Below are 144179 nucleotides of genomic sequence, written 5' to 3' on the forward strand. Positions count from 1 at the left end.
GGATCCGTTCACAAATTTACCAAAAGTGCATTCATGGGATATAATGAATTTGAGATACATGAGAGACAGCTAGAGATGTGAGATTAAAAGTCAGCAGAGAGGTTAAAACCAGATAGAAAAATCTGAGAATCATCAATATAAAAATTAATCCATGGGAACTGAAATAGGATAGAGGAAGAAGAGATGGGGACTCAAGGTAGAACTCTGAGTGACATTTACAGTTAAAGAGTATGACGGATCCAACAAAGAAGAAAAGAGTTGTCAGGTAGGAGGAGAACTAGGAGAGATTGATATCCAAAAAGACTACGAAGACAGTTTTCAGGAGGAAAGAGTGACTAACAGCGTGAAAGGCTATAGAGAGGTTGAGAAGAATGAAGATTTGGTCTCCGGTAACTTTGGAGAGATCAGTTTCACTGGAATGATGAGGCTGGAAGTCCAATTGCTGGAGGTTAAAAAGAGTGGGGAGAAAGTAGAGGCACCTTATAGGAGATGGCCCTTTTCCAAGAATCTAGCCACAAAGGGCAGCAGAGATAGAGGGTGATAATTAGTGGAGATGGAAGGAGCAAGTGAGAATTTTTTGAAGCTGGAAGAGGCAGTGGGGAGAGATTGAAGGTGAGAGAGTGACAGAGGTGACAGAGGGAGCAATCAGTGAGAGGAAGTGAGATCACTGAAGTTGGTAGTGGGGTTACTAGCCTTGGTAAGCAATAAGGCCGATTCAGAGGCAAGGAAGGAGATGGTGGCATAAGGAGATGAGGGAGAAAAAAAAGAGTCACCCTGAACGCCCTCTTTTTTTGTTTATTTTTAGTAAGATATAAGACAAGAATGTCAGCTGAGCCAAGGGAGATATGAAGAGAAATGAGAAGTGGGTGGAATACCATTGGGGTGATGACTCAGGGGCTAAAATGGCAGGTTGGGAATCAAGATCTGAGTTCAAATGTGACCATAAATATTTCTTAGCTATGTGTTTCTTGGGCAGGTTACTTTACTCTTTGCCTTAGTTTCCTCCTCTCTAGATTGGAAGTAACCTCATGGTTGTTGCAAAGCTCCAATGGGGAATTTGTAAGTAAATATTACAATAAATTGTACCTTAATTACAATAAAAAAAAAGTACCTTAAGAATTATCTGCTAAGTGAAATGAGCAGAACCAGGAGATCATTATATACCTCAACAACGATACTGTATGGGGATGTATTCTGATGGAAGTGGATCTCTTTGATAAAGAGAGCTTATTCAGTTTCAATTGATCAAGGATGGACAAAAGCAGCTACACCCAAAGAAAGGACACTGGGAAATGAATATAAACCGCTTGCATTTTTGTTTTTCTTCCCGGGTTATTTCTACCTTCTGAATCCAATTCTCCCTGGGCAACAAGAAAACTGTTCGGTTCTGCACATGTATATTGTATCTAGGATATACTGTAATCTGTCCAACATGTAAAGGACTGCTTGCCAGCTGGGGGAGGGGGTGGAGGGAGGGAGGGGAAAAATCGGAACAGAAGTGAATGCAAAGGATAATGTAAAAAATTACCCTGGCATGAGTTCTGTCAATAAAAAGTTATTTAAGAAAAAAAAAAACCTAAAAAAAAAAAAAAGAATTATCTATCTGTCCATCTGTCTATTCACATTTATATATAACACTCCTTTTTTTAAATTTTATTTTTGGGGAGTGGACAGTGGTAGCTGAGCGGATTTTCCCCCCCCCTCTTTATTGTTTCTGAAAATGGATGGCTGCCATGGGTCATTAAAGCCTCCACATCACTGTATCTGTCTTTACCCATAGAACAAGCGGTCCTCTTTCTGGTGGTGGTGGGGAAAATGTATGGACTACAAATCCCGGCATGCAACGGGCCCCGTCGCCTTCCAGCCTCCGCGCAGCCCCAAGCCTTGTTTCTAAGGGATCAGGCTAGGGTCTGGGACCTTCAGACCCGGAAAGGAGCCGCGTGCCCTGGAGCAAGAGCGGCCGAATTAGGTCCTGGGACTGTCAGGGAACGGTCTACAATTCCCCAAAAGCAGAGAGGCTACGGGAACGAAGGGCCGCTGGACACAAGGCATGCTGGGACCCGTAGTCTCGAGAGCAGGGAGCGGGATCGGCCTCCTCCACGGTCACGCGGCCTGGGTCTGACAGGGACCGGACCGCTGGGTGCCCCAGGCGTTGCTAGGGAACGGTCGCAGACCGGAAGTGAGCGCGAGGAGCGCGGAAGCCGGGGGCCGGGGCGCCAGAGCGCGGCGGGCGCGGTGACGTCCCCCCGACATGGCGTCGAGCGAGTGAAGAAAGTGCCTCCCGGGTGGGTGCCGCCAGGTGAGCGAGAGCCCGCGCGACCCGCACCCGGCTGGCCAGCGGGGAAGAGCAGGGCGGGGCCGGCCTCAGTTTCTCACTCCGCTCGAGCCCCTCCGCGGGCCGACCCTTTAAAGTGGGCCCCAAGGCGGGTATAGACGCGCTCTTCGGCCTGCTGGGGCCCAGAGACTTTCGCCCCGGGGCTCTCCTGCTGTTGGCGGCCGCGGCTGCCCCTCAGTATCCGGAGGGGTGGATCGGCCCCGCCTGCTTCGGCCTGTCCCGGGTCGCGACCCTGGGGTCTGACCAATGTGTTCTGTTCTCCCGCCCCACCCCACCCCCTGGCGGCTCGGCTCGCAGTCCCCTCCCCTTCCCGGGCCGCGTTCCATGGGTCTGACTACCCTCTCTCGAATCTCGTGAGTCTGACCCCTTCTCTCCCAGACTTCGCTGCCTTCTCCCTGTCCGGGCCCCCAAAGTCCGACCCCCTCCCTCCTCCTCCGCTCCTCCAAGTCTGAGCTTTCTCCCTTTTCTCCGCCTTCCCTCCCCTCCCCTTCCCCCAGTCTGACCTTCCTCTCCCCACAGGTCTCCCTCTCTCCCCCAACTCCTGTCTGACACTTGTCCCCTCCTCCAGAACGGATCCCTTCTCTTCCCTTTGCCCTCCACATCTGACCCCCCTTCCCAGGTCTGATTCTCGTCTGACACCCCTTCCCCTCCTCCCCCCCCCGGGCCCCCTAGGTTTTATCCCCCGTCCCATCCCCCAGGTTTGACACCCCTTCCCCCCTCCCTCCGCACTCCTAGGTCCTACTCCCCTGTTTGTCTGGTCTTCTGTCTCCTCCCCAGGTCTGATCCCCGCGTGCTCCCTACGTCCGAGCCCCTGTCCCCTTCCCAAGTCTGATCCCCCTGTGCTCCCTAGGTCTGATTCTCCATCCCCTCCCCTAAGTCTGATCCCCCTGTGCCCTCTAGTCCGACTCTCCGACCTCTCCCCGAGGCCTGACCTCCCCCCTGTGCCTCCCCGCAGGCGGCCCCCTCGCAGCCCCGGCGCCCATGATGCGGCCGTCCCACCACTGCGGGCACCTGCTGGAGCGGCTGAACGCGCAGCGGGAGGCCGGCTTCCTGTGCGACTGCACGGTGGTGATCGGGGAGCAGCAGTTCCGCGCGCACCGCAATGTGCTGGCCTCGTTCAGCGAGTACTTCGGGGCCGTGTACCGGGACTCCCCGAACAGCGACGTCTTCCTGGACCAGACCCAGGTGAAGGCCGATGGCTTCCAAAAGCTGCTCGAGTTTATCTACACGGGCACGCTGCACCTGGACAGGTGAGGGGAGGGGAGGGGGGCTCGGCCCCGGGCGCTGCTTCTCTGTGCCTTCGCGTCCCCCTTTTCCAAATCCTCTTTTGTCCCAGTCCGCACATCCAGCTTCTTGTGGTCCGAGAGTCTGGTGGGCGGGAGGCAGAGCCCGCAGCTTGGGCAGCGGGGTTGCGGGGGTTCGGGACCGGTCCGCACAGCTGCATTAGCGGGGTTGCAAGTTTGTTTCTGATGCTGGGACCTGGGGAGCCGCAGGCCCCTCCGCTCCCTCCCCTGGCACTTCTGTGTGCCCCCGGACTGCCTTTCTGCCATCTATTGGAAACTAGACCGTCTCTGGCCAAAAGAACGACCTCCTGTCGGGACAGAGAAGTCCACACAGAAATTTATGCCCCACCCGGCCCCCTGACTTGGTGGGGTAGAACCCTGGGTCCTCTGAGGCAGCCTCAGGAGGTCCTGCCTTCTGCCAGGAGTGAAATAAGGGGGCATCCTGGGAAGTGGGAAGGGAGGGTGAGGCCGGATCTTGTAGGGCTTGAAGAGCCAAATAGAGAAGTTGGCATTCTGATCTTGGGGTACTGGGGAACCCCTGGAACTGATGTGCAGGATGGACTGGAGAGGAGGCTGCTGCAGGGAGCTGGGCAGGAGTCCCTATGGAAGGCCTGCCCCGGTGAGAAGGGAGAAGGCTGTGGGGGTGGGATTGGCCAGCCCCGGTGAGGGAGGAAGGAGAGAGGGGAGTCGAGGATAAGGGCCCCATTCCAGGGAGGCAACTTTGACAGAAATAGGAAAAAGAAGAGTTCCGATTTAGCAAGGGAAGAAGCATTTTGGGGGCCTCCTGCATCCTGGGCCCCCTGCTGAGCTCCTTGGATGGCGTCTCCGGTGACTGTAGAGAGATTGGGTTTGGGAGCTCTCTGACAAGGCCTGGCATAGAAAGGACCATCTGGCTCATGGATTCCTGAGGTTCAGAAGGGGAGAGAGAGTTGGGGGTGGAAGAGGGCCCAGGACAGCCTAGAGTGCCCCTGCATGGTGGGGGGGATGCTCTGTGGAGGCCAGGTCAGTGAAGGAGAGCTGTCGGGCCCAGGTCTCACTGTTTCAGAAGGCTCCTGCCTGAGGAGTATTCAGAGGTCATGGGTGACCTCCAGCCATGAGGCAGAGAGGAGGGATCTGGTGTGCCTGGTGGCTTCTGGGGTGGGGAGACAGCCATATAGGGGACGGTCTCTGCTGGAAGACAGGAGCTGGGCTGGAGCTGCAGAGAAGGGGGGCTGGCCTAGAGGTCAGAAGAGTGGCCTTTGGGGAGGGGGAGTTCAGCTCTCTCCCAGCGCCTCCCTCCCGAATGGGAGGCCTTCTTGAGCCCTGAGGGAGGGCCTCTGTCTAAGCCTGGGGGGAACCTGGCCCAGAAGGGGAGAAAAGGTGCTCCTGGAGAACAACCAGGTCAGGATGGGAGGTGATAGGAAGGAGAGGTTGGGATAGACTGCAGAGGAACCCCCCAGTTATTCAAGCCCACCTGGGGCTTCCCTGGGTGGGACCTTCGTTGTGTTCTCCCCAGGGTGCTCCCAGTCCCACTCCCTTCAGAAGCCACTCTTTGGGGGGCAGATGGGGACAGGACTGTTGGGCTCAGGGATTGAGGAAGTGGAGAGTTGGGCCATCTGATTGTCTGATGGGAGCAGAACTGAGGGTAGAAGGTGGGAGAAGGGAGAAGCCTGGGGAGAGGAGTTAGGGTCCAAGTTAGCTCAGTGGGGAGGGTAGGACCCAGGAGGGGGATGCTGGCTGGGGAAGGGGAGGGGTGGGGGGAGAGAAGAGGAAAGAGGGAAGGTGCGGGGAATGTCCAGCTGGGCTGGAGCTGCAGAGAAGGGGGGCTGGCCTAGAGGTCAGAAGAGTGGCCTTTGGGGAGGGGGAGTTCAGCTCTCTCCCAGCGCCTCCCTCCCAAATGGGAGGCCTTCTTGAGAGGAAAGGCTTATGAGTAGGGGCAGCCTTGGGCCCAAAGGGATGGAGTGTCCCAAGATCCCTGGGGCAAGCCAGGGTGCGGTAGGGTGGTCTCAGTTTGTCTGTTTGTAAGGCTCTAATGCTCCAGGTGCTCTTTTACAAGCAGGGATAGGGTTAGGTCAGAGAGTCTACATTTCTCAACTCTTGCCACTCTTGATTCCGAAAGGGTTTCTCTCTCTGCAGAATTTATTGAAGGAGAGGATGTAATTTCAGGGTTTTTTCCCCTTCTTTACCTTACCTGAAACAAATTTTTGGAAAATTTCTAAAGTTTTTGTTGTTATTGTTATGTTAAAAAAGTTTCCCTACTAACTCCCTCATTTCTTAAACTTTGTAGGGAAAATTGTACTTGTATGCTCATATATAGTCTTGGCTAGAGAAAGAATCCAATGTATAGCTAAATAGCTTTTAATTTCTTGTGAAAAGCAGGTCTGTGCTGGTGTAGGAATTTCATCCTTAGAGGACTGAGCTGTGTTTAAAGGGAAATTTTTTGTAAAATAAATCTTCATTCTTATAGATACATTTTATGATATTTTTTAAAGTTAAATTTTTATATATCTCAATTCCTTATCATCTTCAGCTTTAGATAGGAGAGATGGCAAGGATAATAACCAGTTGATAGGAAATAAAAAGTAATTTACCCTTGGACTCAGAAAATATATTGAATTTTTCATTTTAAATGTGATATAGAAATTGATAATGCTTCAAAAATACAATTCTTAGCTAACCTTTGTATAAAACTTAGAGGTTTACAACTTTACACTAAATATGATTCCACAACAACACTGTGTGGTATTATAAGTATAATTGAGGAAAGGTCCATCTAATTGGGAAAGACTGTGATCCACTGAAGAGACAGCTAACTTCTGAGTTAGGACAATCTAGGTTCAAATTCTGCCTCAAACACATACTGCCTGTGTGACTTTGGCTGGCTAAGCTCCCTTAGTAGCTTCTTAGTACCCCAAGTCAGCTCTCTAGGATACCAGGTTGCAAAACAGGCACAGATCTGTTTTGGTGTAGGAATTTTTCTCATTTGGAGTCCTTATATGAATGAATCATAATCAGGTATGATCTAAAAAAGCCCAAACTGGCAGTTTTTATCTCTCTCCCCTCCCCTTCCTTTTTTTCCTCTCCCCCTTGCACCATCCATTCACACACACACACACACACACACACACACGTATGGAATCTGAACTCAAAGTTTTTGTGCAATGACTGTCAAGCTTATGCTTTTTCTGCTAAATCATGATGCTCGGTAATAAGGAGCATTGAAGACTTAACTGTTCTTCACCCACCTGCTCCCAGGTTCCCTTTCTAGTCATGTAATAGAATATTAATATTGTAATTTGTTAAAAAACAAAACAAAACCCCAAAATCCAAAAAAAACCCAACACCCAAATAAGCAAACAAACAAAACCAGCCCTCAAAAACTAAAACATGAATGCTAACTTATACTTCTAATTTAGTGTTTTGTGCTTTTCCAGGACCACAGAGTAGTTGTTTATTTTGGTTCAACAAGAGCTGTGAGAAAGATTTTTTTTCCCCAATATTTAATATTTTATTTTCTCCAGTTACATGTAGAACAGTTTTTACATTTTGTTTTTAAAAATCTGAGTTCCAAATTCTTTCCCTTTCTCCTCACCCCTATTCCCGATTAAGAAGGCACATGTGAAGTTTTGCAAAACATTTCTGTATAAGTCATGTTGTAAAAGAAAATACACATACCCAAACCTTCAAGAAAAATAAAATTCTTAAAAAGTATGCTTCAATCTGTATTCAGACACTAACAGTTCATTCTGTGAATATAGATAGCATTTTTCATCATACGTCCTTTAGAATAGTCATGGATCATTGTATTGCTGAGAATAGCAAAGTCATTCCATTGATCATCCCACAACATTGTCGTTTCTTTGTACACAGTACATTTCACTTTGCTTGAATTCATGGAGGACTTTCCACGTTTTTCCGACAGCATCCTGGTTCATCACTTTTCATAGAATAATAATATTCCATCATAATCACATACCACAATTTGTTAAGCCATTCCACAATTGATGGGCATTCCCTCAATTTCCAGTTCTTTGTCCTGAGAAGAGAGCAGGTATAATTTTTTTTTGTACATTCCTTTTTTTTTTTTTTTTTTTAATCTCTTTTGGGATTCATGTTTAATAGTGATATTATTAAATCAGAGCATATGTATGATTTGATTGCCTTTTGGACATAGTTCATAACTTTTGATCATTTATTAATTGGGGAATGGCTTTTTTTTTTTTTTTTAATAAATTTGACTCAGTTTCCTATACATTTGAGAAATGAGGCCTTTATCACAAAACTTGCTTCAAAATTCTTTTCCCAATTAATGTTGCTAACTGTATTTCCTCCGTCTATTCCATTCGCTAAGAAAAAAATTTTTTTTAATCACAACAGTCCTTTCTATATAGTTAGACATTGAGTGACCATTCCAAAATGGAAACGAGATTCTTCAGCAAAGAAATTAATTATATCATCTATCAAAGTAAAGAATACATAATAATAGTATGAATAAATTATGTGAGATTTTATTTTTGACTGTTAAAAAGTTTAGGTGGCAGCCTTTGAAATGGATTTCAGCAGCCGCAATGTGGATTTCTGATTGAATTCTTAACTTGAAAAGGATGATGGCATTTCATATAGATCATCAAGGCTAACTGGATCAAATTAGTCATCCTGTGGTTCATTTTGTAGAACATGAAGAGTTATAATTTGGGGCTTTAAGGCCAGGTTTTATTTAGTCTTACAAGTAAGTCATATTATAGTTCAGCCCTGTCCCTCACTTAATGTGCTGTTGTTATAAGAGGGATCCTTTATTTTCTCATTGGTGAAATGTAATTGAAAATGATGATTCTTTGAATCTAAGTGTTATTTAACAAAGGGCTGCATGAGTTAAGAAATTTTATAAGTGCACAATTTTAAAAATTTCACTGGTATTGTTTTAAAGTTTAGAATTAAACTTTACATACAATGATTATTCCTTTTTAAGTTCCAGAGACCTTACCATAGTCCAGAAGGGAAAATGAGTTTTTATATCTTTCTACTTATACAGAACATTTCCAACTTACCAAAAATATATCTGAAAGTGATAGCAACCTCACCTTAGAGCTAGAGGGATTTTTTAGGCCATTGAACTCAACCCCTTCATTTTACAGATGGAGAAAATGAGGCAGAGAGTCCTATCGAAACTTGCCCAGTATTCACAGCTACTAAGTGCCTGAGGCATACAGTAGCCCTATGTTTGATTCCAGAGGAAATGCTCTCTTGACCTTAATTTGGAAGTTAGCTTACATTCAGGTTTTCAGTCTAGTTTACAAAAAGTTAAATCTGTGTTGGGGTGGAAATGTAATACATTTATAATGAAAAATCTTAGAAAGCAGTAATTAAACAAAGGAGAACACATTTAATGAATTTAATTACTGATACTTAAAGTCAGCTCACTTAGAGGAAGGCAGTAATTTCAAGTACTTTAGTATTTGGCACTATATAAGAACTTAAGAATTTATTTTTCTTGAATGCAGTTATATCACTGGTATAGTTTTAACTTAGCCAGAATTAAGATTTTTTTTTCCTGCTTAGAAATAAACAAAGAGGAAGAGATTTTTCTGTGAGTGAGGAAAAAGAGATTAGAAAATGTTTGTGTGGAAATGATTGTTTAATATGTTGGAGTCTTGGAGCTTACTTAGTTCACCCCATTTATTTTACACTTAAGGAAATCAAGACTCTGGAAAGTTAAATGATTGACCCAACCAAGGTCACAGAACTAGTGAATTAAAAACAGGGTCTACAAGGTTCTCAGCTTATGGTGAACTTGTCTAGGACCTCCTGGAAATGCTTTATATACAGTGCCATTCAGTAAATTGGTGACCCCAGTTACCAGACCTCTAGTATATTGTTCATTCACCTATATTGTTTCTGACCACCTTGCAAGCAGAGGAAAAAAGGGAGGTTTGTTTTCTACCCTGTTCCCCTCCCCTTCTTGTAAATGTTGGGAAGACTCATAAGACCAGATCCTTTTTGGCGCTGGCAGCCAGTAACTGACTCCAGTGAGTGGGCCATGGTGTAAGCTTTGGTAGGAGGTGTGGATGGGGGAGGGGTTCCCTCTGCTTGGCTCCAGAGAGTAGAATCCTACGCTATGAATGGAGTTTGCAAAAATAGCAGATTTAGATTCATAGAGCTGGCCTCTCACAGCATCAGCATGGGATAGGAAATGGTGTGTTTCCTCTTAGCAGAGGTCTTCAAGCAAAAAAAGCTGGCTGATCACCTGTCAGGTATGTTATACCAGGTTTTTTTGTCAGTTTTGGGATTTGCTCTAACTTTTGTTCCCCCCCCCCCCCCCAAAAAAAAAAATGGGGCAGTACTCTTTTCTGTATGAATAGGATACTGGGAGGTCAAGTGTTTATAACCTTAGTTATGTCCCTTACCTGTTTTATGAAAGGGTATATTTATTGTATTGTGTTGTGGATAGTACCTAACTTTGGCTATTTTTAGGTTTATGTTTTCAATCCCTATAAGATAGAGGTTATAATTTTGTATTTGTGCTTTGCTGTAAATTAATTCACTGATTTATTTATTGATCTATTTGTTCTTCTGTGTCACTATAAATTACCTGGCCTGATATCAGAAATAAAAGGGTTTTTTCTTTTTTGACCAGAATATTGTCATTTAACTTTGTTTCCTTGCAGTTGGAATGTTAAAGAAATTCACCAGGCTGCAGACTTTCTCAAAGTGGAAGAGGTGGTCACTAAATGTAAAATAAAGATGGAAGATTTTGCTTTTATTGCTAATCCCTCTTCTTCAGAAATATCTAGTATTACGGGCAATATTGAGTTGAACCAACAGACTTGCCTCCTTACTCTTCGAGATTTTAACCGGGAGAAATCAGAAACTTCTATTGATTTGATTCAGGCACATACAAAGAAAGTGACTTTAGAAAAGAAGTCTCCTCCAACCAAAAAGAAGAAGAAGACTTTCAGTTCTCAGAAAACTGTGCAGAATAAACCAGTGCAATATTCCAGTGACATTTTAGAGAATTCATCTGTTGACATGTTCCTAGATATAAATAAATTGCCTTCACCAGTAACAGAACAAGTTGCACAAGGAAATGAGATCCCAGAACTCCAGCTGACTTCAGTTGTGGGCAACGATAATTTTACAACACAAGATATCATTTTACAAACAGTAGCAGTGAAACAGAAACGGGGAAAATCACAGCCAAACTGTGCTTTGAAAGAGCACTGTATATCTAATTTAGCCAGCATCCCAAACTCTTATCCGCTGGAACCTTCTGGAGAAGACCTAGATCAGAGGTACTCGAAGGCCAAGCCAATGTGTAACACTTGTGGGAAAGTGTTTTCAGAAGCCAGCAGCCTAAGACGACATATGAGAATACACAAGGGAGTAAAACCCTACGTCTGCCAGTTGTGTGGAAAAGCATTCACCCAGTGTAACCAGCTGAAAACACATGTCAGGACTCACACAGGTGAGTGGTTTTTAAGTTAACATTTTCTTGGGTGATTGTCTGCTGCTTGAAATCTGTGTATGAGATATACAGGAAAGAATTGAAAGGATAAATTTGTTGAAATATTATGTCTCATGACATTCATGGCTTATTACTGATGGCCAGAATATACACATAATTTCCTTTTTAAATCTGAATGCTTTCCTTTGGGATTTTTTTTTTTTTTTTAGGGGAGAAGCCATATAGATGTGAGCTCTGTGACAAAGGTTTTGCTCAGAAGTGCCAGCTAGTTTTTCATAGTCGAATGCATCATGGTGAAGAGAAGCCCTATAAGTGTGATGTATGCAATTTACAATTTGCAACTTCTAGCAATCTCAAGATTCATGCTAGGTAAGAAAAATTGATATGGGTTGTTTATCCATCCGTGGATTTTAGTCTGTTATTGGACATAGTATCGTATGGGGGCATATTAGGGAGTTCTGGATTCAGGTCTGGATTTCATTGTACACTTTGACTTCATAATGATTTCTCCGGTGTCTCCATCAACAAAAATGAGCAAATGTCTGATTGCTCTCCAATGAGGCATTGTGAAGACACATGAGAATATTTTAAGAACAGGTAAATTCAGGGTGTTCTTGTCATTACAGGGATTTGGGGTAGCGCTTTCAGACAAATCATTACATTTCTTATGGACCATTCAAACTGAATCTTTTATTCAATCTGTTTTTCCTTCCTTCCTCCACTCTAGTACATAGCACAATGCCTGGAACACAGGAGTTGCTTAATAAATGCCTGTTGACTGATAGTGAGAGAGGAAGATTTCTGAGTAAGAGGACGTAGTATGAAAATTTCCTAGCCATTGTTATAGAGGAACTTCCACAAAAGTAGATATTTTTGGAAAGGGGAATGATGGTCACCATTTTCTGTTGCTATTAGTTATTAAGCTAATCAGCTCAGAGGCCATGAAGAGTAAAGTGGTACATGAGCTGAATTGTCCTCAGGCCTGAGTTGGTCACTAGGCAGCACTCCAGGGCTTATTAGGTGAGATAATCAGACATAATTGATCAGAAGATTAAATTAAAATATTGAGGATTGCCAGTTTGGGATGGGGGGGAAGGGAGCATAAATTGTATATATTTTAAATTTACACACATACACAGACACACACACACACACACACACACACACTCCATCACATGATTGTTTAGAGCCAGTTTTGGAGCCTGGAAGCCCCAAACTCAAATCCTGTCTTTTACTCCTTCATGGATGATAAGAGACCCTGGGAAATCTCTTCATGACCCAGTGTTCTAGACTGCTCTGGGAATCTGCAAGTAGGGAAGGTGCTGAGCTTCACTGATAAAGTTATTTTCTTTACCTGGGAGTTCTGTACTATAATGGAACTTCTGGTCCAGACCTTCTCCCTGTATATCCACATATATATAGGGATGTCATACATATATACATAAAGATAGAAAGCAATGAAAAATTTTGGTTTCTTTATCAAGTATATAACAAAATCTTTGAGCGGAGCTCTGCTAGCCAACCCTCATGTGTGGACTTTTGGACTTTTTTTTTACATTAGGGAGCTACTTGAGGAGTGTGATTTTAATTTCATCTGTCTTGAAAATGGACAGAATTTTTATCTCTTCTCCCAACCATTACCGAAACAACTGAAACACTGATATCTATTTAGAAATGTTCATCAGTCAAATGAAGGCCAGTTTTGGAAAACTACCTTTGACCTTTGAAGCTGCTCAGAAAGCTTTACCAGGCTGTATGGCACACTGTCTACAGGGTGGGCCCAGACCCTGTACTGGTGTCTAATTGTACACTTCTCTGTTACCAGGAAGCATAGTGGAGAAAAGCCATATGTGTGTGACAGGTGTGGACAGAGATTTGCTCAGGCCAGCACGCTGACTTACCACGTTCGCCGGCACACCGGAGAAAAGCCTTATGTGTGTGATACATGTGGGAAAGCGTTTGCAGTATCTAGTTCCCTCATAACTCACTCTCGAAAACATACTGGTAAGAATTAGACGAGAAAAGGTGATGCTTGAAGGAGAGGGAGCCATGAGTCAGAGGAGGGGGGCAGGGAGATGGCAGAAGAGAGATCCAAGGAGTGGCTCTGGACAGTGGCAGAGGCCAATTCTGTACAAAGGGTGGAGCATAGAGTTCCGGAAGAGTATTCATTCAGGTGTAGTTACATACAAAAGCTAAAGTCTTCTTTAGGTCCATTATTTCAATAATAGGTACATGGCATTAGCTTGCCATACAGCTTATAAATTTAAAAAATATATATTACTTGATTTTTTTTTTAAACTCAGTTTAGATTTTCAATTCTTATTTTGAATCTTGCAAAGAATGTATTTCATTTTCATAGTATTGGCTTTGAAACATGTTTTTTAGGTTTGCTTTCTGAAGGATTGCTGGTAATAGAGTCTTAATTATTCTCTTCTATTGATATACTAGTTACCTTATTTCCAGGGCTGCTGCTTTTAATGGTTGATAAATGTAAATGAACTTTGAAAATTACATATGTCAAATATAGAGCAAACTTAGGAAAAACTTGTTTCTACCCAAGAGATATTTATAGAAATGAGACCTTATATGAAAATAATCAGTTTACGTGGACAGTACAAAATACTAGTTACTAACATTCATGAAGTTGGATCACTAAAAATAAATACTAGCATACCTCTGAAATCTTTTATGAGATTAGAGGTATTCATTGAAATGTTATTTTAGAATAGTTTATTTGAGGTAATCTGTAATTGATAAAATATTTTACTGGTATAGTACACCACCTCGCTATCTTTTATTTTTCATCTAGGTGAAAAACCATACATATGTGGTATTTGTGGGAAAAGTTTTATTTCCTCAGGAGAGCTCAACAAACACTTTCGATCCCATACAGGTCTGTGTTTAGGGAGAATATATTATTCTTTGTTCTCTCTTTCTATAATTTCTTTTGATATAAACCTTAGCCCAACTTTTGATACAAAAGGTTGTAAAAATAAGATTCTTAAACAGACATATTCTTTTCATAAACAGTTAAAATTAAGATATTTACTCTGTATAGAATAAAATTGTAAATCAAAGAAAACATGGCTCCTTCCTTAGGACTAAGTCTAGGAAGTGTCTAATAACATTCTCTATTTGCTCATTTGTTTGATTTTTAACATTGTCTACCCCCAATGCCCTTCCTTAATTTAAATAGCAATGGCAAATAAAGAACATTTCTAACTTGTAAAAAAAATGATCACTTTTTGTAGTACCATTACTTTGCTGAATCAAAATTTGTGGAAGGAAAACAAGGAGAAGTTTTATGGTTTCTTTTAAAGATGAATTAAGTCATCTTCCTGTTAGATGAAGTTCCTATATGCTTTAAAATCAGACTTTGTGGAACTTTTTTGTTTTAGATTTGAACATGATTTATAATTATATTTAAGAACAACATAATATTTAATTATATTAGGTTCAAATACATGTTGAGATATATATTTATTTGCTTCAGCTACCAAGCTAAAGAAAAATTGAGATTTTTAAACTAAATTTTTTTTTCTCCAGGGGAAAGACCATTTATCTGTGAATTATGTGGAAATTCCTATACGGATATAAAAAACTTAAAGAAGCACAAAACAAAAGTCCATTCAGGTAAGTGTTGAATGCCATATTGACAGGTTTGTGTCTAAAGGAAACAGATTGTATTATTCTATAGGTTTGCTCCTCCCTTGAAGACTTGAAATTTGTGAAATGAATAAGTAAAGGAGTTGGAATTTAATGTAAAGTCATTTCACCTTACCGGGGAATTGAGTTGGCACATATCTTCGAGGAGTGAGACTGATCTAGGGCACATTAGGCTGTAGATCCCATCCCAGCCTCAGGCTCCTTACCCCACTACTAAGGCTTATTCAACTTTTTCTCTGACTATGTGCCTCAATGGTAGAGAGTGGATCCAGATATAGATTTCAGAATTAAAACTAAAGAGGCCAGCTAGTACCTCTCTCAGAATTCCTGAAACTACCCAGCACTAGATTAGAGACATCTAATAAACACTTGTATCTCCCGAAAACTTGTTCCACTATTTGCCTCTTATTGTTTAAAATGTTCTGTATTTTCGTTTAACAAGAATCTTTTCTCTCCTTTATCATGTCCTTGTAACAAGTATGCATAATAAAATTCCCGTATTGGCCATGTCCAAATATGTATGTCTCATTCTTGAATGCCTTTAGCTTTTAAGTCAAGCCTAAATTAGAATAAAGAATAAACATGAGAGGATATGGGACCCAAGTGAGACAACACTTAACATTACCTAATTTTTAAAAAAATTTTGATCTGTTTGTATATCTCTTAGTTTCCACTGTATCTCTTTTTAATTCCTCTAAAAGAGCCAGAGAAAGAAAAAAATTCTATAAAACTAAGCTTTTTTCTTCATCTGAGATTATATGTAGCAATCTGTGCCTATCTCTCTTCAAACTCTGCAAAGAAAGTAGGGAAGAGTTGTCTTTTCATATACATTCTTTGGGGCCAAGCTTCATGTACCACACTTTGTTTAGCTCTCCCTCATTTAATACACAACTACTGTTTGTTTGTTTTTTCTCTTTCTTTGCTACATGAAAATATTGCCACAGAAATATTTTGGTGTATTTGGGACTGATCTCCATGAAGTTATATGCTTAGCAGTGCAGTCTCTCGTTCAAAAAGTATGGACATTTTAGTTAAAATATGTTTATGTATGTGTGTGTGGAATGACAGAGAAAGGAAGAAAGGAGAGATGCTTCCCCTATGGAATGTTTTTTTGTATCTGGAGGGCTTATCGTGGTGTATGGTGTACACTACTTCATAAATGTTTACTGACTCACCATTTTCCATTTTTCAGAATTCAAGTTTAGTTTGTTTAAATAGGTCGGTTTAATTTGGAAATTGAAATCTGAAATTATGCAAATAAACCTAAGTCCTGATTAGTGTGCAAACAGTGAATCCCCATGTATGATTCAGATAATTAATCTTTACCTATCTGTAATCAAATGCCCTTATCTTTTGAATAAGGGATTCTATTGCTAGATCTATAATCTCAAGGACGTAAAAAGGTCCTTAATACACCAAAATATTTATGGCTATACTTTTGGGTACAAAGAACAGAGTAGTTGCTCAGTAGTTAAGAAACAGACTGGGGTAGGGAGGGGAAGAGAAAGAGTTAAAGTTTGTTAAAAAGGCCGGAGGGGAACAGGGACAGGTCTCTTTTGGAAGATGGGGTTTAAGCTAAATCTTGATGGTATTAAAAAGGACTGTAGGAGATGGAGATAAGGAGCATGGGGTTGCGGAACAAATTGACAGAGAGATAGGCGACGAGTTTGCATTTCCCAGGAAACAAACCAGCCTTCTAAGGGAGCCGTGACACAGCCTTAGACAATACTCAGTGTCCTGACCCAACAGAGAAATCAATTACTGCTGTTGTGGGAAACAGTGACCAGTAGGACTACTGGTGAGGTAGCTTGGAGAAGGAAATGGGAAGATTTCCCTCAGCCAGGAAGCAGAGACTGCAGGAGCAGCTGCATTAAACCCAAGAGGGACATAATAGAGGGGAGACAGTTTGGGGGATCTATTCTGGGGCAGCTAAAAGAGGGCAAGATATCAAAGTCTTGGAAAGGGAGCATTTATCAAGTAACTACTCCATGTTCACCTCTGAGCTGCCTGCCTCCTTGACTCTCCCAACCACCCTGGGAAGCTGGTGCTATTATGACTTCCATTTTACTGACATTATGACCTCCATTTACTGAGGAAGCTCAACTAAAAGCAAGTAAAATGACTTGCCCAGAGTCACATGGCTAGGAAGGATCTGCAGCTGAATTAGACTTTTCTGATTCCCAAGTCCAGCTTACTCTTTCCACCTTGTATTTCTAGAACACGAGTTGGAAGGCTGGCTGTGCCAATTGTGGGTCTTCCGCATAGGGGATAATTGAGTCCTCTGGAGTTGATGAGATTTATAAAGAGAATGAAGAGAGGGCTTAGCATTGAACCCTGGGGATACACATGGTAAAACATGGGGGACAATCCAGGAAAAGCTTGTGTAGGAAATGGAAGTGAGGGAAGGTAATAGGATGAATATGAGAGTCTGACATGGTCCTCTAATAATATCTGAAATCCTAAAGCTCAGAATAGCCACACACACAAAAAAGAAAAATGGGTACAAGAGGTAAGAGAAGCAGCAAAGTTGTTTTTTTTTTTTTAATAGCCATAATTTTGTTTTTGTTTTTTTTAATAGCCATAATTGGGTAGAGGAATATCAAATAAAACCTAGGGCTGGCTCTGGGGCAAATATGACATTTACTGACTAGAGACACAAAGCAAAGCTCTCCAGTTTTAGATTGGGTTCTGTTCTACCAAGGAGAATGATTTTTGAAATGGAAAGGACAACAAAATTAGCTAATAAGAATGATTTTTTGTTTGTTTTTTGAGGCAGAGGAGAGGTTTAGATTTCCAGTGTCATGGGTATAGGAAAATTTTTTTCTGGCCCACTTAATATTTTTTTTTTCCTGAATTACACCTGAAGATAGTTATCAGCATTTACATTTATAAGATTTTGAGTTACAGATTTTTTTTCCTCCCCCTTCTTATCCCCCTTCCCCAAGATGGCAAGCATTCTGATATAGTTATTCACATGCAATCATGTAAACATATTTCCACATTAGTCCTGTTATAAAAGAAATAGAACCCTTCCCCTTCCCTCCACAAAAAAAGTAAAGATAGTTTGCTTTCAGCCTCAATAGGATGGAATTTTCCATCGTGAATCTTTTAGAATCGTCTCAGATAATTGTTTTGCTGAGAAGTCAAGTCCATTGCAGTTGATCATCATATTATAATCTTGTTACTGTGCACAATGTTCTCTTGGTTCTGTTCACCATATTCTGCGTCATTTCATGGAAGTCTTTTTAGGTTTTTCTGAAATCTGCCAAGTTATTTCTTTTAATACAAGAGTATTGATGTAGGAAATTAAGAAATTCCCTCCATCAATGAGTAGCAATAACTACCCTGCAACTTGGCGTATTAAAGAGTTAGGAGCACTGATTTGCCTAGGGTTACACAGCTGGTGTGTAGTAATAGCAGGACTTAAACTCAGGTTCTCCTTATTTTAAATCTGTTCTGTATTCATTATTGTACCAACATTGTTTCCCAGAGGGAATTGATACCTAAAGTAGAGGGAAGCTGAGAGCTTTGTTTTTAACATCACTTCCATTTAAATATTACATTTCACATTTTGTCATCATACCCATCTTTTTTCTCCACTCCTTAAAACATTATTTGATAGAATTTTATTTTTTAAGAAGAGAGGGAAAAAAGTTCAAAATCAAAGAACATATCAACCAAGTCTTTTAAATATATGCAGTTTTCCATACCCATAGTCTCCTATTTCTGTAACAACAAAAAACCAAGAAGCTGATTTTTCTCTACTCTTCTCCAAGGCCAAGTATGATCATTATTATCATATTATATTTAATAATTAAAGAAGTTGAACTTTCCAAATTTTTTTGAAATCTGCTTGCTTAACATTTTTATAGCACAAACAGTATTCCGTTACATTCGTATATGACCACTTGTTCAGTCGTTCCCCCAGTTGATGGGCTTCCCCTCGTTTTCCAATTCTTTGCCATCACAAAAAGAGCCACTTTAAGTATTTCTGTACATGGGGAGTCTTTTCCCTTTTTTATATTCTCTTTGGCATATGGACCCAACAGTGGTATTGCTGGATCAAAGAGTACACAGTTTTATTGCCCTTTGGGCATACTTTGAAATTGCTCTCTAGAATGGTTGGATCCATTTATAATTCTACCAGTAGTGCATTAATGTCCCTTTTGTATCACATTCCCTCCAACATTGATCATTTTTCCTAATCACCAAATAATATCACAAATTATGAAATTGATTCTATTTTAACTGACAGGAAATATCATGATACTGAATGAGTCATTACTCATTTATCTTTTTGTTTAGTCATATAACTGACAGCAAAGATAAAAATATAAAGCTAGAAGAAATAAGTAGAAATGAGAAAATGATACGGCACGTAATTAAAATGAGTTGTTGGTGCCAAGATGAGGAAAATTTAAAGAATGTCTATGCCAGTTATGATTTTTTTTTTATTATTTTATACACACACACACACACACACACACACACACACATATATATATGTATGTATTTTGGGGGGGGGGAGCAAGGCAATTGGCGTTAAATGACTTGTCTAGGGTCACACAGCTAGGAAGTGTTAAATGTCTGAGCCAGATTTGAATTCAAATCCTTCTGACATTAAGGCTGGTGTTCTATTCATTGAGTCATCTAGCTGTCCCTATAATTTCTTATAGAAAGCTAAGTGATATGAAACAGTTATCATAAAAAGATACCAAAAGAACCTAAAAACACCGTAGCAAAAACTTGATTTGCCAAATAGAAATGGAGATGATGGCCAAGGACACCACGAATTTAGCAGGTAAACTTGTTTGTAATTCTTACAAATAAGTGGTGGATTATGATCATCAATTTTTCATAAAACATTGAGAAGCAGATGAAGGAAAAACCAATTTAAAACTAGATGAGAACCCCACATTAATAAAAGCCATCAGGGGCAGCTAGTTGGTGCATTGGATAGAGCACCATCAGAGCACCATCCTTGAAGTCAAGAGGACCTGAGTTCAAATCTAGCCTCAGACAATTAACATGTCCTAGCTGTGTGATCCTGGGGAAATCACTTAACCCTGATTGCCTCAGCAAAAAAAAAAAAAAAAAAACACCCTAAGGACATTTGAGGATGCAATAAAACAACAAAGATAAAAGATGGAAAAAATCTGCAGTGATTTATATATTTTAATCAAGGAATAATGTTAGAAGCTGGATGAAGGATGCCATCTAAGTAATATGTGATCATCTGGCAAAAACTAGAACTAATTTTGCCTTCTCTTTCTCCAGTGGTACCCTCAAGACACCAGGGTCAAGACTTTTCCTGTTGTGTCCTTGGAATTATGCAACTAATAAAGGTTGCATAAATTGTTAGGAATAGATGTGCTGTGATCTGAGTGCCGGCTTATCAGGTTAATACAGGTAGTGAAAAATGCGAGCGGGTTATGGAAGGGCATGGAGCTTACGCCGCTTGAGAATAAGATGAAGCAGAGGGGCGTTTAGCCCAAAGACCTGGTGATGCTCTTAAGGCACTTGAAGGAATTGCACAGCAAAGAGGCGTCCTCATAGCCACCAAGGAGTAGAAGTTTCAGTGAGGCAGCATGGGCTGGACATACTGACAGCTACAGGGAATTAGTCTTCATGTGTTGTTCCGAAAACCTTTATCACCTGTTGCCAAGTTTGGTCCATGAGTATAATTTTTTTCTTTTCAAATACATTTGCATTTGCATGATCTCATGAATGAATGCTCTCTTTGATACAAATAACCCAACATCCATCTTCCGCCTTTCCAAGTTCTCCAGAGAAGGGTACAAGGTACTTTGTCATCTCTATTCTTGGGGACCAAAAGTGCTCATTAGGATTTAACAGCATTAAATTTGAATTACTTAAGTTGTTCTTTCCATTTTATACTCTTGTCATTTTGAAGAGTTTTCCTGGTTTGGCCTCACTTTTTCTTTTCGTGTTTCTCATCATATTCATAATTTATAGAATTATAATATTCCATGCCATTGATATTACCATTACTTGTTTAGCTGTACCCTAGTGATTTGTTTCCAGATCCTTTCTACTACAAAGAGTGCTATTACAAATATTTTGGAGTACAAGAAGTCTTTTTGTCACTTTTTTGGGACCACGTGCTTCAGAGTGGAATCTCTGGGTCAGACGATATGGATAGTTGAATCACTTTTGCATACTTTTTAAATGTTAGAGCAACTCTAGGGAACACCAACGATATGCCAATGGATCTGTCCTTCATAACACCCCCAGTATTGGGGTGTTTTTCATAATTTATTCTCTTTGCCAGTCAGCTTCATGTGGTAATTAAATCCCAGAGTTGTTCTAATTTTCCTATTTTTTATTATTAATGACTTCTGGGATTCTTTCACAGAGTTGCTAATAGTGTGCACTTTTCCCAAGTGTTTATACGTATCTTTTGACCATTTATGTATTGACATGGCTTTTGGTCCTATACATGTCTGTACGAATAACTATCAGAGAAACTTGAAAACAAAGATTTTTCTCTCCAGGGATCTGTATCTGCTTCCTCTGCTATCCTACATGCATTTGGCTCAAGCAGAAGCTTTTTTGGTTTCCTTTACTTGAAATTCCATAATTGCCATCTGATTCTTTTCTCATTTTTTTATGGTATGACATTTAATATGCGGTATTATGTCTGAGCTTAAAGAGGAAATAGACTTATATAACAATTTGCAAGCATCTGGGAACATGTTATTATTCACATGCATATAAGTTTGTAAGATACTTTCCTAACAATAATATGGAGAAATGGGTTTAGGTAAGAAAACCGAGACTCAAAGAAATTACTCTTCTGTGACCACATGTCAGTAAATGGTCAGAGCAGTAGGAATGCCAGTTGAGGGAACTTAGTTGGGAAGAGAGAGAGAGATTCTTTGCTTGGTTTTAGACCGATTGCATATATCCTCCTGTAATGTCTGGGCTAGCTTTTTGGAGGTCCTCTGGACGGGCCTTGGTTAAGCAGGATAGTCACCACGAGGATAGTCAGGAGTAGTCTAGAGTCTTTATTGTTTCCTTCACATTCTGTTCACTCTGACCGCTTCACAGTCTGTCCCAGTCTGCCAAAATGTAATGTTTGGGCTAGCTTTCTGGAGGACCTCCTCAGGATCAGCCCGACTAAGTCCTTGGTCTTAGTCGAGCAGTGATGAAGGCAGGACAGCTACCATGAGGCTGGTCAAAGATGGAATGAATCATTTACAGTCCTTCTCAGCCCTTATATACCTTAGTACAATTACATCATCACAGTCTACTGAATATGTGTGAACTAAAGAACCATTATATCACCATACTAAGAACTAAGTATATATGTGAACTAGAGAACCATCTCATCAATTCCACTGAGTCAACACCTTGTTTCAAGTACACTTCTTCAGAGTTCTGGCCCTCTGTACCCTCCTGTTAGAGTATCTGACTGGAAGTAAATGTCAGGTATTAAAATTACACAGGCAAAGTTTGATTGAGAACTTAGCCCTTGAGTCATTGGCACAGAGTTTGATGGCTAGGAGAGGAACCCCAGACTGTTAATGATTAGGATTTAAAGAAAAAGTAATAGGATTTCATGTGTCTATTCACTCGTTCAGAGCATTGTATTATAAGATACTTTCTATCCACCAGCCTAGGACTCTTGTACATAAAAATCACTTTGTAGTCAAGTAAGAGCCTCATAAAGAAACTAATAGAAATAACAAAAACGAGTACTTTACATTTATTATTTCATTTGAGTCTGACAACCACCTGTGAGGTTCAAGGCTATTATTGTCCCCCTTTTATAAGATTAGGAGAGATTGTGATTGTTCACCATAGTCACACAATACGAGTATTAAACAGAATTTTAACTCTTCCCAAGATCAGTACTCTTTTTGTTGTCCCATACTGCCTGGGGAAATAAAAATAAATTCTCTCAGCAAGCTTACAATGAGTTTAGTTAGTTACGAAGTACCATGAAATTAAATTGCTACCACTGAAAATTGCCAAGAAGAGGGTACCTTGGAAAATACTTTGTTTTGTTGTTTTTGGTTATGTCCAACTCTTTGTAATCTCATTTGGGGTTTGCTTAGCAGAAATATTGGGAGTGGTTTGCCGTTTCCTTTTCCAGCTCATTTTGTAGATGAGGAAACGAGGCAAACAAACTTAGGTGACTTGCCCAGATTATGCAGCTAATAAGTATCTGAAGTGAGGTTTGAACTCAGCAGTATGAGACTTTTTGGTTCCAGGCCAGGCTTAATGTGAGGAGTTTACCTCCATAGGCTCTGAACTTACAGGCTGTTGTAGAAGCTGTGCCAAGAAAGAAAGAACACAGTCCCTGCCCTTAATATTTTTACAGTTTAGTAAAACACATAGGTAAGTGCTAAATAAATATTGATACACCTGCTAGATATTACAGAAAGAGATACCACAATGTTATGGTATAAGAACAACACTAATAACAAGATAACATTTACATTGCTTTAAGTTTGCTAAGAGCTTTACACATGTTACCTTATTTGATTCTTAAAACAGCTTTGGGAAATAGGTACTATGATTATTATTTTATGGATAAGGAAACTGATGATATTAAGTATCTTGGGTTAGAGTTAGCTCTTCCTGACTCCAAGAATGGGGAGTCCTCAAATGAAAAGACCACTTGGGAAGAAAGAAAGAACAGAAGCAGAAACATAGTAGAAAAGAGATATTTTAGCTTCTGGAAGCAGTGAGTATAATAGTTTGTTCTCTTTGAGAAATTGAGATTTATTTTGTATTTTTCCTTTCAGGATCTGAAAAAACTCTAGATTCTACCTTGGGGGATAATAACACTTTCAATGAACAAGATCCCATGCAGAAAAGTCCTTTGTCAGAACCTTTAGATGTGAAACCTTCTGATATGACTTTACCATTAACTCTTCCCCTTGGAACGGAGGACCACCAGATGCTGTTGCCTGTAACAGATAATCAGTCTCCATCCTCGGACACATTGTTGAGATCGACTGTAAATGGGTATTCAGAACCACAGTTTATTTTTCTGCAGCAATTGTATTGACTTTATGAGCAATATGGAATTTACTAAATAAATAGCTCTGGTAGTGAACATAAACCTCTCTGGCAAGGTGAACATCCTCATTCACTATCATCTGGCTTGTGATCATTATTTTTCATTCAGCTAAGTAAAGGCAACTGATCCTGCATCTTCACTGTGCAATGCTTGTTTTTTTGTTTTGTTTTGTTTATTTTTGTTTTTATTTTGCTTCAAAAATCAGGAGTATATGCACACCATTTTTGGAGAATGAGTTACATAGCAAAATGGTATTTAAAAGAAGGGGGAAAACATTTTCATCGGTAGTCTTGAAGACTACACTATTGTTTTTTAGAACTACCCTTTATAATTATTCTGATAGCACATATCACTTCACTAAATAAAATGTCTTCCAGATTTTTTCCTTTTTTTCTATTATTTAAAAGAAAATGATCAGCTCTGGATTTCATTTGGAATTAAGAATTCATAATTTCTGGCCAGAAAAAATCTAGGGACCAAATTATAATTTATTTTTCTTCTCTACTGTTATTCATGCCAGCAATCTTTTAATAAACAGAAGACAACATCTGTCATTAAGTACTGTAAAATTCTTATTTTTTTCCCTCTATCAGAACATGGTTTTTTTTCAATATTCCATTTAAAAGTAACCTATCAATAGGTGTTTAATATTGTTATTGTTTTATCAAAAAGCAGTTTTGCAATTTGACCACTTTGACATAAGCTAAGGAAAAATGATTAAGTATGTTTTTGGAAGTATGCTGGCTGAAACATAGATATGCTAGTTTTGTCTATTTTCATCCTATTGCATGCACACCTTTAAAAATTGAAATTAAATCCTAACAGTAAAATAGTGGGAAAAAACCTCAAAAAGCTGTAAGATTAAAGCAAAATACAAATAACTGTTGACAACCAAATATTACAGATATAGTTATGAGATGTCAGATTTCCATATTCAGAGGAAAAATACTTTTAAAAGCTCAGTTTTTTAGAACTACAAGAGAATATAAAATTTTGCTAATAAGGCAGATTTATTTTTCAGACATCTCTCAGTCCTCCAAACTGTGGCAATAGGTTGCCTTGGTAGTTTTTTAAAAGTCCTTGTCAACCTGAATAGGCAAAAGCATATTGTTTTCATAGATATTTTCCACGAAATCACTTATATCCTGATTCTTTGTCAACAAAATGGGTTTTTTCATGGTTGTTGGTTTTTAATTGTTCTCTGTTACAATATGGTTAACAGAATTCCCAGCTCCACAAAGGCTGCTGATTAAAACACTCTTGACTCCTCATTTCTTCCAAGCAAGCCCCAGCCACAGATTTTTATTGTTAAACTCTTCTGTAGTAAATTTAATGAATTTTCTGCTTATCGTTTTTTTCTAATTATATCCTCTACTTGATGCTCAAAGTCACAATAAATAAAGCCTTGTAATTACAAAAAGTATGGTATAGTATAGCATAATATAGTATAGGATAGTAAATCTTGGCAACTGATGCAAGAACACTGAACTGAGTTCAATGACCTGATATACTAAATATTGAGATTCAGTTATTATCCTGGTTAATTTTTTTTTTTTTTTTGCACAAGTACCTTTGTGAAACAACATTTGAGTACAAAAGAAATTTGTAAACCTGAAACATACATTTTCCGTGATCAGATGAATTGATTGCTTTACATTCAGAAACTGAACAAAAAGTAAAATGACTAGCTCATTCAGAAAATTCATCAGGATTTTGATACAATATAAAGAAAATATGATAATCTGATCCTATTATAAAACAACACCAAAGAGAGCCTGGGATTTCTAGTGCATCATCATTAAAATCATACATCACATTCTAGGCTATCTTTTTAAGAGTAACAATTATTCTTCAACAAAGGTTATAGGATGAAGTGGCAGATAGTTTTGTTCTGTGCTTTTTTTTCCCCTGTGATTATTGGTTCGTTTCTCACTTCAGTTATATTTTTGATCACATGTCATTTGCTTCATCATTTAATAATTTATTTTTGTTGGTGTACATTTTTAAATTACTACCTAATCCTGTTATTACCTGTTTTTCCAAAATAGCAATATAAAGAGAACATAAAATCCTTTGCCTTCCTGGGAATGTTTCTTAAAATAATTGGATTCTGTTGTGATGTGCCCGTGTTTTTTTGGTAGCTGATGTTGTTTAGTGCTCATATAAGAGCCCCACACTGAAATTATTTTAAATTTCTTTTATATTATTTTGTAATTTCTTTTTGCAATTAGCAATTGAAAAGTCCATTATATAAGACATGGCTCTGAATATGACATAAGTCTTACTTTTTTTATATCGTGACCTATTTAGGTCATTTATTGTTTTTTTCTAAGGAAATCTACATTATTGTTTTCAGTCTGTGTACTTAATTTAGTATGTTGTTTTATGGTAGACCTTGCCTGTCTAAAAAGAAAACAATACTTTAATCTATGTGTCAGATCATATAATTAAAGGGTATGGTAAGTTCATCTTTAACTGTTAAACTAAATACATCTATGATGTGCTATTGTGGGAAGAGATTACTTGTTATTTTTAAGTGAATTGATTATTTACAACGAATTACTGGACAAGTTAATTCTGAAGAGCACACTGAGAGATGGAATGTACTTTCTATGTGAATTTGTTTTGTACTTGTAATATTAGATTATTTCTACTGTATTCTTAGATTTCCAACTAAAAATGCTTAGATTTATATATCAGTCATTTTAGATGTTTGTAAATAGCATTTGTTTAGTGTTCTTTATTTACAGATTATTTTTAATACTATTTTACAAAATTATTTTAACCTTTTCAAAGTCTGATATAGTTCTATTGCAGCAATAATTAAATAGTATACCCTACAAAATTCTTTCTATATGCTGTTTACAGAATTCATGGAAATGACTACACTTGATTTAACTATATTACATTAAATTAATGTCATGTGTACTAATTTTTTAATTATGTTCTAAACATTTCTTGGCTTTTAAGCCAACTAAGAGATGTTTTCATGTAAACTTTTCACCTACTTCTATGAGGTTGTTTTTTTTTTTTTTTTACAAGTGTCTGAATACTGGTTAAAAATACCTTGCAGCAGAAAAATATGTTTTTACCATGATTTAAGTTAATGTCTTTTAAAAGTAATTTTCAAATGTTACTTACAGTCAGTATAAGAGATTTTTTTTCACTTGAGTAATTCTTTATACCTTCCTTTTTATTTTAGGAGAGTTGTTAATTGAAGGAATTTAGAACATAGCAGAAAAATTATGGTATAGACAAAGTACTCTTCTAAAAATATGGCGATAGTGAAAATTTTTATTAACTTCAAGAACAAAGTTGCTAAAATGGATACTGTGTGTCCTAATAATTATCCACTTTTGAATATAGGATAAATGTGAAATTCAAATAGCATTGTTTATAGTTATTCCTTTAAATATGATACCTGGTGAAATTTCAGAGAGAGCTATTTGTTAATTCTTATTTGACACCATTTGAACCCAAGGTAGGAGGCAACCTTTGGTTTCCAGTGGATTGTCAGCTTTGGAACACAAGAAAGGCATGAGTGATTTTATATGGTCTGCCATACAGTGATGGCTGTTTTCTATTTATCCATATAGCTCAAAATGAAGGGGTCAGCTCAAGGAAAGAAGTGGACAGATGAACACCTTTCTCTATATGAACCAATCAAACCACTGAGGGAGAGCAAGTAGTCCTTCCTATCTTTAAAACTTCAACTTCAAATATAGATCAACAGCTTTGCTTTGAAAATAAAACAAAGCCTGAAAGATGAATGTTCTCTAAGTTTCAAAGGAAACTGGCAGTTAGACTGGGCCGGTGAGCAGTGGCATCAGGGCTTTGAGAAAGGACCAAATTGGCTGAGCCCACCTCATCTTAAGAGCAAGGAGTACATGGAAAGAATGAGGGGAAGACTTACCTCAGAGAGAGAAGCTGAGAGAATTGATGTGGTTCATTCGTCCTGTGGGGAATGGAGTCTCCTTCCTTCCTTCCCTCCTATCTAGTAGATACAGTTTTGGATTTTCATTGTGCTAAAACAAAAACTTCCTAGGGTTGAAAAATTGAAACTCAAGCCATAATCAGTTTTCTTGGTAAGTGCTATTTAGAAACAAAACTCAGCATGAAAAATGTTGGGTAGACCCAATCTAGTGTTTAATTCTTTGAGATAACCATGCTTTGTTGTGTAAGTTAATGTAAATTGATCCTAAATTGAAGGGAAGCCTATTGTAGAATTGGAGTGGTAAGAAGTCAGGGGATTGATATATATTATAACTATTTCAGAAACACCAACAAAAATATTACCTAATTTACATACATTGTGGGCCTCACCTCAGATACTTTTAATAGCTCTGGTACTAAGAACAAATCACTTAATTTCTGTGAGTTCAGTTTCCTCATCTGTGGGCAGAGATGGTACAAAGACACACTGCAGGGCTAGTATGAGTGAGAAAAGTTAGGTCATATAATGCAATAGAAAGAGTTCTGGGTGGGGAGCCACTTATTATCTGGGTGATCTTAAAAAATTCACTTAACTGCTGTAGACCTCAGTTTCCTTGTCTGTAAAATCAAGGGGTTGGACTAGACCTTGAAGTTCCCTTCCAGCACAAAATTTATGATTCTTTGTGTGTCAACATATTTATACTTGGCAAGCCTTAAGAGCTTGATAAGATACTCTACCTACAATAATAGGGATTCTTGTTATTATATTTGCATGTATTATAATAATTGACATTTGTGTCAAATTTTAAAGTTTATAAAGCAGCTTGTATATATTATCTTGTTTGTTTCACTATAGTTATTATTCCCATGTTGTATTTGAGGAAACTGAAGCTAAATGATTAAATGATTTGCCCATGGTGAGTGTTAAAGGTGGGATTTCAACTTTTAATTCAGTTCTATAAATCATGCCATAAATAGGTAATAACATTTATGAAAAGTGACAACTGACTTTTTCTGCAAAGGAATATTATATAGTTTATGTTACTAATGTTTATTGATTAATTCTTGTTGGTAAGTAAGTGTACCTATGTGTTTAACGTCATACTGAAATTCATTTTAGTGTTGACACACATTTTGGCACATGAAAATTTCTTAGTGTTTTATATGTAATTTTTGTATATTGAATTCACTAATGCAAATGAATTTGTTTTCATCCACCATTATTACATGATGTGATTTTTGAAAAAACCAAATTATGTAATATGAGATGGTGATAATGTTTTTGAATGGGGAGACAGTTGTGAGAAGTCAGCAGTTGGCTTGTTCTTAGAGCATGCTCTTTGAAGTCCCATCCTGTGTGCTGTTTAGCAAAGCAGGCTCTCCTGTGTTACCTTTCCCTATTAGATGTAAGCTTCTTGGGGACAGGGAGAAAATCTATATCCTCAACAATTGGTATGGTGCCTGACATATAGTAAGTGCTTAATTATTAAAGGAGTTTTTACTCATTTGTATATTTTCAGTAAAACACAGAACCTTTTAGCAAATTGTTTTATTCAGTGGTATGCCAGATGTTATTTGGTAAATATTTTTAGTCTGTGTATTAGTCATCTGAATAACTTTTGTTAGTGTATCAATCGTTGAATAGTTTTTCCTATTTATGTGGTGAGCTAAGTTGTCAATCTTAAGAGACGAAACTATACTTGTCTAATTAAGAAAGCACAAGACCTTGATTTTGGTTATTAAATAGGTGCTCCACATAACGGTTAAGTCTTGGGCTTCTCACTTGTGTCACTAATAGGATATTAACTGATTTGATGCCAGTATCTTGTTTTTATGCTGCAACAACAAAAATACATTCAACCAGTTGCAATTTTTACTTAACAAGTAAATTTTCTCCCGAATTAAAATACGTTGCACTTTATCTAAATCTACTAGCTTTAAGAACCTGTTTTATACAGTGAAAGTCTATATTGAATCACAAGGAACTTGGAAGTTAGATGCAGAAGATAAATCTATTGACTGATTATAATCTTGATTGGTTTCAAAATAGGAAACCAGCAAGGTTGGGGTGATTCCTCCATGTAAACTTTCTGTTCTCCTTGTTCTTTCAAGCAAGCAGATCAAAATATCATCCATGATCCAGGAGTCAAACTGAACTTTTGGCTTCTAGACTAAGGATGAAATCTCTTGCAAGAGAGCACCAAAACATGTGTAACTTTTTATTGAGAAGCATTTAAGATGAAAAGTTTCTTTGAAGATCCTGTGGAGATCGAAAATGATTTCTATTTCTTATGAATGCAAATGAGTATATTGTTGCTTTCTGAATCAGACAGCAGGGAGGAAAAAAAAAACATTAAAAAGCATTTTGGCCTTGAAGAAAAGAATTGATTATAAAAAGAAAAATTAAGTTTTTCTTTTCATCAATGAGCATTAAATTTAGCTGAATGAAAAAAATTTGTCAAGCAGTGGATTAGTAAACTGCAGGACAAAAATTTACCAAGAAATTGTCTAAGCTTATAAAAGCCTCCAAAAGTTATAGGATATAACAGATATTCCAGATTCATTTCTTTTCATCACTTAGACTTCTTCCTGGAAAACCCAGGCCTAGGGAACACTTCTATTAAGATGCTGCCAGTATGGAAAAGGGATGATGCCAGGGCAAGAGAAGTCCAAACATGCAGGCCAACCATTGCAGGATGCAAGGAAGAATGGTCCTTCGGCAAGTACAACAGAAAACATTAATAGCCAAATTTCAGGTAATTTAAACAAGCACAATTTTAGTTAGCAACCATTTTTGAAAATATAATACTGATTCCTGGGAAAATGATAAACAAAATTCCAAATCATATTGGAGATCAACACCAAAAAAGCTTCATTTTTATGAATGTGACCAAAAATATTTTTGTTAGGATTGTTTTTAACCTGCACTTAAAAAAAAAAAAAGTATTTCTTCATAGCTTTTATTTTAATAGGAATTATCATGTATTACCTATAATCATAGTATCTATGACTTCATTGATATAGGATCCATACCTTCTTCATAATTTAGGAAAATGCTCAGGGCACTGAGAAGTTTGAGTGATTTGGCCCCAGGTCACCCCAGAAAGCTATCCCCTGTGCAAGGTCAGTTTTCTGTCTATTACACACAGTTGCCTCTCAGTTGCCTTTTTCAGTAGTACGTACATTTCCCACTATATTTCCAGGAAGCAGAGGAATAAAAGCAAAATCAACACATTGGCCAGTTTCCTAAGTCATTTAGGATGTTCCATATTTATGGGAGTTCTCTCCTTCCCCACCTCTGCAGAGAAAGTGGGAGAGATGTTCTGTTTATGCACCTCTTTGGAGTATCTCTGACTCTTACATACCCATAGCTGTACTATACCCCTGAAGTTGAAACTTTGGCATTAATCTTTAGATACTATACTTGATGGAGTCAATACATGAGACCCAACAGAGAGATCACAGCCATAAAAAGAAAAGTCAAACTTTGCAGCCATGATGTCTTTTTTCATTGCCTGTAAAAAGTGGAGAAGCCAACTAAGTTTTTAATGTTGATTACTTTTGCAAAAAGGGAGGTGTTGAGAATATAAGAGATTTCCATGAAGAAAGGATCCACACTTTGACAAATTCTGGTCTTCTAAGGAAAAGAGAAGTTTCATTGAGGCTGACGACCAAAGTGATAAAGAAGTTTTGAAGTTTGGTCATTTTTAAATGAAGTCATATGTCTCATGGAGAGAAAATGAAGGGTGGAAATAGTTAGCTGAAGAGGCGATTGTAAGATGCCCTGAAATGAAAATGGGAATGCTGTGACCTTGGAGGCCCTGCAGGGCTGAGAGAGGAGTTAGATCTGGAGTCATAAGAGGCCATGTCACATCCGGAAAATCCTTTCCCTAGGCTGAGTGAAGAGCCTTCTGTGTGTTCAGTGTCTTAGCTCACAAGGTTAGGATCAAATGGGATAATTGTGTAGTGTTTTTGACATCCCTAAAGGCTTTGTGAATGTCTATTACAATGCTTTCTAGGAGAACTGAGAAATTAGGGGTTTTGGTAAATACCAAAAAAGACCTGAGGACCATCTCCAGTCATCTTGGTCTGTATCTGGTCACTGGACCCAGATGACTCCAGAAAAGAAGTTGACCTTGCATAGCCCTCCCTCACTTCAATCAAATTCACTTACATATCATAGCATCCGTTCCACCCACTTCAGCCATCTCTTGGCAGGATGAAAATATATTGATTCTTTACCAACAAAAGGCTCTAGTAAGTACAAGAACACCCAATGAAAAGAGGCAGATGTTATTTCTGCCCAAATACAGGAATGATACAGAAAAAAAATCCCAACTATATGGTACCAATATGGGATGTCATGGTTCTGAAGGGCACTGAAACCTAACTGGAGCAGAGTTTTGGGCAGGAATCCAGATCATTGAACTTTACATTTCCCAATATGAAGAAGCTGAGTCTGTCTTTCAGTCTAGCCTTTCAGCAGTAAAGGGAGGTCATGAAAGTGATGGAACAAAACTTCCTTCTCCTCAACCCCCCTTCTCCCCCCCAAAAAAGATTGGCATATCAAAAACATCAAGAGAAAAGATCCATCTGCCATTTGTTTTTCCATTGTTTTGAGTCACTGGAACTTTGATTGAAGATGGTGATAATCTATGAATCCACTGTTGTATAATATCACTAGGGAAAGACTATTGGTGTGGAAAAGATGAGTTTTTACAGACAGGATGAGACTTGAGATCATTGTAGGCATTGTATATTTTGTCTATTTTAGATTCATTCTGTTCAATTCAGAACTCGGCTCAGTCTGTCAGTAATTGCCCAGCATGTGTACTTTGGACACATGCAAAAACATTGTTTATCTGAGGCATGTTTCACAGTAAGCATTTTTCATCAACTTATTTTCTCTATGTGCTGAGAGATTTTTTCTCTGGCCATGGAGCTGAAGTGTTAACGGCCTTGGAGCAGGCAGTATAATGCTTAGAAGATTGTAAGGATAAAAGAAGTCAATTATGTAAGGGCCTTATAAACATTAAAGGTGTCGTATCAGTGTCTGTGATTATTATCCTGACCTTGGAGAATATCTTCAGCAAATAAGTCTTCCTATTTTATGCCCCTCTTGATAGTGATACTCAAGGATTGAGTCAGGAACAGTTTTATCTCTGATTGCAAAAATAATTGAAATGATTCTTGTTGCACAAGCTGCAATTGTTTTTCTGGGGATCTTACTACTTGTGCTTATCATGATCCTTGCAAATAAAGATATCCAAGTGTCCCATGAAACACTGGCCCTTGTCGTCTTTGGCATACAAGGAAACCAGCTCTATACACTACTGTAATTCTTCTCTGAGCCTCCCTTCCATTTTGACTTCATTTTTTTCATTTCTTCCTTTGAATTAAAGCATGAATATCAATAGGAATATTGTTCAGTTACTCTTGTATAGAGTTCATCAATGTGTTGGTAACTATAAATTCAACCCCTTCTATGGTGCAGTGGTAAATTTGCTCTTGGAATCTTACATATTTTGTACCAACAGGTTGATGTTTGTAAGCATAAGCACCTTTTGCCCTTTCCACCCTCTCAATTGTAATCTCAAGAAATAAGAGAAGCTCACACAGGCATTCTGTTTCTCATAGTTAGCTGGTGGGGTGAATCCTCCAAATCCTTTCTAATTTGCAAGGGAACTTACATCCATTGGCATTACTTTTGAAAAGTGGTATCATCTTGATCTCCAAGAAGGGAAGCATCAAAGGACTTCTTTAGTAGAAAATAACATGAAATTAAAATTATGCTCCAAATCATTTATCTGGATTTGATTTTAGAGTTTATGTGCCTCTGTTCTGGGCAAGGATTAAGTTTAGAAACAAAAGGTATGGAAATTCAAAGTGGAAATCATTATGATTTCCTAAGGGAGGAGTTACAAACCACAGGGGAGTCTACGTTTCATCTGCAGAATTCCTCAGTAAATTCATAGTATCTGCAGCTAGCAGCAGTCTACTGAAATGCCCAAGCAGGGACAAATCAATAGATCTAAAGCCGAGTCAAAACTTGGAGAGTGGGGCAGTGAACACTCTTCACTCCAGATCACATCACTTTGGGAGCACTGACAGTAGACCCCCATCCTGCACTGTGGAAAAAAGCAAAAGAGCTTAAAAAGAAAAAAATTCAGGCTAGATGGACATGCCCCATCTGGGCATAGTGTGCATATCCCAACACTAACATAACATCTAAGGTCAAGAAGCAGGATGGAGAAATAAAACAAAATAATCCTTCCAAAAAGAGCTATTATGGTGACAAGGGAGCTCAAAAAGCAAATGAGAATGGCTCAAAAATATCTACAAACAAAGCTTCAAAGAAAAACAAACTAGAAACATGTCCAAGAATTAAAGGAAGAATTTTAAGAAGAGCTAAAAATCTTAAGTCATATGAAAACAGTAGAAGGAAAAAAAAGCTATGGAGGAAACACATTTAAAGAACTTGGAGTAAGAGATACAAAAATCTTATTCAAGAAAATAATTCTAAAAAGTTAGAATGGATTATAAAGAGAAGTTATTGACAACAAGAGATAGCAAAAAATATTAAAAATAAAGTCAAAAGACTGACTAAATAGAAGAAAATACAAAGTATTTCAAAACAAAACAAACAAAAACTGACAGACTGAAAAGAGAGGATTTGAGAATCATAGGACTACCTCAAAACCATGACCTAGACATAATATTTTAAGAAGTCATGAAAGAGAACTACCTACATTTCTTAGAACCAGAGAACAAAGAATAAACTGAAAGAATCCAGTAGTCACCTCCTGGAAGAAACTACCAAAATAGAACCACCTGAAATATTAGAGTCAAAATCCAAGATTCCCAGGTCAAAAAAAAGTTTTTTTTTAATGCTGCAAGGAGCTAGAAATAAGGAATTTAAGTTCTATTGAAACCATCATAAAGACACATAGATTTAGTAGCTATCATCATTAAAGAAGTGGGAAGCCTGAAATATTATATTCCAGAAAGAAAATTATCTCATATCACAACCAAGAATAACTTAGCCATAAAAATTTAATATAAGATTATATTCAATCTTACAGGAGGAAAATGGATTTTTAATAAAATATGGGACTTCCAAACATTCCTGATGAAAATATTAGAGCTTCATAAAAACTTTACATACAAACACAGGAATTAAGAATCATCAAAAGTTAAAATATGAATGAGCATCATAAGGGACTAAGTAGTGTTTACATTGTTTATGTAATCATGATAAACTATACATTTTTAAATGGAGAAATAACAAATACCTGGAGAATACTATCATTAGCAGGGCCCAGAGAAGGAGTCTACTTGGATAAAGGTCTTCTGTTTTGATAATATTAAAAAGAATGGAAAGGGTAAGGAAGAGGAGTATTGGAAAAAGAGTGAAAGAAGAGGAAAAATGGGGAAATGTTTCATAAATGAGGTATAAAGGAAATCTATGTATTAAGAAAGAAGAGGAGAAGTAAGAAACATTCAGGCTTCATTTCTCATAGAAGAGAATACACACATGCAGAGTTGGATACTGAAATATACTTCACCCATTGGGAAAAGGAAAAAGGTTTAAGGGAAGGGGAAAAAGAATAAAATGGGGGTTAAATTGAGGAAAGGATTAGTCAGAAGCAAAATAAACTCTTAAACAGAGGATAGAAAAAAGAGAGGGGAAAGAAAGGAGGAAAATAAACAGCAATCATTCCTGAGTGAATGAGATGAATTCACCCATGAAACATTAGAATCCAACATGTTATTCACAAGAAAACGACTTGAAACAAAACATACACAGTAAAGAGCAGAATCTATTATACTTCACCTGAAATAAAAATAGCAACAACAAAAGTAGACTTGATTAAAAGAGATAAATAGTACATTTTGATTAAATGCGTCAATGATTTAATGTCATATATATGAAATATGTATATTAATGTATATGTGATATAGGTATATTAATGTCAATATGTACTTAATGGCATAGCATGTGAATTTTTAAAGGAAAAAATTAATTATAGGGAGAAATACAGTAAAAATATAATGGGGGAAGGTAATTTCAGTTTATTCTCTCCAAGACCTTGATAAAACTAACAAAAAAAGAAACAAAAACAAGGAACAAGAAAGAAGTTAAGGACCTAACCTAAATGGAACTTTAGAAAAGTTAAGACATGCTATTCCACTGAAGTATAGTGAATGAAAAAAGAAAGGACCATAACTAATTTTTTAGCTATTCATGGTATCGTCACAAAAATTAATCATATTGTAGGGTTTAAAAGCCTCACAAGCAAAGGCAGTAAATCAGGAATATTAAATGCATAATTTTCTAGTCATTATTCAATAAAAGTTACATTCAGCAAAGGGTCATTAGAGGAAAGATCAAAAATTGGAAACTAAATAATTTAAATCCAATGAATGGAAGAGTCAAAGATAAATCAGATTGAACAGTAATTTCATTAAATTACATTAAACAATGAGAAAACACCAATAAGTGAAATTCAGTAAAGCCTGATCAGGAAAATTTTTATGTCTAAATACTTTTTTCAGGATAAGAAAAAGTACAGATCAATTAATTGGGCAAGCAACTAAAAAAGCTAGAAAACCAACAAATTAAAACTTTCAATTAAACAACAAACTAGAAATCCTGAAAATCAAAGCAAGTTTAATAAAATTAAAAACAATTATTAATTTTTATTAATAAAAAAAATAAAATAAAATAAATAAAAAATTAAAAAAAATAAAAAGGATGTGATAGAAAACCATGAATTTCCTCTTCACACTATTTGCTTTTTTCCCCCTGAAAACTATGTAATTAACACTACACATTGTTTTCAAAGCTACACTGCTTTTCTGTGCTTCCAAGTTTTGTTTTCTGCTGTGCACTTATTTTTTCTTCCTCTTTCCCCATCCCACCCTAGAAAAGACTATCATTTGACACAATATATGTGTATCTATATACATATGTATGTATGTGTATACACACACATGCTTCTATTGAGCAGTTCTTTCTCTGGGTAAGGATAGCATCTTCATAGGTCCTTTGTATATTCGTAATGACTTAGCTGTTCAAAGGTGTTCTTAGAACAATATTGCTGTTATTGTGTACAATGTTCTCTTGACTCTGTTCATTTCATTCTTTACCTCATGCAAGTCTGTCCATGTTTTTTCTAAAATCAACCAGATCACTATTTTTTATAGCACAGTAGAATTTCATCACAATCATAAACCACAAGTTGTCTAGCTATTCCCCAATTGATGGGCATTCCCTCAAATTTCCAGTTATTTGCCACCACAAGGAAAGCAGCTATAAATATTTTAGAACACATGGGTTCTTCTTTTTTTCCCTAATAACCTTGGGAAACGGACCTAATAGTGGTATTGCTGGGACAAAGAATATATTCAGTTTTATAACTCTTTGGGTATAATTCTAGATTGCATGCCAAAATGGTTGGATCAGTTCACAGTTCCCCCAACAATGAATGTGTCCCAATTTTTCTGCATCTTCTCCAGTATTTGTCACTTTTCCTTTCTATCACTTTAGTCAATCTGATAAGTTTATGGTGATATCTCAAAGTTGTTTTAATTTGCATTTCTCTAATCAACATGATTTAGAGAATTTTTTCATATGATAATATATAGTTTGTATTTTTCTCTTGGAAAACTACTTGTTGATATCATATCATCTGCCCATTTATTGATTGGGGAATGATTTGTATTCTTACAAATTTGACAGAGTTTTTTATATATTTGAGAAATTATCAATTTTTTCTCCCAGTTTTCTATTTTTCTTCTAATCTTGATTATGTTAGATTCATTTGCACAAAACCTTTTTAATTTAATATAGTAGAAATTATCCATTTTATATCTCACAATCCTATGTCTTCTTTATTCATACATTGTTTTCCTATCCGTAAATGTGATAGGTAATATGTTCCATGTTCCATTTTGACCTTATATTAGTAAATGGTATACCCAATTTCTGCCATACCATTTTCCAGCTTTCCTAATTTTTTTAACCAAATAATAAATTCTTATCCCCAAAACGTCAAATCTTTACATTTGTCAAACATGAGGTTACTATAATATTGCTACTATGTATTCTATATCTACTCTGTTCCACTGATTTACCTTTTTATTTCTTAACCAGCATCAGCCAGTTTGATAATTCCTGTTTTAGCGTAATTTAAGATCTGGTGGTTCTCCTTCCTTTAAGTTTTGTTTTGTTATGTTTTTTCATTAATCTCTTTGGTATTCTTTACCTTTTACTCTTCCAAATGAAATTTTTTTTCTAGCTCAGTAAAATAGTTTTTACCACATCCAAGGTGTGGTATATGATTGTGATGTTATAGGATATAAAAAATGATAAGGTAATTGATTTTAGAAAAACATGAACTTGCATGAGATAATGAAGAGTGAAATGAACAGAACCAAGAGAAAATTATACACAGTAACAGCAATATTGTTCTAAGAACAACTTTGAACTACAAGTCATTTTGAGTATTAAAAATATTCAAATCAATTGCATTAGATAGAATAATTAAGATACAATTTTCATTTTTATTATATTGGCTCTGACTATCCATGCATAATTAATATTTCTCCAATTATTTAAACTTGACTTTATTTTTATAAAAAGTGTTTTATAATTATGTCCATGTAGTTCCTAGGTTTGTTTTGGTATACTGTCTATCATTATTTTAAATGGAATATCTCATATTTTCTCTTCTTTCAAGATTTTGTTGGAGGTATAAAACTGCTGATAATTTAAATGTGGGCTTATTTTATATCTTGCTCCTTTATTAAAATTATTGTTTTAACTAACTTTTTAGTTGAATCTTCAGGATTTCCCAAATATATTCTTATATTTTCTGCAAAAAGAGATAGTTCTATTACTTCATTGCCTATTGTGATTCCTTCTATTTCTTTTTCTTCTCTTATTACTATTGATAGCATTTCTAATACTATATTGAATAATTCTGCTGACAATGAACATACTTGTTTCACTCCTGATCTCTAGCTTATCTCTATTGCAAATAATGCTTGTTGATGTGGTTTTAGGTAGATACTTCAAATCATTTTAAGGAAAAATCCCTTTGTACTTATGCTTTCAAAATTTTTTAATAGGAAAAAGTGTTGTATTTTATATCAAAAGTTTTTTCTGCATCTGTTGATATAATCGTGATTGTTATTTTTTGTTATTGATATAATCAATTATGTTAATAAATTTTCTCATTTGAAACCATTCTTGAATTCCTGTTATAAACCCCACTGGGTCACAATGTATAATAGTCACAGTGTATAATGTTGTAGTCTTCTAATAGTATTTCATTGAGGAGTTTTGTTTCCATATTCATTAATGAAATTGTTCTATAATTTTCTTTTTCAGTTTTTGTTCATTCTGGTTTGGGTCACAAGTGTCATTTTTTCTTTCATAAGAATAGCTTGGTAAAACTCTTTCTTTGCCTTTTATTCCAAATAATTTAATATTGAAATTGATCTTTTTAAATGGTTGTTAGAATTCGCCTGCAAATCCATTTGTTCCTTTTTTCTTTTCTTAGGATGCTTTTTCTTAGGAAGCTCATTTATGGCCTATTCAGTTTCTTTTTCTAAAACAGATTTATGTAGACATTCTATTTCCTTTTCTGTTCATCTAGACATTTGTATTTTTTTATAAGAATTCTTCATTTCATTTAAATTTTAAAATTGTAGGCATATAATAGGACAAAATAACTCCTTATTATAATTTCTTTCTTTGCTTTTCATCTTCATTAGTGAGATGGTCACTTTTTTCATTTTTAATATTAGTGATCTGGTTTTCTTTCCTTTTTTCATAAAACCAGTTTCTAGTTTTATTAATAGGTTTTCTCACATTCAGTTGTATTAATCTTGCTTTTAATTTTCAGAATTTCCAACTGAGTGCATAATTTGGGGATTTTAAATTTGTTAGTTTTTTTAAAACTGCGTATCTAATTCATTGGTCTACTCTTTCACTATTTTATTCATGTAAGCATTTGGATTTTCCATTATTTACTGATTTTGCTGCATAAGTTTTGATATTTTGTCTCACTATTGTCATTCTCTTGAATGAAATTATTGTTTCTATAATTTGTTCTTTAACCCAAATATTCTTTAAGATTAGGTTGTCTAGTTCCTGGTTAGTTTTTTTCCAATAGTATTTTATTCTTCCAAATACATGTAAAGATAAGTTTTCAACATTCATATTTCTAAGACTGTGTTCCAAATTTTTCTTGCTCTCTTATTTCCCTCCTCCATGAGACAACAAGCAATCTGATATAGGTTAAATATATGCAATTCTTTTAAACATATTTACATATTTGTCATGATGTGCCAGAAAAAGCAGACCAAAAAAAGAGATAGTCATAGGAAAGAAAAAGCAAACAAACAAAAAGATGAAAAAAAAATACTATGCTTCAATCCTCATTCAGTCTCCCTTGTTCTCTCTCTGAATGCAGAGGACATTTAATCTGCTTTCATGCTCCCTTATTATAAATATAATTTTTATTGACTGTGATTTGAAAATAATGCATTTAACATTTCTCTTTTCTTCACTTAACCATAAAGTTTTTATGCCTTAACATATGGTCAATTTTTTAAAGGTACCATGTACTGCTAAGAAAAAGGTGTATTCCTATCTATTCCCAGTTCTCTCCAGATATCTATTGTATCTAATTTATCTAAGATTCTATTCACCTCATTTATTTTTGTTAGATTTATCTTTTCTGAGAGGAGAAGGTTTTTTTAAAGTCCCTCACTATTATAGTATTATTATATATTCCACCTATAATTCACCCAACTTTTCCTTGAAAAATTTAGCTACATATAGATTTAGTGTTGTTATTGCTTCATTTTCTTTGGTACCTTTTTATCATAATGTAGTTTACCTATTTTATCTTTTTATTTAAAAATATTTTAGCTTTAATTTTGAGATCATGATTGCTTTAATTTTGTACTAATTTCTCATTTTTAAATGTGTTTCTTCAAAACAACATAATCAGATCCTGATTTTTAATGTATTCTGCAATCTATTTCTGTTTTATGGATGTGTTTCATCCCATTTCCATTCAAATTTATAATTACTACTTGGGTAAAATTAACTTCCATCTATTTTTCTTTTCTATTATCCTTACCCCCCCCTTTTTTTTTTTAACTATCCACTTCACTCCCACAGGTCTGATTTACTTCTATCACCTCTAATTCACATGCTTTTAAAGAATCTCTCCCTTAGGCTTTTACCTTACCTTCCAATTCCTTAAACTATGGACTCTTATAAGAATTCCTCCTTTATCCTCTTCCTCACTCTCCTACTTGATGTATACACCCCTTTAAAAGTCCCTTCCTTATACTGTCCCCTCTCCCTCCTATTATATATTTAGAAGACTTTTATATCCTTCTAGATGTATACGTTATTCTCTCAGTACTGATAAGAATAAGGTCTCAACTATTTCCTCTCCACCCAACCTGCTTCCACATAACAGTTCTTCCATTCACACCTTGTTTGTATGAGATGATTGCTCAATTTTACCTCTCCCCATGCAATTTTATTTGTTAGAATCATCCTATGATATTCAACTTAACCCTACGCTACAAACTACCCAAGTAATAACATTCTTAAGAGTACAGATAATATTTTCCCATATAAGAAGTAAATAGTTTGACTTGAGTTCCTTATAATTAGTCTTTAATGTTTACCTTACATTTCTCTTGGATCTTATATGTCATATTTTCCATTGAGTTCTGGTATTTTTGTTACAAATACCAGAAAGTCTTTCAATATATCAAATATCCTTTTTTTTTTAATCATGATTTTACTCAGCTTTGCTTGTATATTTTTCTTGGTTGCAAACCCAGATCGTTTGTTCCTCAACATATAATGTTTCAAAAGCCCTTTCTGTTTGTCTTTTAATGTAGAAGCTTCTAGATGTTGCATTACTCTGACTGTAGCTCTACAGTATTTAAATTATTTTTTCTTGTTGCTTGTAGATTTTTTTCCTTAACCTGGAAGCTTTGAAACTTGGCTATGATGTTCCTGTGAGTTTTCATCTTGGGATAGTGATGGATTTTTTTTCCTACTTTTTATTTTATTCTTTCATTTTAGAACTTCAGGAAGTCTTCCTTAATGATTTCTTGAAGTAGACTAGACTCTTTTTAAAGAATCATAACTTTTAAGTAGAACAATTCTTATATTGTCTCTCCTCGATCTATTTAGATCAGTTGTTTTTCTAATAAGATTGTTTAATATTTTCTTCCATTTTTTCATTCTTTTGATTTTGTTTTATTATTTCTTATTATCTTATAAAATCATTAGCTTCTCCTTGCCCAGTCCTAGTTTTTAAGAAGTTATTTTCTTCCTTAAATTTTTGGATTGCATTTTCCAATTTGTTGACTTTTCATAATTTTCTTGGAATGCTTTTATTTTTCTCTTAAATTAAATCAAATCTCTCTTATTTGATTTTTAAAGTCCTTTTATAGCTCTTCTAAAAACTCTTTTTGGACTTGTGATGATTTGACATTTTTCCTTGAAGTAATAGCTTTTAAAATTTCATTATCTTTATCCTTATAGCAGCTATGGTTGGATTCTTTCTCCTTTGCTTACACATTATTATTTTTTAGTGGCTTATTATTATGATCAGGTTCTAGCCCCTACTTGTGGGGGATGATGCCTCAGACTTTAAATTTTTCATACTGTTATTTTCTGAGCTCTGTTTGGGATCCTGACCTTGATCATCCTTTTCACCCAGAGCCATGACTAGGGCCTCCAGCCACACTGTCCCACAAAGCTTTGCTCCCTAGTTGTTTCTGGTGGCTGCAAACTGAAGCTGTCCTTTCTGCCTTGGAACTGAAACCAGGCACACTCTCTTCTGAGTGCCCATGGCCAACAGGGTCCACACTCTCCAGGCATGTTCTTCCTCCTCACCCACAGCTGCTGCTTGGAACCATATGTCTGATTAGCATAACTGTACCTGACATCCCACAGCAGCATAGGGTCTATTAGTTCCTGAAGCTGAGACTGCAGCCAGACCCAGTTGTCCCCACAGCTACTTGTTTGTTAATTCAGGGGAGTCTGCCTAGAGGTATTTGTACTTCAATTGGGCCAAACATCTTTCTCAGGAGGTCTGGTCCTTCTTGAGGTCTTCTCAAGTTGTCTTAGGAAGACAACGATTTATCCAGACTTTTTAACTATTTCTGTCACTCAAAGTTCTTTTTGAGGTGATATTTTATTTTGTTTGTGGGAGAAGTTTGGACACTCTGGTATTTTCTATCTTATTCTGCTATCTTCTCAGAATCATCTGTATACCAATATCTTTAATAAGTATTGGTGCAAAATTTTAAATACAATATTGGCAAGGAGACTACAGCAAGATATCACAAAGATTATATACTATGAGCAGGCTAGATTTATTCCAGAAATGAAGAATTAATTGAATCTAAGGAAAACAATATAATTGCCCACATTAAAAATAAAAACAAAATATTGATAGAGTAAAAAAAATCTTTTGACAAGATACAAACCCTATTCCTGTTAAAAACATGAGAAAGCACAGGAACAAACAGAACTTTCCTTAAAATGATTAGTGTTAATTTAAAACCAAGAGTCAGCATTCAATCTTTTTTTCAGTTTCAAATTCCCTCCCTTACCCAGCAAGAAAGCAAGAAAAACTAAATTCATTAATGTAATGGAGGTAATCTAGTCTTTCCAAAGAGATTGAAGATAAAGCAAGGATGCTCATGATTACTATTACTATTTAATGTAGTGCTAAAAATACTAGCTATAGCAACATAAGAAGATAAAACAAAGATCACTTTTTTTGCTGATGATATATTGATTTACTTATGAGAATCATAGAGAATCAATCAACTAGAAAACTAATAGAAATAATTTCAGCAAAATTCTGAAATAAAAAACAAACATAAATCATCACCATTTCTGTACAGCACTCACAAAATTCAGTAGGAAGCAAAAAAAAAAAAAAAAGAAAAGAAAAGAAATTCCAATAGGAATATTATAGATTGTATACAATCCTTGTCATCTACCTGTCAAGACACACAGGAATTATATGAATACCCAGTTATACAAATAAAGACATTTAAATAATTGGATAAACATTATGAGTAGGCTGAGCCAATATAATGAAAATATTACATGAATTAATTTGCTTATTTAGTTCCACATATATTAAAACCACTGAAGGATTACTTTTTAGGAAAACAAATAATAAAATTCTTCTAGTAGAAGAAAGAATCAAGAATTTCAAATAAACTACTGAAAAAAGTGGAAAAGAAAGAGTTAGGGGTTGGGGAACAGGGTGGCACCTAGCAGTACTAGATACCAAACTATCCCACAAAGTCATAATAATTAAAACAACTTGGGACTGGTTTAAAAATAAAGATTAGTGGTATAGATTAGGTATATAATATATAGACAAACAGAATAGCTTAATGTTTTATAAACATAAAGAACCCAGCAATTGGAGCAAACGATTATTCAACAAAAACTAGAGGAATTGGTATAGATCATCTCACACTGTAAGACATTTACCAAATGGGTACATGATTCAGATGTGACTTTACAAACAAATTAGAGAAGCTGCAGAAAATTACCTGCCAGATTCATGGATAAGTGAAGAGTTCATGACTGGATGAGATACAGTTTATAGGCAATAAAATGGACAGTGTTGATTACATAAAATTAAAAAGTTTTCACACAAAATTAATGCAGCTAAAATTTGAAGCAGGAAATGGGGGGTGGGAGTGGTGGAAATCTTTGTAACAAGTTTCTCTTATCCAGGTCTCATTTTTAAGATATTTTTAAAATATAGGGAACTAAATCAAATTTATATGTGTCATTCCTTAGTTGATAAAGTAAAAGGCTATGAATAGGAGTTTTTATAGAAAGTTATCCATAGTCACTGAAAAAATGTCCTAATAATTAGAGATAGAATTTAAAAGAAAAAAATTCCTGTTAGGCTGCAAACTAAATATATCTAGTATAATAAGACCAAGCAAAATGTCTGTCGAATTTAATTGCTGGTTTTAGATAGATGATCAGAAATTAAAAACAAGATTTTGTCAAATCATAGGTACTGTTGCTAATTCATTTAAATCTTCCTGACAAATTCCAATAAGAAGCTTGATACTTTATCAACTCAATGGCTCACTGAAAACATTATTTGTAAAGTTTGTGTGGACGTATGTGTTATGTGTCAACATAATCATATGAGTATCAGTGCCTTTCCTTGGCTTACTGATAACATGATCCCAAGTGAGACAGTGCTGTAGGGAGTTACAAGTTACACAGCTGACCATTCAGTGTCTACTTTGAGTAATCAACCAGGGAAAACCTAGCTAGGCATCACCACATTGAAATGTATTTTTGGCTATAATCACTTAATAATGGCATACAACCCTGTTGGCCAGGTAGTATTAGGAGGGCACATTGCCTGTCCATGAACTTGTTTTCCCTACAGGTGGCCAGTCACATTGTGAAGGGGTACACGTCTCTAGGATTTCAAACTCTGACCTTAATCAGTGATTTCTGTGATTTCTCTCCTGCTTCTTTGCCTCTTGATTATAATGTAAACAAATATATTAGATATATTTGTACTTTCTTTGTCTCTTACTTTGAGATCAGCATATAGTCTTTCTGTGTTTGCAGTATTTGTATGTGTGTGTGTGTTTACAAAGGGAAGAGGTCAAGATTTCGTGGTGTGCACACAGGTATACAAATATACATACATGTACCCATGTAGCAAGGGAGGAGGGAGCTTAAATCTGTTATTTCATCACTGTAAGCATATTCCCAGGGTGTTCTTTGGACACTAACAGTTTAGGGGATTTATCTACAGTCTTCAGCTAGTGTAAAAAAAGCAATATGAATCCATGTCTTTCTGATTTTAAGACTAATATGTATGTTCTTACACTTATACTCTTTTTTTTTTTGTAACTTCAGCCATGTTTTCTTTAATATTTGTGGAAAGCTATACAGCATTCATTAAATTCATAGCCTTTTAAAGCGTGGCATATATTATTTTAATCAAGGGAAATAAAATAACTACCCTAAGTTATATATCAAATCTATGACAGTAATGTAATAAAAACATAAAAATGACTTACTCAGAAACTTGTTTTCACAGATGCGGGGTTGTTGTTACAATAGCAAAGCCTGCATTAGTTGAAGCACCTTCAATTTCTCCATAACTGGGTGTCCAATAATAATGTTTTTTAATGCCATGAGAGAGCTCAGCAAAATATATAAGGTTATCAACTATGTATGGCTCCACATCTATATTTTCCAGCTTTAGACGACCCGACTTTATTAAATTTGAAAATGCCTATGATTTAAAAAAAATAGTATTTGCAGGTTAACAGCGTGATTCAAGTTTAAATATTTTAATTTCTACATTTTATAGCAAAACTTAAAAATTAAGATGAAGTTTTTGGGGGTGGGAGACTGTATAGGTATAATTCCTTTAATTGTTTAGTTTCATACAATTAAAGAGTTCTAAATCACCATAATTCATGCTCTTAAAATACACATATTTCTCAATGTCTTACACATTATTTTTCCTTTATCTTTGAAACCTCTTCACTTTCATGATGAGAAACATTTTTTTTTGCATTGTTCATTCTGATGGATGGGCAAGTATCCTGTCATTCAACAGCTCTAGCATTTAGGGTTCCATCATTTGATTTCCATATTTATTTTAAAAATCCTATTAATCACCAGATGGAATCACCTAATTCCAATCTTTGCCATTTACCACTTGTGTGATCTTAAGCCATTGACTTCTTTGACCTCCGTGTCTTTTTTAATAAAAGTTGAAAAACTTTTTCAAAAAGTTTCTAAGACCCCATCCCCAAAGGTTTTGGCCATTTGGCAGTTTCCTACTTAAAATTGTTCTTATTAATTATTTGAAACTGAAGAACTGATTAGATAGATGCTCTAGAGGAGAGGGCTTGAAGCTAATCTCCATTTCCCATCTCTTCTCACAGTGTCCCATTAGAGCTAAGAGGGTCATTAAAGAAGAGTATTGAGAGTCCATTGAAAAGAAGTTACCTGTTCAACTTAATGATGGAATTCACTCACCTCATCTTGCTTCTGAGGTGGAGTCCAAGGGAGCCCAAATTTCATAGCCTGTTATCTTATAGGGACAGTACCAGAAACCCAAGAGTTAGTGTTCTCTTGCTCCCTTTTATTGAATCACAAAGCACTGGTTATAGATTTGGAACTGGAAAGGATCCTCAGGTAGCAGCTAGTGTAACAACTTCATTTTACAGATGAGGCCCACAAAGACTAAATGATTTGTCCAGCCACAGAGGTTGCATTTGAACCAGATTCCCGAATCTGGGTTCTTTACACTGTACCAAGTGACCTCTCTGGGCTAAGAATGTATGGGGAGTGTGGGTGTATGTGAGTGTGGGAGGGTGTTCCTATTCCTTCCAGATTCACATCCATCCCATTCCTATTCTGAGGAAGGTCAAGCAGTTTGGGAAACACAAGTTTCACAGGAAAGCAAGAACATTTCCAGGAATAACATTTCCAGGTCCTACAGCAGGGGCTTAGGGACCAGTTCTGGTTTTTCCCTTATTATCTGCTAAAAGTGCCCTTACTCAGATCCCCACTGGTTGCTTCAGATTTTCCCTCTCTCCTGAAACCAGGCTCTGCGTAGTTCCATAGCTTGATTCCCTTCTCTCCCTCCTTTCCCTTCCTCTCCAACCAGTGTGAGAAGCCTTTATAGCAACTGTCAGTCAATGTTTGCTGGGCCAGAAACAAAGTTTTGGTTGCCTTCTTTTGGTCCTTCTTATTCCAATCTAAACAAATTGGGTTCGAGTTAAAGGAAATACAAAGGCCAAGACTGTGAGATATAAAATTATATAGTTTAGATATGGTTTTTAAGAGAATACATGGCTACCATTAGAAATAAGGGCCAATCAAATTTATCTGAGATGGGGGCAGAGGGAAGAAGCAGAAAGAACCACTAGCTTTTATGTCTACTTCAGAACTCCAGTCACTCGAGAGAGCTCCCTCAATAGAAAACAAAATGTCCTATCCCTCACCAATGCTCCCTTTGGCTTTCTCCTCTTAGAAGATACCTTGGGGCCTGGGATTTGGGGAAAGACTACAGGTACTATTGGTACTTAATTTGCATTGTTCTTCCAGGGTTAGAGCAAAGTTTTCTCTCTCTTCCCTCTTGAAATGTGCTCAAGACTTCTGTTATAGGATGACCTCTTTCTCCCAAACCTGGTCACACACTGGATACCTTTCTTCTCATACTTGAAAGAAATATAGTACCCAGGATCTGCAGCTTAAAGTCCCTTAGCAAGATAGTTTAAACCTTAACAAAAGAACAATAGTTTTGAACTATTTTGATGAGTACCCTATAACTTGGAAATCAGATCTTTATTGAAGAATCTTGAGGCAAAGTTTTTTCCTAGGCTATTTTGAGCTTCATTTTTGTTTTGTGCAAAAACTTTTCAGTTTTATATAATCAAAATTATACATTTTTATCTGCTATGGTCATACTAATCTCTTTGGTCAAATACTCTTCTGTTTATAAATTCAAAAAGTAGTTCCTTCCCTGCTTCTCTAGTTATGATATGAATTTATATCTAAGTCACGAATCCACTTTGAACTAATCCTAAATTATAGAATATGGGGCAAGATGCTGGTTTAAGCTTAAATTCTGCCAGATGACTTTCTAGTTTTCCTAGCAGTTTTTGCAAAATAGTGAGTCTTTCTTGTGATAGTTGGGAATCTTTGGGTTTATCAAATAGTATGACATTACTATTATCATTTAAATTTTGGTCTTATGTTCCTTATCAGATCTAATAAACTTATTTTTACAACAAATAGTTCTAATAATTGATAAGTACTATATGAAGTCTGATATTGCTAAGTATCTTTTTCCTCCTTTTTTTAAAACCTCTGATATTCTTAACCTTTTGTTCTTCCACATGATTTTGTTATTTTCTTAATTCTATAAAGTAATCCTTTAGTTCATGATGAAAAATGCTACCCACTTTCAGAGAAAGAGAACTGATGACTTTTGAGTGCAAATTGAAGCATGATTTCATTTTATTTTACTTGCTTTTTTTTTCAACATGACTAAAATGTAAATGTTTTATGTGACTCCCCATGTATGATAAGGATCATATTGCTTGGCTTTTCAATGGGTGGCGGAGGTGGATGATGGAATAAATGAAAGAATTTGGAACTCAAAGTAAAACAAATGTTCAATCGTAAAAATGAAAAAAGTAAAATGGGTTGGTAGTGCTATAGATGTAGGATTTTACATGCATTTGCAGGTAAAGATACTGTAGTATTAGTTTTGCTTAACTGTTTTACTGAATTACATTCTATAAATGTTAGTAATATAAAAAAATAAAACTTTGATAAATGAAATAATGTAATCCTCTGGTAGTTTAATTAGCATGACAATGAATAAACAGAAATATTACTGTTTTTATTATAATGGCATGCCCAAAGCATGCATGGGTAATTAAATACATTTCCAGTTATTTAGGTCTGATTCTTTCTGAAAAGAGCCTTTTGTAGTCATTTTCGTATAATTTCTATGTCTATCTTGATGATTGGATTCCCAAATATTTTCTTTGATTTGTAGATATTTTGAAAGAAATTACTTTTTGTCTTTTCTTGATAACTTTATTGGTAATATAAAGAAAGGTTGATGATTTTATCTTACAAACTGCTAGTCTGCAAAAGTTACTGCTTCAGCTAATTTTTAGTTCAATTAAGTGGCCCCTATTTCTATTTGGACTTGACACTACTGTTGTAATATTATTTCTTCCTTTGGGGTTTGTCTCGTAGGTGTATCTGAACCATAATATTTCTTGATAATGTTTGATAACTTCTTCTGTTTACTAATGTTTTATCTGCAATTCTTTTTTTTCTTTTTTGTTGTTGAGGCAGTTGGGCCTAAGTGACTTGCCCAGGATCACACAAGTAGGAAGTGTTAAGTGTCTGAGACTAGATTTGAACTCAGATTCTCCTGACTTCAGGGCTGGTGTTCTATCTGCAATTCTTGACCTAGAAGGGGACTTCATCCCCTCTTAAATGGTGAAATGGAGGTGGTTAGTCCCTATTTTATTCTGCCTTTCTTTTTCTCTCGTATGTTTTGCACAGAGTAAATGATAGACCTCAAGTCTTTATCAGGATTTTCTATCCTTTAGGGGTTTCCTAGTTCTAGGAGGTTCTCCCAGTTAGGGCACACTGCGTGCTCCTTGCTTAATGGTTTTCCTTAGTCAGGGTGCTGTCCCTGGCTTCTGGCTTCTTCATCAGCACCTAGGCTACATTCTCTGCAAAGATGGTTTGTGTGGTTTCCACAGCTTCTATTTGTCTTGTTACACAATCCTAGGCTAAAGAAAGGTGCTTACTCTTGCTTTGGATTTCTTGGTCATTGTTCAAATTGATTCTCTTTCCAGATCATTTATGGAGCACAAGTGGAAAGAACTTTCATATAACTAACTTAAACAGAAATCTGAGATTTCTAATCTCTGTTTTTTTTTTTTCAGTTCTTTATAAGCTTGAAGATCATAAGATTTGTTACGCATTAACCCTATGTGAGGAAGGTATTGTCCCATATGCTGGGGATAATACCTGCCCTTAAGGAAAGAGAACATGTAAACAACAAAGTATGTAACAAGAAGTATGGATCAAAGAAGTATTATCTAATGAAATTTCCATCACAGAAGTCACCAATATAAAATGGGTTTTGGAATTTCAGAGTTTTTATCAAAATTTTAAAATCTTACAAGAATCAGAATCAGCTCTGACAAGATATAGGAAACCCACATGCTCTTAATAGGAGTTATCTTCTAATAAAAAAAGAGAGAGAGAGAGAAACCTAAAATGCAAATAGTGAAAAAAAACTTACCTCACATGTTTGGCTATCAAATTTATTTCCCCAGATATAAAGATTAGAAAGTGTAGTGTTTGTTTTCAGTGCATCTGAAAAAGCTATAAGTCCTTCTCCACTTATGTTATTGCTCACTATAGATAACCTAAAGAGAAAATGATTTTGTATTAGATGTACAGAAATCTAAAGATCCATGAAGAATTACAGTTTCAGATCTACTAAAATCTTAACATTAGTCTTTTAAAGCATTTCATAATTTGTGGCTTATAATTATCCATCTTTACTTCTAAAAAGGTAAGAACTTAAAATTGTCCACAATTGGATGATTCAAAATATGATGCCTTTATATACTTTGAGTCTAGCCTACTCTTTTAATAAACAATGAATAAGGGTTTTTTTTTAACACTTGATCTTTTTATTTGAGGGTTATAAATGAAGAATTATATATAGTACAATCTATTTAAAATCCCTCAGTCAAAATGTAGCCAGCACATATGGAAGGAAGGAGTATTGTTAAATGGATGAGGCAATGCAAGACAAGAATCTGATTAGATGAATTGACAACAAACTTCCTGACTTCAAAAAAGATCAGGTGTCCCTAAGTCCAAGGGATTTGAGAGCTGAAGAGTGAGCCTTGGGAGTTATTCAAAGTCTCTTTTGACATAGCAAATATATTTTCCTTCAATTTAACTATGCTCCTATATAATGCTAAAGATATTCCTGAGAAGAAAGTATCCTTAAGGACAAGAATTTTCTGGTTTAATTCTTGAGAAGAATTTATAATTTGAATCAAATAAAGGCTAACTTCTAAAATAATTTTTAAAGCCAAGCACAACAGGAATATAATATATTTTCATAATTTATGAGGAGCAGGGTAGGTATTTGGGTCTAAGTCTAGGTCTGTTAGGTCTAGGTATCTGAATTCATATGATATATTTTAGAACAAAGAGGAAAGCCTAAAATCATCATTATAATGATAATTTTTAAAAGTACTACCCAAAAAATTCAAATTCAAATCTAAAATGGACACCAACCTTAGGATCCTGTTATATTCCATAAGTAACAAATTAAATAAATCTTAACAATGTAAAAATCCATACTAACGCTTTCAGACTTGTGTTATAAAAAGCCAGAGCTTCAGTCAGATACAGGGAGCCTTCATCTTCAATTCTGTTTGAAGAAAGATCTATTACTTCCAACACATTATTTCTTTTTAATAGCTCTCCCAAATATTTCATTGCATCACGTGTTATTCTGTTGCTAAGAAAGAAAACATGAATTTTTTTGAAACTGTATGATCACAATGCTTCTTATTAAATAGGCAGAAAATGCAGTTTAAAAAGTCATTTACTTAATAAATAGCGGTGGACATTATTAGATGAATGAATCCCTTTAATCCACCAGTTTTTGAAAAAGCTATTAAAAACTAAACTTCAAAAATTGCTTCTGTCCCAATTTATGGAGCTTGTAAGAAGCTATTACAGATTCTTATTTAACAGTAAAAAATTACCCTTGTAATATCATTAGCATATGCTTTATATGTTAAAATTATATCTCTTGATACCTCACCAAAATTAAGAAATGTTAAAACTGTGTAAAATATCCAAAAGACTATTGATCTTTCTAACTATTTAAAAAAAACTGCCAAAATTCTTCAGGTATTGTATTTAACATTACATTCTGGACAGGTTTTCCCAGTAAGAATATATTTGAGTCAATTGTTTCAGATTAAATGGCTAAATCTATTCTTACCAGCTGACATCTAGGTAACGTAGAGTAGTGTTTAGAAGGAGGGCTTTACACAACTGCTCCATACCAAAATTTTTCATATCATGCTTACACAAGTGTATTTCAATAAGAGATGAGTTAATTCGCAACATGTTGCTTATATGGACCGTGGACTCTTCCTAAAAAGAGGTTTAGTTTTATTTATGTTATTCATTTAACACAAAAGCCACCAATGGCTTAATATTAATCTGTCCCATTCTAGACAATCTCCTAAATAAAGACTACGTCATCTTGATTCAACCAACATGGATTAAACATCTTTTATGTACTTCCAAATATACACTGAACAGTTGTTTACACGTTTTCTTCCCCATCAGGCTCTAAGCTTATTGAGGATAAGGATCACTAGCATTCAGTCCAATGCTTATGGACTGGCTGGTTGGCCATTCCTTACTGAAGCAGTCAAGTCCACCACCTGTGCCTCCCATTCTAAAAGGATTGGAAAGGATCAGCAGAAATCTTGGAATAAAACAGATGACCTGTTTCCAGCTCCTCTTTGACATGGGTGTGAGGAAATAAAGAATACACAGCAGAGCAGGAGAAACATGGGCTGGGCTCTCAGCTGAATTGGCAATGTTATAAGCAAGTTATTGAACCTGGTTCCTCATCGGAACAATAAAGGTAAATGTTTCTATTACTCAGAAGGTAAGAGAAGGTCCTTGGGTAGAAAGTACTTTATACTCTTTACAGCAAAATCAGGTCAACTAGCATGTATTAAGCTCTTCCTTGTGCTAAGCAAAATGTATGTGTTGTTTTTACTGTTGGTGTAAAAATCATCAAGGATGATAGCCAGAGTTGTGAAGGCCTCAGGAAGAACAAAAAAAGTCCTGGTGACCTTCCAACGGTTTTAATGGGAGTTAATGGTGGTAGGTCCTAGATTACAGGGGTCCTTAAACTACGGCCCTCGGGCCAGATGCAGCAGCTGAGGATGTTTCTCCCCCTCACCCAGAGCTATGAAGTTTCTTTATCTAAAGGCCCACAAAACAAGTTTTTGTTTTTACTATAGTCTGGCCCTCCAACAGTTTGAGGGACAGTGAACTGGCCCCCTATTTAAAAAGTTTGAGGACCCTTTTCCTAGAATCTAGGGAGATAAGGACATGAAGGCCAGTGAGGAAGCTGAGTGGGCAGGTAACCTCTAAGAGAAGTTCCAGAAGTGTCTAGCAGGTGGTAATTCAGGAAGATGGCTTGGCTGTCCATGGTCTGAAGTCACCAAGATTCCATGGCTTGTACCTCTAATGGGCAAGGGGACTCTTTTTTTGATCTGTAACAGGGAGGAAGGATAAATATACAGAGAAAGTAACCTATGAGAAATGGGGAAGGAGTGGTCCTTTCCTAATCCTGCCTCCATGTCAGAGAGCTAGGACTCTAGGAGCAATGCATCCTTCTTGGCAAGCTCGTGTTTTCTGTGTTCATCATCTATCACAATTCTATCAGTCAGCTGAAATGTCTGAGAAATAGTGATAGCTCTTAAATACGCCATGCACTCTGTTTTCTGAAGTCCCAGCTCCTCTCCGAGGAGAGGAGTCTGCACCAGATGTGGGGCCTCTGCTCAGACACCACTTAGCTCTATAAGACTTGGAGCAAACTCCTGAAGCCCTCTGAGCCCCAGTTTCTCCTCTAGAAAACGGAGCTATGCATCTCATGGCCGTGTTTGAGGGAAACACTTTGGTAACTTTAAATGCAATGTAAGTATGAGATTGAAAAAAAAATTATAGTCAGGATTGTTGTAGAATATTTATTTTAAAGAAAACTTTACCTGCCATCTAAGGGAGGGGATGGGGGGAAGGAGGGGATAATTTGGAACAGAAGACTTTTCAATGTTGAAAAATTACCCATGCATATGTTCTGTCAATAAAAAGCTTTAATCAAAATAAGAAAACTGTTTTTCATTGTAGCCTGAAGTTCACAGAAGATAGTTTGTACCTAGCCCGAAAGCTTTTCAAGCCATTTATGAAATTTTTAAGTCTAGCTTTTCAATACTTAATTCATACCACATTACTTTGACAATTATTTGACAAGGACATACCCCTTCAGTCTTCAGTAGAGGACGGTTTAGGTTGATCCCTTTCATTGACTTGTTTTTAGTTAATACAGTTGCTAATGCTATCAAACTCTGTATCTCCTGAAAATAAGTGAATTCTTAGTGAGTTACAAAGAGCAAAGACATAAATAAAAAAACCGATGCTTAAAAAAAGGATTGTATATGATAATTGTAGAAATATGTATAGAAGAACTGCACATGTTTAACATATATTGGATTACTTGCCATCTAGGGGAGGGGGAGGGGAAGGAGAGGAAAAATTTGGAATACAAGGTTTTTGTAAGGAGCAATGTTGAAAAAGTATTCATGCATGTGTTTTGAAAATAAAAAGCTTTTGTAAAAAAATAAAAAAGAAAATGAAAAAAAAGAAAAGAACTGTATATCCAAGGACAAGGTGCCAACCCAGCTGGGTCAGCTAATAACCCCCTTGTATAAAGCTCAGTTAGCTCTCTACAAACAGGGCTTTTAGGGGGCTGGCAGGGCTGACTCTTCTGCATCCTCCCAGGTGGTTTTCTTTGTTTGTTTTTGCTGAGGCAGTTGGGGTTAAGTTTCTTGCCCAGGATCGCACAGCTAGGAAGTGTTAAGTGACTGAGGCCATATTTGAACTCAGGTCCTCCTGACTTCAGGGCTGGTGCTCTATCCACCGCACCACCTGGCTGCTTCTTAGATTCAGATGTGTTAAGCTACAAAGATGTAGGTAGAGTAGGATAAAGGTTCTGGTTCAAACTGGAGCCTCTACTCAGACACCAAAAGCTCTATAAGACTTGGAGCAAACTCCTGAAGCCCTCTGAGCCCCAGTTTCTCCTCTAGAAAATGGAGCTATGCATCTCATGGCCGTGTTTGAGGGAAACACTTTGGTAACTTTAAATGCAATGTAAGTATGAGATTGAAAAAAAAAATTATAGTCAGGATTGTTGTAGAATATTTATTTTAAAGAAAACTTTACCTGCCATCTAAGGGAGGGGATGGGGGGAAGGAGGGGATAATTTGGAACAGAAGACTTTTCAATGTTGAAAAATTACCCATGCATATGTTCTGTCAATAAAAAGCTTTAATCAAAAAAAGAAAACTGTTTTTCATTGTAGCCTGAAGTTCACAGAAGATAGTTTGTACCTAGCCCCGAAAGCTTTTCAAGCCATTTATGAAATTTTTAAGTCTAGCTTTTCAATACTTAATTCATACCACATTACTTTGACAATTATTTGACAAGGACATACCCCTTCAGTCTTCAGTAGAGGACGGTTTAGGTTGATCCCTTTCATTGACTTGTTTTTAGTTAATACAGTTGCTAATGCTATCAAACTCTGTATCTCCTGAAAATAAGTGAATTCTTAGTGAGTTACAAAGAGCAAAGACATAAATAAAAAAACCGATGCTTAAAAAAAGGATTGTATATGATAATTGTAGAAATATGTATAGAAGAACTGCACATGTTTAACATATATTGGATTACTTGCCATCTAGGGGAGGGGGAGGGGAAGGAGAGGAAAAATTTGGAATACAAGGTTTTTGTAAGGAGCAATGTTGAAAAAGTATTCATGCATGTGTTTTGAAAATAAAAAGCTTTTGTAAAAAAATAAAAAAGAAAATGAAAAAAAAGAAAAGAACTGTATATCCAAGGACAAGGTGCCAACCCAGCTGGGTCAGCTAATAACCCCCTTGTATAAAGCTTAGTTAGCTTTCTACAAACAGGGCTTTTAGGGGGCTGGCAGGGCTGACTCTTCTGCATCCTCCCAGGTGGTTTTCTTTGTTTGTTTTTGCTGAGGCAGTTGGGGTTAAGTTTCTTGCCCAGGATCACACAGCTAGGAAGTGTTAAGTGACTGAGGCCAAATTTGAACTCAGGTCCTCCTGACTTCAGGGCTGGTGCTCTATCCACCGCACCACCTGGCTGCTTCTTAGATTCAGATGTGTTAAGCTACAAAGATGTAGGTAGAGTAGGATAAAGGTTCTGGTTCAAACTGGAGGTCCCTGGAGACTTGCTCTAATGATTATTATTGAATGAATCCTACTTTAGGGAGTGTTCCCACAACTCCCAGCATACTTTTGAATGGCCAGGTCCAATCTCCTAGAACCTCTCCGACTGAGGAGAATTTCCCAGGTTCACACTGATCGCTGATGGGGAGCCAGACAACTGAGATGCCTCCAGGAGAACCCTCTTAGGGAGGGGAGAAGGAGCAAGTAAAGGGCTCCCACAGAGCGGGGCTGTGGGTGGGGGGGGAAGGTGCAATTTCTCTGAACTTATTCCTTTCTATAGGAGCTGTCTGGGAAGTTGATACGTTTACAACTGTGGAGTCAGACCTCCCCTGAATCATCTGGAGTTGGCAAATTTAATTCTAACTTATTCATTCTTTGGGATATCCTCTAATTCATGTGTTAATTCTCCTACTGATAGAATGTGATTGCAATTTATTCTTAATAAATTAGTGTTATTTTACTCACCAGATCACAGTCTCCCAAATCTAACTTCTCTAATGATGAATTAATTTGAAGCATTGTAGCAAAAAACATTCCACCTTTATTTCCAATCTTGTTCCCAGTCATTCTTAGGTATTTGAGAGTTGTATTTCTCTATGCAGGAAAAATGTCAAAAGTTGAATACATTTTTTTAAGTTATAGAATTTCCCCTTAAAGGGTTTGGCTTGGGATTAATTATTTGAAAAACAGCAATTTTTAGTATAAAAATATGCAAATTCATCTAAATGGTAGATGCTTATTTAGCTAGTGATTTTTACTCATCAGAGTGTGGTGTTGTATCTGTCACTTAAGCCTTTCTCGGCCTTGGGTTTATGGGAAAATAGATTTAGAATTGGAAGATCCTTGGAGGTCACTGAGTGCAACTCTTACAGATGACCAAACTGAGGCCAAAAGATGGGCAGGAATTGCTCAGGATCACTTGGTTAAGATGTGAATCCAGGTTTTCCTGATCCTTACAAAGGAGCCCTGGCCTTCAGGGTCCACTGTGAGATGAAGGCTTGGACTCTTCTCCCTCCCTCCCTCACCCCTCCAAGGCCCACCATGGTTCTAAGTCATCACTCCCAAACCCAGAAACAGATTGCAAAACCTGAAGGCCATCACTGTCATTTCTGTGGTCAGACATTATGAAAGCTACATCACTTTTGCATTTTATTTCCTGACTTTGAGGAATTCTATCTAACTTGTGTTTTATTATTTCTGTGGATATTGTGCAAGGTTATGTCCAGATGTTTTATAGTTTTAGCAGGTATATTACTAAGAATGGCATGCTGTCCTGGACAGAGAGCTGGCCTTGAAGATGCTGACACAGACTGATTTTGAGACCGTGGGCCAGTTACTGAATCTCTGTGTTCAAGGCCACAAATTGCAGAGAAGATGCTACTTCTATCTGTGAAATTAAGAGTTGTCTTAGCCATCTCCTTACTTTGCATCCTCACTTCCCCATACACTGTGGTGCTAAGTAAATGATTTACTGCAAAGAAAATTCAAGGTCCTTGAAGGAATCTGCAAGGCCTGAAGAACTAGAGCTCTCTCTGATTCCCTGAAATACTTGTATAAAATAGGAATCTATACTTCCCGCTCAAAAGAGACCATGGTTCTTTGCACATTGCTCAGGGGCAAAGAGCACCAACAGACAGATACTTACGTGGAGTGCTTTTGCTATCATTTCTCCCCCCTTAGTCTCAATGTCATTAAACATAAGATTTAGATAAGTGATATTTTGGATTTCCTGTAATGAAGAGAGAAAAGGAGATGTCACTGTCAAGTATCTTTTAAAAGAGAGGTTCATTCATTTTGTTTTTTAAAGAATTTTTGTCAAGAAAGTCTTGACAATTAAAACTCAGTTGAATTCTGTGAAAAACACCAATGATGTAAGGACATTGATTTAAACCTAATCACAGCTACTATTTGAAAGAGGAAGACTGCTGTTGTAGTTTGGATGATGTGTTTTGTTGTTATTGTTGCTGCCATGAGATATAAGAAGCTTGCAATAGGTGATTCTGATATTCTCATTGCAAGCAATGCTCTCTGAGAAAGTTTCAAAATGTAATCTGAGATTGCAGATCTGGCCACAAAGGACAAGATGATTCCTGCAGTTCTGGAAAGATAGAATTTGATAAGTCTAAGTGGTATCACTGTAAGCAAAACAAACATTTTAAAAGTAAAGATAATACAATACCTCAAGGAGTTTTACGACATGAATCACTCCATAATCAGTTATGAGGTTATATCTAACATCCAAACCTAAGGGAAACAAATTAATACATAACTGACCATCTTGATAATACTTAAATTCTAGAGACATAAGACATGATCAAGTTAAAACCAATACCTGTAATATTTGTATATGGTTTTATGGTATAGAGAAGTACTTCAAAATCTTCATCTTTAAGTCTCTGCACTGGCGTTATTAAGTGGTCATTGCCAGCCACTTTAATTGTGATTTCATCCCTTAATCTGAGTAATAAAAAATATATTTTATCCACGAGCAAAGGTGAGTATAAATAGTCTTAGTAAGGGCAACATTTGAAGGCAAGTGTGTAGAACAAGATGCAAACGCTTGCAGAGAAGCAGCGATCCCTAACATCTCTCTGAGCTCTGAGCTCTGCAGTTTCTAGAATCCCATCCCATGTATTTTCCTACTCCGAGGCTGTCAGCAGGCATTCTTTAGGCTACAGGTGGAGAAACTGAGTCTCAGGATATTTGAGTGACAGGCTGAGGAGGGGGAGCCAGAAGCCCAGGGCTGTGATTTCTAAGCCAATGCCCAATGCCTCAGTGCCTCCGCAGGTACCCAAAAAGTATCCAATTTCCAATGTTTGGCTTTGATTTGGTTTGTTTTTTTTGGCAAGGCAATCAGGATTAAGTGACTTGCCCAGAGTCACACTGCTAATAAGTATCAGGGGTCAGAAGGTAGATTTGAATTCCATCCTCCCAGGGTCAGCACTTCATCCACCCCTCACTCCCCACCTGCCTTTCTAATGAATTTTTAAACAGCTAAAGAATCTCTTCATAATTCTTAGTTTCTATAGGGATGATTTTCAGTATTATTTTCTTACCCTTTATCATTTTTAACATAATATGCTTCTTGGAGTTGGAGTGTTTTTAGTAGAAAAGGATTTTCTTCCCTCTGGAAAAGTTGACACATAGTCTGATAATTTTGTGGGAGATCGATAAATGTTGATGTAACTATAAAGAAATAAATTCAATGCATAGGACCATTCAGAAGCACATTACATGAGCAACTGTGACTCCTCAATCAGATATACAGGAAGGGTTAGACTTTGGGGAGATATCCAATTTATTAGATGTATGTATGACATAATGACAGGTATATCTACATATCAATACATTACTATTTTAGGGAACTGGGAATCAAGTATAGGCATAATTCCATTAATTTGCAAGCTAAAATAATTAAAATGTGAGATGAGTTTAGGCCAGGGAATTTTAACCTAGGACCTATACACTACTAGATTTCAGGAGTTACATGCACTTGAATGGGAAAAACAATGACAATTTCACTATGATACATTTTCTTTGTAATTTCATGCATTTTATATATGTGAGCAGCCAGAGGGGTCCAGGTCCTAAAAAGGTACAAGTAATGGTCAGAAATCAGTATTGACATCTTAGCCAAAGGAAGTTCTGTAATGGGCCAGACCCCTGTACTTGATTCTTCCAAGATATTAATTCAGTGGAATTGATAAGACAATGGTTATCTAGTTTAGCATGATGATTAATAGTTCTTGAGTTCAGTATGATTGATTTAATCTTACCATAAATAATGGTTCCCTAGTGATATGATTGGTTTATATTCAGTATACTGTAAATGTTATAATTATAATAGCACATATAAGCTGGGACAAATTCAGCCAGGGTCAGACTTGGAAAAGACAGAGGACTGGAGACGGGAGCTCAAGCTCTTGGAGCCAAGGAGAGACATTCATTGCATCTCCCACCTTTGTGGGAAGACTGGAGACTGGAACACAAGTTCTCAGATTGAGATAGACTTCAAGACAGAGACTGTCTTGGTGGTCCTCCTGCTTCCTCCACAGAAACCAAGACACAATGCGGAGGACCTCCAGAAAGCTAGCCAAACCCCAGGCAAGGTACTTTGAAGGAGATAGTAAACAATTTTTGGACTTTATCTCTGGCTATTCTCATGGTGACTACTCTGCTGAAACAAAGGCTGGTCCAAAGACCTTCAGAAAATCAACCAGAACACTACAAAGTTCGACAGAGATATCGTAAGGGAGTCCAAGGCTATATGTCTTTTGTAATCTTGAGATAAATTTTAATGAGCACATTTATCATAAGATGAATTAGATTTTATCCCCATGATCAATAACCAAAAGCTTCTTAGCACTTTGATAGTAACATGACTTAAGATGGATCGTGTTAAATGTAGAATGCAGGCAAACTGTTTTTATGCTATTCTTGTAAAGAGCTGGCTGAGTCCTAAGAGACTAAAAGTCTCCTGAGAGCTGTTACCAAGCAGTCTGGATGCCGCTGCTGTTGCTGCTTTGGAGTCCTTCTGCCCTATCACTCAAGAGTGTATGTGTGTACATGTGTATGTGTGTGAGTATGTAGAGATGTGTGTGTGTGTGTGTGTGTGTGTGTGTGTGTGTGTGTGTGTGTGTAAGACCAAAGAGGAGTTTCTTCAGCAAAGACTGGGCTTCTTTTTCTCTGACAACCATCACAATCTCTGGCTCCCTAGGGTGGGCATGAGTACACATATTGTTTACCCTGTTGAAATATAAACAAGGGATAGGGATTTTTTTTTAATAGTCCCAGTGCCTAGGACAAAGTAAATGCTAAAAAAGATTCTGATTTCTCAGTATGGAGTGGTACACGGAGGAGAGGGACCTTAACATTTGAGGTCTCAGCAGACCAGGGTTTTTTTCTTAACCTTCTTTGTGCCATAGACTCCTTGGGTGGTTAGTTGAAGCCCATGGACTCTTTTTCAGACCAATTTTGGAGAAGGAAGATGTGGGAGAAGCGGTTATGCCCCAGACCTGGAGGAAGGTAACAATGGAGGCTCCCCTTCTCCCCATATGCCTAAAAGACAGTCAAGAATTGAGAGCAATCATAGCTCAAAGCAAGTTATAAACATGAAGGGGGAAGCCACAGGAATACATCAGAATAAAGGAGACTCTGTCCTTAGTGTGAGAGATGGATTCTTACAGTTTCTATTTTACCCTCTGGTTCTAGAATATGAGGATAGTTTTCCTGATAATTTCTTGAAAAATGATATCCAGGCTCTTTTTTTTTTTTTTTTGCTCATGGCTGTCAGATATATCAATAATTTTTTACTTATTTCTCCTGGATCTATTTTCCAGGTCAATTTTTCCAATGAGATATCTCACATTGTTTTCTATGTTTTATTTTTTTTTTGTTTTGCTTAATTATATCTTGATTTCTCATATTCCAGATCAATTTTTCCAATGAGGTATTTCACATTGTTTTCTATGTTTTCTTTTTTTATTGTTTTGCTTAATTATATCTCAATTTCTCATAAAGTCATTAGCTTTCATTTGCTCAATTCTAATTTTTAAAGAATTATTTTCCTCAATGAGCTTGTGTATCTCCTTTCCCATTTGACCAATTTTAAGGCATTCTTCTCATTAGCTTTTTGTATTTCATACCACTCTCAATTCTTTCCCTAATTTTTTCCTTTATCTCTTATTTGATTTTCATAATCCCTTTTGAGTTCTCCCACAGCCTGAAATCGATTCTTATTTTTCTTGGAGGCTTTGGATGTAAAAGTTTTGATTTCTTCTGGGTGTGTGTTTTGATCTTTCTTGTCGCCATAGTAACTTTCAAAGATCAGAATTCTTTTCTGTTGTCTGATCATTTTTCTAGGCTATTTTTCAGCTTTTAACTTTGTAAAAAGTAGGGTTCTGTTTCTAGGATGGAGGGTACACTATCCCAAGCTTCAGGGCTTTTGTGAGGCTATTTTCAGAAATCCTTCTAGGAACCTGACCACAAGCTTTCTTTTCTGCCTTTGAACCACTGGGAAGAATGTCCCTGTCCCACTAGTGTGCTAAAGTCACAGCTTCGCAGATGCTGAAGCTAGTGCCACGGCTGCACTGTGCACAGCCGTCCTGCAATGACACTGTACATCTGACTCCTACTCTGTTGCCACAGACCTTTTCTACTGACCACCTAAGTTGTCTTCAGCTGGAAAATGTTCTGCTGTCTTTTTTGATTGATCTGATGTTCTTAAATTTGTGTTGTCATTATTTAAAGCCACTTGGAGCAGTTTGGGGGAGAGATTGGGCCAGTTCCTGCCTTTACTCCCCATCTTGGCTCTGCTTTGGGAGATGGAACCTTAGCTCAGCCAAAGACTGGCTTTACTCTACATAAACTCTGGGGGGTGCAGGTGCTGGAAATCAAGATACCTGCCCCATTCCAAAGACTCTGAGGGTTCCCCTTAGTCATTCACTGTTTTCACCTTCACCTTCTGCTGTGGCCTCTCCTCTCCAGCCAATCAGGAGTCTCGTCACCCTCAGAGTGTGAGGATGCCCACAGATACATATAGTTCTGCCATAGCACCTAAGATCCTACAGAGGAGGGAGTTTTAATTCTTTACATTCGGTTGGGAGCCAGGCACAGAGACCGGCTATGTGTGCTGGGTGTTTAATAAATGCCGGTTGGTTGATTTATTGATTTCCTATCAACTTGCAGTGAAAGGAGTTTTCATCTTATGTGCTAATTATGCATGATTATCCATCAAATAACAATTTTGAACGATCCCGACTATCACTCTCGAGATATAAAACAAAACCCCTCATTCCCGTTCCCATCCCCGTCAAAGGGGCTGCCACCGGGAGGGTGCATGGCCCCCACTGAAGCCACCAGACTGAGTCCCCCAGAGGATAACCGGGTGCTGAGTCCTCAGTGGGCACCTCAGTCCCTCCAGGGTTTGCACAGATCGGATTCACAGCAATAGCCAAATGGATGAAGAGGACCTTTTGGGTGGCTAGGTGGCCAGAGGGTTAGCGAGAACTCTCTGGTGGGCCGTGGTCAGTGCTGATGGCCAGAAAGGAAGCAGAGAAGCTCAGCTCGCCATTCAACCACCGGGCCCCAAACCCACGGTTTAAGAAAAACAATGGATGAGTCCATGGCAGAGACTAGGAAGCAGAGGCTGAGGCCCCCTGGGGCCAGAGGGGTGATTTCATAGGAACGGGAACTTGCAGGGAAGGACCCCCGAGAGCTGTGGAGCAGTGATGGTGGGAGCAAGCCACAGAGTAACACTGTCACCTAATCTGTGGTATATTGTATTTTAATTCACTGGGTTCAAGATTTCTCTAGGAGGGCTGCTGCAGCGGACTTTGGCTCCCAGATCCAGGCAGAACGTGGGCCCGGGCCTTTTGGACAGCCAAGGGCAGCAGTTTCATCCCAGGACCTCACTATAGGCAGATCCTCAATGCTCGCTGATTAATAAGGAGCGTCAGGAAGGCCCATTTCAGCTTTCGCCTGTAGTCTAAGCCGTCCCTCCAGAATTTTCTCCCCTGGTTAAAAGCTTTACCTTCTTTTCAGTAACACGACATTTAATTAAATGATTTTAATAAACATTTATGAAGCACTTGCTGTGTGCAAGGCACGGCCGGTGCTGCAGGGGAAGGGCAGCAGCTGGCTAAGGACGAACCGCGGGGAAGGGGACGCCTCCGCTTGCAGGGGGCTGGCCGGGGGCGCTGGGGCTGATCTTGCTGCTCACAGTGAGATCACAGAGGACCAAACGCCCTTTTCCACGCGGGCTCCTTCTTGGAGCCGGGGCATAAGGGCGGGCTCAGAAGATGTAAGGAACCCCGCGGTGCTGCACCTGCTTGGAGACGCGGTGGGCTGGCGCCGACCACGGAGGTCCGAGGCTGAGCCGCGACTCTGTCCTAGAGCTAGATGGGAAAGGGGCCCCAGGCTCCTCCGGGGCAGCCCGATTCGGGAACCCGCGGGGAGGGGGGTCGCTCCACTTACACCTGCATGGATTAGGCACCTAGTAGGTGCTCGGCCGAGAGGAGGGTGGGGAGACGCCACGGCTCCGCCCAGCGTTTCATGCTAGAACTAGGAGGAAGGGGCAAGGTCAAGGTCAAGGTCCCCGGCTGTCCTCTCTCCCCTCCCCTCAGGTGTGCGAGGAAGGAGGACTGGCTTGGCACTCGACCTACCTTCCATCGGCAATGGGGTGAAGTAGAAGCCCTCCATTTTTCCCGATCTGCCAGGTCCTGGTGCTCATCGCTGGGCACCATAGCAACCTCCAAGCAATAACTCGGCCCCGCCCCCAGGGGAGGGAGAGCTCTCTAACATCCAATCCTACCCTCGGGGGTTATGTGGGCGTGGCTGCGCAGGTTCGGGGATGGCTGGAGAAAACGGGCGGTTGTTACGACAACCTAGCGGCTTCGCGCACGCGCTCTCATCCCTTTCCATCTTTCCACCTCTCCCCACCCCCTCTGTAAAGAGGGACGGAGCCACGTGCGCCTCTAAACATGGCCTGGACGGAAGCGGGAGTTACCAAGGCCCCAAGAGCGAATCTTTCCGCGAGCCCGCGGAAGTCTTGCCAAAGGCCGCAGGGAGCGTCCTCACGTCCCGCCCCACCGCCGGCGGCTTCTCCCTGCGGAGGCTTCTCCCGCGAGACACCCCCACTCCGCTCTCCCCCTTCCTCCCTGCCCCTCAGTTTTCCTCCTGAGCACTGGGCCTGCGCAGCAGCCTGAGCGAGAAGGGTAAAAGAGGCGCGCGCCCCGCCTCATCCCCACCCTATCCCACCCGGTCCCAGCCTGAGTCCCGGAGGCCCCGGGGGGAAAGTGCGTGGTGCGCGGCGCCTTGCCACCAGCAGGGGGTGGGGCAGGCCCGGAGTCGCGGGGGCTCGCGCCCTTCAGGGGGCCGCGTGGTGCCCGGCGCAGAGCTCCGCAGTGAGGCCACGAGTTCTAATTTCCCCCCTGGGGGCATGGTCGCCGAGGCTTGGAGGACCAGTGTCTCACTCCTTTGGGAAGGGGAAAGGCGGCCGAGATAGCTGTAGTCAGTGGTTAAGTCTTGGAGACCGAAGTACACGGTGTGATGGTGATGGATAGCACTCTCCATAAAGCACCTACTGTGTGCCAGGCACACTCCCCCCCTCACAATCCTCACTGCGATACTGGCCCCACTTTACAGAGGAGGAAACGGAAACAGAAGTGATTTTTCAAAGTTATACCATTAATAAAAACTAATATTTATATAGTACCTACTATGTGCCAGGTGCTATGCTAAGCGTTTTACAAAGATTTTCTCCTTTGAACGCCCACGATATTATCTCCATTTTACAGATGAGGAAACTGAGGCAAACGGGTTAAGTGATTTGCTCAAGATCACATGGCTGACAATAACGCTCACAACAATAGCAATAGATTAATATTTATACAAGCACCTACTATACCAGGCACTTTGCTAAACTTTTTTAGCCATCCTTATCTCATTTAATCCTTAAAACAACATTGGGAGAAAGGTTGTTATTCCCATTTTACAAATGAGGAAACTGAGGCAAACTGAAATGAAGGATCACTTAGAGCTACTTAAAGATCTAAGGTCACATTTGAACTCAGATCTTCCAGATTCCAGACCCTCACTTTAGCTACTGTACCCTCTGGCTGCAACCCCATGAATGGGTCAATGATTTTCCTATCCTCTCCCAACTTCACAATTGCTTTGTATTCATTTTGTATATATTTTGTATCTAATCTATCTCTGTTCCCATTTTGTCTCCTTCCCGAGAATGTAAAGTCCTTGAGCCAAAGGGATTGATTTATTGTTGGTATGATTCATAGACATGGGCAGATAATAGAAGATATAGACAGATGATTATAGAGATAGATAGATAATTGATTAGTAGACATGGATGGATAAATATAGACTAGGATAAATAAATGAGGTGGATGGGTAGATGTAGACATGCAAAGGATTCATAGAAGATTAATAAATAGGAAGGGTAAGAAAATAGATATGGATATGCAAATGATTGATGGAAGATTGATAGATATGGGGGATAAATAAAAAGATACGGATGGATAGATAGGGATATGCAAATGATTGATAAATATAGATAATAGATGAAACAAATGATTATAGCTACAGATATGGATGGATAGATATAGACATGCAGATGATTGCTAGATATAGATGAAAATAAATGAGGTAGGTGGGTAGATGTAGATATGCAGATAGATAATTGATAGAGAGGATAAGTAGGTGTCAGTGAATAGATATAGGCATGAAGATGATTGATGACTAGATATAATAAAAGATAGACAGGAAGCTGATAATAGATACACATGGGTGATCAATAGATATGGATGAATATAGAAGATATTCATAGATACAGATCAATGATGGATTAGTAGATATGGATGGATAGAGATAAAGACATTTGAACTCAGAAAAAAGACATAGAAGATTGATCTTCTATGCATATGGGTAGATATGGAGGATAAATAAATACATATGGGTGGATATAGATATGCAGATGATTGATCGATATAGATAAAAGAAAATACAGACACATGATTATAGAAACATGATAGATTAGTAGATATGGATGGATAGATATAGTTAATGGTAGGTAAAGACTAGATGGATGAAAAATATAGATACATGCTCTGTGATAGACACAGATACTCAGATGGCTATATAAATGGCTGAGTAGCTGGACAGATACAGATAGATGGCTATTCAGAGCCAACTAGTTAGATCAATACTCAGGTAGATAACTATTCAGATAAATGACAGGTGATTGAGATAAATAGTTAGAGGGATGATAGGTCTATGGCTGGAGCAATTATTAGCACTTACTACTTGCCAAGGATAGTACTAAGCACCTGTGATACCAAAACAAGAAAGTAAGCTAGTTTCAAGGAGTTTCCATTCTAATTCGGAAAGACTACACACAAAGGGAGTTTGGAAAGGATAGCGCATGGGAGGATACCTGCTCGAGCACCGAGGCCAGGAAAGAGTATTGTGGCTGTGGAAAATTAAGGGGACTCAGGGGCAAAGTCCTAGATTCTGGGAGAAGGAAAGGGGTAGAGGAGTAGAAAGAGTATCTGCTTCCTGTATGCATAAATGAGATCAAGGTGAGAAGGCAATTTCTCCATTGATTCTAGAAGACAGCCAACCTTTGTGTCCCTCTTGTCCTGGGGAGACCCCCAGATATGGCCCCTGACTGCAAGAATTTGAAGTGCTGTCAGAGGGAAGGGAATGGCTTCTGGCACCCCAAACGATCCCATCAGGATCCTATGTGGTTCACTCTTGCCTGCATCTTGTCTCAGGTTTTGAGAGCCAGCCACAGTCTCATTGGTTTGCTGTGGCAGGGTGATCTCCTTCCACACTTCTGACCTTCATATTCTGCTCTTCAGCCTGACCAGGAGGCTCCTCTCCCAGGCGGCTGTGTGTGCACAGAAGTGCTCTTTCCAAACATGAGTTTCCCTCATACTTCTGCCAGCTGAAATCCTCGTCTTACCAGGCAACTAGTGACCAAGTCCTATAGTCTGGAAGACCAGAGTTCAAACAGAGCCTCAGATGTTTGCTAGCTGTGTGATTGTGGGCAGGTCCCTGGGTTTGCCTCTGTTTTCTCACCTGCAGAATGGGGATAATAACTATTTTCCTCCCACGGTTGTTGGGAGAATAAAATGAAATAACATATAGCATACAGTAGGTGCTATAGAAATGCTTATTTTGTTCTCTTTAAGGCCTCACTGGGGGATTACCAAAACTGTGTGATGAGCCTTTTTTTTTGGTGGCTTAGCTGAAAGGATTTTAGTTCATTTTGGCTAGGGGAGCTGAAAGGATTTTAGCTCATTTTGGCCAGATGTCCCCTTTGTCTACTCTGCTCCCTTCCTTGTGTTACACTGGCATTCAGACTATCTCTCCTTACTCACTCCCAGTAAATTATCTCTGGGGCCAGGTTGGGTTCCTTGTTATCCCTGCATCCCCAGAATCCCAACATCCTTTGCATATTACTGTTGTTCAATCATTCTGTCATGTCTGACTTTTTGTGACCATATTTGGGATTTTTTTGACAGACTTACTGGAGTGGTTGGCCATTTCCTTCTTCATCTCATTTGACAGAGAAGAAAACTGAGGCAAACAGGATGACCAGAGTCATATAGCTAGAGAGTGTCTGTAGCCACATTTGAACTCAGGAAAATGAGCCTTCCTGACTCTAGACCCAGCACTCTATACTAGCTGCCCTTGTATGTAATTAGGCTTTAATTACATTTGAATTTGTTTCAAAATTAAATTCTGTGATTTAACTATGATTTTAATGACCCTGCCAGTGGGCTGAATTGTAATTTTACTTTGTCTAACACTTAAGTCAGTGCAATTCACGGAACATTTATTAAGTACCTACTGTATGCAGGCAGTGTGCTAAATTCTGGGAAAAGACAAGGAGCTTACATTGACTGGTTGGATCAGTAAATACAAATGAAGCAAAAAATGAGTACAACAGAATTTTTTTTTTTGGAGGGGGTTGTTGAGTTTGAGGTGGTGCTAAGCAAAACCTTGAAGGAGTAGAAAATCCAAGAAGTTGAGATGAGAGTTTTTCAGGTTATGTGGGGAGTGGCAAGAACGAAGCTGGCCAAAACATGAAATTACAAGTCCTGTTTCATATTTCTACAGAATAGATAGAGGGAGTCTTGTGAAAGCTGTATTTTTATGTTTGGATATGGAGAAAGATTCTGTAGCTCCAGACATCAGTGATGGGACAGATGGGTTCAAGTGATGGGGAGGCAGATTTTGACCAGACAGACCGTGCAAAAAGGATAAATATAAAATAGAAGTGCTTAATAATTAGAGTTGTTCCCCAAAATGGAATGAGTTGTTTTCTAAAGTTAATAATAATAATTTATTTAGTGCTTTAAGGTAGGCAAAGCACTTCACATTCTATCCCACTTGGTCCTGAGAGAGTGAGGTGCTATTACCATCCTGATTTTATAGCTAAAGAAATCGAGAGAAGGATAACTAACACGCAGTCACAATTTGTGAATATCTGAGGTCAAATTCAAAATTAGGTTTTCCTTATTCCCGGCCAATGGTCTATTCCACGCACAATAAATGTTTTGTCTCTGGAAGGATGAAGTGAGTTCAGAAAGCCACATTTGGGGAATGTGGTAGAAGGGCAATTTTCTACAGTGGAAGTTTACTGAAAGTTCAATTCTGGTTTGTTTATTTTTTCTTCATCTTGCATTGCTTTAGATTCTGAATATTTGGGCTTCATAACTCTGCTACCAAGATGTTTGCAGACCATGTCTTGAAACTTATGTCCCAAAAACAAAAAGCTTCCACACTAAAGGTTCCAGAGCCCCCACCAGAACGAGTAGGTGACAAAAAATATTTCATGGATGCTTCGAATAAAAACCTCACCTTTATCCCATCTTCTGTTCTGGAACTTTGGGAGCTGGAAGAAGTGCACTTGGAAAATAACGTGATTGAAGGAATTGCTAAAGAAATCCGTGGTCTCACCAATCTAAAGATTCTCTATTTAAACAACAATGAAATAAGACTCATTTGCAAGGACCTTGGAGAACTGACTCATCTTCAAAGTCTGGATCTTAGCAGCAATCCTCTGGTTCCCAGCTCTTTGCTTGTCCTTTCCCACCTGCGGGCTCTTCGACAGCTTCGGCTTTATAAAGTCCAAATGGAGAATTTCCCCATCCAGCTCTGTAAGTGTCTACACCACCTGGAGTTGCTGGGACTGTCTCACAATAAGCTGAAGTCTCTACCCAAAGAGATTGTCAACCAGACCAAACTCAAAGAGCTCTACCTACAGAACAATAAATTTGAAGAATTTCCTCAAGAGCTCTGTGTTCTTTACAACCTGGAGATCCTAGACCTGGAGCAAAACCAGATCCCTTTCATCCCCGACGAGATCAGCGAGCTCGTAAATCTGGAGAAATTCTTCATCGCTTCCAACTGTGTATCATTCCTCCCTGACACTTTGGGAAGCTGTAACAAATTAATAGTCTTGGATGTCTCCAATAACTTCCTGCACAACCTCCCTTCGACCCTCAAAGAACTGACCGAAATAACGGAACTGGGTCTTTCGGGAAACTGCCTGGAGAAAGTGCCCAAGCTGATCTGCAAGTGGACGCTGCTCCATCTCCTGTACATGAAGAACACCTGCCTGAAATCTCTGCGTCGCTCCTTTAAACGCCTACTCAATGTCACTCTTTTGGATCTGAGTCAGAATTACTTGGAACGTTTCCCTCTAGAGGTCTGCGCTTTGAAGAACCTGGAGATGCTGTCTCTGGATGACAATAACATACGTCAGGTACAGATTTCTCACTTTGCTAAGACTTTTAAAGGGCTGAGCCCATAACATCATGGCCAGATCTATTGGATCTGGAAAAGGCTGCCCCTATTTTATAGAGAGGAAGCTGAGATCTCGTGACAGAGTTCAGATTCAGACCTGAGCTCTGTGATTTTCGATTTCTCCCACTCTGCTTTATCTCCCTGACCTTTGTGACCAAGATGATTATGGGCCATCACTAGCATAGACTTTTCTAGGTTATTTTCTTACACCGCCATAAATAAGCTTCCAGGACACAAAAATAAACTTTGTGTTCCCACCTGTAGCTGACTCATCATCCCATGGGGTGTGCAAATATATTTGATCCAGGAAGATATTGATTTGTCTCTGAATTCTATTGATTAGTAATAGTTTGTTTCAAAAGCAAAGTCCTTTTGATTTTCTAGTGTGTTCAATTTTGACAACTTTACTTTTTAAAAAAATCCCTCTAGATGCCTCAAGAAGTATTCAATCTTGTCAAACTGAAGGCTCTTAGTCTAACTGGAAATAATTTCAGTGCGTTTCCAGAGGAAATCTTGCTAATTGAATCTTTAGAAGAACTATATCTGGGACAAGACCAAGGAGCCAAAATGACTTATCTCCCAGAAAACATCCTGAAGCTAACGGTATGAATTCAATCTTTATATAATGAAATATTCATCAAAAATACTCGTTAGGACAACTAGCTTATACAGTGGATAGAATACTGGCCCTGGATTCAGAGAAACCTCAGGCACTTACTAGCTGTGTGATCCTGGACCCTTCTAAATAGTAACTTAAGGAGAAATCAGAAACTTTAAGCTTTGGGGATTTGCCTGGCATAAGAGGAACTTGGGGAGTTAGCTTGTGATGCCCCTTCATATATAGGCCCCCAGAAAGTTACTCCAAGTGTGATACTATAGGTGAACATTCACTCATGAACCCCGCTAGCTCTGTGACACTGGGCCCTTGTAAATAGTAACTTAAGTGACAAAGCAGAAACTTAAAGCTTTGGGGATTTGCCTGGCATAAGGGGAGCTTGGGAAGCCAGCAAAGTGGTACCCCTTCATACACAGGCCCCCAGAAAGCTATTCTAGGTATGAGCCTATAGGTGAATACTCACTCACAAACCCTACTATTGAGTTTCTTCTTACCTGACTAAAGAAAATATTAATTTAAAGCAAAAAAAAAAATTAAGTCACTACAATAAAAAATGCTTTTATCTCATTTTTCAATTAAAAAGCATTTATTTTTTCTTCTTCTTATCCCCTCAGTTGATTAAAAAAAAAAAGACAAAAATCCTTGTAATTACATAATCAGGGCAATTAAGGGATGTATTAGATAGAGATTGAACCTGGAGTTAAGAGGATCTGAGTTCAAGTTCAGCCTCAGACATTTACTAGCTGTGTGACCTGGGCAAATCACTTAACCCTTATTGTCTTAAAAAAGAAAAGAAAAGAAAGAAAAGAAAAAAGAATATACATAACTAAGCAAAATAGATCCCTATATTGTCAATGACCTGAAAAGTATTTTCTCATTCTGCTTCTGGAATCCATCACCTTTTTGGCAGGAGTGGGCAGCATACTTCACCATTGGCACTCTGGAATGCTGGTTGGACATTATGTTGATCAAGCTGTTTATTTTTATGATTTTATTGTAGCATAGTAAGTTAGGGGACAACAGAAGACTCTCCCATGTCTTTTTTTTGGTAGACTCTCCCATGTCTTTTTTTGATAGATTTTCCCATCAGTGACGCATCACACACCACAGAACACGTATGACTAGGGGACATAAATGGGAGTACTTACATCATAGGTACCTGTGGACCAGGGCTCATGAGCAGAGGGCGCACATTGTATTGGAGCAGCTGATGCTCTCCTCACTGCAGAAAGACTTGTGTCTGCAGTGTCGTTATGTCACTGCTCTCTGCCAGTCATCTCATCAGGTGCCACGGCTGCCTTTTCCACTGGGCAGCAAGTTCAGAATCGGCCACTGCATCTTTCTGCTTCATCTTGTCATCTCTGTTAGGCATTTCGGAGAACTAGGCCATTCTCTGCTACCATCTGCTGGGCTTTCGCTCCTTGGTCTTTCAGGACCACCTCCTCAGGGACTGGTAAGGGAGAGAGAAAAGTTCTTTAAAGTATAACCTTGGGTTATAAGCTGCCACACTCAGATGGCAAGCTAAATTATAAAGAAGAAGTCTTCTAGTATCAGATTAAGTTTTTTCTATTGATTATTTGGTACCAGTTCTATATCCCTGGTCCAAACCAACCACTTGACTTCAGGGCAAGAAAATCCTTGTCAAGGCTTATTAAATCCCTGATGGTCAGTCAGTATCCCTAAAACTCCTTCAGTTGCACCCAACCAAACACAATAAGACCCTATGTGAGAACTAAGGAAATGAGGACATATTCAGTTTCTATAATAGTCCCTGGTTGAAATGCAAATAAGTTTAGGAGCAAGAACATACTGGACTAATTGCTTTTTGAAATAAAGAATATTTATTATATGTCTAACATATATTAAATAAACCACTAATCCTTAGTTCTCAAAGAAGAAAAAAATGATATCCCTATGTCAAAGACAAGATACGGTGTGATTGAACCAGCTGTGGTTGATTAGACCAGTGCAAACTTGGAAGACTCTGCCACAGTTTGGGTACAAATAGTATATATGAGCATTTGGAGTGGAGATGGCTCTAAATTTGTGCATCTCATGTTTCTTTTGAGTTATTGAAATTCTGATCAAGTAGAGTGATATCTTTACTCCTAAAGTTAAGAGAGTATGGATCCATCTTTTTAGTATCATCTTTTAAAATTTATTCTTTCATTTGTTTATTTGCTGTGTCACTTAGACTTCTCTGCTCCTCTTCTGCCTTATTTACCCCAAAATGAAAGAGATGGGCCATAATAATAATAATAATAATATCTATCTCTGGGTAGAGAAGGAATTAATTCAGCCTACCAAATGAGACATACACATTTGGACATAGTACATATGGAAAATTGTTTTGATTAGTTATGTATGTGTGTTCCTTGCCAAATGGAGAGATATGTCAACCAAGGGCAATACTCAATTTAGAATTCGTAGCATCCTTTCTCTGCTAATCCCACAATTTGCATTTGAACATACAGATTGAGTCTCCAAAAACATGAGTAATCTCAGGGTTCAGATATGCATCCTGTGCCTCCATCATTTCAAAACTATGGCTCACGAGCCCCCACTGATATTTTTGCAACAAATAATTAGCCAGTTGTCTCTTTTAGCTCTTAGCAAAGGCATTTTACTCAAATGGCACAACAAGAGCAGAGTTAGAAAACGTTCCCCCTCCAAACCCGAAACCCACACTCTCACAATACATACCATGTGTGGGAAAAGAGTGATCACAACCTTCAAATACAGTGGGAGTTGAGGCGTATGTGTGAGGAACACATGCCCCAAAGACAGCTCACAGTCTGCAAATGCAGAGCCTCAATATACCTTCTTCATCAAAGTCCTATAGTATTTACTCCTGGAAATGGGACCTGCTTTAGGCGGGTCACTGGGCTGAACTTGCTCCTCACAAAGAAAAGTGTCTTTCGGGTGGGCTGCTCTACTCCCAGACTGGTTTGCTCCTTACAGAACATGGCATCTCTGTTGGACAGGCTACTCAGTTGGACTTTCTCTTCTAGGTAACGATGTCTCTGCTGGATAGGTTAATCTGCCAGATGCCTTGAGCTTGCTCCCTGAGGGTCAGCTGAAGACTCCATCGCCTGTAGCTTCAGGCTCAGCAGCAGGCCTTGGTTGTGATACTGCTGTGTTTTTCCAGAAAGAACAGAGACTCTAATTCTGCTCCCTCAAGACCTACGGTCTGAGGCTTGTCACTTCCAAGAGAGGAGGCAGGAAATCAGAGGGTTTGGGTGTTTTTTTTTTTTTTTTTTTTTTCCCCCTTTTGGCCCTTTTTCCTGTCTGGGATTGAATCCTCTCCATGTGAGGCTTCAGCTTTACTAATGGTGACTGTAAATGGGCCCATTCAAAACCGGATGTCTTTTACACGGTGTAAAATGATCCACTCCACATTTGAAAGAGGATGACTCTGTACAAGGTAAAAATATGACCAAAGATGACTTGGTTCTCCATCTTATTTTCTGTCTTACCTCTTATGACCTGCAAATTTGCTGAAGTCTGAACAATATCAAGGAAGGGAATAAACATTTACCAGGCTCTGTGCTAAGTGTTTTACAAATTCTGTCTCATTTGATCTTAACAACAGCCTTGCTTTGTATATGATGTTATTTTCCCCATTTTACAGTTCAGGCAGCCAAGGCAAACAGAGGTAAAGTGAGGGTCACATAACTGCTAAGGGTCTGAGAGCACAATGAAATCAGATCTTCCTGGTTCCAGTCTCAAGGTTCTATTCAAGGTGCCACGTAGCTGACTCTAACATAGCATAATGATTAAAATTTTACAGGTACTGTGCTTATCAGTTATGAAAGTGAGAAGCAGTACAAGGCAGGAATTAATGAAAAAACAAGTATAAAGATAGGCTGGTAAAAGATCCAACTTTGTAAAGTCATCCCAAGGGCATTTAAAGACAAAAAAATAGGAGGTCAAGAGAGACCAGAAAAAGGAAAATATCTGCAAATATTTTTTATGATAATTCTTCCTGCCTTTGAGGAGCAATTAGCCACCACCTGCATTTATATTCTGAGATATGCTCCTAGAGGAAATGCAAATAGTACTGAAGAAAACAAAGATGTGAGAACAGGTGACTCTTAGACCAAGCCCATTTTGAGGAAATTCATGCTAGAGAAGATCCAATCTTGAGGGAATTTAGGGAAGATATTAAAACTATACAAAAATATCTTAGAACTTATTGTTACCTTTTTTGAGGATGAGATTTTGCTGTTTGCATCGAACCCTGAAACGTCTCAGAGCCCACTGAATGACATCTGTAATCACTCAAAAGATTTTTACCTAACCATCCAGGAAAAACCAAATGGATGAAGAATGTCTAGACATTATTGTTTGCAGTTGGACAATCTATATAATTAATCCATGCATATGTATATGTGAATATAAGGATATATACCTGTATTTAGTCATATCCATCCATCTATCTATCTATGACAAATAGTACAAATGAACAATGATCTGCACCCAGAAATGAGCCAAAAACAGAGGGGACTAGATAGTCTTTGAAAGATTGCAACTTTTTTTTTTTTTTTTTAATGAACCTAGACTGCTCTCTAAAACAAAGGACCTTTTTTTTTTTTTTTTTTTTTTTTTTTTTTAGCACAGTAATATTATATGGCTCTAAATCTTAGAATACTACATTCTCCAAAAAATTAAAATTTGTAATTACCCAGAGGTCAGTGAAGAGGGACAGGGGTTTTATAACACATAACAAGTAGCTATACACATAAAATATTGTGATGACTGCGTATTTAAAATCAGCCGGAGTCAGGAATTCAGGTTAAGGGAAAAATCTTCAATCTTTATTCTTTTTTGAGGTGAAGGGGGATTGCAGGTGAAGGGAGGTCCCGATAGCAATGCCAGCAACTGTGTCAAGAGACCAGCCAGTAGTCTCTCTTTCTGCTTCCCTTTCCCCTCCCCTGCCTCCACCCACCAAAATCGTCATTTCCTATACAGCACATCAGGACTTGCACAAAGAGTGGGCGGGGGCCATTCTTTCTCCAAGCTTATATATTAATAGAGTATGGTCCAATTACTATTTAGCCTCACGTACTTGGGACCTCAGTGCATCAACTCAAGCCTCAGCCCATTACAAAATATATTATCAAAGACAGGTATGACCAGAAAAAAAAGTGGGCTGGGGATTGATCAAGACATTAATTTCTTTCACACAAATCCGATGACAAATGTAATGTGTTGTTTTTTCTTCATTAGAATATATAAAGGGGAAGGGTCTTGTAAATGATTCTGAGATTATTTCTTTATCAAGTTGAGAATTCTTACACTGAAGTTTTATTGTGTTTCAGAATCTGAAAGAGCTGTATTTTGAGAACAACAGCCTGGATTGTTTACCTGTGGGCCTATGTTCACTGAAAAGCTTAAAAATATTAGATTTTCACAACAATCAGATTACAGAGCTTCCAGACTCTATATCCCAGTTAACAGGTAATAAATCTCCTCCCTCCTGTCTTCCCCTCATATCTCCCTCCTCTACTTTGGGCCAGATCTATGATTTCATAAGTCTAGGGAACTCCTGGTGAGAAAATGACTTGTCCCCATGGAGGGCCCACTCACTGATTCAGGGTCAAACAGCCACTATGTGTCAGAGTGGGACTGGAACAACCCACGCCATACATTTTACTACCTCAATGTTCAATCCTTTCATTTGATAGATGAGGAAATCGGGGCCCAGAAATGCCCAAGATCACACAGGATATAAGTAAGAGAGCTAATCTTTTGAACCCAAATCAGAGGATCATGGCTTTAGAGCGGGAGGCCATTAGCAGCTAACTTCCTCACTTCACCTATGGGGGAACTGAGACCAGAGAGATCTGACTAGGGCTCAGGATCATATAGTTTATTGGATTATGGTAGGATGTGAATCTAGGTCTTTCTGTTTTTAATCTGAGTACTCTGTCCATTTTCCATTACAAAATATTTTAAGAGAACTTTACTGTGTCCCAGTACTAAATGTCCCTGCCTTCAAGAACTCACATTATTTTTTTTCCTTTTTTTTTAAATAACTTTTTACTGACAGAATAATGAGTAATTTTTTTTTTTTTTTACAACATTATCCCTTGCACTCACTTCTGTTCCGACTTTTCCCTTCCCTCCTTCCACCCCCTCCCCTAGATGGCAGGCAGTCTTATACATGTTAAATATGTTATAGTATATTCTAGAGACAATATATGTGTGTAGAACCGAACAGTTCTCTTGTTGCACAAGAAGAATTAGATTCAGAAGGTAAAAATAACCTGGGAAGAAAAACAAAAATGCAAGTAGTTCACATGCATTTCCCAGTGAGGAACTCATCACATTCTTCGGAAACCAGTGGAAAAGCCTCTACAATAAACGTTTGATAGAGGGATAATTTCCTCATCTGTAAAACGGGTATAATAATAGCCTTCCCTCTCAAAGTTGTTGTGAGGATCAAACGAATTAATATTTGTAAAGATTTTGCAAAGCACCATATGCATGGTAGTTATTAATGCTATGAACAATAAGGAAAATTCCCAGAAACAGGAAAGGAAAAAAGGGACTGTGATATTATGATACCTGACCAGAAAGCAAAATGAAATCACTTTTACTAAAGGGAGCAGAGAGTGAGAGTGATGGAACTCTTGAGATGTAATTTGAAAGATCTCATAGGACTAACATTTAAATACCTAGCCTAGTTTTTATATAAATTGTAGACTTTTATTAGCACACAAACCAAGACCAAAAGCTACATTATAGTGAAACCTGTAGCCTTGTGAAAATATTCTGCAAAAACTGTTTCTCTTCTGTGCATTGTCAATGAGTCAAGTAACTATTAATAAATAGCATGTATTTCTCTCAACTCCAAGGAACATTAGCCATAACTCCAAGGAACACTAGCACATTGAGGTCCTAGAGAGTGGCTGACTGCTAGTTTCTTTTTTCTTTTTTTCCTTTTTTCCCAACGAGCAATTGGGGTTAAGTGACTTGCCCAGGGTCGCACAACTAGGCAGTGTTAAGTGTCTGAGATCATATTTGAACTTAGGTCCTCCTGATTTCAGGGCTGGTGCTCTATCCACTGCGCCACCTAGCTGCCCCTGACTGCTAGTTTCTAGTAATATTGCTCATAAGCCCTTATCTTGTGTTCTTATGAATTATTAGTCAGCCAGACTTCATTAGCTTTTAGAAGATGTGTTACCATAAAAACACATGGAACAAAACATTCCCCCAAAGAGGGAATACATCAGATTCCTTGAAAGAAAAGGTTCAAACTTAGAGAGCCCATGTAGCAAAAAGCAAAAAAAATTTTTTTGTATTTGTACTATTTGTAACTGGAAGTGCTTTTCTCCTTGGGTGGAATCCTCTGGAAATTCCCCCTGGGGCTTACTCTGCTGGGCCTTTTATTTATTAATTTATTAATTTGTTTGCTTGCTTGCTTATTTCTTCCTTCCTTCCTTCCTTCCTTCCTTTCTTCCTTCCTTCTTTTTTCTTCCTTCCTTCCTTCCTTCCTTCCTTCCTTCTTCTTTCCTTTCTTCCTTCCTTCCTTCCTTCCTTCCTTCCTTCCTTTTTTCCTTCCTTCCTTCCTTCCTTCCTTCTTTTTTCTTCCTTCCTTCCTTCCTTCCTTCCTTCCTTCCTTCCTTCCTTCCTTCCTTCCTTCCTTCCTTCCTTCCTTCTTTCCTTCCTTCCTTCCTTCTTTCCTTCCTTCTTTTTTCTTCCTTCCTTCCTTCCTTCTTTTTGCCATTGTGTGGTCTCAAAGCTACACCATGGCTAGATGACCCTTATTGTGTCTCTTAGTTCCCGAAGCTTATGTTGCCTTCAGCTCTTGATCCTGGAGTCCTCTGCCCTTGGCTCTTGTGGATACTGCAATGGATGTTAGTGAGAACTGCAGTCCTTTAGCTGGTCCTCTGTGTGTGAGGGAGGAGTCTATGGCTTGATTCCTATCTTCCACTCTCTTTTACCTGGCTTCTGGTTGGTACAGGCTCAACAGTCATGAGCCTGGAAGTTGCTGAATCTTCTGAATGGGCTCATAGCCCCATGAGGACAAATTCTCTTTAGCCAATCAAGAAATAATTCCTATGTTGTAGCAACTGCTTTCATCCAAAGACCAAGCATTTCTCCGCTCCTTTAATTGATTAAAGACTTGGTTCCATTGAGTTTATAACTCTGCCTAGTCAAATCTATGTTTAGGCCTCTATGTTTACATTAATTGTGGTGGGTTTCTCCCCCCAAATCTTACAAACTGGTCACCCATAGGAAATGAAAGAAATTAATCCTTCTGGACACTCAGTTCTACTCAAGTAATTATAATTATAAGTTTATTGTTAAAGTAAATTTATTTATTGTTATTTATTGTTTAAGTATATTTTTTGTTGTCCTGTTTTTAGAGATCGAGAGCCTAGACTTGATTTGAATATCTTTGCATATTCTATTTGCTAATTATGTGACTCTTTTTTTTCCTTATCTAAGAAACTTTCACTGGAATGAGCAAAGAAGAGAGATTGGTGTCTCTCCCATCAAAACAAAGGGAAATAAAACTTTCTCTATCTCCATCCTCAAGATACAATACAATAGAAAGTCTTTGGTATTATAAGGCCTGATAAATATGGTTGAATTGAAAAGTACACTTTCTCCCACCTCCAGATTTCTTAAAGAAAGGAAGCTTCCTGAGGGCAGGAGCTTTTTTGTCTTTGATTCCCAACACCTGGCACAGTGCCTAGTATCTAGTAGGTGCTAAATAGATGGTAGTGAACAGAATCAAACTCATTAGATGACAATAGAGAAAGTGATTGGCATATAGGTTACCAAAAGGTTATTTGGTTTTGAAAAGGTGAATCCTCTCTTGTATTTTAGGTTTGAAGACTTTGAATCTTGAGAACAACCACCTGACTATACTTCCAGAAAGAATGGATGATATGGAACAGCTCGAGGTTCTCAACCTAGAAGGAAATCCCATGCAAGATCCTACCCTAGAGGTGTGTCGTATGGGCATTCCAGAAATATGGAACTACTTAAAGGATAAGAGATACAAGAATATTATGGCCACTAAGGTAAAGTCTGGAAACATGACCAATGGAGACATGGGGATGAGTGTGTGTGTGTTGGGGGGGGCAGAGATATGAAGCACCTCAAAAACTTTTTGGGGGACAGCTTCCCTTTTTTGGTGTCCTGGATGCTATGGCAATCTGCTGAAGCTAATGGACTCCTGAGTGAAAGTAAATTTTAAAAAAATACATAAAATATATGGAATTACTAAGGACACCTATTATATTAAAACACAGTTCTTAAGATTTTTTTTTTTTTTTTTTTTTTTTTTTTTTTTTTAAAGTTCACAGACGCTCAGGAAGGAGCGTCTGGTCTAGGGATATCACATAGACTTATGGGACTTATGGAAGATGCTGTTCAAAAGTAGATCCCAGTACCTTAGTCAGCATTTTATTGGTTCCTTCTCCCTTCCCACTTCTTTTTACTTCTCCTTTTGTTTAATCTGACACATTTGTGAAATTGGATCCAAAACCTGTACACTCTAAAAGCATGTGCATGGTGGCTAGGGTGCTGGACTTGGAGTTCCCAAGACCTGGCTTCCGACACAGAAATGTTTGGTCAAGCTCTGTGTGCTGCAGACAGCTCTTTGGGATAGGGGTTCTTCTGCTAGAGTCCACAAATTTTTCCTAAAAATTGTATCCCATAAAGTGGGTTTTCTTTGTAATTCTGTGAATTCTATTTTCTGCCATAAAAACATTCTGAAAAGGGGTCCATAGGTTTCATTAGGCTGCCAAAGGGGAGGTCCATGACAAAAAAAAAAAAAAAAAAAAAAAAAAAAAAAAAGGTTCTAGGACTATTCTAGGATTTTCCTACGATTGTCATGAATAGTTTGCTGTCTTGCTGGGTGGAAGGAGTCTTCATACCCGAAGTTGTTGAAATCATAGACATACTTAAATATAAAATTACAGGCTATTCACTCAGAGAGATTTGCTTTATATAGGGGCTATTTAGTTGATTAGACAAAGTTTCTTAAACTGTGGGTTGTGACTCCATACGGAGTCGCATAACTGAATGTAGGGGTTGTGAAATTATGATTTATTATCAGTCAATTTTTTTCACTTTCTTAATATTTCATTTATTTATTTATTTTATTATAGCTTTTTATTTACAAGTTATATGCATGGTAATTTTACAGCATTGATAATTGCCAAATCTTTTGTTCCAATTTTTCCCCTCCTTCCCTGACCCATACATATTAGTAAATTTTTAAATATCTTTAAAATATGTTTTTAAAGCCTCTATACCTGGAGTTTGTAAAAATTTCATGGATAAAAAGGGGTTGGGAGTGGAAAGTTTAAGAAGCCCTGGGTTAATCAACAACATTTATTTATTCAGGGTCTATGATGCTGAGGGTTTCTTTTTTTTGTTTGTTTGTTTTGTTTTGCTTTGCTTTGTTTTGTTTTTACTAGCACTGGATAAGCTTAATTACTAGTAGGTTATCTGAGCTCACCTTATGGAAAGGATTCCATGGACTGGGCGTCTGAAGACTAAGGTCCCGAACTTAGCTTTGCACCTATCACAGGATCTGGTGTTGGACCTTTCATTCAACTAACCTGATCTCAAATTTGTTCCCCTGCCATGTGAGCATATTCCCCTCGCTCAGGGAGTGGAATATTGGAAGGATAAATGGCATTCAAAAGGAAGAGCTTTGAGATCTCCCAGAAGCAAGACTCAAGGATAGACGATAAAATACATAGAGATATGAAATATGGACTATGGCCTTGCTTCTGGAGAGCCCAGAGCCCTTTCTATGGGCTGCCACCTATCCTCAGATGTTTTAATTTAAAGCTATACTGACTTAGGAAAAGCTCAGCCATTGTAGGCAGATAAATATTTCCCATCTGATACACTCCTCTAGATTTCTTTTTTTTTTTTTTCTAATTGTAAGATCATTTCAGCCCTGGAACTTCCATCTCATCGGTGCCTTCTACCTTTGGGATCTCTGTCTCTGCCTCTATCTGACTGACTCTGTCTTTGTCTGCCCGTCTGTCTCTCTGTCTCTTTCTCTTTGTCTGTCTGTCTCTCTGTGTGTGTCTGTCTCTGTCTATATCTGTGTCTGTGTCTTTCTGTCTGTCTCTGTCTCTGTCTCTGTCTCTTTGTCTGTCTCTCTCTTTGTCTCTGTCTCTATCTGTGTCTCTGTGTCTCTATGTCTGTCTGTCCCTGTCTCTCTGCCTTTGTCTCTCTGTTTCTGTCTCTTTTTCTTTCTGTCTCTGTCTCTTCCCCTGTTTGTCCGTCTCCCTGTGTGTCTCTTTATGTGTCTTTCTCTTTCTCTGCCTCTGTCTGTCTCTTTATGTATCTGTCTCTCCGCTTGTCTTTGTTTCTGTGTTTCTTTCTCTCTCTCTGTCTGTGTGTCTGCCTCTGTCTCTCTGTCTCTCTCTGTCTTTTTCCGAGGGTTGAGCATGTCTCACAGGATTTCCTTTTGAGGAGGGTGCTCAGATTAGCCATCTCTTTATTTCCCACGTGGCCCCGGGCTTCTGGATTTCTCCGTCTTGCTTCTGCTTTTCCTGGTCTATCTGTCTGTCTGTCTGCCTGTCTGTCTATCTATTTTTATTATTATTATTTAAAATCATCTTCCCGCGTTAGACCGTAAGCGCCTGGAGGGCAGGGCTGGTTTCCAGCGCTCAGCGCAGTCAGTCACTAGTGAGCGCAGGAAACGTTTCCCGAGCGCCAGCTTCCAGGCGGGAGACGTGAAAAAGCCCCCCAGCCAAGCGCCTGTGCAAAGGCAGGCGGGGGAGACGGCCGCCGCCGGGCCCCGTGTCCCTCCCCGCGGGGAAGCCCGTGGGGGAGAGGCGAGCCGCGAGCCGGCTGGGACCTGCCTGCGGGAGTAATGCGGCCTTGCTTTTCTTTCCAGATTCAGGCTTGGTACAGAGGAGTGAGGGTGAGGAAAGGCTTCGGGTCCAACGAAGAGCTCTTGGCGATTCCGAAGAAAGGAAAGGGCTCGCCCAAAGATAAGAAAGGAAAGAAAGAGGAGAAGAAGGAGGAGAAGAAAGAGGAAAAAGGGAAACCGGCGCCCAAAGCCAAAAAGAAATAAAGCCTCTTTCGGGCAGGACTTATCACAGTGCTTCATGCCCGGAGGCGAGCGGGAGAAAGCAAAGCCCGCGACCAGCCCGGAGCGGGGGTAAGCATTAAAAACTTCTTCCCAGCCCCCTTCGCGGTCTCCAGGGTGTTACTTAGTAAGTGGCTCTCAAGTGGGAGCGTAAGCGCCCGGAGGGCAGGGGCTGTGGAATCTTCTCCTCGGTGTCTGCCGGGTCTAGCCCAGGGCCTTTCAGCACGGAGAAGTAGCCCGGACTGGCGGACCGCTCGTTAGCCTTCCAGTCGGGAGAGGACTGAGTTCAAATCCAGCCTCAGACACTTACTAAGTGTGTGACTCTGGGCAAGTCATTCACCACTTCTCCCCTATCCGCCGACATAAAATGTCGATAATAATAGCATCTACCTCCCATAGTTGTCTCAAGGATCAAATGGTAATGAATTGTAATAAAAGCATTATTCTGAAAAGGAGTCCAAAAATATACAAAAATTGTAAAGGGCCCACACGGTATTATTATAATTATTCATTATGATAAAATTTATTTGGCCCTTTTTTCATTGTCAGTAATTATAAACTCTATTGCCCCGGGGAAACAATTTTTTTTAATTAAAAAAAATCCAAAAATGTACAAAAAATTGTAAAGGGTCCGGCATTGTATAGTTATTATTATTATTATAAAATTTACTTGGCCCTGTTTTCATTGCCAGTAGTTATAAAACCTATGTGCCCTAGGAAAACAATCCTTTTTTTTCCAATAAAAAAAAAAAAAGAAAGAAAGAAACTCAGTCTTTTGGCTCTTGCTGCATATCTTTGGAGGGTTGATTATTGCGCTTGTGGAGAAGCATGTGGTTGGGTAGAGTGTCAGACCTGGAACTGGGAGGGAATCTGGGTCTTTATGGGCTGTGTGATCCATGTCAATAAAATGAGGGAACTTGAACCAGTGACTTACGGTTCCATCCATGACTTCTGACCTCGAGACCAGATGTCAAATCTTAGCTCTCCTTTTGGATTTACTGGGTGGCTCCGACCAAGTTAATTCTGGCTCTCAGTTTGCTCCTTTGTAAAATGAGAGGGTATGGTCCAGGGGCTTCTAAGATCCATTCCGGCTGTAGCTATCTTGTGCACTGACACCTTTCTTTTCCCTTATTTTTATCTGTAAAATGGGCGTGTCCACCTGTAACTTCTCTAGTTTATGATGATTCATTTGTTACCGTCGTACAAGTTTACATATATTTCTTTGTTTAAAGTTTACAAAGTATGTTCAATACATTGTTTCCTATGAGTCGCACGATTTCCCTCTGGAGGGGAGAACTTGCCTAAAATGCCCATTTTAGAAAAAAAAAAAACAACAAAAAAAAAACTGAGGTTTACAGACCTTAAGAAGCTTGCCTCGATCACACAGCTGGTTTAATGGAGGAAGCAAGATTATCCCGTGGGTCTTTCTGAACAATAGGATCAGCATTCTCTGTATTTCCATACAGTCCTAACATTGTATAAAGGGTATTTGGAGGCAAAAGAAGGGAGCTGTCCCTTACTGTTTTTAGTTTATTTGATGTTATACAAGTTTGTCTGTTCCCAGCTGGGCTTTTAGTGTCCAGAGAAATGTGATGACGGAAAGAAAATGTCGGGAGTAGGGATGGGATGGGATGGACTCCTTAATATAGGTCCTTAGGCCCCCAGAGGGTCCCACACAACCTCGGCCCTCGACCTTCATTTCCTGGGTGACTCCTTCGGGAGCTGCATTTAGGGGATGAGCTCCGCCTCGCCATCGCTCTGCTTCTGTGCATTTTACTATGGACTCTGTGGATCGTTCCCACCCCCTTTTATAATAATAATCATAAGACTAGTCAGCCTTTACAAAGCCCTTCCAAAGCTCTTTACCACTAGTATCTCCTTTGATCCTCACAACCACCCTACGTGAGGGAGGTCTTGCTATTATTCCCATTTTACAGATGAGGAAGTGGAAGCAGACCGAGGTGAAGGTAGTGCCCCGAGCCATACAACTAGTTGGTGTCTGAAGCCACATTTGAACCTCAGGTCTTCCTCACTCCAGGTGCCGTGTTCTATTCCCTGAGTCACCAGCCGCCCGCAGGACAGCCTGGTAGGATACAAAGAATTCTGGCCATGGATTCTGAAGACGCAGGTTTGGACTCTACTTCTACCACTTCCTAGCGAGGTGACCTCCGTCTGCTGGGCCTCTGGGCCTGCAGAATGCCGAGGATGGACCAAATGAGCCCCGAGGGCCCGGTGCATGATGCAGGGTGACGGTCTGGTACTGAGGCTGGGGGGACTCCAGACTTCTTGGCAGAATCTCCGGTGCCTGGAAGCAGGGATCCCCTTACAATACCACCCCCACAGCAGTTATTCACTCCTCACTTGAAGACACCCAGTAACGGAGGAGCCCCTGCTTCCAGGAGCTGCTCATTGTATTTTGGGACAGTTCCGCTAATAAGGTTTTTTATATCTTTATTGACATTTTTAAAAGTTCAATTTTGTTTTCAGTTTTGATTTTCTTCCTTCTCTGCCCATCAAAAGCAAAAGAAGCAAACCCATTATGGATAGGAACAATTAAGCAAAACTATCCCCTGTAGCAGATTAGCCTGCCCTCCAAGCGCACCCCCTTTCTGTCTGGAGGAGGGGAACATGTTTCCTCACGAGTCCTCTGGAAGGCAAGTGGATCTGGGATCCTTCTATGTGGATGTTCCCTCACTGGTGCAGATCGCCACCCCTCCCTGTGAACCCATTCTTGTCCGTGTCCTCCATGGGTTTTCCATAGAAGGTCTGTTTAAGGTGCTAGGGGATTCTCTCACTTTCTCTTGGCATTGTGAGGATGACGGGACCACATGGCCTGTCCACCATTTATCCTTCTCTCTCACTGTGCCAGCGGCTCAGTATTATTGGTTATGTATTCTTTGAGGAAATCCTTTACCTTCCTCTTCTCCTTTCTGGTTCCTCCTTATGGATGCACCTGGCAGGCTTTCCATTTCTTTCTTTCTAAGTAATTGTGTTCAGTTTTTTAATTATATCTGATTCTTTGTGACCCTGTGGTCCACAAGATGGCAAAGATATGGGCCTGGAATGCTTTTTCCTTTTCCAGCGGATTAAACAAACAGATTAAGTGACTTGGCCAGGGTCACATAGCTAGTATGTGTCTGAGGCCAGATTTAAAATCAAGTCTTTTGGACTCCAGGCCCGGTGCTCTGGGTCCACTGAGCCTTCTACCTGCTGACTCTGAGTAATTCTCATTTTTAATTCTTCAGAGATTGTAGTATTCCATTATGCTCAGTCATACTAAAAACAAAACAACAGTCAGCAATAGGATGTTGGTATTAGAAACATGGACCAATTCTGTGTTTCAGGGGGTGGCTCCCTGGGAGGAGAAAGAAGAGGAATATGGAGGAAATTTAGGTGATTCAAAAGCAAACTATATTAACATCTTTCAATATTATAAAAGATATAAATGTGTTTTTACAAAATGGACCTTTATCTCTGTAAGACGTTTGGAGTCATTAAAGAAACTTTCCAATTTATGAAAGCCACCCAGCCCTCTCTCTTCTGCCCATTTAATTCTGGACCCAGTTATTGTTCACTTATAGTGTTTATCCAAGCTATGTGAACTGCCAGAAAGACTTTTTCAGCTTCTTATTTATCTGTGTGTCATAATTTTGACAACAGGGATTCCTCATCCACTTTGTTTTCTCTGTGTGGATAGTTTTCATCGTCTCTAACTTAAATCCATCTCACTGAATCTTCTAGTCATGTTCTTAGTTCTGTCCTATGGGAACAAATAAAACTCATTCTCCTTCCACATGACAGTCCCTGGCATTCATCTTTGAAGTCAGTAATCACATCTTTTCTAAAGGTATCTTCTTCTCTGAACTAAAATCCTCTGGTTTTTACCATAGATGGTTCTTGCCATCCTAGTCCTTCTCCTTTGGATGCCCTCCAGCTTGATATTTTTTCTAAAATGTGCTATCAGAACTGACCTCAAAATAGGTCTGGTTTGAAGATGGCAGAGTATGTGGCAAGACTCTCACCTTCCCTAGTCTGTTTTTATTAAATCGAATAGTCTTTCTGAGAGACAGTGTATTATTATTGAAAGAATAATCCATGTGGAACCAGAAAACCAAGGTTTGCTTTAAAAAAAAAAATTCTCTGCCTCAGTTTCCTCATTTGTAAAATGGGGATAATAATAATATTGAGCATTATTGAGAAGACTGAATGAGGTAATGTATGTCAAATACTTTGCAAACCTTGAAGTGGTACATAAATATTATTATTACTGATAATAATCACTCTATTAGGATATTTTAAATATTTAAAATTAAAATATTATTAAAATTTAAATATTATCCTTATTTTATAGACAAGGAAAGCAAAGCTGAGGGAGTTTTAAAATGGATTGCTTAGGGTCCCACCATAGGATTAAAATTCAGGTTTTCCCTGGGTATAGTGTTTTATCCTCAGAGCCACATGACTGCTAGTTAAGAAATGACAATCTTTCCTCCGATTTGTGCATCACTTGCTGGTCCTGAAGTCTGGAGGATTCAGGGTCAAATCCTTCCTCTCACTAGAATAAGCGACCAAGGATAAGTCATCCAGCCCTGAGAGCCTATTTTTCTATTTAAAAAAATTCTATAAAATGTCACACTGGGAAGGCCATATCTGTAAGGCGCCTTGTAAACTTCGGAGTGTGTGTATATATGTTAGTTATTATCATTATTACATGGTGCGCTTTTCTCCTGCTCCTTCAAAGATTCCCTCTTCTCGGGCCTTAAGTCCAGTTGTAAAAGTTCCAAAGTTGTTTCTAACCTGGTTGAAGTGACATCATCACCTTCATTATGGACAGACAGGGATAGTGTGAGCCCTGAGAAGGACCCTAGATCAGGAATCAGGAAGCCCGGGTCTGATGTCTGAATCTGCTTCTTATTAGCTCTGTGGCCACTTCACTTCTGAGCCTCAGTGCCCCCATCTGTAAAAAGGCAGAAGAAGGCTTGCATGTTGTTGCTCCCAGAGTCAGTATGAGCAAAGTGCTTCCTAAACCCCAGGGCCATATAAATAACAGTGATTTATTCTTATAATAGAGAAGGCTTCTTTTTTTAAGCCCTGGGACAGCAGGCGTCACTGGAAACCTCCATAGTCAAAGTGGATGCTTCTTTTGTGATCACGGTTGAAATACTCCAGGTCTTCCTCATGGGGCGCTGAGATCCTCCACCTTTGGATTCCCAGTTCAGAGAGCCTGGGCAGTTTGGTCAGGCCATCCAGCAGGTGTCCAAACCACAGCCCACATTCCCGGAAGCTGGCTGGCCGGAGGCTGATATCCAACTCGGTCAGTTCCTTTAAAAACAGCACATTTTGGCTAAATATGGCCCAGCCTTCGTCTGAAATGCTGTCATTGTAACTCAGATCCAGCTGTTGCAGTTTGGTTAGATGGCCAGTTTGTATAACAGATGCTGAAAAACAACAATAAAAAAGCGTTGTGAACTTGGGGAGGGGCAGAGGGGCATCAGGAACACGTGGGGTCAAGTCTGGCCTCTGGCGCGTGTACATTATGACACTGGGCAAGTCTCCTCATCTCTCAGGGCTCCAGTAGTTTCTGTGCTGCTTTAAAGCTCTAATCTTGGTCTTATGGGAAAGTCACAATAGTCTGTGTATCAAATATTTGCCAAAATGGTTAATCCCAAAAGGGCCATCCTGATGGAAAGATGAGAAGGATAGACAGGAAGGATCCCCTACACTACTACATGCTGGTAACAGCGTCATGACTTTTGACACTGTTGAGTGAAATCCAAAAGGAATCAGGAAGACTCAGACATGACTGAAATGACTGAACAGCTGTGTGATAAAGACATCATTGAAAGGAATTTGTTCACTTCGATGGCCTCCTCTTGGAATGGAGGGGATGGAAGGCACTGGCGAAGATAAAAACCTTTCCTGGGATGATAATGTAGTTGATATCTTATGTATGAACTGCTCAAAGCTATGAGGAATAACCCAAATCCCCAGATTCACAAAAGTTGTTACTTGGGAAATATTTATACTTTGGGGCAGGATTTTCTAAAGAAGTTGGAGTCCATCATAAAAAAGGGAGGATAGACTATGGAAAATGCAAAGACACTTCTGGAGAACAAAATATTGTCCTCTTCGACGCCCATGGGACAGGTTGTCAATGAATATAGTCAGAAAGGACCCAGTTCAACTAGACTGAAGAATTTGAGGGTCATCCCCTAAAAAGAGGGATGTGTATTCACATCTCTGTAATTAAAGGCTCCACTTTTTCCTTCTACTTGGCTATCACCTCAGGGTGGTAGGAAATTAAAGATTAGTCCACCAAGGCTCCACATTATTCTGCTGCAAGCACTGGCCACTCCTAGTTCACACTAATACCATACCCTATGACTCAAAGGCTTCCTCCAGGATAGTGGTCATGCCCTTGAAAAATAATGAGCTGAACTGGGTCCTCTCTGACTATATTCCTTGACAACCTGTCCCATGGGTGTCGAAGAGGACAATATTTTGTTCTCCAGAAGTGTCTTTGCATTTTCCATAGTCTATCCTCCCTTTTTTATGATGGACTCCAACTTCTTTAGAAAATTCTGCCCCAAAGTATAAATTTATAAGTTACAGGGATAAAGCACTTAGGGAGAAGGACAGGGCCCACACAAGTTAAATGAGATCCAGAGCGCTTATAAGGTGTTAGAGGTGGTGAGAGTAGCCATTTGGATACAGGTATAGAAATGCAAAATAAAGCTCTTCAGATCTACTCTGGCCTTCCAGTGTCATATCAGGGGAGGTTCTAGGGTGATCTTCATAAATCCAGGAGCAAGATAGAAGTTAAAAGGAATTTATCATTCCAACCCAAATATCAAGCTAGCCTGGTGGAGTTCCTGCTGAGGTTGAGAGAAACAAAGGAGTCAGAAATACAGATTTGAGGGATTCTTGCTGTGATGACTGGATGGGGCTATGGATCTGACTCCTAAAAGATCTCAAATTGACCTGTGAGGAGCTCACAAAAGAGCTATGTGCCTTTTGGGGAAAGAAGTCATTAAACTATAATTTAACAAATAAGCAGTAGATGGCAGTAGCAGAACAGAAGGTATCAGCAGTGCTTTCTTTCAAGGCTGTCTTTGCTGTTTATTTTAAACAGATTGGTTTATCTTTATAAAAATAAATTGGTTAAAGATGAAAGCCAAGTAGTCTGGGAACATCACCCATTGCCCTGCCAGCCCTTTCCCCAATTCTATTTATTTCTCTGCATATACCCATCACAAATATCAGATATATTGTGAGTGATACAAGCGCAAACTGTCTCAGTCTTAAAGCTAGCAGGGACTTTAAAAGTGTTTTATCATAAATTATAAACCCTTTTGCTGATAAGGACTTGAGAGACTTGTTCAGGGGCACATAGAAAATAAGCTGTGGAGTCAGGAATCACATGTTGTTCTTCGAGCCCACCCTCAGCACTATTTCCAACTAATTTATTAGAAGGTAGACTCGAGGTACCAGGACCTCATTGTAATAGATACATACATACCCAGGAGAGCCATGTCTTCAGCGATCAGGGAGCAGCTTCTCAGTCTTAGCACTTGGAGGGCAGCTGAAAGCTTTAGAGTTTCTAAAAGCAGATTTAAGTTTCCTCCAACATACTTATTCCAAGAAAGGTCAAGTGTCTGCAGGGCAGGGAGATACATGGAGGCTTCAGCTGAAAAGATAAGCATAAATAATTTCTGTTGTCTTGGAGAAAACAAAGGAGTCAAAAACACAGATTGGTTCCATTATAGTTCCAAAGAAAAACAAATAAAGCTCGAATTGAAGAAATGTGCTGTGCTTTAACAGGTATCTCTGTTTTCCCTTTTCAAATACTTGCTCCAATTCAAAGTTATTTATTTTGATTTAAAAATATTAGGAAAATATCAAGATAAGCTTCAAATATGTAGGGAGCATGGGGGACAGTGGCAGGAAGGGAACACTGTGATAGAAGGACAGTATCCATTTTCAGTGGGATAGGACTTATGAGGAAGAAGAGCATGCTCACATCAGAAAAAAAGCTAGATTTCCTCTGCCAGGCAAGTCTGTTGGGCAAGAGTTCCCTTACCAAAAGCTGTGAATGCATCCTTTCCTAATGCGCAGCCATTGATGATTAAAGTTGTCAACTCTGGCAAAAACCGAAGCCTGCTGAGGAGATTTTCAGAGGAGCTGCCTACTTTCTTATTGGCCGATAGATCCAATTCCCGGAGACTGGACAGTAAAGGGATCACCTGGGCTTTTAAAATATCACAGAGTGACACACTCATGAGTGGGCTTTAGATGAGCATTGACTCTAAGGTTGGAAGTTCTTTAGAATTTTCTGAAGGATCAGATCAAAGAAATCACCATTAATAATAACAATTAATAATTAATAATTCTGCACTGAGAGTTGGGAAGATGAACTTTATTTTTATCTTTTCCAAATGTAACAGGGTGAGATTAAGATAATCTTTCCAACAATTTTTCCCCTGATAATGTGTTTATTAGTGATGATACGATAAAGGTAGATACTCCAAATAAAATTCTCATAATAATGCTGAAAACCAATATTCCCTATTTCTTAAATCATCCTTTTTGAAGAATAAAATGAAAGCATGACCAGGATGCTTTTTATCTAGAGTCACTTGTTATGACCCTAGTCAAGTCACTGAGGCACTTATTCTATGCTTCAGATTCCTCATCAGTAAAATGAGTTTTATCTCAATGGCCTCTAAGATTCCTTCCAGTTATAAATATGTGACATTTTGAAGTTTCTTAAGCTCTCTGACCTGATGACTTCTTAGATCCCTTCCAAATATAAAATTATCACCCTATGATACAGAGGCATAATGTAGGTAGAAGAAGAAAAGGGAACAAGCATTTATTAAGCGCCCACAATGGACCAGGCACTGTGCTGTGTTCTTTACAAATATTATCTCATTGGATCCTTGCAACAATCCTGAGAGGTAGGGGCTATCATTATCCCCTTTTTACAGATGAGGAAACTGAGGCAGACAAGATTAAGTGACTTGCCCGGGGTCACAGAGCTGGAATCTGAGACCAAATTTTAAGTTTTTCTAACTCCAAGCCCCAGGACCCACTACACCATCGAGTGTTAGAATCATGAAGTCCTGGGTTCAAATCCTGCCTCTGATATTTATTAGTTATATGGCCCCAAGCAAATTACTTCAATTTCCAAACCTGCAAAATGGGGGATGGTCCTGTAGCACCTTCCTGGCCCATCCTGAGATGAAGCTCAAATAGCAGAGTGTATGCAAAGTGCTTTGGGTTCCTTTAATCTACATTGTCTGATGCATATTCTCATAGGCACATGCTCTCTGATTTCTGTTTGGCCATCACATTGAAGAAAATGGCTATCTTTGCTAAAATTAAAAAAAAAACTCCCACTCACACACAATCTTCCCCCAATAATTGGGCTTTAGATTTGAAGTCAGGAAAATCTGATTCAAATCTAGCCTCAGATACTATAATCCTGGGCAAATAACTGAATCTCAGTCTGCCTCAGTTTCCTCATCTGTAAAAATAAAACCAACAATAGCACCTATTTCCAAAGATGGTTATGAGGATCAAATGAGATAATATTTGTAATGTGCTTGGCAAAGTTTAAAGCACTACATAAATCACAGCTAAATAGAGAAAGAGAAAAAGGAAGGATAGAGAGGGATTAGGGAGAGAGAGGGCCTATGTAGACAGAACAAAGACAAACTTCCTCCTATAAAGTTTAAAACTAGGAGCTTTTAATCCACTCATCCTACAGAGAAGGAAATTGAGGGGAAGTGGTTTGTGTTAGGTCACATAGGCAGTCAGGGGCAGAATAAGATGCAAGCCCATCTTGACCAGAGATGATTCCAAGTGAATACCCTTGCCTCAGGATCCCGCCGGCCCACCCTGCATGCACTACCCGGATTGCTGCTTGGGGCAGAGGGAGAAGGAAGCTCCAATGCAGAACTGGAATCGTGTGGTCAGTGGCTTGTGTTTGTAGAGCTCCTCCTCAGCTCTTTTTTAAAAATAGCATTTTTTTTCTTCCAAATACATGTAAGGATAGTTTTCAACATTCTCCTTTGCAAAACCTTGTCTTAGAAACTTTTCTCCCTCCTCTCCCCCTCCCCAAGACAGCAAGCAATCTGATATAAGTTAAACATGCGCAATTATTTTAAACATATTTCCATATCCATCATGCTATGCCAAAAAAAAAAAAAAAAAAAGATCAAAGGGGAAAAAACACAAAAAAGAAAAAAAAAAGCAAACAACAGAAAAGGTAAAAATACTATACTTTGATTCATATTCAGTCCCCATAGTTCTCCTCAGCTCTTACTCAGAGATGCTATATCTTCTTCCAATAAGGAACACTGGTGAAGGTCCAAAACTTGGAGATACTTCAGATGAGCTAAATGGGCGGCACAGTCTTTAAACCCTCCCCCAACCTCCTTGTTGCTGGACAGGTCCAGTGTCCTTAACTCGGGCAAATGGCCAAAAGCAGCGCCTACCAAGAAAAGAAGAATCCCTTTCTGACTTCCAGCAGATGGTGAGAAAGAAAAAAAATTTATCTGGTTCCTCGTGGCAGAAGGGCAGCTGGGAACCTCTTGCTCTTAAGACTTCATTGAGAACTTCCTCCCTTACTGTGCTCTGTCTGCAGTGACTTTTTATTTAATTCTCTTGAATCCTAAAACCAAATAAAGCCTTCCCAGAAGCTTTAATTCTCTGACTTCAGGTTTGCTCAAGCCAGCTTGGGAGGGACACAATTGTTGGGGTGCCGGGCAGGGTGATTCGAGGAAGTTCTTACTGGCAGACAATGGGTTTGACCATCTCTAAGGCCCCTGTTAGTTTATATCCTACAGGTTATTTTGTTAACTTCATTTCCTAGGGGTCATTTCATACTAAACTTCTCTAGCTGGAGTATGAATTTTAACCTGAGGTAGACAAGGGGGGCAGCTGGATGAGGAAATGGAAGTAGTCTAATGTGATCTAAGACACTGGGCAAATAACTTAACCCTGTTTTCCTCAGTTTCCTTATGTGTAAAATGAACTGTGGAAGGAAATAGAAAACCATTGAAGTATCCTTGCTAAGAAATCCCCAAAAGGGTCAGAGAGAGTAACACACAACTGAAATCACCAATAAAGAACAAGAATCACCCCCCAACTTTTTTTTGGCCAGAATTGACCCCATTCTTCCCACTATTGAATAACAATGACGGACTGGACCCATGATTTCTGGGGTATGGGAGCTGCTGATGAGGAGACCCTTTCTCCCAATGCAGATTGGCCACTGCTCTGCCATTTAAGGAGTGGGACTCTTCAGATGTTGAATGTCACACCCAGGGTCAAAGAGTATGAGCCATAAGCCATCCTTGACTGACTGACTCTATGGTGATAGTGGATTGCCTCTCTGTAGCTAAGTACCTGCTCCCCAGATTGTGTCCCTCCTGGATGAGCCTCTTGAGCAACTCTGAATCCTGATCAGGGAGATGTGGGTTAGTTATTGGATTCAAGGGGGCCAAAGAAAAAGTGGCAAGACTCAGTCATTAAGCTCTATTTGCCTCAGTTTCCTCAACTGTAAAATGAGTATAATAATTTACAATCTAATTCCCCGAGTTGTTGTGAGGATCAAATGAGATAATATTTGTAAAGCATTAGTGCCTGGCACATAGTAGGTGCTATGTAAATGTTAGCTACTATTATTACATAATACTATTGACAATAATATTTTTTTGAAAACAACAAGATTAGAAAGGCTCAATACCTTTGACTCGCTTAATAATGAGGATAGCATTGTTTTCCCAGACATTTACCTAATTTTCCTAAATATCTGTTGTGTTAGGTGCAAGGAATAGGGGGAGGACCAATGATTTCACTGGTACAGGAGACTCACTTCCTTCCCAATGCATACTGACATTTTCTCTATAGCTCAGACCCTCAGAAAGTTGCCTAAAGTCCTGAGAGATTCAGTCCTTGCCCAGCATCCCATAGCCAGTATGTATCACAGGTGAGAGCAGTTCTCACATTCAAGACTCTATCTACTGGGTCACTACTTGGCAAAGTCTTCACTAAAGTCTTCTTGGGATGCTTCCCTCTGGTGTGGATGTGACTCTGGGTTCCTGACTGATATACAGAAAGCTTTTAATAAATGCATATTGATTTCTGAAATTTATGACCTTGGAACATGAGCTCTGGCAGGTCCAAACATGGACCCAGGAATGGCCTGCATATCTCTTGTCCAAGGTTCAACCTCACTATGGTCCGAGATGCTCATCTCCAGGTGTGACAAGTAGAGGGCAGGAGGGTGTAGGAGAGGAGGATGTATATTCCTCCCATGGGAGACAGCCTGTGCGATGGCCTTTAGGGAGAGATTTGAGATCTGGGAACAATTGCTGGGAATCTCAAACTTCAAAGGTCATAACTTCTTTGAAGGATTCCAGGTAAAATAAAAAACAATTCTGCCAACTTAACTCACCTAAAATCTGGATGCTGTCTTGAGTTAATCCACAAGTATGTAACTTTAACACTTTCAAGCATGGAGTATTTTTCAGCCCTTGCACAATACTATTTAGACTACAGCCAATGTTTTTATTTATGGAAAGATCAAACACTTCAAGATTTTGCATCCGGGGTAACACCTGACCTGGAAAAAAGGTGGGAAACATGGATTATGGAATTAACTGAAATAAAGTGATAAGCTAATTATGCTTTTGCATTCAGGGAAGAAGAGCAAAAACCTACTGAATTTCTTTTAACAAGTTACCTAATACTGGGAGCATTCCCATTATTTTGCCTTTGGCTCACTTTTCCCAAGGGCTACTTACCTACAGATGCTGAATCTTCTGCTGTGAGGTCACAGTCCATCAACTTTAGAATTTGTACCTTGCTCCCCTCCTGGATTCCCTGGAGGAGCCGGCTCAGGTTTCCTCCCACGTTACTGTTCCAGGATAAGTTGAGTTCTTCTAGGTCTGGGGTAGTTTTAAGGATTTCTCCTGTAAAAAATGGGGCATGAGTCCAGATCAACCCAGTATTCCATACAAATTGGTAGGAAAATGGGAAAAGAAGCCCCCAGGAACTCAGTTGTGTCCTTTTTTGAGTTGCCAGGATTAAAAGTGAGGCAGGGCATTCTGTTGGCCCACAGAGGGATTTAACCCACTTTAACGCCATGGAGACCATGCTTAGCTGAGCCAACAGCATATTAGAAATGAATAGCCTGACAGCAGTACAGTGCAGGGGTTGGGGAAAAGTCTAGAGAGCATATTTAGAATGTTCCTGGCCCAACCAGGAGAATAGGACATGGAGAAGGCAATGGGACAGTGAGGGATCCCTAGGCCTGGGTGGGTGAGAGGCCAAATGGCTTTAAAAAAGGACTTCTCAGCTGCTAGAGTTGGGGTAGTGAGGAAAGAACAGAGGGAGCAACAAGGCAGACAGATGTTTCCTTGATGAGTAGAGGTCTTTTTAGCAAAAAAGAACTTGTAAACCTATGAGCCTATGAGGGCTCTAAAGAATATAGGACAGTAAATAGAATAGATCTGGAGCATGGTATCTCACCAGAGGAGGGCAGACAGAACTAAGTAAATTATATGGGTACAACGAAGGGTTCTGGTGCCTCCATTAGATGGCATACAGGGAAAAGGACCCTTCTCTTTCCACTTTCTCCCTGGGACATCTCATCATTTCCATAGCTTCAAATCTCCCTTTCAACCACTCAGAGGAAAATCTCACAATACCTAAAACACAATTTATTTAAAAATTATCTCATTATCTATTTTCTCTAAATAATTTCCTTTACTCTTCTACTTCTTAAGACACCATTCTTATCCCACTCACCCAAATTCAAACCTTTGGACTCATCCTTAACTTTCCCCTTTCCCTCATTCCTGATATTCAGTTAGTTGCTAAACCCCATCTCCCCATTTTTCAGCACAGTGGGTCTGTCTCATCATAATCATCTCCAGTTGTCCTGATTGATATATTGCCACTTGATCCATATGGCTCTCTAGGAGAAAGTGAGGTTGGTGATTTTGTACAGATTCCCCCTCACTCCAATCCAATTCACTTGCAAGTCATGTTATCACCTCTTTGATGTCATGATCCTTTTTGAGAACAAATGTCTTCTAATGTTTATTATTATCAGTGCCATCAATCTAAGTCAAGACCTGGTCATGGCTCACTTGACAAAATGTAAAAGCCATCCAACTGATCTCATTGCTGTCCATTTCTTCCCTCTCTAATCAAACCACACACCTCTTCCAATTTAACCATTCTAATTCCTAACTGATCCTGTGACTATCCTATTGAAAAATCTTCAGTATTCTCCATTGTCTACTAAAAAAGGTCAAGATTCCTTACTTGGCATCCAAAGCTCTTCACAGTTTGGCCACAACCTACTCTTTCAAATTTCCCTTTCTATTTTCCACACAATAACCAAACAGTACCCCTCATTATTCCCCCAGTTATCCTTTTTCTGTTGAGTTTTGGTTAATTCTCCCTTAAACCAAAAGTATTCCTGATCGCCAGCTCTGCTTTTTAAAACCATTACTTTCCTCATTTCATCTTATCCTTTTAAGCATTGTGTTCCAATTAATGTAGCTAGCTTGTTATGTTTTGTTATCAAAGTTCCATCTCCTAACTGTGGCAATAAACAGGTGAGTTCCATGTCTGTCATGAACTTTCTTTTTAATTCATTCACTTAGAGGCCCTCCCTTACCAAGAACCACTTCCCACACAAGATCTTTATTACTCTTCCTTGTACCTATTAAGTCCTTTATAGGTTAATTCAAGGAGAAATCATTGGAAACTGCACCATTGGTCCACAAGTGGGGACAATGTGCTCTCTATCTGGTACATAATAAGTGCTATATAAATGCTTGTTATTTACTATTATTTACTCATTTATATTGAAAAATATTTTGTATATTCTTTAGAGACAGCATAGAGAGATAACTAGTCTTAAAACTAGTAAGACCTGAATTCAATCTCTAATACCTCTTTTTTTCTTTGAAAAAAAAAGAGGAGAACATGAATACAATAATCTTTATGTATAGACACATCCTAACAAAGTGATCCTGGTAAGTCACTTAATTTTTCAGTGTTCTGGGCAATTCTTTTAAGACTCTTAAGTTACAGACAGTTGTGATTGGCAGAGGGAGTTTCCTCTTCATTCCCTACATCAAGAAAATAGTTACCATCTTGTTATACTTCATATTTAATTATCCATATTGACATTGTAATCCACCAAGACAATATAAGTTCCCTGAAGGCAAGAATGAATTCATTTTTGTCTTTGTATTTCTAGAACCTAGCACAATGTTTGGCACAGAGCAGGTGTTTGTTGAATTAACTTGAGCTGTATACCCTGCTCAGATGTCATCTTCTTTATGAAACTTGCTTTATTATTCTTTCAACCCCCAGTATCTTGTAGGTTCCTCTCCTATGCAGTCTTCAAATGTGTATTTCATTGTATTTCTTTCAGCTATTTCCAATTAGAATAAAAACTCTTTGAATAAAGAGATCCTGTCTTTTTCATTGTTGACTTTCTTCCAATGCCCAAAACAGTGCTTTGTTTAATAAACAGATGCTTAATACATTTTTCCTTGATTTCAATCCGTTATTATTGTAATTGTCATTAGGGAGAGAAATTCTGGTAAAAGCATGGAAAACATTCTAAATGTTTTCCTCCTCGTTTCTGGGGACGATTATGCAAACATTAAAAATCTGTATCTGATTTCAGGTTGAACTATCCCTGATTGAGAATTTCCCATATTCTTCTCTTTCAAGAAAACATGTAAAAAACAAAACAAAACAAAACAAAAAAAGAAAATATATATCATACCTAATGCTAAGACATCATCGGTTGTGAGTCTACAGTTGTTCAGTCGGAGGATTTTCAACTTGCTGATATGATGAATTTGTAACATGGTGGGCTTGAGAGCTCCACCTATGAAGTCATTCCAGGAAACATCCAGTTCTTCCAGGTCTGGAAGAAGAGGCAATAAAGCAACTAGGAGGAAATAGAAAGCAACAGGAATGGGCAACAAATTCAGGGGTATCACGAGACAGTCATTGTTCAATTATGATTGTGTATATATGTGTATGTATATGTATATATATATATACTGGACTAGATTGATCTTATTGATTTTTTTGAACTGCCTTTCATAATTTTTTAAAAATTTTTTGTGAGAAGGAGTTACTATAGGCAGGCTGGGGGAGGAATACACTAGGAAGTGAAGGTGATGATATAAAAACAAAAGATAAAAATTTTATTTAAAAGAGTGCTTTTTATTGTTCATTGACTTTTTTTTTGTTTATATATTTTGCAATGAAAGGTAAAGAAAGAAGGGTGGGGTGTACTTTTATTTTCTGTGATACAAATAGTATGTTTACTCTGGATTGAATACCTTCGGTAAATATGCATAATGGTATATCCCTCCAGAAGATTTGTATGCACAAGACCAAGATACACAGTGACTAAAATAATGTAATTGAAAACAACAGTAAAAGGCAGCTTCACTTCAAAAAAATGTAATGGCCAATTTTGATTCCAGAGAAAATGTTGAAAAATACTTGCCCTTTTCTAAGTATAGAGAAGTATAGAGGCGAAAGACTGTGAGACAGGAAAATGTCAAATGTGGTTGTATTCACCAGCCAGTTCCCTATTATGCTATCATATTTGGTCACTTTTTTAGTTGTTTTTTAAAAAAATATATGCATATATATTTAAGAATTTGACAAATATCAATAAATATGACATCGTCATATATATATATGTAGGATCCCTTTGGTCAAGGATTTGGAATGAATAAAAATGATGATAGTGAATCAGAGCAGAAAGTTCCAGTGTTCTCTGATTCCAGAATGAAAGGACTATGACTGTATCTGAAAAGAGTCTCCCTTCTCCTAAAGGATGGGGAGAGGTGAGAAGTAAGCAAGTGCACCATGGGGAAAATGAGGAATTCCAGCAGTACTGGAGAGAGAAGCAGCGGGGCAGATAATGTGAGTAGGCAGAGACTACCTTACACCCAACATCACAGCCTCCTCCAACAAGCGGCTTTGGTCGGGACAATCTGGGAAGGAAGGAGAGGAGGACATTGTAACTCCCACAGAAAAACTGTGTTTTGGGCTGAGACTAAGCTGGATAGAACCATGCAGAGTGCAATGAGATAAAGAACTTGATGGGTTCTCTATTTCCATACTTTGCCTCAGTTTGCTCCAGAGAAAGAGTTGTTTGGAAGAGTTCAACGAGGTGGGGGAGCAGGGCACAGAAAGTGCTGATAATCTGGGCCCAATTCAAGACAATTGTGTTTGGGAATGGAATCAAAAGGGACACTTACAGAATATGTAATAGTTAATAATAAAAGGTCAACTTAACCATACTCTTAGCATTGACTCAATGGAATATAGCTTCTTCAACTGCTGCCGTGCTGGGACCATTTCGGGTTGGAGGGGGAGCACCTTGGGCCTTCACATGGGCTGGATTTGTTCCCACCAAGGACTCAAGTCTAACTTCTCTAAGTCAATTATATATCAAACATAGTATCAATTACTTTAATGGAAATTCTTGACTAGCCTACAAGGCAGGACAGAGCTGCTGCTGATACAGTGAATAACTGGTTTTCTTGTTCACAAATAGTTCCCTTCTCCTCCCCCCCTGCAAAAGAAGCTGTATTCTTTCTATTTATGGATGTATTACTTGTTATTTTATATCAAGATAGACACAGAATTTGATCAAATGAATAATCCTTAGAGGGAAAAACCAACATCACCTCTCTCATTATCAAGCCTCAGATTTAGACCAAGCAGATATTAATTGCTGATAATGCTCTTTTTATTCCATAGATAGTTAAAAAGCCACACATGGGGCTTTTTAGCACAATTTGGGGCGTAGATAGAGCTCCAGTTTATCCATTCATTCTGAGAATTGCTACTAGCCACTCTTAGAAAATGATAGTTAAAGAAAAAAAAGAATATTAAAAAACAAACAAAAAGATAATTAAAAAGATAAAAGAGGATTGAATATGAAATGAATATTACATATACATACACACACACCCATATATATATATGTATATAAATGTGTATCTATCTATATATACATAGGATTTAACCTGGTAAGAATACCAGCTCTGCCTATCCATGTGCCCTTCTGAATTTCCTTTTCTTCTCTCCTGTGTATTTTTAAAATGTTTTATTAGTTGTTTGACTTTTTTTTCTTCATCAATCTTACTCTTCCCTCAAATTACTTCTCACTCCTCAAGACTTTCTTTGCAACAAATAAGGTAGTGAAGCAAAATAGATCCATATATTGGAAGTCTAGAAATGTAGGTCTCCTTCTGCACCTCTAGTCCATCTCTGCCCTGGCAAAAAGCAGGTAGCATGATACATCATTGTTCTCCTGGGATCAGGGTTGGTCATTGCATTAATCAGAGTTCAAGTCTTCCAAAATTTTTGTTTGTTTGTTTGTTTACAACCAGCATTGTTATTGTATATCTTGTATTTGTGGTTTTGCTCACTTGTCTTTGAATCAGTTCATAAATTTTCTTAGATTTTTCTGAATTCATCCCTTTCATTATTTCCTTATTTCCTTTCATATATCCCTTTCATTTACTTTAGTGGAACTGCTTTTTTCATTGTAAGAAAGTCTTCAAAGAATGTGAGTAGAAAGGCTGACAATATTATATTAGCAAATAATGGATATTAATAACAAAAAGCATCCAAATTCCAAATAAAATCAAAAGGTTAAAACAATGTAATGCTTCCTTCAATAGGAACAGTGACTCTTACGCCATAGTGATGGAGAAAAATTATAATGTTATAGCAGAAAGAATACTATCATAGGAGTTGGGAGATCTAAGTTCCAGCCTTAGCACGACCACTAATTAACAGTATAAATTTGGATCAATTGCTTCCCTTCTCTGGACCTTAGCTTCCACAAATGTAAAATTAATAGGTTGAACTAAATTGATTCCAGCTGTGATATATGAGTTTATAATATTTAATTTTTAAATTGCTTTTCTATGGAACTATAGGGGTCCTTATATGAGACTATGAAGGGATCCCTCTCCCAGAGAGCTACTCAGATCGTATCCAGTGACAGATACTGTTTTGGCTAGTTTTGATGAGATTCCTGCTAAAGTCTCCTTCTCCTTTGCAGTGACACAACACTTTGGTAAAATAACAACAAAAACACCCCTCACAAAAAAGCAAACCTAACTGTGTTCTTTTCATTTGTAGATACTACATCATTTCCATTTCAGGATAGACACCGAGTTTGGTTAAATGAATAATCCTTGGAGAGAGAAAGCAAGGTCATCTTTTTTCCCACCCAGGCTCAAATTTAGGCCAAGCAGATGTTTCTTGCTGATAATGCTACTTTTTACTCCATGGGTAATTAAAAAGCCACACATGGCATGCCTTCAGGGGCGAGGCAGCGCTCCAGTTTATCAGTGTATTCTGAGGACTCATTTAATCTGTAACAACAGATGTTGTCTATGGAGCAAGAGGCAATTAAGAACTGGATGATACCACCAAGAGGAGACAGAAACCAAAGGAGACTTTTTAATAAACTCAATGAAAACTCTTTGAATCTAAAATATATATATATAGAAAGAGAGAGACAGACAGACAGACTAATTGGTAATTATAATTAATATATTACATATGACATGTGATAGATTATAATAATACAAATATTATTATTAATCATTTTAGAGATGGGGAAGCTGAGGCCCTGATAGACTTCAGTGCTTGACTCTAATCCCCAGGCTGTAATGTTAAATTTTAGCCCTTTTCTCCTGTATATACCCACCAAGTTCAGCAGCATCAGTGGATGTCAATCTACAGTTGTTTAGATCAATGCTTCTACTGTTGGATTTCTTTCCCAGCTTCTTCAGGAACTGTTCCATCTTAGCTGTTTTGGATTCTAAATCTGTTTCTGTACCAAGTGACTGAGACTCTACTGTGACATAAAAATAAAGAAGGATTTGTAGTTATTGAAAGATCCATTCCTTCTCTCCAGTAGACACCACAGCATCGTACTGTGCAAAGTACGAGAGTAATACCAATAATAATTATACTTCGAAGTTTCCAAATTGCTTTAAGTTTACAGCCTCTTGGACCCTCTCACTTGCAAATGCTCACAAAGTTAACCTAAGTTTTAATTACTTTGCTAGCAAAATCCTCTATGCCACAGCTCAAAAAACCCCTATCAATGAATTTACATTTAACTAGAAAGCTCTAAGACACCATTTGTACAAAAGCAAAGGCATTTGATGAAGTAACAACACAATACGACTACTCTTCAGTTTACCATTGTCCTGCCCCAAACAACACAAAACTCCAGATGTGGGCTGACCAGGACCAAGTCCACTGGGAACTTTGCTTCCCAATTCCTGGGAGCTAGACCTCTTTAATGCAACTCAAGATGGACAAACAGAATAAAATTTCACTGATTATCAAGCTGCTTCATTTTAAATCAGGAGTTCTTAACCGAGGGTCCATAACCTGGTTCTGGATAGATTGTAAAGAATATGTAATCTTCTGTAGGAAAAATAAAAGGATATCACTGTTTTTGCTAATTTGTAAGTGAAATTGAGAATTTCCTTCATTTATATAAAAATATTATTTAGAAAAGGGATTCATGATCCAATTCTCCCTGTGCAACAAGAGAACTGTTCGGTTCTGCAAACATATATTGTATCTAGGATATACTGCAACATATTTAACATATATAGGACTGCTTGCCATCTAGGGGAGGGGATGGAGGGAGGGAGGGGAAAAATCGGAACAGAAGTGAGTGCAAGGGATAATATTGTAAAAAAATTACCCTGGCATGGATTCTGTCAATAAAAAGTTATTATAAAATAAAATAAAATTTTAAAAAAAGAAAAGGGATTCATGGGCTTCACCGGCCCTTCATTTGGGGTCTATGACACCAAAAGGGTTAAGGACCTCTACTGTCAAGAGACACTTTCTTCCAGCTTCAAAAGCCCTTCATTTGGGGTCTATGACACCAAAAGAGTTAAGGACCTCTACTGTCAAGGGACACCTTCTTCCAGCTTCAAAACCAAGATGCCCTGAAAGAACAAATTCCAACAGATATGATTTAAATTCCTCCATAGTTATAAGATGGCTTCCAGAATTAAGTTGTCATTAAAAACAACAGCAATATAAAGTTAGTCAGAGGTAACCTGTTTCTGAGGTTTGTAGTGTCTTGGCGTTGGTCTCAGTTTTAGTTGTAATCCCGGCCTCCGCCTCCATCTTCTTTTCAGGTTGAGAATCGGTCGTTTCCAACTCACTGTTCTCCTTTTTAAGGTCATTTTGGGGAGGGTTGGGTTTAGAACCTTTAAACAATCTGCTGACCAAATCTCTCTGGGACTTTTCCTTTTTCTCAGAGGTTTTTTTCTTCTGTAGCTGATTCATGAATAAGTTAAAGGGGGATTTTTTCAAGCTGCTTCCTTCTGGTTTCTCCTTTTTGGATTCTGAGAGAGAGAGAGAAAAATAAAGATACTGTCTAAAAGCTTTAAGTCATCCATCCCCCAAGAGCCAAGCTTCTGTCCTTCCACCATGTTCTTCCTTCATTTTTATCACTAGTATTGTCTGAGTCAAATAAGGATGTAATTAATGCAGGCTCTGGGAATCAGGCCTGGGCTGGGCTTGACCATATCTAAAGCAAACTTCACTAATTCCTAATGTTGCATCAATTGTCACTGATCCTAACCTGGTCAAGGTCCATAAGTCTTTTTTAGAGACACTCCTCAGTCCACCACATCCACTCTCTGAATCTCAGTTTCCTCATTTTAAAAATGAGTAAGTTGACCTAGATGATGGTTTCCGCCAGCTCTAGATCCAGAATCCTAGTTAGCAATCAAATAAAAAAGGTAATTTTTATGAGCTTAATATGTTTAAAGTATTAGGCTAGGCAATGCAACCATTGATTTTTATTTTCACCTCACTTCATCTGTATTGATGTTGGGAGAGGGAATGGCCAATCTTGAAAATCTTGGGGAAAGTCCTGCAGACTTTTTTAATTCAAAAAATAAAAATCACACACACACACACACACACACACACACACACACACACACACACGCACGGAAGGAAAAAAAGCTTCTACATCCAAATCCAGTTTTTGAGGAGTTAAAAGGAAATGAAAAGGTGTACCAGGATGTAGTTCTATTTACAAGGGAAACCACACCCATCTAACCTGTGTCCAGGGCTATGATCTCATTGTGGAGTGGAATGAAGGTGGATCCAAGAAGGCTGAGGAATTTAGGCTTAAAAATATGGATTGGCAAGGGGGGAAATTGAGCCAGAAATGGAAGCAATTAAAAAGAAAAAAAAAGATTAAAAAAATGAATGGCCACTCATAATAATGATGGGATGAATAGGGAAGAAAAGGTTTCTGAAAGTCTGGGGAAACAATCATCCCAGAATTTCTGAGCTGGAGGGGATCTAGTTATGGAGTCAATGCATCTCTGTTTTTCCATTCGTAAAACAAGCAGGAGAAACTAGATAATATCTAATATCTCTTCTGGCTGTAAATAATATAAGTATTCATGGATACCTCCCATTTACCTGTTCTTTTTCCTCCCTTCTTCTATCCTAGTGGATCAACAGTTATAACTTTATAGAAAGGAAAACTGAGACATAAAGAAAAAATATTTTGTCTAAAACCATACAATTAGGAAGGAGTAGGGGGCATAGACCATCAGGCACCCAGACTCGTAAAAATGCTTTTTCAAAGACAATGTTAGCAAGTCTTTATATAGATAATTAGACTAACAATAATCACTGACCTTTCTAAAGTATTAACAGCTTGTAAAGTACTTTTCCTTGCAGAAACCCTGTAAGAAGATAAATCAGGTATTGCTAGCATGATTTTCCCTTTTGCAGAAGTGAAAACAGGAATATTATTGAGGAAATATATGACTAAGAAAATAGAATGGACTAGCCATAAGAAGTGAGTATGAGATAATTGGTCAGTATGAATATTCCATTGGTTTTTGTTCAGTTATTTCAATCCTGTCTAACTCTTCATGATCTCATTTGGGATTTTCTTGGCAAAGATACTGCAGTGGTTTTCCATTTCTTTCTCCAGCTCATTGTACAGAGGAGGAAACTGAAGCAAACAAGGTTAAGTGACTTGCCCAGAATCATACAGCTAGTAAATGTCTGAGGTCAGATTTGAACTCAGGAAAAAGCCTGACACTCCATCCATTGTGCCACCTAACTGGGTGCTGAATAGGTTTTTTCCCTATATTGAAAAATTCACAAATGCGAAAGAATGGAAAAATACAATCTTGTAGGATTACACACATGATGAACTAGCTGGCAGATGTTTGAGGTATGTGTGTATATGTGCTTTGTGTAATCCTACTTGGCTCAGTTTATTTTCTGTGCTGACCTAGTGTTTCTTGCCGATGAAATAGCACATAAGCAAATGCAAAATTCATGTTATCCTCAAATTGTTCTCTAACACACCAACTATATTGGAACTAATTTGCATTTTGAAAACAAGTGTTATTCCAGAATGGACATATATATTGTATGTGCTTAGTTACTTGCATATTGTTTCCTCCTCCTCCTCCTTCTCTTCCTCCTTCTCTTCCTCCTCTTCGTCCTTCTCTTCCTTTTGTGATTATAAGTTCTTTGAAGGCAGGAACCATATATTTGCCTTTCTTTGTTCTATAGAACTTAACAGTGTCTGGCCCATACTAAAGTGCAAAATGAAGAAAGCAGGGCAGGAGAATGATACATGACTATGGTGGAAAGAGTACTAGATTTGGAGATAAAGAGGACCTGAGTTCACATCCATTTTCTATTTCTTGCTTGTGAGACCTGCTCACTTCCCTTTTTTGATCTTCAACTCACTAATCTGTAAAATTGGGGAAATTAAACTCTGGACTTTCCAAAACATTTTCCAGTTCTAAATCTCAGATCCTATCAACACATGATGAGACACAGCCTTTTATTATGTAGAAAGGTGGAGGTCTATAGCAGCAAATTGCCTCCTCCACTGTCAAGCTCAGTTCCAGCAATTTCCTCCCAAATAATATTTGTTACAAGGGAAAGTTCCATGACTTGGGCCCTGGAGTAGAAAGAATGTTGAAATCACTGTGGTGTAAAAACACTAACAGAACATATAAAAACCCCAAAGAGAGAATATTTCTGCTATTTTGCTTTGTTTTCCAGAAATAAAGTGCTAGAGTTTCAGTAGACAAGCTTTTTGATGAGACAACATCAAGAATGCTTTAATCAGTAATTTTCTTTGCACAGAACCCATTGTTTTGTCTCTGCCTTTCTGTCACACTCTGTCTTTCAGTCTGTCTCTCTCTCTCTGTAACAGGCAGAGAAAAGTGACTTACCATTTTCCATTTTGTGGGTGAGGTTAAAATGTGTCAGCGATTCAGTAAGTGTGGTTTCGGGACCGTGAAAAATGCCTATCCCAGCTTGTGGGACGAAAGCACGCTTTCCGAGCGGCTTGTCTGAGAGAGAATGAGTTCCAGGATGTTCCCTTTCTTCCCAAGTTCGACCTCAGCAGCTCAGTTCCTAAGCCACCAGGCTGTATTTGACCTGTATCAGCTGGGCCCCAACAGTCTGACTCATACCTCTAGCTTTGGAATAAAGACAGAAGGTGTGACTGCATTCAGCTCCTGAAAGTGGAGCTTCACGGGAAGTCTCCTGACTTTTATTGGAAGGTGAGGAAAAAGTGGAACCCCGCCTTCCCCTCCCGGAAGTGACAGGGAGGGGTGGCTTTCCCAGCTGCCAAGACCTGCCAGGGATGGGGTGGACCTGGTTGACCCATGAAGCTGAAGTCCCCAGGATTTCTGAGGGCTGCCAGAGAAATGAAACCATTCTCCCATTTTCCACCTTGCTGCCAGCCTTGAGAAGGCAGGGAACCGCCATGAGTCCCATCAGGCTCCTTTCTACTAGGAGCTGGGCAAATAATGGGCAGCAGCAGGTCATTAGGACAATTGTACTCTTGTTGAAAGAGGCAGATGGAGGAGGAACTGAAGCGGATAAATGTAATAAGTATGATTGCACCTGCAAGGAGTGAGCCATGTGAGGGAGTCAGAAAGACTTGGATAAATGATGCAGAGAAACTATATACATACTCAGTGACTAAGGCCATACAAAAGATGGGAATGCTGGACCTCAAGACAAGAAGGCCCCAGATTCAAATCCTACCTCAGAGACATAATAATTTATTAACTGCATGACTCTGGGCACAGGTACTTAACTGCTTTCTGCTTTAATTTTCTCATCTGCAAAAGGGGAATGATAATAACTTACTTCTCAAGATTGGGCCCTGGAATCCTTGTCCTTTATTCTGTGGTTCAGGGTCCCTTGGACTTATGCTTACAGCTTCCTCATTGCTGATGCTGTCAGAAATTTCCACGTGTCCTGGCAGCTTATATTTTCTCTAACAGTTCCTATTATGCTGACTTTGAACTTCAGATGTCCAGGAGGGATGAGTAATGGCTATTCTTTTGTTCTACATCTGATACAACAGTGATCAAGAAGTCACCAATCTAATCCTTCTAGTAAGATGGTGGCTGATCCCATCCCAAATCTTCCTTATCTTTCCTGGCTTTGCCACACAAGACTCTTGGGGACTTGTCATCTGCTCTTCTGCTATTGCCTCCCAGATCCAGGGGTATTGCCCATCTGACCTATGGTTACACTCTGAAGACTCCTACACCTTTTTATCTAGCCAACATTTGAACCCATATAGATATGTAATCTCTTCTAGATAAAATTTGAGCTCTTTCAGGTTTCAAAAATCTCATGTTCCAAGTTTTTCTCCCTCTCTTCTTCCTTCCTCAAGGCAGCACACAGTCTTATATAGGTTGAACATGTGCAATTCTTTTAAACATATTTCCATATTCATCATGCTGCACAAGAATAATCTGAAGAAAAGGGAGAAAAAACATGAGAAAGAAAAATAAAACATAAACAAATAAACAACTACTACAAAAGGCAAAAATACTCTGCTTTGATCTGCATTCAGTCTCCATAGTTCTCTGGATGCAAATGGCTCTCTTCATCACAAATCTATTGGAATTGTCCTGAATCACCTCATTGTTGAAAAGAGCCATGTCCATCAGAGTTGATCATCACCTGTGTACAACATTCTCTAGGTTCTGCTCATTTCACTTAGCATCAGTTCATGTAATCTTTTCAGGCTTTTCTGAAATCATCCTGATCATTTCTTACAGAACAATAATATTCTATAACATTCATATACCACAACATATTCAGCCATCCCCCTAACCAATGGCAGTTCCTTGCCACTACAAAAAGGGCTGCAACAAACATTTTTGCACATGTCAACCCCTTATTTATTTATTTATTTTTTTGCCAAATGAGTGGACCTAGGGAGGTGAAAGAGTGGCCCCAGGTGATCCAGGTGGGATTTTCTTAATCCTTCTGAATTTTAGTCCCTTCCTTTGCTGATTATTTCATATTTATCTTATATCTAGCTTGTTTGTCCATGATCATTTGCATGTTACCTCTCTTATTCCATTGTGAGTTCTCCAGATCTCTTTTATCTTTTTTTGTATTGTCAGAATTTAGCACTGTGCCTTCTAGCTCCATAGTAGGAGCTTAATAAATGCTCATGGACTGACTAACTGACTACTGGATTGCTCCTTACACACCCTATGACACCGGCACCATACATGATTAGTTTCTTATTACAGACAAAGCTAGCAGTGGCCCATGGAGTAGCCACAATCCTTGGGATTAAGGTAGACTGGAGGACCCTCCATCACTCAGATCTTTGGCTGAGCCGCAGAACTCATGTGGACCATAGCATTTCTGATCACACTCTGGAGAGTCTGAATACTGAAGTTTTTATCCTTTATGTCTCAAGGAGAGGGATGAGGGCATGTTCTGTTAAACTAAGCTGTTGGCTTAGCTGCACACCTTGACTTATTTTCTGTCAAGAGATTAACTTGGAATTTTGTACTTTGCCTCATGGTGACTTCTTAATACAACACAGATTTCTGGAGAATAAGACCATTAGAAGATTAGTGTGATAAGTTGACTTTGGCCATGGTAGGGGGGTCACGGGGGAGATAGAAAAAGGAGGCAGTGGATGGAACACAGAAATCCTCCTAGGAGCCGTAAATCACGGCAGGATTTTTCCTTGGTTTTTATAGGGTCTATAAATATAGGGTCTAGTGGAAGCAGACTGGTATAATGGGGAGTTTAAAGGTCTAGATTAAAAGATTGTTGGGTGATGGAAGGTCTCCCAATCTCCCTCAACCCCAAGGATTGTGGCTACTCCCTAAGCCACTGCTAGGTTTGTTTATCGTAAGGAACTATATATATGGTGTGCATGTTACATGGGTTACCAAAGAGAAAATATTTATAAAAGGGTTGTTAGAAACCTTAAGACCCTATATAAATTTCAACTAATGATAATTATTATAGCAGCATACATTCATATGACATCTTAAAATTTGCAAAATGCTTTATGAAGAAATAGTTTATATTAGATGGACTTGATGTTTTCTTTATCTTATTTCAACTTACATTTAATATGGAATGTCTTATAAGTTTTAATTTAATTTAACTAGTGAAATTTTGATTTAAATGTAGAAGAGGCAGTGGTGATGTAGCAGAGACAACATTGAACTTGGGATCAGGAAGATCTGGATTCTAATTCTGCTCAGACACTGACTTTAGGCAAATCACTCTGGATTTTAGTATCCTTATCTATAAAATGAGAGGCTAGATTTAAACCTCTCCTAAGTCCCATTCTGCTCTAAATAAATCTATGATATTATGATCATAATCAAGAACTGGATTTTTAAAAATAGCAAATCTTACTTCCTTCAGAGAAAATGTTTTATTCTACTTTGGTATAGAAAGCCTAAAAGTCTTAATATATTGATTTATATTTTATAGGATAGAGAGATTAAAAACTTTCATGCTAGAATAACAATTCAGAATTTGTGAGGGCAGATTTTAAGAATTAGAAAATTCTAATTGGCTGAGTTTGTGCAAGGAGTTAATCCCTTCTTGTTTGTCTTTTACTTGAATGGTCAATCTGTTGAGTTCACCCAGGACCTATAAGCCTAATGAGGAAGTAGTAAACATTTTAAGGGAATTGTGACAAAGCACCATTTGGTATGAGGTCGAATATATTGCCTTGGCTGCACACCTTGGCTTATTGATTGTGATGGTGTAAGAACTTTTATGTTAAAGAAGACCATGGAAGTCCCAGCACGAAGAACATTTTAGTGACTTCTCAAGTTTGAGGCTAATAGACAATTAGCGATGATCTAATTCAACCTCCCCATGTAACACTAGGGATACCATCACTTTCACTTGGACTCAAAAGAGATACCATATTCAAGATACTTTGTGGATCCATGTAAACTTAAAACTGTAGCTTATTAGCCCCCATCATTGTGTTTATTCCTATTAGTCAGACAGAGGAAACAATTTGCTCAAAACAAAAGTATTTAATGAAAAGCAGAGTAAGAAAAGTAACAATATGACGACTCCTCTATAAATGGGGATACAATGTCCCACAGATACACATATAATCAGTGGGAAGAGCATATATACACAGAGATACACATTTGGAGAACGTCTGACCAGACGTGTGACCAGAACAATGGTTCACACATTCAGTTAATGGAAAAGGCAAATAACATTAGCTGTTTTCTTTTTTTCTTTTTTCCCCCAGTGGAGGGATCTGTGAATAAACAAAGCCAGTTTGCAGAGATGAGGGACTTTTTTTGCTACACAGATCTTCCAGTTATCAAAGTAGGACTTAAAGGTGCTTTGTCTGTCTTTGAAGATCCTTCCTCCTGCTCATTGGTATCATTCTGTTCCAGGTCAGGACTTAGGGTTAGGAAGTCTTTGTTATTACTTACTCTTTTATTTCTGATCCCTTCAAAATAATTTCAAGGGCTGTCTTTCAACATATGGCAATGGGTCAATCTAGGTCTTAAGAAATGGATTTTTAAAATTCCTCCTTTCCTTCTAGATCTTTCAGAGCCTTTATGAAATTTAAAGGAGAAATAAAAATAAAAACAAATAAAATAAATTGGGTCTCTATAAGATGTCAACTGCCACATCAATCTCATTCTAAATTCCTGTTTTTACTTTACTGCACAAGAATAGCAACAGGTCCTTTAGGCTCTGAACTGCTCTTTACTCAGATTTAGAGACCCAACTTCAAATAAGTCGTGACTTGCCGAGGTCTGCGTACTAAAAGCTGGTATTTGAACCCAAGCTTTCTGAGTCTAGACCTAATTCACTTTTCTTTACAAAATCTGATTCTTGAGGAGCAAACAAGAAGTTACTCTTCACAATCCTTACAGTATCAGGGCTTATAGGACCCAGACAAATGGGTTCAAAGATACCATTATACAGAATATAGTCAATTAAGACATGGTGAGCACCAAACTAGTGCTTAATAACTACTTAGTAAGACAATATAATAGGTGCTTTGAAGAATATTATTATTAATATCTAATGTAGAGAAATCAATAACTGTGTCCAAGGGACTAGTGTACTTTAGTACTCCCTAATTTTAGGGAGTTTAACAAGCTTCAGTCCTGATGAAGTCTCATCAATAATTAAGGGAATCAGGCCCCCTATTCTTACAGATATCAGCTTATAAATCTCCTATTCAATTCTTGGGATTGTTGTTGTTCAGTTGTTTTTCTTTCTTTCTTTTTTTTTTTCCAGTTGTTTTTCAACTAGAACTAATTGTGGCTAACAACTCTAAGAAATCTTTTAGAAGAGGAATAAAGCAGGTTTATTTTTACACACCAAAAAGAAGCACTAAAAACATGACATTTGAAGAACATTAGCAAGATTTAGTAATTTAGCTTATAACTACTGTTACAGTGGAGTAAAATGCTAATGGAGGCAGAGAGGTGGCTCAGTGGTTGGTACACCAGACCTGAAGTCAGAAAGTCCCAAATTCAAATGTGCCTTCAGTCACTCACTAGCTGTGTGAGCATGGGCAAGTTATGTCATCTCCGATCACCTTAATCCACTGGACAAAGAAATCACTCCTTTATCTTTGCCAAGAAAATTCCATACAGGGTCATGAAAATTGGGGCACTTCATTGATAGCCTGCCCTCAGTCAAAAAATTCCATCTCCTTAGAGTTTTAAGAAGTAGTGTAATACAGTGGAAAGTATCCTGGTTCTAGGGTATAAAGATCTGCATTCAAATCCTGCCTCTTGGATGTATGCTTACTACATATGCGATATTGGGCAAATCACTAAACTTAATATTTTCTCTTCTATAAAATGGGATGGCTGTGCTAGATGGTGTCTCAAGTCCCTTCTCTAGAGGAGTAATTTTTCTATTATTATAATTGCTGCTCATATATTTTAATTACTATTTTTTTGTTATTAATATACAATTCCTCATGATCTGTGTCTCTGACCTAACACAGATTAGATTCAGATTTCGGAACTACAGATACAAATCTAGATCCTTAACAGAAATAATACTCTTCAATACAGAGAAGGCCTCTTTAGGTTATATAGAATCTTAAAGTTTGGAGCTGAAAGGCATCCTAGGATCATCTAGTCTTATTCTTTTCATTTTATAGAAAAAGAAACTGAGTCCTAAAGAGGTGAAGAAGTTGCTTAATGTTACAAGATAGTAAATATATAAATAATATATATGTATGTAAATAAATAGTAAGTAAATAAATAATAAATACAAGATAATAAGCATAATAATTTCAGCTCCCTGGGACAAAGTCCTGTTCACCCTGGCCTAGTTCCTTATAGAAATCCAGTCTGCCTAGCAACAGAATCAGGATCCAGACTTAGTTCCTTTGACTCCAGATTCCCTCTTCTTCCCAAGGTACCATGCTGCCTCGAGCATTACTAAAGATATGGCTGTCACTAATTTATGACCCAGCATCATTGCTGCCCAGTCCTTTGGTATAAGTGTATCTAAAACTTTCAGCAATTCAGGATACAGGCCAGAGAATTTCCCCGGGGACATACATCAAACAGAAGAACATAAATGTAGACAGCCAGAGGAAACTAGCCAGGTAACCAGACTCCCCAGGGCTATCTTGTTCTTCCCCAAAAGGGACTCCCCAGGCAATCTTGCCCTGGGTTCTTCCAAAACACTGGGCTCCTCAGCAACAGCCTAAGGCACAACCTAACAGCAGCCTGAGCTCCCCCAAATTTTCACTGACTCCTAATCCTAAATGAGAGACTGTAAGGGAAAAATAAAAACTTATTTCAGAAACAAGGAGGACCACACTTTCAATTTTGTTTCTCACATTTCTTAGCTATGTGACTATGGGCAAGTCCCTTTAATCCCAGGGCTCTTGCTTATAAAATGAAGGTAATTTTTTTCCTTCTTTTTTTTTTTTTAAATAGCTTTTTATTTACAAGTTATATGCATGGGTAATTTTACAGCATTGACAATTGCCAAACCTTTTGTTTCAATTTTTCCCCTCCTTCCCCCCACCCCCTCCCCTAGATGGCAGGATGACCAATACATGTTAAATATATTAAAGTATAAATTAAATACAAAATAAGCATACATGTCCTAACAGTTATTTTGCTGTACAAAAAGAATCGGACTCTGAAATAGTGTACTATTAGCCTGTGAAGGAAATCAAAAATGCAGGCGGACAAAAATAGAGGGATTGGGAATAATGAAGGTAATTTTAATGGCTCTTCCAGGGTTTCTGGGATAGTCAATGAGATTATGTATTCACATCTTCAGGTAGGATATAAATCATTTTCCTCAGTTGTTGCAGCTGGAGAAATTCATCACCTAGCCACTAGGTGGCGAGCCTTGGTGTGTTTAGGTGAGCTGGTCTCAGGAAGGCTCTTAGCCAAGTTGACCCGCCAGGATTTTTAATTTAGCTGGAAGTGTGTTTGAGAGACCAGGGGCATGTGTTTGCTTGGATGAGGAAGCAGAACAAAATGAAATAATGTAGGTAATTCCCTTTGCACCCTTTCAAGCGCTCCATAATGAAGCAGCTGTTACGATCCCAGAACCGGTCAGCAGCGTGGGGAAAAATGGTCTCGCTGCCAAACAATAAATACATCAGCTATAATGTCTTTGCTTTACTGAGTTAGAAATGTCAAGACTGTGGGCCTGCCAGGCTCAAGGTATTCTGTATAGCATCTGGAATGTGGCCAGAACCTAATAAATGGACATGATATCTCTGATTCCAGGCACCCTGGGAAAGGAGGCAGGTTTTTTTTTTCCTTGTTTTATCTCTGGAATGGCAGCCTCCCTGCACAATAGGATCATGGATTATCACAGAGTCATGACTAGCAATTTTTGCAACCGGAGCGGGCAGAATAAAATACATTCTCTATTCAGCTGGGCATTGGTGAAATCACACAGTTCCAGGAAAACAAGATGAGTTGATCACAAGGAACAGGAGGATACTAGATTGCGAAGGAGCTCAGCTAGCTGAGGAAGGTGGTCTCTAATAACTTCTTATTTTAGTTATTGTTAACTCAGGAATTAAGCTCAGGTAGCACCTAACCAGGGACTAAGCAGTTTCTATGCTGCTGAAGTAACGCTGATGCTACTCTAAATTTTGCACTCTGGGTCAAAGCTCTAGGCACTCTGGCCTAGTTATTCATATGGTTTATTGATAAACAGATTGTACTCTTGGTTTGGACTTCACTGAGCCAGTTCTCCATCTTTCTAAGATGATCTTGTGTCCTTGTGATGTGGCTGATGTAGACACCAGATGATGGTAGGCACCAAATGCTGGGTGAAGATTTCCCAATGGCCATTCTCTTTGGCAAAAGGTAAATTTCTTTAGGGAAATAGGTTATAGACAAAATGAAGGGGTAAAATAGATACTAGGAATGGGAAACATGAAGTAGAGTGGGAGAGCATATGAAAGACAAGTTCTTTAGTGGAACTCACAATTACCCAGTAGAAAAGGAGCACCCCATGAGATTGGGGCACGTCCTTAGCTGGCAGGCCCAATCCTGGAAAGGAATATAGCATCCCAAAAGAGTTACTATAAGAAGGAGAAGTGGGGATGAGAAGCATAATGGAGTTAGGGGAGATAGCATGTGGCATGGGGAAGGGAAAGACCCCACCAGGCAGAATGCCATAGGAAATTAATCCAAAGGAGGACAGTGGTCGTGTGATAGGCCACAAGTAAATTTGTAGGGAGAGTTTAACCTCAGGGACATGACTGGGATTTCTGACAGACCTGGCAAGGTGAGACTTCCCATGATCCCTACAGAGGGTGGGCCTGAGGGGTTTGACATAACTTGGATTTCTAACTGGATGACCTCCTCAGAGGGTGGGACCATGGAGCTAAATTAATGTCTGTCAGTACCTTCTACCTGCTTGTCATAGAGATCAATATTTCAGTTTCTCTCTGTCCAACACGCTATTTAGGACCGCATCACTTAAATATTAGATTATTTTTGACTTGTATCCAAAAGTATGTACCTTTTTTTTTTAATTCATACTCATGAAGTGTACAAGATGTGCATGCTTTAAATAAACAAAACCAGAAGGAGCTCCCCAGGTCTTCTACCTCAGCCTCTGTTTAATATTTAGCAGAATGGAATCCAACATCAGAGCCAGCCCGAGGCAAAATTCTGAAATAGACTTTCCTTGGCTTTAGTCCACCTCCTTTTTCAGTGCCCTTCTCTCTCCTTCTCTTCTTCCCTATCTCCTTCCCAACACACACACACACACACACACACACACACACACACACCCTTTATGTATCGTTCTTTGTGGAATTCCCGAAGGGTCTTTGTCTCAACTGTCCACCAGCTCATCTCTATAATCTACTCATTTATAATGGCTTCAAGAGGCATTCGGGATAGACTGCCAGGCCTAGTATCAAGAGGACCTAAATTAAAATCCCACCAGTGAGGGTGGCTAGATGGTGAAGAGGAGAGATCACCAGGTCTGGAAGCAGGAACTCCTGAATTCAAATCCAAGCTTGGACATTTGATACTCACTAGCTGTGTGATCCTGGGCAAGTCACTTAACCCCTCTCCTGAGCTCAGAAGCTCTGAACTACTATAGAGATAAAGGGAATAATGTATTGGTATTCAATCCACCATCAATATGGTGAGTCCCCAGGGCTGTGGTAGGGGGGACCCAACAGGCTCAGGTCATAAGTGAATCCACTCAAAGTTTCTTTCCTGAGTTTTAGAGGAATTGGGTTTAGGAATGAGTGGCTGCTGTGTTTCCAACCTGTTCGAGATGGGGAGCCCTGTTTTCTAAAATAAAATCAAAAGAATAGGTTCTACTAGCAAGTCTTTAAGGTCTCTTCTAGCTCTAGCTCTATTATCCTGTGACTTAAAATTCTTTGAGATATGCTCATTTTAACATCCTTTAACGTCTAAAGGAGTGAATCTTTAATAGTGAAATGAAAGGCAGTTGAGATGATATTTGGGTAAAGGAATCCATCCTACTCAGTGTTCCTTTAAATCTCCTTACAAATGAGTTGTAGAATATTGCTCTCCACTCTCCACTCCTGGTTCTCTGAACTTATTGTACCATACCCCCTTTCAACAGTTTTATTCCAAATGATTTCTCCTCCAAGACTAATGATTAATGGAAATATTACAATAGCACCCTTGCCTTTTTCAGCTGCCATTTGTATAAGGTCTTTCCCCATTAGAATAGAATGTAAGCTCCTTGAGGGCAGGGACTGATTTTCCTTCTGCCTGTATTTGTATTCTTTTCTAGCATTTAGCACAGTGCCAGGCACATAGCAAGTGTTTAATAAATGCTTGTGGACGTGTTGCCTACTTATGATGCTCCATCCAAGATAAGTGATTCTTGGAAATGATGGGTTTTGAAATACAGGTATCAAAAAATACATTCTGAAAGAAACAGGTGCGTCTAAAGTGTTCTGTTTTACTAGCTCCTACCAGTACCCCTGAAAATGGATGAGGGACTTAGAATATACTCTTTCACAGTATTTCTTGTCTCCAAGTCTCAGTTTCTTCATCTGTAAATAAGAGATTGGATCTCAGATCCCTACATCCTTATTGTGGTCCAAAGCTGCCCCTGCCAATGCCCCTTAGCCACCTCTTTGCTCAAAACACCAAGCTGCTCAAGCAATGGGGACATGGAGAGATAGCACTTAATGAGATCAAACATACCCAGAGATCTCTCCAGAGGAGAGCTATCCAAGTGTGCCTTGTCTGAAACACAAAACGAACTACTCCAGAGCGATTCAGTAGTCACCATAACCTGACCTTTTCTTGGATCTCTGGAATTTTGTTGTTGCCGTTCAGTCATGTGTAACTCTCTATGAGATTTCAGGGTTTCCTTGACAAAGATACTAGAGTGGTTTAACATTTCCTTCTCCAGCTCATATTTTGCAGATAGGGAAACTGAGGCCAGATTTAAACTGAAATCTTTCTATCTCCGGCCCTATTGCTCTGTTCACCGTACCACCTGCTGCTGAAGAGCACGGTTCATAGACTTTGAAGCTGAGAGACTCTTGAGTCCAATCACCTTCATTTGACCACAGTCAAAGTGTAGTGATTCTTTCCTCTTCCATGTCCTGGTCTCCAGCCACCCACGTGCTCCTGACCCATGAGTCATGGTCCAGAGGAGATGCCGAAGCACAAGATAAGGAAGGAGGCTACTCCATCTGCCTCAGTGCATGACAGACCATCTAAAACAGTATGGTGCTCAATAAGGCAAGGGCAAGATTTTATTAAACACTTACCATGTAAAAGATACTATGGTAAATAGTAGGAAAACAAATACAGGGGAAAGAAAGATGGTCTTTGACCTCAAGGAGTTTACATTCTAACGGGGGAGGACAACACCCAGAGGGCAACTGGAAAGGGACATGGTGGGAAAAAAATCCTGGAGAAGTAGGGACAGGAACCAGAGACATGGGTGAACTTGGATGCTGTGGAGTCCTTCCTTAAAATGGAGTTCGTGGAAAGAACCAGCCAATCAGAGGAAGGGGCCACATAGATTGAGGAATATTCCAGAGTGAGAAGGAAATAGTGAAAAAAAAAGTCCAAAAGAATTCGTACTAGAGCTTCGAAATGAATGGAGGAGTAAACATCAATGTCCTGGGTGGGAGTGTGTGTCCTTTCTTAAAATGGAGATTTTGAGGGAAGAATTACTTAAGGAAGGTCAAGGCAGTTTCCAAAGGAAAGTCAAGGCAGTTTCCAATATGAGAAGGCTGCATCATCAGCATTTATGTCCTCTCCCCTTTCTTACTCTCACAGCAGACTTTAAGGGGGAGAAGACCACCCAACCCCAGCGCCATTTTGAATCACCATTTGTTTTGTGGGTTTCCACAGTCAATTAATAACCAATATGTATTGATCATTGATGAAGAGTTGAAAAGGTCATCTAGTCCATCTCACTCACTGTCCCAAGGAGAAAACAGGCCAGGGGAGGTGAGCGATGCACTCGTGGTTCCACGAGTAGCAAGCAGCAGAAGTAGGTCAGGATCAAGGTCCTCTGGCTTCAAAGCTGTGCTCTTTACCATACTGGTATACAGCCAGTGAGCCTCTCTAGCATTAGCTGGGTTATGACCTAGATAGCAGACAGAGCCAGAGACACGTTGTTCACAGTCTAAATGGAAGAGGAATTTCCTATAAGAGGTAAGGTTCTCCAGACCCTCCCTTGGGATTTCCTTGCTGGAACTTCCCTGACACACAACCCCATCCTTTGGACACAAGTAGATTTCCACTAATGTTCAATAGACATAGATCCTGAAATACTGCCATCTCCAAAGGGTTAATACTTCAGGCAACCCCGAAGGAACAAAGTGGGAGCAAAATTGCTTCAGTCCCTTACCTGACTTGTTTGCAAAAGGTGGCCAAGAGGATATCATTTGGGAAAAGTCTGGTGGCAGATGGTCCCTGAAAAAAAGACTGAGGAATGGGAGTAGCTGGCGGTCCAAACCTTGTATTGGTACCAGAACTGTATTGGTATGTTAAAAAAAGGAATGGTGAATGCTGAAGAAATGCTAAAAATAAAAAGACTAATGGAAGGTTTCTAGCAGGTTATGAGTAGATAAGGAGAAACGAATGGCTTGAGATCTGAACTCTTAGACAAATTACCCATAGCATGAGATAATGCATCCAAGTGTTGACCTGGGAACCTCTTCCTAAAGAACTACTATAATCCCAGAGTACTTTGGGACCAGGGGGGCTCACCTGTTAGAGAGAGAGTCCTGAACTGCTTTTGCCAGGATGCTATTCATGGGCAGTCAGTGTGAGAGCTATCAAGAGGCTGGCAATTTAGAAAAGAAGCTAGAAGTGGGGAGAAGAGTGTTTGCTATTTATTTTTACCTTTTTACTCAGCATTGTATTTTTAAAAAATTGTTCTTTCTCACATTGCATGTATTATGATTGTGGCAGGAAAAATTTGGGGGGAAGGGGGAAATAAGGACTTGAAGCAGAAGTTTAAAAAAAATTAGATATCTTTTGGTTTTGTATCACCAACATTTCTGTATTTTTTCTCCTCTTCAGTAAGTCATCTCTTATAACAATTAATTAAATAAAAGAGGGAAGAAAAAGAAAGTGGAAAAAAGCATTCCTGTGTGACAATATATTTAAGGTTCTCTGCCTACTGTCCCCCACCTCTGCCAAAAAAAAAATAGACAGGGTTCATTTCTTCATCTTTTCCCTCAGGCCAAACTTAATCATTATAATTATACAGGGTTTGACTTCATGGTTTTTTCCCCTTATTCTTTCCATTTATATTATAGTCATTATGTGTGTGTGTGTGTGTGTGTGTTTGTGTGTTTGTATATATGTGTACAATAGAAAGTTAATCTATCATCTTTAAAGCAAATAGAGTGAAATTGTCTCTAAACCTCTTCTGATACTTAACTGAATCCTGACCATTTGGGACCCCTTTACCCTTTCAAATTGCACTGGGTGTTTCTTTTAAACTAATTTTATCTCTGTTCTAGGGAGTTTGTGCATTTTGTCCCACGCTCCTCTGTAGGGATAGCCTAGCTCCTGGGCCAGCTAAGATTGACTCATCTACAATATTATTTCATGAACTCAAGGATCTATGATTTCATCTCCACACGTTCTAGTGCCACCGATTCAGACCGCCCCACCCCACCGTACCTCAGTAGACTTCATCGTGAGATGATAATATGAAAAAACATCATTACCTTTGGTTTCCACTCCTGTTCTCCTCCCCTACTTCCCACCCAGGGACAATTCTGGATATTTGGAAAGTCCCTGGCTTTATAAATTCTGAAAAGGAGGAAGTGAATGGCTGGGAAGTTGACTAGACAGTCATGCTCATTTCACAAAATGTCACTTACTAGAAACAGCTTCAGTAGAAATTTTCAACTAATTAAGAATGTCCGATTCCCCTCTGGAAGTAAGTCACCAATCTGCTGATTAACAGAAACTGCTTTTTGGCAGCAATGAATGCAACATGTGTCAAAGATTGAGGAATAACACAATTCTATCCTTGAAGAAAGCCTGTTTTAAACTCCCAAAGGGAAGGGAGAGTCCATTTACATCTTGGGTTTATTAAACAGCACAAATTAATAACACCCCCAGTCTCATTTTGGCGAAAAACAAGTTACATCTCTGCCAACAGTCCTCCCACCTCTCCCTTTAATTTTGAAGCCTGTTTTTATTCGAAGAGAAATTTAATCCTTATGTCTCTGATTCATTTACACTTAACTCATCGAAATGTTTTATGACAGAAGCTTTTGGAATGTCTCTTTACCCCCCTTTTAAGACTTGGAAAAAAACAACTAAAAACAAAAAGAAGCCAGTTTGCTCACAATATTCCATAATTTCCAAATCCCAACCTGGCTAATGTAGTTTTGGGTCATAAATAATTAATCATGTAACCGTCATACCTAGCTGGAAGTGAAGTTGAAGGGAAAGGAAAAAGAGTACTCTTTCTTCTTGTGTGTAGAGTGGACATGGCCAGTCAGGACCATATACACCGCCTCCCTCCCTTCCCCACTGGCCTAGGGGATTTCTGCCCAGTGGGCACTTGTAGTTCTAGAGCTCTCTCTGAAATAGACTGATCATATTTGAGACAGGGAGGATGAATAAATGAGCAGCCACCTCCTCCCCCGGGAACCAAGATTTCAGCCTTGTCTCAGACAGCAACATAGCATCTTAAATCATCTTGGCTTGAAGATCAGAAGGAAAATCTCAGAGCCAGTTTGGGGAATTTTATCCAAAATGTAAAAAGTAAAATTATATGATTCTTCCTAGTTTAGTTCTACCCCTAGGACAAACTCTCCTCTGCAAAATTAAACCTTCTTCCTCCCTCCATTAGCTTCTGTTCACAATTAAGGACATATGTAAATCATTACCAAAGATCTCCTAGCATTTGTAAGAGCAAATTATGAAGTAGCTCACCCCACTCCCTTTTTTTGCATATTTTCTCCCTCATATTCCCAGCCTGGGTGTAATGGGAGGAAGAAAAATTATTTTCTTTTCTTGCCCCTAGAAACAGTGGTGACTTGTAGGAGAAACCCAGGAAAGTTCATAATTATCACCAAATCTATGGCTCTTTGTGGTGTGCAAAGCACTTTCTACATAGTTCCTTATTTGAGCCTCAGAACAACACTGAGGTAGGTGCTATTCTTATACCCATTTTGTAGATGAGAATATTGAGGCACAGAAAAAGCAAAGGTCTGAGACTGGATTTGAATTCAGATCTCCCTCCCTCTAAATTAGCACTCCTCCTTCTACAATTAATTCCTTAGAAACAGCTGACTTGCCCAAGTTGACTGAGGAGGAAATTCATGCATCCATTTCTATTTTCTTTTTCTGAGCACAGGTCAGAGAATAGACTATCCATGTAAATCAAGATTTTCCAGATTTGAGAATTTCTGAATTCAAAGCATCAGGACACTGGACCTCATAAAGAAAGAAGGCTTCCTTAGCAATGGAGCCCATCAGAGGGTGAGGTAACTGAAGGGTAAAACTCATGACATGAGTGACCAGAGATGTGGACCTTATCCATCCTCCATAAAATGTCTGAGTTGCTCAGACAGGACCAAAGTCAGTCAGTCAGTAAATAAGTATTTATTAAGCACCTGCTGTGTGCCAGGCTCTGTACTAAGCACTATGCTTACAAAGAAAAACTAAATTCAGTCCCTGTCCTCAAGGAGTTGACAATCTAATGGGGAAGACCATGGGGATTATTTAATTAGCATTACCCCAAGGGGTATTCCATAGGAGTCTAATAAGTCTAGCAGACTATTTCAGTGATTTATGTTTCTATAGTTTTCACGATATCTTTGAGTCCTTCACATCTGGAGCATTTATGTAGGCGGGACATAAAGATTGCCCCATCTCTTCTACTCCTATGGTTCATTGATAGTTTTATGGTGGAGCTGGGACCCTGCTACCCACTTCAGTGGAAACTCAGACTTTAGCTGTACCTAAGTTTTATTTTAGCCATTTTCTTTTTTTTTTAATTAAAGCTTTTTTATTTTCAAAACATATGCATGGACAATATTTTCAACATTGACCTTTGCAAAACTTTGTATTCCAAATTTTTCCCCTCTTCCCCCCCCCCAGATGTTGCCATTTTCTTAAAAGGGATAATAGCTAAAGAGAGAAACTGTGCTATTAGGGCACAAGGTCCCTAGAGTAAAACGAAGTTGGGTGTAAGCCCAGAGTTCTTTGGGCCTAGGTCACAGATGAGAGTGTAAGAAAAAATAGAATAGTATAAATATATAGGAAGTGAGGTGTTCATGTGAAGAGATTATGGCTACATAATCCCCAATTTTGTCTTTTTTTTTTTTTATTAAATGTGTTACTTTTATTAGGTAAAGCTGAAGGCAGCAAACACCATTGATTCCCAAATACCCACACAGGGGAGAAGGGACAACTTTTGTGGGTGGAAGCTACTTCCACCACCAGAAATACCATACTCTGGGCCACACGATTAAATTAGTCTGTTGGGTTTTGTTTGGCAGATGGAGTCATGTTCCATCAATAGTGGGCATCCCATGACTAACGGTCGCTGACCACGAAGGCACTGGAAACTGTTTTCTCAGTTAGGAAAAATATAGTCATAGGTCCTGCTCCAAAGCAGTTATAGCAATTTCTGGTCTGTTCTTTGACGTGTTCCTTTATTCACAAGTTTTTCTCTTATCATCAGGAGAAAAATTTTCAAACCAGGACATTAGATAGATTCTTAAAGAGTTTCTTGGGAAGCATAAATCAGGTAACATCATTCCTTAAGTGGTAAGATCGCCCCTCAACTTTTTGGCTGTGGGTGGATTTTTTTCTCAGATATTTGAGAAGATTCTATGGACCTGTCTTGGTAAATTTGATAGAGCTCTCAATGTCTTCTCAGATGGTCATGCACTGGGTAGAGGTTCCCTAACAGGGTTTGAATTAGTTATGACTCCAGGAGGACAAGAACCCTTCTCACATGACCAGATTCATATGAGACAGCAGTTTGACTGATTTCATAGTCCCCAGGGACTCTGGGGTTTCTAATACTGTTCTGCTCCCCACCATTGTAGACATTGAGGCAGTCCCTCGTTCTTTCTATTTATTTAGTCTTTATTTATTTATTATTAAAATAATATTTTTTATTATAGCTTTTTATTTACAAGATATATGCATGGGTAATTTTTCAGCATTGCCAATTGCAAAACCTTTTGTTCCAACTTTTTCCCTCCTTTCCCACACCCCCTCCCCCAGATGGCAGGTTGACCAATACATGTTAAATATGTTAAAGTATCAGGTAAATACAATATATGTATACATGTCCAAACAGTTATTTTGCTGCATAAAAAGAGTCGGACTTTGAAATAGTGTACAATTAGCCTGTGAAGGAAATTAACAGTCCCTCATTCTTAAATTTCTGTCTGTCAAAAATTAGCTTTGAGGTAGCTGGGTAGTGCAATGGATAGAGCATAGAAGTCAGAAGGCTCTCTTTCAAATTCAACCTCAGATACTCGACACTTACTAGTTGTATGATCTTGCAAAAGCAAAAAATAAAACTCAACCATAAAAAAAAATCAGCTTCACTGTGTTTCTGCCTCATGGGATTATGTAGCTAGAGCTGTAACGGCTTTCAAACCCTATCAAGCAGTAATAATAGCCAACATTGATATAGTACTTGAAGGTATGCAAAGCACTTTACATATATGATCATATTTAATCCTCAAAACAACCTTGTGACTTAGATGCTACTGTTATTCCCATTTTGTGGACCAGAAAACTGAGGTAGAAGCTCATACAGCTAATTCTGCTTCAGAATTCAAACACAGGTCTTCTTGACCCCGAGTCTAAGACTTTACTCCTGGTTTACCTGGCTGCCAAATCTAGTCCGGCCCCTTCATTTTAGAGATCAATAACCGAGAAACCAAGGAGATTAATTTGTCTAGTGTCATAGTTGGTAAAAGCAAGATTTGAATCCAGATCCTCTGACTCCAAAGATAAGTGTTCTTCTTCTCTATTCTGCAAGACTGTCCAGGGAAGATATTCTAAAGTAACAAGTGGAGGGCAAAGAAGAGAAGAGGGGAGAAATGCTTGCAGTGGCTGCATCTTTTTTTAAAGGCTGGGTCTCCCTACCTTATCCAGCCTGGAAGGGCAGAGGCTACTAAATAATTGATGCCAGACCTTTGCTTCAATTTCAGCCTGGCTCAGCTTGCCCCTTCCTCATGCTCTGCCAAAAGCAGTGTGGACACCCAGTGGACACGACCCACTGAACTGGAGATATCAGCCAACCTCAGCTTTCCTGCTGGTGGAAAAGCTGCTGGTGTAGGACTTGATTCCTACAAGCAAGTCATCAAGCCAAGCTTAGTCTTCACTCTACTGGGCCAATGCTGTCTCAATTCAGACAAATGGTGCCGAAACTTATTGAGGAGGTCTCGGAGATTAATAGAAAATGTTTAGAAAATTGCCTCTGGGGACAGCCAGGTGGTGCAGTGGATAGAGCACCAACCCTGAATTTAGGAGGACCTGAGTTCAAATTTGACTTCAGACACTTCCTGGCTGTGTGACCCTGGGCAATTATTAACCCCGATTGCTTCAGAAAAAAAGAAAAAGAAAAACTGCCTCTGGGATATAATGCCAAGTCAATAAGAAAGAGCCAAAGGGTGATCCTGTAGCACTGAAAGCCCCAGAGGAAGTTGGAGGCTGTTCTGGCTTTGGTTCTGTCTCACTATGTAAAGATATTTTTCAATGGAATAGATATCTCCTATTTTAATTACAATGTGAATAGCTTTGATTATTTGCTCAAGTTCACCTTCACTTCTCCTTCCTCAATGAATAATATGATAGAATATGGTTCATTCTCCATCGTGGTTGAAGATGATTCTAGATTCTTCAAGTCTCTGCTTGTGAAGCACAACTCTAGCCCAGAGGTCCTGAGTTTGAGACAAATATTGGACATCCACTTTGCAATGTCTCAAAATATTTGGTCATATGAAATTAAAGGTCAACTGAAAAGGTGGGGCAGGATAAGTAGATTTAAAGATCATTAAAGATGTAATTAAACCCAGGGGAATTGATGAGATCATCAAGTGAAGTTGTATAGTGTATCCACGTTGTGGTAGACACCTTTTCAGGATTCACTTTTGCAATACCAACTTCAAAAGAGACAGCTTGAGTGGTCACTGAGTTCCTTATTCAAGCATTTACAATTATGGGTGTACCACAAGCAATAAAAACAGATAATGGACCTGCATATACTTTTAAACATTTTGCACACTTTTGTGCACAGTATAAGATTTTACACACCACTAGCATACCTTTTAATCCTCAAGGACAGGCAATAGGAGAGAGGAGAAACAGAGAAATTAAGACACTCCTCCAAAAACAAAAGAAAAGGGGAGCCACAGGTAACCCTAGAGAACTTCTAAATCTAGCCCTTTATACTATTTACTTCTTGATTTTTGACAAAGATGCACTGGCTCCAGCAGACAGGTTTTATAACCCACCGGAAGGGCAGTGTCCAGTGCCAGCAGCTCCACTCTCTTTAGATAATTGCCAGGTGATGTGGAGAGACCCAGAAAGTGGTGAATGGAAGGGACCAGATAGGCTAACTGCTTGGGGGAGAGGGTTTGCTTGTATCTCTACAGGTAAAGAAGGAATCAGATGGGTGCCAATGAGCCGTATTCACCTTGTCCATCGCAGAAAGACGGAGCAGACCCTTGAAACGAAGGAGAAGACCCAACAAACATCGGGTGGTTCTATTGCTGATTGTGCTCACCATTGAAAGAGTGTGGCAGTTATGGCGTTTGATTTATGGACATCAAAAATTGTTGGACTTCAAAATCTTCAGGAATCACTGGATTCTCTGAGACATGGTAAGACTGTTGCAAGACTTCAAAATCTGCAGGAATCATTAGATTCCCTAACATATAAAAAGAGTGTTGTGGGACTTCAAAAACTTGCAGGGATCATTGGATTCCCTGACATGTGAAGCAATGGACAATAGATTGGTTTTGGACTATATCTTGGCTGCTGAAGAAGGCATACGTGTGACTATTGTTTACATACCCTTCTTCTAGGACTTCTGGGAATCTTTTACAACACTATGTTGATTTATATTGTTTGTTATACCACTACTTGCATGTACAATTCATGTTTGTTATTTTGAGCCTGCATCGGCTGTGAGGAGAGTCATCATTAATAGCCTGTGCGTTATTGCTATGTGCTTGTGTAATACCTCCCATGCTGATGGGTTTGTGCAGACCTGTTTCTAATAAGACCCTTCAGCCCAGAAACCCACTAACAATATCTGGCTTGACTCCCCATTCCCCTTTGGTGTTTTTCATCTCTCTTCCTGAGAAGTTGTGGGGGGAGGAGGGGGGACGTGGTCATCTCCTTTTTAGTGCTTTCACCTCCCTTCCTGAGAAGTCCTGATCTGAGTTCAGACTGGAGAAATCCAGGTCAGTTTCTATCTGTAAATTCATTTCTCCTAATATGAAAGGACAAGAGAAATAGGGCCAATATCCGCAATGAGTCCTAGAATCAACATATGAATACATCTTAATGTCCTAATTCAATCAAGGTGGGGCTTGATCATCTCCTTTTTAGTGCTTTCACCTCCCTTCCTGAAAAATCAGGGGGGGCATGATCACCTCATTTTTGGTGTTTTCACCTCCTTTCCTGTCAGGGGTGGGGAATCACCTCCTTTTTGGGGTTCTCACTTCCCTGAGAAGTCAGGGATGGAGTGACCATCTGTGTTCTAAAACAAAAGAAAGGGGGAGATGTAGAGGGCTGAAACTTTGAATAGATGCACTTGAATCAGACAATTGAGCACTTAAGGCTAATTACATATTCAGAATAAGACAATAACTCTATTAGCATGTGTTTGGAAAGACAACTCTTCTTACCATTTGTGTTGACTCAATGTTTGGTGTAAAGATAATGGTAGGCAAGGATTAGAGAGTGGGGTGAGAGACTGGCCAGAGCTCACTTGGCAGCAGGATAAGGAGGAGAAAGGTGGAGATTCTAGACTCTAGAATCAAGGAGGGATCCTTGGCAAAACTCCTGGAAGTGTCATTCATCTCCTTCACTTTTCCCCCTAAAGACCAAGGACTTTTGCTTATCCTGACTCTGGCCGATCGTGAGGCCTCAAGGGAGCTAATCCGGACTTTACAGTATAGAGGGAGAAAAAAAGAGGGCTCAGGGAAGAACACTGAGGGACTCCAAAATTGGAGGCATGATTTGCAGGAGACTTCAATAAAGGAGACTGAGAAGGAACCATTGAAAGGGAGGAGGAGAACTAAGGAGGGGAGAGAAAGGAGGGTGGGTAAGGAGAGAGAGACAGAAACTGAAAAACACAGAGACACAGATAGACAGAAACAGAGAGACGGACAGACAGAGGGAGAGACAGAAAGGCAGAAGTATCCCAAAAAACCTGGAGAAAAGAGATTATTGAGGAGGAGGGAGTGATGCACAGTATTAAAAGCTGCAGAGAGATCAAGGAGAAAAATATATTGGATTTGGAAACTAAGGAATCAGTAATGACTTTGGACCATTAATGAATAGCTCTATTTAGTTCCTAGGATTCTTTGCAGCAGTCCCAGCCAAGAAAGGACCAGCCTCTGGCCTCAGTCCTGCTGCCCAGCCATGGTGTGCATCATCTCCTTCACTGGAAATATCACTTGCAAAGCCCGTATTTGGGTCAGAACGTTTTAGTGGAACTGATGGCCAGTCTATCCTTTTGCTCAGCATTTGTCGAGGTGGATGCCTGTCAGTTTAACCCCCACCTGCTTGTTAGAAAGCCCTACTAAGCACTATGGAATAGATGGTGATTGTAAATAGATATCATAGCCACCATCACACCCTGAAACAGGCAAGTGATCCAGTCTCACAAGAAGTCTGTCCAGGTTAGTTTTCCAAGAGTCAATTACTTTGTGGGTCCCAAATGTCAAGGTTTCTCCATAACACAAGAAGCAATCTTGAGACTGGTTGACTTCATCTTGAGTGTATCCTACCTCTAGTCTCTCCTTTTGTGGAGGAAATCATTTAATACCAGTGATCCACAGAAAGTGTTGGGATTTTCAAGTGTCTCTGCCTCAGTAGCATCTGCATTTTGTTGAAAGATTATTTGGATCCATGAGAGAATTGAATCTTAATGCTGAGAGTTCCAAAAGGGTGAGTGTTTACACTCAATTCTCTCCAGGTAGGCTTTTACCTTGTCTGCCTATAGGAAAAGCCAGCCATCTTCTCCCCTTCCTTCCCTGAATGGTGGTCTCCAGGCCCAAGGCTGCAAGTAGAATGCTTCTGCCTGAGGCTTAGGAAGTTTCAAGCCCTAGGACAAATGCTTTTTGTGCAACTGAGACAAAATGGGGGCTGGCTCCTGGAATCAATGTCCTGTCTCTGCCACAAACTTCAATATGACATCAGGCAAATGGATCCTGCCCTTTGGGGTCTCAGTTTCATTCTTGAGAGAATCAGAGGAGATCTCTTCAGGATCTCTTTCAAATTTAAGTCACAGGATATTTCAATACCTAAGAGCTGAGTAAATCCTGACCATTTCCCAATTTCATTTTTTTCTGCTATAAAAAGGAGTTGGATTAGTTTGTTCTCTAAAGTTCTATGAGTTTAGTGAGATTTGAGCTCACAAAGATGGATCTTCACTTAATCCCATTTACCTCAGTTTCCTCATCTATTAAATGAACTGGAGAAGGAAAGGGCAAACCACTCCAGCTCTTTGCCAAGAAAACCCCAGATGGAGTCACAAAGAGTCGCAACTGAACAACTGATGGCTCTCTAAATTCCTCTCAGGTAAATGGGCCCTCCCTTGTGATGCGGAGGGGGAAGGAGTCAGGTTTGGACTTTTTCTGGCCCAGTGGCTGAGTGGGGGGCTGAGAACAGGGAGGAGGAAACAAGGCAGCACCCCCGGAGGGCGTGGTTGCAGCCGCCCTGGCCCCAACCCCAATTCCCGGCTCACTCTCAGTGGTCTCTGTAGGCGGTAAGGTTGGCACCCTGCCCCAGTGCGGGGCGAGCTCGGGCCGCCCCGTTTACCACTGCAGGTGGGTGGTAGCTGGCAGCCCCGCTTGACTCCAGGGACCATGCAGGCGGAGCAGCGGGAAGGGAGGTGGGGGGAGGGAGGTGGAAGGAGGGAGGAGAAGGGAGACAGGCGCTCTCCAAGGTCCGGGGCTCAGGCTGGAAAAAGGTTCCGAATTCTTCCCTCCTATCCCCTCACCCTTCCCCCCGAGGATGGGGCAGCACCAATCTGGCGCTGGGGGCGGGGCGAGGGAAGAACCTGTGAATTGTTCTCATTTCCCCTCACTTGGCTTCTGGGGCTCTAGGGATCTGTCCAGCTTGTGTGGGAGGCTCAGAGGGAGGAACATGAAAAAAAAAAAAAAAAGGCACTTCCTGACCCCTCCAAAGCCTATTAGCCAGTGGGTGGGGTGGGGGTGGGGTGGGAGTGAGGAAAGCTGCCTGCCCCGTGTGGGATTTTCATAAATTTCCAGACTGGTAAAAATGAAAGGGACCTTAGAGATGACTTAATACTTCACTAGGAAGTTAACGGCTCTGGAAGTCCGGGACTTGAGTTCAGATGCTACCTTTAGTAGCAGTCCTAGGAACTGGGTCAGTCCCTGAAGAACAAAGCTATTCACTAATGATCCGAGTTCATCCAAAGTCAAATCCAGGTCACTTTCTCCCTTTCTTCAACTTCAAGAACCAAGGGCGTTGGTTCGATGACCCCTTTCAGCTGGAGATCCACATCCTCCGACCTTCCCACAGATATGAGGACCCTGAGAGCCAGAGGCTTGAGTGACTCATCCAAGATCACGCAGAAAGTTAGTTAGAATTTCACTCTTCACAAGCAGAACCCTAAGGGTCCCATATTTAAAGCCCGGCTGTCCCTGGTCAGCAACATCAGCCTCAATGACTGCATGTCTCTATCTCTCTGGAAAACATCCGGGGCCCTCCTAAAGCATGAGGCACTCGAGAAACCGACATCCTTCGAATGCCATCATTAAACCTACCCACAAACCCAACCCTTTGTTTAAATGAGACCATTATCTCCTGCACCGTGGGACCACTCTCACCTCAGGAAAACCACAGGAGCAGAGAGAATGAGGATCTTGGGAGCTGCCCCATCCGGGGCTTTCTCTGCCCAAAATAGAAAGCTCAATTAAAGTATTCAATACTGGAACAATGGCTTTCAGAAAGCAGTATTGGTTTTCTCCTCTCGAGAGACAATCTGTTCTATGATGAGCAAGAGAGTTTATTATTATCATTTATATTATCAGCAACACACATTTACCTAGAATTTAATGCAGCTAAGTGATGCAGTGGGTAGATCACTGGATTTGTTATGTGGGAGGCTCTTCATGAGTTCAGAGACAGCCTCAGGCGCTTATTAGTAGTGGTGACCTTCTGCTTCCTAAAATCTTCTGATGAGACACTACATTATGGATGTGAGAACATGAATTTTTTTCCCCTGAGGCAATTGGGGGTTAAGTGACTTCCCCAAGGTCACGCAGCTAGGAAGTGTGTGTGAGGACTTATTTGAACTCAGATCCTCGCGACTTCAGGGCTGGTGCTCTATCCACTGCACTGACTAGCTTCCCCAAGAACATGATTTTGAGACGTGAGTCTCCAGGTTTCATCACAATACGAAAAAATTCTGTAACACCAAAAAAAAAAAAAATTCATCACTAAATGGTAGAGAAGCTGCCATATTGGTTAGGGAAGGAAGCGCCAACCTCAATAAAATGGCCAGTGTTTGATTAGTGAAGTCATCTCATAAATATGTCTTTATCATACTTGAACACCTAGAGTCCACTAACATTACTATTTCTGGGCTCCTAGTGCTCTGGTGCTTTTATTATATAGCTTAAACATATTCAGATAACTTTGATCCCTGCTATCTTGGGGCTTGTGAGCCAAGAAGCTAAATATTGAAAATGCATTAGAATTTCTAAGTATATTGAGCAGGCAGGCTTCCAGCAGTGGGTATCATTTCCTTGATTGCTGGATTCTTGATTAGCAGATCCTCATTTAGAAGCTGATAGCAGTGGGGTAACATCATTCCATAAAAAATTGGCCGATATCAAGAGCAAAAAAATAATCTTTTTTTTTTTTGAACACCTGGATGAAACAAAAGCTTCCTGGGAACTAAGGGATGTCTTTTTGCCAAAGTGGAAGAAAAATTCAACTCTTAAGGAACTAGGCTGGTTCTATTTCTCACACCTGTCCCCTGGTGTTAGTTTCCTATGCACACTAAAATCTCACAAGACTTCCCAATCTTGGCATGAAGGGAACAAGAAGAATGGAAGATGCCTGAGGGCAGCTACTGCTTTTTCTTTGAGTCCTTAGCTCCTACTTTCCTGTCTGGCCCACACGCAGACATATAATAAATGCTCATTGATTTAAATTTAATGCAATGCAACAGGATATAAGCAACTTGAGGACAGTCACTGATTTTGGAGTTTGTCTTTATTTTATTTTTTTAAAAATTTTTTTAATTTTTATTTAATGATTACTTTATATTGACAACATTATCCCTTGCACTCGTTTCTTTTCCAATTTTTTCCCCCTCCCTCCCTCCACCCCCTCCCCTAGATGGCAAGCAGTCCTTTATATGTTGGATATGTTGCAGTATATCCTAGATACAATATATGTTTGCAGAACCGAACAGTTCTCTTGTTGCATAGGGAGAATTGGATTCAGAAGGTATAAATAACCCGGGAAGAAAAACAAAAATGCAGATAGTTCACATTCGTTTCCCAGTGTTCTTTCTTTGGGTGTAGCTGCTTTTGTCCGTCATTTATCAATTGAAACTCAGTTAGGTCTCTTTGTCAAAGAAATCCACTTCCATCAAAATATGTCCTCATACAATATCATTGTCGAAGTGTATAATGATCTCCTGGTTCTGCTCATTTCACTTAGCATCAGTTCATGTCAGTCTCGCCAGTCCTCTCTGTATTCATCCTGCTGGTCATTTCTTACAGAACAATAATATTCCATAATGTTCATATACCACAATTTACCCAGCCATTCTCCAATGGATGGGCATCCATTCATTTTCCAGTTTCTGGCCACTACAAATAGGGCTGCTACAAACATTTTGGCACATACAGGTCCCTTTCCCTTCTTTAGTATTTCTTTGGGATATAAGCCCAATAGAAACACTGCTGGATCAAAGGGTATGCACAATTTGATAATTTTTTGGGCATAATTCCAGATTGCTTGGAGTTTGTCTTTAAATCCTCAGGTTCTAGACCAGTATTTTGCACATGGAAGGTGCTTAAAATACTTAATGAATTGAAATGTTTGTTGAATAGCACTTTAAAAAATGAAAAATTTGTTGCCTATAGTTTCAGCTCATTTGCCCTCATGACCAAACTCTGTCTACAGCTAAGTGGAGCAGTGATTGGATTGTTTAACTTGGAGTTCAGAAAACCTGAATTCAAATCTTAACTCAGACAATAGTTATGTGACTTTGGGCAAATAAATTACTTGGCTTTTGTGTATCTCAGTTTCTTCAGCTGTAAAATGGGGATAATAATAACAATCTCCCTTTCAGGGTTGTAAGAATAAAATGAATACATACATACATATGGAGAAAGATAAAGAAATAGAGAGACAGAAATACATACATACATACACACTCACATATATATAGTGCTGTGCTAATCATAAAGAGCTACAGAAATATTAATTATCATCCTCATTTAAAAAAATAATTACAGGATCTACTCTATATTATTAAATGGTCTTTTTCACTTTTCCCATAGTTGATTAGTATTTGTTGTGGGAAGAGAAATGGACTTGGGGTGAGGGGAGTCCTGGATTCAAACCTTACTTCCGACATTTAGTTGTTATTTGTCCTTTGTTTTCAAAGATGACAAATGACATCACAGGGTAATGTCTTGACTAGAACATCAATTGGATTTAAGTGAGGCACAAGAAGAAGCTCTTCCTTTTAGAGTCATCCCCAGCCAGTCACAAGACAAAGGTCAGGATGAGTGGTGATGATCCAGGATGCAGTGGTTTTCCTTGGATGGCTAAGCTCTAAGCACCCTAGCCATCTTCATGATCATTGGAACAATTCATGCCCCTTCCACCAAGGGAAGTTTTCATATATTTGGGGTAGACATCCCTCTAACTCACTTAGAGATTTGAAACCTCTCAGTTACCCTCAACCTGGGCTAGAGCCTATTGTCCAAGATGGCTTACTGGGGTGTGGTCACTGCGCATGTTACAGTTGAAGCTGACATTTAATAGATAGATAACCATAGACAAATCATTTAATCTGCCGAGTTTAACTTTTTCATCTGGAAAAATGGAGAAATAACAGTATCACTGACCTCACAGATGGGAGACTAACATGACATAAAACTTATGTAAAATGCTTTGGAAACTTGAAAGTGAAGCTATAGAAATGTCATTTGCTACTTCAAAACCTTTCCATTCCTCTTGTAACTTTTCCCCTTGGGCAGGACTTGGAATATGTTAGTGGCCATCAGGATGTTTCTATGTAATGATCAGATTGTAAACTGTTTAAAAATACAGATAACTTCATTCTTTACATTTGAACCCCCCAACATCTAGCAAGCACATAATGAGTGCTTAATGATATTAACTAGCATTTCTATAGAACTTTAAAGTTTGGAAAATGTTTTACATTCAGTATCTCATTTGATCTCATAACAATCTTGGGAGGTAGGTGTAATTATTGTCTCCATTTAATAGATGAGGGAGGTAGAATTTAAGTGATTTGCCTGGGGCCTTACAGTTAGTAAAGAAGGAAAAAGCTTTTGTACCTGAGATATTCAGAGTTTAAAACAATCAGTTGGATAGTATTAAAAATAGCAGTGGTTCTGACCTTTGGATGCTTTGGTTGATTTAATGTTTTTTTTTTCACCCCAGCTTTCTTGAACAGCTCATTGTGACCCAGATTCTGCTTTGCTTCTAGTCCCATTTGAGAGCACTTCCTATTTTTATTGACCATTTTTAGATTTATTTCTTTCATTCATCTGTTATCTCTACAACTGTGGGCAAATGGAAAGAACTGGAGTCAGGGACCTTGATCAATTCCTCAGTCTGTTACTGACTAGCTGCACTATCTTGGACTAGTCATTTAATCTGAAGCTGATACTTAGTAGATGGGTAACCATAAGCAAATCATTTAATCTGCCTGAGTTTAACCTTTTTTGTGACTTAGTTTCCTTGTTTATAAAAGGGAGGATGATAACTACCCATTTTGCAAGCAGAGTTAGAATTAGGACAGGAAGGTCAATCAAGCAACAAATCTTTATTGAGTGTCTTCTGTGTGCCAGGCACTGGGGAGACAAATTCAGAAATGAAATGGTCCCTGACCTCAATAAGCTCACATTGTAATGGGGGAGAAAATGCCAAGTGGGGTATTACACAAAATATGGATAAGACTGCTAGGAGGTAACTTTAGGGGAAGGCACTAGTAACTGGGAGAGGGAGAGAAGGACTAAGAAAGGCTTCATGCCTAAGGTAGTTCTTGACCAGAGATTTGAGGAAAATGACAGATTTCAATCAATAATTGAGGAGTATCCATTACTTGCCAGGCATTGTTCTAGATATCACAGATAGGAAACAATGAATGAAACAATCCCTAAACCCAAGGAGGTCACATTTTATCAGGGAAGAACCCAAGAAGAAATATATTGAATAAGTATGAAGATAAAAAATAGAGGGGATATGGGAAAACAGGGACACTAATACCTTGTTGGTGGAATTGTGAACACCTCCAGCCATTCTGGAGAGCAATTTGGAACTAAGCTCAAAATGTTATCAAACTGTGCATATCCTTTGATCCAGCAGTGTTTCTACTGGGCTTATATCCAAAGAGATTTTAAAGGAGGGAAAGGGACCCACATGTGCAAGAATGTCTGTGGCAGCCCTCTTTGTAGTGGCCAGAAACTGGTAACTGAGTGGATGCCCATCAATTGGAGAATGGCTGAATAAATTGTGGTATATGAATGCTATGGAATATGATTGTTCTGTAAGAAACAATTCAGCAGGATGATTTCAGAGACACCTGGAGAGACTTATATGAACTGATGCTGAGTGAAATGAGCAGAACCAGGAGATCATTATATACTTCAACAACAATATTATATGATGATCAATTCTGATGGACGTGGCCATCTTCAGCAAAGAGATGAACCAAATCAGTTCCAATGGAGCAGTAATGAACTGAACCAGCTACACCCAGCGAAAGAACTCTGGGAGATGACTAAGAACCATTACATTGAATTCCCAATTCCTATATTTTTGCCCGCCTGCATTTTTTAATTTCCTTCACAAGCTAATTGTACATTATTTCAGAGTCCGATTCTTTTTGTACAGCAAAATAATGGTTTGGACATGTATACTTATTTTGTATTTAATTTATACTTTAACATATTTGTTAACAATATGTATTGGTCATCCTGCCATCTAGGGGAGGAGGTGGGGGGAAAGAGGGGAAAAGTTGGAACAAAAGGTTGAGCAATTGTCAATGCTGTAAAATCACCCATGCATATAACTTGTAAATAAAAAGCTATTTAAAAAAATACAAAATAGATTTACTTAAAAGATCCTAGCAAGTGAGAGAATCAGAAGGTAAAGTTTGAATTGATTCTTGAAGAAAGAGGAGAGTTCTATTCTCACCAAATGCCAGTTTCGCAATGAACATATGTAGCAAATACTGAGTAAACCCTTTTATCCAATAAATACAAAATAAATTTATTTATAAGGTCCTAGCAAGTGGGAGAGTCAGAAGGTGAAGCTTGAATTGATTCTTGAAGGAAGAGGGGAGTTCTATTCTCATCAAATGCCAGTTCCATGATGAACTTAGGTAGCAAATGTTGAATAAATCCATTTATCCAAACAGCAAAACTGAAATCAGAAAAAATATACATATAAGGATATATATGAGACAATGTACAAAGAAGAATGAACTCCTTCAAGTGGATGTGAGATAACTCATCTCAATGAAGAGAAAGAGTCTCAGATCTAATCAGAGGGGAAATTCCTCAAACTTTCTAGAACAGTAAACTGGAAATAGGTATATGATCAAAATGCTGACTCTTCTACATGTTGGCTTTCTTCCAGTCTTTCTCTCCCTTCAGGAACTTATAACAAACTCTGGAACAAGTGTATCTCCTTTCTTGAAGTTTCTCCAACTCTCATCAACCCCTTTCCTTACACAGGCATAGCATATTAAATAATCCATCTCCATCAATTGAGAACAGCCCCAGACCATCTTTGAGTTAATGGTTACATACCTCTTTTCCTAGAGGCAATAGTAACTCCTTAAAGCTGATTGTACAGAGAGTGACTAGGTTAGAGGTAGACTTAAGGAAAATCACTTTAGCAAGGGTAGGTAGGATGAGGAGGAAAAAGGGCCATTCCATTTCAGAGCTCACCTTTATAGCCCAGATAGGAGAACCCATTCTTCTAACAAGCATCCTCCTCCTCCTTTCTCTCCTCTCAGTTATCATTCATCTTGGAGGCAACTCCAATCACTGGAAACCAATCAGAGGAGCTCCCTGTGTTCTCTCATCAGAGGTTAGAGTATGTCTAGACTTCCATGGAAGAAGACTCTTCTTACATAGGTCCAAGAACTATAATCTCAACAATCTAATTGCAGGAACTTATGAAATGGATTGGGGAGAAGAGTGGGATCATAATGAAGGTAATTGTAGACTTAGAGCTACAAGGGACCTAATGATAAATATGGGGGTACAGAAGTATTAAATCCCCCAAAAGTATATTGGGTTCCAGGACTCTTACTATCTAAACCATCAATTATTGGAATATTGGAATTAGATCCCCAAAATGTACTGAGATTTTGGCCGGCGTTATAAGAATTTGTAATCAACAGGCAAAGATTTTATCATGCTGCTGGCAATGGGCTAATTTCCAAAAGGGATTTTTAGCGATTAACAAAGGGAAAGATGTGGGCTAGATTTCCAAGCATAATTTGTCATTAACAAGGAGGAAGACACCATTAAAGCAGGCTAAGTTCCAAAGGGAATTAGCCATAGTGATGCTTTGTAGGCAAGCTAACCCTAGTTAGCAAAGAAGTGGAGTACCAATAGATCCTTTTATAGGAGAAAAATAACCTAGGAGTTGACATCAGCACTTGGCCTTCTGATTGGATATGAAAAACGGTGGGATCATAATCATTATGATTTGCAGCAATTTGACATGGAATTCCTCCAAAGCCTACTGCAGTAGACCCACTAAGGATCCAAAAGTTCCACTTAAGGAAGTCCTGTCAATGCTCCTCTGGGCTTGCTTCAGGGAGTGGATTTGACAGTAATTTAGACCCTCTCCAGTTAATGCTCCTTTCTTTGATCCACCCAGCTTGAACTTAAGTGTTTCTGATGCCAAACCCAATATTCCATCTATGACACCGTGCTATTTCTGAGGGTTGAGGCTCCCTAGACCAATTTTCCAACCTTTCATTTGGAAAGTACTATATACAGTAAATGGTAATTATTAGTAAACTGCACCACCATTTCCCCAAACTTATTTCTTCTTTCAGTTCAGAGACCTTAGTTTTATTGACCACAGGGGATAATACAAGGAGTATAGTGTTAATGATATTTTTTCCCTTTGCTGCATAGAGGATGAAGTTTTTTTTGGTTTAGGATTTGGACATTTTCTCATTTACTTATTTGTGTTATTGATTTCTTTATGCCCAGAGAACCTAAGGGACAGGCACATATCTAGACAAAGAAATATATGGCCAAAAGTAGTCTGATGTCTGTGTATTTGAGCATCCCAAGTGCTAAATTATCCTTTTTAAAGATGTTTCCATGTCCCACATACATTCTTGAATTATCCTTCTGTTCACATGGTTTTCCAGACATGGAGCCAAACCCACTAGGTCTTTAGCTGCCCTTCTTCTGAGTAAGCAGTCATGAGAAAGGGAAAAACTTCCATTCTGAGGGAGCCATGTCACCTTTCCCATTGGGTGGAGAAAGAAGGAATTTTGCTGGAAAGCAGCCCAGCCCTGCATTGAAGCAAGAAGATTTAGCTTGAAACTTTCATGTCTCAGCTTCTGCTCTCAGGACAAAATGACCTTCAAGTACCTGAAGGGGTATCAAGTGAGAGAAGGAAGCCTCTGGTTCTGCTGAACCCCTGAGGACACAAATAGTCAGGAAGGATTTTGCTCACTTCTCTTGGGAAGTGGGTGGGGTTAATGACAGCAGGCACTGGGCTAAACTCTGGGATTTCAAAGAAAGGCAAAAATCTTAGGGCCTGCTTTCTCAGGCTAATAAGACAAACAAGCAAAGGATTATGTACATACAACATACCTTCAAAGAAGATGAAGGTGATCTCAGAGGGAAGACTTGGTGGGGATGCAGTAGGAAAGAAGGCAAAATGAAAACTGAGCCCTAAAGGAAACCAGAAATGTCATCAGGCAAAGTTGAGGAGGGAGGGTATTCCAAGCTTAAGGGCTAGCCAAGAAGAGGAACAAAGTCAGGAGAAAGAATGTCAAATGTGAGAAACAGTAAAAGAACCCAGTATTACTGGATTGGAGGGAAGTAAATTAGAAGAAGGAAGGAGGGAAGGAGAAAGAAAGAAAGAAACTAAGAAATTAAAAAAGAAAGAAAGAAAGAGGGAGGGAGGAAAAAAGGAGGGAGGGAAGAAAGGAAGAAAGGAAGGAGGAAAAGAGAGAAGGAAGGAAGGAAGAAAGAAAAGAAGAAAGAAAAGGAAGAAATGCTGAGAAATAGTATGCTTCAATCTGCATTCAGACTCCATCAGCACTTTCTTCGGAAGTGGATGGCATTTTTCATCATGAGTCCTTTGGAATTGTTTTGGGTTATTGTATTGCTGAGAAGAACCAACTCATATACAATTGATCATCATACAATATTGCTGTTATTGTATACAATGCTCTACTGGTTCTGCTTACTTCACTTTGCAGCAGCTTTTATTGTCTTTTCTAGGTTTTTCTGAAATCTGCCTGAATATCATTTCTTATAGTACAATAGTATTCTAGTATAATCATATGCATAACTTGTTCAGCTATTATGCAGTTGATGAACAACCCCTTCAAAAGGGTTGCTATAAATATTTTTGTGTTTTCTTTTGCGGGGATAGAGATGATCTCTTTGGGATGTAGGAGATGTTTATTCCATTAATAGTGGTATTGCTGGGTCAAAGCCTATGCATAGTTCCATAGCCCTTTGGGCAAAGTTCCAAATTATTCTCCAGAATAGTAGGATTGGCTCACAATTCCACCAATGGTGCATTAGTCTCCCAATTTTCACACACCCCTGCCAACATTTATCATTTTCCTTTTCTATCACATTACCCAATCTGATAGGTACGAGGTGGTACCTCACAGTTGTTTTAATTTGTATTTCTCTAATCAATAGTGATTTAGAATGTTTATATACATATAATATATATATATTATGTACATATATATATATCTTTATCTGACAATTTCCTATTTATATACTTTGGCCATTTATCAACTGGAGAATGACTTGTATTCTTAGAAAACCAGTCTTATTAAAGAAAAATTTAAGACTCTTCTATTACTATGATTAAATAGATAACATGAACTCAATTTATCAACCAACAAGCATTTATTAAGCCCTTACTGTGTGCCATACAAACACCGTGTTAGATCGTTCAATATTCATCCTTCAATTTCAAAGAGAACCAATGACATCATAGGATGTTGTCTTGACTTGTGGGTAAATCAGATTTCATGATGCAGAGTTGCCCAGAGTTCTCAGTCTCACTCTGTCTTCCAGAGTCCTCAAAGTCCAGTGACAAGGCAGTAGTTAGAACCACTGATGATGACCTGGGATCTTTAATATCTGACCAAGCTAGCTCTAAGCCCTCCACAGCACCTGTTTCAGTTGCCTTCATCTGCCCATTCACCCCCTAATTCACTGACAAGTTTAAGGCACATAGATCACCCTTAGTCTGGTTAGAATGTCTTCCAAGACTCCTTGGAGTCACAGGTGAGAGTTGTGTGACAGGGGATACTCATAGTGTATGAACAGCCCCCCAAAGGCTTGAAAATCCTCAAACCAGAGATGCTCATCCTCCCTAAATAACCTATACACTGCACTGTGCCAGGTGCCAAGGATACAAAGACAAATGAAACAGTTCCTGTCCTCAAGTAGCTTACAGCCAATCAGAAATATATTTGCATATAACATATACATATGCATATCTATCTATTTATCTGTCTGTCTGTCTATCTATCTATAAACAGCAAGGTCAGTATGGCTTTAAAAAAAAGAGATGGAAAGAACCCTACATTGTACACCTTGTTGGTACTCATAGAAGTGAATTATCATTTTTGCTGAGGAATCTTAATCCATGAGATTACTTTGAAATAATATTTACATTAGGCAAAAATTTGAATACTAAAAGAGAAGTTGGGATTCTGGGACCCTTAATTTTGTTTCCAATATGGAATAATAACATCTGGCATTTATATCATATAGCTATTGTCTCAGTTCATCCCTGCTACAGGTTTCTAGATGTCTTTCCCCCATTTTTCAGATGAGGATCCTTTGACTAAGAAGTCTCAGAAGAAGGATTCAAAGTGATGTTTCTTTCGATTTCAGATGCAATAGTCCTTCTTCTCCTGTGTGCTGCCCCAGTCACTCTCTGTGTTATCTGTTGGGTGATGGGAAGAAATTCATTTCTATCTTCTGTATTTCTGATTAATTCATTATTCCTCTCTGTTAAAACTGGAAGATTTACACGTAGGGTGTAAGAAGATTCAGTGTTCCTAAAAATATCTCAACAAAAACATAAAGATTTTCATTGTGCTTTTTCTCATTTGTTGCTGATCTCATCAATCTTTTGAAAGAAAATTGGCACACTTATTTGGCCTGGGCTGGATATCTGACCCTGGAAGGCTTTCCCCCCATCCTTTACCACAGAGGGCAATGTTTAATTTCTAGCAATCACTCTCGGGAAGTCTGTTTTTTATAATTGTCAAAGTCCATCATTAGCTGGATTTATTTTTGGCACTGGATGCTGGTACTTTGACTAAGAGTATTCAATTAAGGTCACATTCAAAGCTGTAATTCTAGCTTCATCTTACATATGTTCTATTAACACTCAAAATAAGAGCCTTTGTAGTGGTTGACCATGAATCATGGTTCAATTCTGCTAAAAAGCTCATTGTCTTTTAATTCTATGAGACGATGGTGACATCAGTCTCTGTGGGCCATATTTAGACAGAATAATGTAGGAGTTGAAAGGATATTTCCCCTTTCTTCCTTTATTGTTGTTCAGTTGTTTTTCAGTCACGTCCAACTTTTCATGACCCCATTTGGAGCTTTCTAAGCAAAAATACTAGTGTAGTTTGCTATTTCCTTCTCTGGTTCATTTTACAAATGAGGAAACTGAGGCAAACTGGTCCAGGGTCACACATCTGGTAAGCACCTTAGGCTGGGTTTGAACTCAGATTGTCCTGTCCCCAGGGCCATGTGTAGCTGCCTTATTATAGAGATTATTTATTTTTTGTCTTTCTATCCCTATTGTCCAGCACAGAGTAGGTACTTAGTAAATGTTTCTCAGTGGACTGAATGTTCCTGGAATAAAAGACCTTTTTCCTATAAATATAACAGAATGATTAGTCTAGCTCCTAGTTAAAACTAATCATTGAGGATGATGATGTTTTCAAGTCACTTTTTTGATGCTATATAATTTTTGAAGAATGCTTGCCATCAGTATTTATTTTTTGTTAATTTTGGAGAAGGGAAATTATAGAAAACAGAACACAAATTTAATTAAGAGATGAGGCAGCATAATGAATTGGGAAGAGATTTGGAGTCAGAGGCATTCTGGTTCAAATCTCACCATTGCTTCTAGAATTCATATGAGCCACTTCACTTTTCTGAAACTCAGTTTTTGCATCTGTAAAATTGGGGGGGGGGGCGTGAATCAGTTGACTTGTAAGTATCTTCTTTCTGTAAATCTAGGGTCCTTTCAAGTGAATTGAATTGAAAATGGAGTTGGACTCCCCAACCTCAGACATTAATGTCATCATTAATACTTCATGCCAAAAGCCAAGACTCTGATCCACAAAAATGCAGCAAAAAAAAAAAAAAAATTGGGGGAAGAAATTCTCAACACTTTACAAGGAAGCAACTCTCTCGGGTTTGTCATAAACAGAGTCACAATAGAATGGTCATCTTCCCTAACAAGGAGCAGAGAGTTAATGAGTGGGAGAAAGAGCTAATATGTTGGTGTCAATCTTCAATAAACATTCATTGGATGACAAAATAGGGTTTGAAAAAGGGCTCATCAGGCTGATGTGATGGGCTGAATCTAGTGTGATGAGTAAGTCATGATAG

General features: G+C 38.9%; 4 protein-coding genes across 9 annotated transcripts; 2 read left to right on the forward strand and 2 right to left on the reverse strand.

Moving 5' to 3' along the window:
- Positions 1-2191: 2191 nt before the first annotated feature.
- Positions 2192-23910, forward strand: MYNN (myoneurin). Of its 4 annotated transcripts, none has more exons than XM_051983142.1 (8): positions 2192-2299; positions 3291-3585; positions 10263-11059; positions 11269-11428; positions 12885-13063; positions 13869-13952; positions 14606-14692; positions 23500-23910. In XM_051983142.1, exons 2-8 carry the CDS (start codon positions 3317-3319, stop codon positions 23763-23765), a joined length of 1842 nt encoding a protein of 613 aa, XP_051839102.1. In that variant the 5' UTR covers positions 2192-2299; positions 3291-3316; the 3' UTR covers positions 23766-23910. The 4 variants fall into 4 exon arrangements, with proteins under 4 accessions (XP_051839102.1, XP_051839103.1, XP_051839104.1 ...); XM_051983144.1 differs by lacking the exon at positions 2192-2299 and adding an exon at positions 2358-2688; XM_051983143.1 differs by lacking the exon at positions 13869-13952.
- On the reverse strand, positions 7082-65165 carry LRRC34 (leucine rich repeat containing 34). Of its 2 annotated transcripts, none has more exons than XM_051983148.1 (12): positions 64580-65165; positions 59474-59603; positions 58750-58874; positions 58597-58661; positions 58063-58146; positions 56883-57011; positions 54429-54524; positions 52367-52521; positions 51719-51874; positions 50633-50759; positions 45852-46069; positions 7082-7633 (listed from the first exon to the last, which is right to left on the reverse strand). In XM_051983148.1, the coding sequence occupies exons 1-11, from the start codon at positions 64614-64616 to the stop codon at positions 45866-45868; spliced, it is 1308 nt and encodes a 435-aa protein (XP_051839108.1). In that variant the 5' UTR covers positions 64617-65165; the 3' UTR covers positions 7082-7633; positions 45852-45865. The 2 variants fall into 2 exon arrangements, with proteins under 2 accessions (XP_051839108.1, XP_051839107.1); XM_051983147.1 differs by lacking the exon at positions 54429-54524 and adding an exon at positions 55661-55756.
- Positions 61031-87739, forward strand: LRRIQ4 (leucine rich repeats and IQ motif containing 4). 2 transcript variants are annotated; one of them, XR_007951598.1, is made up of 7 exons: positions 61031-64280; positions 69633-70707; positions 71178-71351; positions 76686-76824; positions 80206-80402; positions 83249-83515; positions 85482-87739. XR_007951598.1 is itself a non-coding variant. In XM_051983146.1 (6 exons), exons 2-6 carry the CDS (start codon positions 69670-69672, stop codon positions 83426-83428), a joined length of 1728 nt encoding a protein of 575 aa, XP_051839106.1. In that variant the 5' UTR covers positions 61031-64280; positions 69633-69669; the 3' UTR covers positions 83429-85467. The 2 variants fall into 2 exon arrangements, 1 of the variants encoding a protein (XP_051839106.1); XM_051983146.1 differs by lacking the exon at positions 85482-87739 and having other exon boundaries at positions 83249-85467.
- LRRC31 (leucine rich repeat containing 31) lies at positions 85878-103384 on the reverse strand. The gene is made up of 8 exons (XM_051983149.1): positions 103242-103384; positions 99267-99434; positions 96256-96423; positions 95907-96074; positions 93771-93938; positions 91524-91691; positions 90963-91130; positions 85878-88881 (listed from the first exon to the last, which is right to left on the reverse strand). Exons 1-8 carry the CDS (start codon positions 103336-103338, stop codon positions 88550-88552), a joined length of 1437 nt encoding a protein of 478 aa, XP_051839109.1. The 5' UTR covers positions 103339-103384; the 3' UTR covers positions 85878-88549.
- Between the last annotated feature and the right edge of the window lie 40795 nt (positions 103385-144179).

The sequence above is a fragment of the Antechinus flavipes genome, chromosome 3, assembly GCF_016432865.1.
Source record: "Antechinus flavipes isolate AdamAnt ecotype Samford, QLD, Australia chromosome 3, AdamAnt_v2, whole genome shotgun sequence".
NCBI classification, from domain to species: Eukaryota; Metazoa; Chordata; class Mammalia; order Dasyuromorphia; family Dasyuridae; genus Antechinus; species Antechinus flavipes.

Excerpts from the sequence above, each read along its gene's own strand:
- MYNN (XM_051983142.1), top strand. The coding sequence starts at position 3,317 with ATGATGCGGCCGTCCCACCACTGCGGGCACCTGCTGGAGCGGCTGAAC. Across the intron at positions 11,060-11,268 it reads ACATGTCAGGACTCACACAG|GGGAGAAGCCATATAGATGT; the intron begins GTGAGTGGTTTT and ends TTTTTTTTTTAG. Across the intron at positions 11,429-12,884 it reads AATCTCAAGATTCATGCTAG|GAAGCATAGTGGAGAAAAGC; the intron begins GTAAGAAAAATT and ends CTCTGTTACCAG.
- LRRC34 (XM_051983148.1), bottom strand. The coding sequence starts at position 64,616 with ATGGAGGGCTTCTACTTCACCCCATTGCCGATGGAAG. Across the intron at positions 54,525-56,882 it reads ATTTGGGAGACTGTGATCTG|GAGATACAGAGTTTGATAGC; the intron begins GTGAGTAAAATA and ends ACTTATTTTCAG. Across the intron at positions 52,522-54,428 it reads CTCTACTGAAGACTGAAGGG|GAAGAGTCCACGGTCCATAT; the intron begins GTATGTCCTTGT and ends ACCTCTTTTTAG.
- LRRIQ4 (XM_051983146.1), top strand. The coding sequence starts at position 69,670 with ATGTTTGCAGACCATGTCTTGAAACTTATGTCCCAAAAACAAAAAGCT. Across the intron at positions 71,352-76,685 it reads AAAACATCCTGAAGCTAACG|AATCTGAAAGAGCTGTATTT; the intron begins GTATGAATTCAA and ends ATTGTGTTTCAG. Across the intron at positions 76,825-80,205 it reads CTCTATATCCCAGTTAACAG|GTTTGAAGACTTTGAATCTT; the intron begins GTAATAAATCTC and ends CTTGTATTTTAG.
- LRRC31 (XM_051983149.1), bottom strand. The coding sequence starts at position 103,338 with ATGGAACAGTTCCTGAAGAAGCTGGGAAAGAAATCCAACAGTAGAAGC. Across the intron at positions 96,075-96,255 it reads AGAAGATTCAGCATCTGTAG|GTCAGGTGTTACCCCGGATG; the intron begins GTAAGTAGCCCT and ends CCTTTTTTCCAG. Across the intron at positions 93,939-95,906 it reads AGACAGCATCCAGATTTTAG|GCGCTGCTTTTGGCCATTTG; the intron begins GTGAGTTAAGTT and ends TTTTCTTGGTAG.